The sequence below is a fragment of the Elgaria multicarinata genome, chromosome 4 (assembly GCF_023053635.1).
Source record: "Elgaria multicarinata webbii isolate HBS135686 ecotype San Diego chromosome 4, rElgMul1.1.pri, whole genome shotgun sequence".
Taxonomy (NCBI): domain Eukaryota; kingdom Metazoa; phylum Chordata; class Lepidosauria; order Squamata; family Anguidae; genus Elgaria; species Elgaria multicarinata.
In genome coordinates this window covers 31,859,312-32,003,490 of record NC_086174.1, presented here as the reverse complement: position 1 = coordinate 32,003,490, position 144,179 = coordinate 31,859,312, and the positions used below count along the sequence as shown (strand labels likewise).

At 43.8% G+C, this 144,179-nt stretch overlaps 1 protein-coding gene across 3 annotated transcripts; it reads right to left on the bottom strand.

Moving 5' to 3' along the window:
- Positions 1-26,765: 26,765 nt before the first annotated feature.
- RPS6KC1 (ribosomal protein S6 kinase C1) lies at positions 26,766-143,292 on the bottom strand. Of its 3 annotated transcripts, XM_063124041.1 has the most exons (16): positions 143,112-143,292; positions 135,913-135,948; positions 124,707-124,827; positions 117,039-117,154; positions 113,943-114,036; positions 112,291-112,347; positions 109,449-109,811; positions 89,037-89,158; positions 84,491-84,583; positions 72,343-72,390; positions 69,467-69,599; positions 57,080-58,621; positions 56,719-56,808; positions 35,650-35,732; positions 33,739-33,834; positions 26,766-27,927 (listed from the first exon to the last, which is right to left on the bottom strand). In XM_063124041.1, the coding sequence occupies exons 1-16, from the start codon at positions 143,214-143,216 to the stop codon at positions 27,817-27,819; spliced, it is 3,210 nt and encodes a 1,069-aa protein (XP_062980111.1). In that variant the 5' UTR covers positions 143,217-143,292; the 3' UTR covers positions 26,766-27,816. The 3 variants fall into 3 exon arrangements, 2 of the variants coding, with proteins under 2 accessions (XP_062980111.1, XP_062980112.1); XM_063124042.1 differs by lacking the exons at positions 124,707-124,827; positions 143,112-143,292 and having other exon boundaries at positions 135,913-135,944; XR_010025365.1 differs by lacking the exons at positions 26,766-27,927; positions 33,739-33,834; positions 35,650-35,732 and adding an exon at positions 54,602-55,196 and having other exon boundaries at positions 55,229-56,808.
- Between the last annotated feature and the right edge of the window lie 887 nt (positions 143,293-144,179).

Genomic DNA, 144,179 nt, shown 5'->3' with positions numbered 1-144,179 from the left:
AAGTTCTTCTTGTTGTTTATTGAGCAACACTGCTGCTTTTAATTCCACCCCTCCTTTGTTTATTGATTGATTTATTCCATTTTATATGCATTACTGGCTTATCCTTGGCTCACTTCCTTATGCCCCCAGAAATGCCAGCTGCATGCCTGCCTGCCTTCCCTCCCTCCTCCCCTGCCCACCTCGCAGGGATGGTGTGTGTGGGGTGCCCGATTTTCAAAAATTCGCCAAAAATCAGGGGATGATGGGATTGCTTTGAAACTTGGCATGCGTGTGTATATCCCCATGAGGTGTCATGGTGCCAAACATGAGGTTTCTAACTTGAACAGAAAAAAAGTTGTATAATTTTTTAGCTTTCAATGCAAGCCTATGGGGGGGGGGAAACGGAGCTCCGGATCCGGATCCGGAGCTCCGGGCGGAGCGGAGCGGAAGTGGGCGGAGCGGGGGCGGGGCAGAGCGGCCCGATCCGGAAAATGGCGGATCTGCAAGTGAAGCGGAGCGGGGGGTCTGTGCACACCCCTACCAGAAACTCTTGCTCCTTTAGAGTTCTGACAGGTTCTGAATGAAACCCGGTGTGGATTCACCACTCCACTGACATCGGTGCATAAAAACCTCAAAAAGAGAAGCTGAGTCAAAGGGGGGCTTCCGGATATGGGCCTTCCACACAATCAGGTCGTTGTTTGTTTTGCAAATCTCTCTCATGCAGTCTCCAAAACTGCTGTAATGGCTGCACTTCTGTGTATGGTGTGGCATTGAAATCACATGTTCTAAATATTTGATACTCAAGCTTTTGTACGTCGAAAAATATGATACCTCCCTCAAGGAGAGCATGTGTCGAAACTGCTGTGTGGGATGTAATTGCAGAAGCATCCTGGGCATCTATTGGATATTCTGTGTGATGTAATTAGTCATCAGTACCAATGCTCTGCTCCACACGCGCCCTGCATGAGTAGACATGGCAAAACAGGCAGACGTGAAATCAGAAAACAAAGTTGTGCAGAGTTCTTCTTCAGTAGAGGGAGCAGAATTATGCAGGCAAAGGCACAATAATTATAAACCTAACCATTGCAGAGGAGAAGGCAAGGATTAAACTTTTGTGAAGCATTTTGTCAAAGGCCACAGCTAGACCTAAGGTTTATCCTGGGATCATCCAGGGTTCGCCCCTGCCTGAGCACTGGATCCCCTGTGTGTCACCTAGATGAACAGGTTTGACCTCTGGATGATCCAGGGATAAACCTTAGGTCTAGCTATGGCCAAAGTGACCATTTCTGGCATTAAGGGATATTGCAGTATGTTTGGCATCTATTGATGCTCACATTACCAGAGCACAAACAAACCACGATGCAGAGTGAAAAATGGGGCAGGCTATACAATTACCACCATACCTCATATTACATTTTTTGGGTGTACACCTAAGATTTTATAAGTGTACTCCTGAACATATAAAATGTGAATATGAGCAGTGCTCACGTGAAAACATGTGTACCCTTAGGTACATGCACCAGGGAGCTGTGACTGGCTTCAGCTCCCTGATAAGAATATAGTTTTGCTTGCAAATAGAGCTCTTCCTTTGCAATACTTGCATGATCTCCATAGTATATATTAAAACAGAATGCCTTGAGGGTAAAGCTAAGGTCCATTTTCATCGCAGATTGAGTCTCATGGCTCTAAATGCTGCCTCCAGATTCTCATTACTGTTTGTTTGCAGTAGCCAAGTGGCAAGTGGCCCTAAACCAAGGTCCATGGTCAAACGGTTTCCCATGGCATTAAAATTACATTGTGCATAGAAAGTTTTTACAAGCAGATTCAGTCCTTGTCTTAAATGGTGTCAGTCTAGGATGATGACAAGGCGCAGACTGGTGGAAGACAAACTAGGTAGCATCAGGCAGGTCAAGGTGACAGCAGACTTAACGTATTCTGTTATTAATGCAGACTTCAGTCGTATGTAATAGCTGCTGACATATTTTGGTGAACAGGACCAGTTGTGAATCAAGGTATGGATATTGATTTATACATAGTTCCTTTTCTTAGCCAAGCACTTTGCAGAATTGCAGTGAATACACAGATTTATGTCCATCGCAATGGCAAAAGCAAACTCCCCCATCTAGGCCTGGGGTAAGATATAGTAATGATTCTAACATTGACGGTAACACAGCTCAGCCTTCTCGAAAGAGAGTGTAATGGGATACAAAAAGCAAAGGACCAGCGACTGTAGAAATCAAAAGTGTCAGCTGGGAAGCTGAGGACCGGAGAAAATACTTAATGCACAGAAACCTTCCTCGCTCCCAGTGGGGCACTCTAGTGGAGAATCGCCTGAAAAGGGAGGGATTGTGTGTTCTAGAATACTGACAATCACACCTTGGAACACAGATAAATGGCAGACTACTCTGGATCTCCATCCACCACACCGGCAGAACATCTGAACGGATGCATTTCAAGCCATCTTAAGAATGTAAGAAAACCATAGTGGATCATAGAAGCATAGAGTTGGAAGGGGCTATTTAGGCCATCGAGTCCAACCCCTTGCTCAGCACAGGAATCCAGTTTAAAGCATCCCTGACAGATGGCTGCCTGGTCTTTGCTTGAATATCCCCAGCGACAGACAGACAGAGAGAGAGAGAGAGAGAGAGAGAGAGAGAGAGAGACACCGGCAATTGGTGTTGGGAATATTGCAACCTTGTCTGCAAGTTACTGGAAGGGGGCAGTGTTACAGTTCGTTCACGGGAATTTAGGCCAAAGCTAGCCTTAGGATCTCTTTAGTCTACAGAGTGGTTTACTGTGATTTGTTTCTTTTACTTGTCCCCTTCCTTCCCCCTCCACCCTCTCTCTCTCTCTGACCTTCCTCCATTGCCGGGAGCAGTTGTGTTTGCTCTCTCACTCCTGCCAGTGTTATAGAACAATAATGGACTGAACAAATTGTTCTTTGAAACTCTACTCTGTACCTCGCATATTATATGCAAGACTATATTGTGAGTAAAGCTGTTTACCTTTTCTTCACCAAAGAAGGGTGTGGTCTCTTTTTTATCTTTGTTTGCATGTGGAACTGGTAAACACTCAGTTCTGCCTTTTGTTTTTCTCTGTTAACTGCCTATCTAACAAGATATAAACTTCTCCAATATAAACTTCTCCTGTTAACCTTCAAAGCTTTTCACGGTCTAGCTCCTTCCTATCTCTCCTCTCTCATCTCACACTATTGCCCCCCTCGTGCTCTTCGCTCCTCTGATGCCATGTTTCTCGCCTGCCCAAGGGCCTCTACTTCCCTTGCTCGGCTTTGTCCATTCTCTTCTGCTGCCCCTTACGCCTGGAACCCTCTTCCAGAACATTTTAGAACTACAAGTTCAATCGCAGCTTTTAAAGCTCAGCTAAAAACTTTTCTTTTTCCTAAAGCTTTTAAAACTTGATTTTGTTCTGACTTTATACTGTTAGTTTTACCCTACCCTGTGCCTGCTTACCCTACCCTGTGCCTGTTTGCATTCTCTTCCCCTCATTGTTTTACTATGATTTTATTAGATTGTAAGCCTATGTGGCAGGGTCTTGCTATTTACTGTTTTACTCTGTACAGCACCATGTACATTGATGGTGCTATATAAATAAATAATAATAATAATAATAAGAGGCATCAATACGAAATAATTCCCATCAGTTGGCACCATGGGGTCCATTTAGTCCAGCATTCTTCCCACACAGTGGCCAACCAGCTGCCTATGTGAAAACCCACAAGTCGGACATGAGTGCAATCACACCCTCCCACCAATCAGCTTCATGGCATGTCTCCAGGTTCTAGTAATACGAGAGAAGGAGAAAAAATTCTTCCTATCCATTTTCTCCCCACCATGCATATTTTTGTACGCTGCTGTCATGTCTCCCTTCATTCACCCTTTTTCTAAGCTAAACAGTCCCAGGTCGTCAAAGGCAGACTTATATAGAGTACATTGAAGGAAACTAGTCCAGATGTAACTAGTGTATGCATAATGCAGGCTAAGTCCTCTTTCTCTAGGGCACTCCTGGATAGGGATGTATGAGAATTTCATTTTCGCTTGGTAAACATGCAAGCATAACCAGAACACGATCGTGAGCATTTGTCCACCAAAAGTGTCTGCAAATTGTCAGACGTGTGTTCGTGTTTCATTTGCGCAACATTCCAGTTCAGTTTTGTGCAGCTTTACCATGTGGTCTGAATCAGCCCCACCTTAGTCTATGCAGGAAAGCTGTGAAAATTAGGCAATTGGCAGATGTTTGGGGAAATTTGCTCAAATTTCATGTTCAATCACTGCTCCTTTTGCACAATTTTCCCATTCATGCAGAGCAAGCAACGACTGCAAAAACAATCAAGTGACAAGTGGCAGAGACAATGTTCAAGAATCATAGCAATCTCCAACCTCGCTCGTTTGCCCATCCCTGTTCTAGAGCTGATCCGTACGTCTCGGGGTAACACGTAGATTGGAACGTAGCTATCCATTGGACTTGGCGCTTCCTCAAATACTGCGATGCAGTTCGCAACTCATCAAGCATATCAAAGTGCATCTTACGATGACAGAGGCATAGGCTGATCTAACGTCTAGAGGTACTTTTGGAAAGAATTACTATCGCATTCACTATGAAAGCGGTATATAAGAGGCAGGAGCCACACGGCTGCTTTGGAATGGTATTGAAGTGCACTGACAACAGTTCTCAGTGAACTATAAAGCAGTCGTGTAGATCCTGCAGTACCCTTCAATACCGCTATAAAGCAGTAGTGTAAATCCTGCAGTGCACTTCAATACCACTATAAAGCAGTAGTGTGGCTCCTGCCTTTTATATACCGCTTTCATACTGCTTTCATAGTGGAATATCCTGCTTGGTGTAGATGAGCCCAGGGAAAAGAGCAGGGAGCAGGAGCAGGAATCTCTGTATGCTTTATTTCCTCCCCTCCTCATTCATTGTCTCTCTCTCTCTCTCTCTCTCTCTCTCTCTCTCTCTCTCTCTCTCTCTCTCGGAAAAGTGCAGAGAAAAAAGCCTGTGCGTAGCGTGGTCCGGTGTCCTCTTTTACAGTCCTCTAATTGCAGGGCTTCCACAGTCCTGACCTCTATTTGAAGGCATCCTTTATTCTGAAGGGCTGTCCTACCCAATTCTAGTTTAAAGATCATGAACCATTTGAATTGTTGCCCATCAACAGGTAACACCTGGACGTAGACTGAGCAGGCAGGCTCACAGAAAGTCACCTGGTTACAGACTTCTCCACTGTGGTGGGATGGACTGAATTTCTATTTAAATTATAATAATTATTTCTATTATTCTATTAAACACTTATTAAATAGTTTCTCTGCCATGGAATCCTTCTTATCTTTGCTCTGTGTTTAGGAAAATCAACTTTCCTAAAGTTCAAGGTACATGTCTGACTAGGGATGTATGGATTTTGTATGGATTTTAGGCTCGGGGCACTTCAAGGCGGGGCCAACCCACTTCAGATTCAGTTCCGAATCGAGGGTCGGAACACCCTCTGGAAAGCCAAGCATGAGGCAGGCCAGGAGTCCATTGGACTCCCCCCTCCCTCCAGAAGAACCAGAACCTCTGCCCCCACTGCCTGGAGGAACTACCTTAGCAGTGCATCCTTGTTTACAGTTGCCATTTTACACGAAGATGAGAGCTCAGTAGTTTTCCTAAATCTATAGTCAAAAATGGCTCCTTGAAACTGTAGTTCAAGAAAACCATAGAGCCCCCCAATTTCATGTAAAATGGCACTCTAATTGTGGGCACACGGCTAAGGTAAGTTCCACAGGCGGTGGGAGCAATGGGTCCTGGTTCTAGGGGCAAGCGGGGAGGAAGAGAGGGAGGAGCAGGAGAAGGACCACTCTGGATTTGTGCTGAAATGGGTCGTATTGGCCCAGTTCAGCTCAGATTTGGGGTTTGGCCACAAGCACACAGCCCTAAGAAACACATATTTTCGGCTGGTGGTTATTATTATTATTATTATTATTATTATTATTATTATTATTAGACATATTTTTCTGACTAAATTTGCATAAAATTCCAGAAAGTAACAAAAAATAAAATAAAATACAAATCCACAAGCCTGAAGAATCCATCTGACTCAGAAGAAGCCCGTCCATTGTAGATTCTGCAGGTCAAGTTCAGAGAAACCTGAACTCATTTGATTCGGTTGTGGATTTCTCCAACATCATCTGACTACACGCAGCTTTAGTTTTCCTTAAAATTAAGAACTTGAGCATTACACCATTACTTCCCCCCCCCCACTCATAAAATTCCTGTTGGGCCTCCTTTGGCAACGGCTTATGCTTCACAACCCTCAAACCCTGAGACCCATTCATAGCAGTGTCTTGTTTTGTTAGCCAGCGACAGATTTCTGGCTTAGCAGCTCAAGGGTACAACAGATTCCTGCTTCTCAATCGGAAGGTTCCTTTTCCGCTACTTGACATGGCAGGTGTCACACACACACAGGCAGCGTGTGATCTATTAATGTCTCACTTAGCCCTGACGCAATGCTCCATGTTAATCTTCCAAATGCCATCTGATCCTAACCAAGTCAGGATGCGTTTTCTCCTTCCGTAGCCTTTCTTGAAGTGATAGCAATATGGGGAGTGATGGGTGGGGGAGCTGGGGAGAGAAGAGCAGTTTTCAATGTTTGTCATTATTATAGGTTATATATACAGAAAGAAAAGTTAATTAAGCTTTTAAAAAAATCCATCACACATCAATGGCTGCATTTTAATGAGTACAAAAAGTTGAGGTGTTTACTGCCAATTAAAGTGGGGTTTTTAAAAAATATTAAAAAAGCATTAATTAACACGGAAATTCAGAAGAAAGTTATGCCTTGTCAAAGAAAGGCCAGGGCCAGCAGTGCCCACTTCTGCAACCCATTCATATTCAGATAGTAATTACCATCAACCCTATATTTTCCATAATAATGAGGACAGCCTGTCATGTCTGTCAAACAACACACACACACACACACACACACACATACACACACAAGTGGTGGGTTCAAAAATACCTCAACCTGAAGCAAACTTTTTTTAAAAAAAGAAAAAGGAATCCTTTCAGAGAGTTCTTCTCTTCACCATGCAGGCTGACATTTAAGGAGCCGTCTAGAAAAAAGCACCTTAAACGCTGGGTCAGCAGCACTTTGGTCCCCCTATTTCAGCCTTTCCCAACCTGGTGCCCTCCAGATGTTTGCAACTGGGACTTCCAGGATGGCTGAGCTTTGGCCATGCTAGCTGGGGCTGATGGGAGTGGAAGTATCAAAACATCTGGAAGGCATCAGGTTGGGGAACGCTGGCCTCCTTGGTGTTGGGTACCAGTAGTGTGGTGGTAAAAGCTGAAGTGCAGGCACTCATCGTGACAGTCCTCATAGCCATGACCTCCAAGGAGAGTCCAAAAATCCCAGAGGAACAAATCAAAACACATATTAGTATACGGCAGCTCTAGTAGTAGTACAAGGAGCAAGGCCAGATCTACACCGTGGGCCTGTTCAGATTAGGGTGACCAAATGTCCAGTTTTCACCAGACATGTCCAGACATACGGGGGCCAAACCGTGTCGAGGGGAAACCCTTATTTCCCCGTTCTGTCCAGGAAAACCGCTGTTGTCGTTGTTTTAAACGGTTTAAGGCCCTCCAGGCTTCCGTCTGGGCCTCTCCTTGGTCATCGTCACAATTGTCACCAGCTGCCATTGCTCATCATCCTCTTTTTTGACATTGCTGCCACTTGCTTGCTTGATGGGCACAGAGACAGTGAGCAAGTTGGCAGAGGTGTCTACTGCTCCTCCTTCTCACCTCCACTGTTGATTGGTCCAATGCTAGAGATAGGTGAACAAGCCGGCTGCAGTGAGGAAGAGGAGCAACTCCAGAGGGCTCACATCAGTGGGTCCCTGCTGGGATTGGGCCTTCAGCAAGTGTCCAATCGTGTCTATCTTTGTCCCTGGCCTGCTTGAGGGTACAGCTATGTTCATGGGAGACGTCATGATGAGCTCTTGCACTTGAAAATGTACCACTACAAGACTGGGTGGGGAGAACATTTCTGCAGTGTTTCCAAAGCCTGTTCAACGGCAGTGGAATGAAAGAAATACTACAAACGAGAAGGATCTTGGAATTGTTATAGATCACAAGCTGAATATGAGCCAACAGTGTGATATGGCTGCAAGAAAGGCAAATGCTATTTTGGGCTGCATTAATAGAATTATTGCTTCCAAATCGTGTGAGGTACTGGTTCCTCTCTATTCAGCCCTGGTTAGGCCTCATCTAGAGTATTGTGTTCAGTTCTGGGCACCACAATTCAAGAAGGATGCAGACAAGCTGGAGCGTGTTCAGAGGAAAGCAAACAGGATGATCAGGAGTCTGGAAACAAAGCCCTATGTAGAGAGACTGAAACAACTGGGCATGTTTAGCCTGGAGAAGAAAAGATTGAGGGGAGACATGATAGCACTTCTCAAATACTTAAAAGGTTGTCACACAGAGGAGGGCCAGGATCTCTTCTCGATCATCCCAGAGTGCAGAACATGGACCAATGGGCTCAAGTTACAGAAAGTTAGATTCCGGCTGGACATCAAGAAAGATTTCCTGTTAGAGCAGTACGACAATGGAATCGGTTGCCTAGGGAGGTTGTGGGCTGGACAACCATCTGTCAAGTATGCTTTAGGGTGGATTTATTTATTTATTTATTTATTTATTTATTTATTTATTTATTTATTTATTTATTTATTTATTTATTGCATTTCTATACTGCCCAATAGCCAAAGCTGTCTGGGCGTTTTGAGCAGGGGGTTGGATTTGATGGCCTTATAGGCCCCTTCCAACTCTACTATTCTTTGATTTTATGATTCTATGTGCCTATTCACCAAATGCAATGATGCCTCTTTCATGCCGTTTCTGACTCTCTTAAAAACACGCTGCTTGTCTGCAGCACCAGCTCAGGTACGTTGGATGCTGCTGTATATTCCTTCAGACTATTTGTTTCTCTAGCATGGTATTGTCTGCTTGGACTGGCAAGGGCTGTCCCAGACCTCGGGAGGTGTTTTCCCCCCAGACAAATCCTCAAGTGGCTGAGAACAGGAACAAAAATGCATTGTCCCAGTGGAGGCTGGTGGCTCTGATGTAAGTGGGGTGATGAATCCACTCCAGGTTTCATTCAGAACCAGTCAGAACTCTGAAAGAGTTATCCAATGTCATTGGGGTGGTGGATCTGTTCCGGGTTTCAGTCAGAACCAGTCAGAACTCTAAAGGAGCTGCTTTGCCCCACTTACAGCCTCCACTGCATTGTGCTGAACTGATTATTTACAATAAGTTTCAAATCACTTGACTCTGCAGATGTCCAGGTGTCATGTCCTTTAAGTGAAAGATTTAGTTCCATACATTTCTGCACAGAGTGTTGTGGACAGCCCTTGTTTCCAACACAAAAACCCTGGCATATCTGTGCCGTATTTCTGAAATGTTGATGCGGCAACTGTAGCTGCATGGACCCAACACTATCTGCAGACTCTCATTTCCTGGAAAGTTTTAAAGTAAGTGTCCCAACAGCAATTTGAGCAGGGCCAGCAATTTCCTGCCTCATCTTGCCGGTGTCCCGCCCTCAGTGCCTGTGTGTTAGTGGAGCAAAGATAACGTTCCATTTTACGTGAAATGCATAACAAATGGTAACAATTGAGCCGCGTGCTGGATGCTCGGTGATCGCACTTTTCTCCTGATGAATCTAAGAGAGCAATCCTATGGATTGCTTGGTTTCCTGGCTCCGAGCTCAGGGCCGGGGCTCTGGCCTCAGACACAGAAAACCATGATCCCCCCCACCTCTCCCCTTAGCTGGTGTAGAGAGCACTGTTCTGGCTCCCTCACTGCACTTGGAAAACAGAGTGTAGAGACAAGGAAAGGGGGTCACTCCTGTGAGCGGGGAGGAGCTGCAGTCCGCGGATGGATGCAGGTAAGGGAGAAGAGGGAGGGGGGGTTACCTGGCCCTGCCACCGCCGCCACCTGTGTGGCGATGGTGGCAGAGCCAGGTAAGGGGGAGGGGGTCTTACCTGCATCCGTCGGGGCCCATCCCAGCTTCACTAGTGCCCACGGTTCAACCAGGAAGTGTAGGCTGCAATCGGGGCCTACAGTTCCTGGTTGAGCCGCGGGCTCTAGTGAAGCTGGGATGGGCCGCAACGGACACAGGTAAGGGGGAGGCGGGAGGGGGGCCTTACCTGGCGCCACTCTCTGCCACTGCGGAGCTCCGATTCGAAGCCAGAGCTCCGCAGCGGAGCAAAGTGGCCCCTTGGCGGATCGAGGTGGGGCAGAGCGGGCCCGATCCACAATTTGCAGATCGGGCGTGAAGAGGATCGGGGGGTCCGTGCACACCGCTAGCGCCAACACTGTTATCTTTCAGGCGCCAAGTCAAGACTTTTCTCTTCTCCCAGGCATTTAACAGCATTTAACAATGCTGTTTTCTAACGGACCCCAGAACTGTTATTTTTTAAATGGATACTGTTGTTTTTCTAGTGGTGTTTTTATGTTTCTGATGGTTTTTAAATTTTGTATACTTTTTAAAGTTTACTGTTTTAACTTTTGCGAACCACCCAGAGAGCTTCGGCTGTGGGGCGGTATATAAATGTAATAAATAAATAAATATTTTAAGTCTTTAAGCTGTTGGCTTTTGGGCTTTTTATCTGCTATTCTGTTCTGAGATATTGTTGCTTATATTTCCCCCCCCCCTTTTTTTTAAAAAAATGGTCTTAATCATTGTTAGCTGTGCTGTATGGAATGGGATTTTGAAAGGTGTGATAGAAATATTTTAAATATTTTAAATATATAAATAAGCACTATTATCAGTTGCTTTCTAGTGGAGACCATTTCTAACCAGGGCAAGAAGGATCTTGGGTGGACCCTAAACACTCTTCCCATCACCACAGCCAAACGAAAGCCACCGAGGTCTTCTTTTGGACAAAGTGATATCTCCTTTCTGCAGAATATTCAGGATGTGTGTAAATATACATAACACGAGCAGTGAGCCTCCAGGGCTTTTCCTTCAGGATTGGTCACATCCCTCTCTTGAGGATCAGCCTTCCCTCTCTCACAAAACTGGCCACTGAAAAGCACTGATGGATTGACCTCTGTGATATCGCTAGATCACTGTGTGGATAGTGTCATTATAAAGGTTCATCACTAGGTGGCCCCAGACTTTGTTTGCATCTATTCTGTTCTCAAGAAATATAATAAAGTTCTTGCCCAGTTTCCTGGCTCGCGTTTCTATCCTACAAAATACTGCTGAAACAAACTACCTGGAAGGCAGAAGTGGGCAACGTATGCCTCTTGGTCTAATTTCAAGAGCCCTCTGCAAATGAGCAGTTCAGACCTCTGATAAAAGCAAGAGGGGGGGGACATACAGAGAAAGTGGGGCTTCAGAGAGGGGGGAGAGAGAGAATGTGGTGGCAGTTACCCTGCTAATTTTGGCTCTTGGCTCTCCCTTCTACTGCCAATATGTGGACCCCAACACACTATCCATGAAGGAATGGTGCCCTCAAGAGAAGAAAGGCTCCCAGCCCCTGCCAAAGGGTAGGCAGGGATTTTTAGCTACCAGGATTCTTATGACCAGCTGACAACTCTGGTGAAAGGATTTCTGGGAGGAATGCTGGCAACCTAAAGGTCTTGCTAGTCACAAAACACACAGGGCTACATGTCTCAATGCTTTGACGCTACATTCATGGGTGAAGCTATGAGAAAGAGTTGCCTGACCAGTTAGTTACTTTACAACTATCATCTGTGTGAATTTATTTATTTATTTCATTTATATCATCTTGCAAGGAACCCAAGGCAGCTTACATGGTCCTCTTCCTCTCCATTTAATGTTCACAACAGCCCTGCGAAGTAGGTTAGGCTGAGAATCAGTGAGTGGTTCAAAGTCACCCATTGAGCTTCATGGCTGAGTGGGGACTAGAACCTGGATTTCCCAGCTCCCAGTCCAACAATCCAGCCACTACGCCACATTGGCTCCCCTGTTAACCCCTGTAATGATGGCTTTCCCTCAGCTGTTTTCACTCAGGCGTGAGGGGGCAGGCATAATACCTCACAGGTCCAACACGCTAACCACTGTAGCACCACACTTTGACCTTCTTAACGAGGTTGTGTGTGCCTCTGTTGTTAAGCCATCCAGTTGTTAGGTTGACACGCGCATCAGCTTTGACACTTGGCAGTCTCCATGCTGCCCGTTTGAGATAAGCTAACAGGAGTAACGGACGTCCCCTGTAGGAGTTCCACCCACTACGGCCTTAGGGGCACACGTGAGCCTTTTATGTGTTTTGGTTTAGCTTTTTTGGCACGGGGCACGGAATCTATGGATCGTCTCGTGGCCATAATTCCGGGGAAGGTTTTCTGACCTTCCCTGCCATTTCAGAGCAGCTTCAGTCACAATGCCGGCATGCTCTGTCCTCTCTCTCTCTCTCATATTCTCTCTCTCTCTCTCTCTCTCTCTCTCTCTCTCTCTCTCTCTCTGTCACATTGTTGGCACAGTCCTTGGAAATGTAGTATCTAAAATTAAAGATTTGTATCCGTTTTGGAAAATCTGAACTGACCTTTGTCACTCAGATGAGGAGAGGGTGGTTACGAGGAAAGACTTGGCTCTACCCAGGGCAATTAGGAAAAATACAGTTTGGAGCAGGCAGCAGCAGCTTCTTGCATGGAGGCCTTTTGTGAATATGAGTTAAGGATTTAAAACCTTGAAACAGTTTTTATTAATAACATCATTGTTTTTATTTTACCCTATTTGGATTCCACCCTTCTTCTAAGGAGCCCAGGGCAGCACACATGAAATAACCCCATTTCATCTTGATTACAATGGGGTGGTTGTGTGTACTCTTTTATGGAAGACAGTCCTCTGTTTGGAAGGCTGACCAGTGCAGGTCCGGTATAAAGATCAAGAACCATCAAAAGAAAGCACTGGGCCTTGAAGTCTCCTGTCAACATCACCTGGATATCAGACTGAACAGGCAGGCATACAGATCGCCTGATCACAATCTTCTACACTAGGGTAGCTTAGCGGTAGAGTAGCTACTTTGCCTGCAGAATATCCCAGGTATCTCAGGTAGGACTGGAAAAACTCTTATCAAGAATGCCTCTGCCAGCCAGTGTCAACAATACTGGGCTTAGGTGGACCAATGGTCTGACTGAGTATATGGCAGCTACTTATGTTGTTATGTTCCCGTGGTGAGTTGTACTGCATTTCTATTGACCATAATAATTATTTGTAGATTTGCATCTATGGGCGTTACTAGACGAGGCTCTAGCGCGCGTTACCTTCCGCAGTCACGTCGAGGCTTCCAGATGACGTTCACGAGGATCCGCCGTTATCCCGCGGTGAAGCCTCTTTCTCCCGACTTTAAAAAAGTGAGTTTTAGGGCGCCTTTTCCTGCTGTCCCGCGGTAATTCGGAGTACGTGTGGGAGGATGTGAGGTCACTGCGGTCGGCACTGGTCAGGAAAAGGCGTGCTAAGGGGGAGTGGTCAGCGGCTTCGGTCAAGCCGCCTCCGCCATTTGCGCGCAGTCCGCCAGCTGGGGCAGCGCGGCGGAGTGGCTTTTTTTTTTTATTTCCCCAGTGACAGTTTGCGCAGGACCGGAGGACCGGAAAAGTGGCTGGTGACTCCTTGCGGTGGGCAGCTACCGTGGCCGCATAATGGCGGTGCTGTACGCTGCCTGTTAGTGTGGGTACCAGGCTGGCAGAGGGCAGAGCTGTTTGTGGGCTGCTGCCATGGCTACGGCCAGATGTGGGTTGGCTCCTTGGGATGGGGCACAGGGCACAGAGGCGGTCATCGCCGCCGACACCTCAGAGGCATGATGGGAGATGTAGGCACAGAGTGGCCATGCAGACGATTGACCTCGGGTCATATGACACCCGCCACGACCCCCATCAGGAAGTGAGCGCATCAATGTTGACCCTCAACAGCACCAGCAGCACTTCAGCTGGCACTGGCACTGCCGCCGCTGCCGCCGCCAGGGCCGGCGGCGGCATCGCTGATGGCTGCGCAAGTTTGCGGTCTTTCGGACGTGCGCAAACCGTGCAGCGAGCGAAAAAAAAAGCCGCGGCAATCAGGCCTGTGTGGCTGCGCAACCGTTCTCGCGGCGGCAGCAGCACAACCGGCGCAAACTTCCGCCACAAATCGAAGGCAGGTGTGGAGCATGAGGCGTCACGGCTGAACGGGAAAAGCCGCTTTCACCGCTCCTCAACGACGGAACACCCGGTAGGTCTAGCAACGCCCTATCTATCAGCATATGGGAATTTTATGCAAATTGGCATCAACTTTTGTCCTCTTTTTTAGTGGTGTGTGTCCTCTTTTTTTGGCCATTCATAAGGGGCCACCACAATTCCATGCTGGGCAACCATAGACCAAATACATCTCTCACACAGGTCTTGTAAAACAAATTCATCTTCCCTTCCTTAGCATACTGCCAATCATTGCAAAAATGTCCCACAGAAGTCCTTGATGAGATGGGAGAAAAGGGTGGGTATATTGGTGACCGTATCACTGTCAATAGTCACATATAATATGAAAGTGACTAAAGTATTTAGAAGACTTTTAATATACTGAGCAAGATAGCTACTCTGTATAGTTCAAGTATATATAAAAACTATATGGTATTATATTAAAACATTAAAAGGGACAATTGTCTCTCTTTTTTGTCTCTTTTAATGTTTTAATGTAATACCATATAGTTTTTATATATACTTGAACTATACAGAGTAGCTGTCTTGCTCAGTATATTAAACGTTTTCTAAATACTTTAGTCACTTTCATATTATATGAGACTATTGACAGTGATACAGTCACCAATATACCCACCCCTTTCTCCCATCTCACTGTCTTTACTGCAAGGGGTCAGGATAAGGTTTTTTCTACTTATTTATCCACAGATGTCCTTGCCATCTCATTGTTGAGAGAAACTCTTTAGAAAGACAAGGCCTGAACAAAGCAAAATGGAAAGAAAGAAAGAAAGAAAGAAAGAAAGAAAGAAAGAAAGAAAGAAAGAAAGAAAGAAAGCCTCCCCACAATTTTTTTAAAAAAACAACACACTACAGGAATGGTATTTCTGGTTTGTGCCTTGAAAACAGGTGACATTTCTTGACACTTTTTCATAAGCACCTTGTTAAGTTCAAGGGAAAAGTTTATTTCATCCAACAAAGAGGTTGTCTTCATTACAACCATCTCATCCCTGTCTGAAGACACGAGTGAGCTGCATTTATAGCTGCATCCTTTTTTCCTTTTCCTTTTCTTTTTTGTATTATTATTTTTATTATTCTTAATATCCCACTTTTCAGTAGAAATGTCACCTTTCTAAAGCAAGCTGTTATCGTGTGTTTCGCAAGCCAAACACACGGCCTCTAAGGAGAGAATTTCATCTCTATATTTTGAGCTATTTGTGTTTCTCTTTCAAGGAGCTCCATGCCTTAAGGCACCTGAAAAGCAGTAACAGCACAAGAAAGTACGGCTGCACAAGACACATCAGGACGGGACATTCAGTGGAGCGAGAACAGGGGAAGCATCAGATGGTCGTTGCCTTACCTTGTAACTTGCATCTTTAATGCATGTCGTTCCCCCCCCCTCCTTCATCCCACCCAACCCTTTCTTTGTTCCCTCAGTTGGGACCACATTCTCAAAGAATCAATGCGCCTAACAGCAAAATAAGCCACATGACAGGCTCAAGAGCAGCCAGCACAACTGTCTGAGATGCCTGCCAATGAGCCAGATGCCGCCACATATTGGCATCTGGGGTCTGGAATAGCAACCACGCTCTCTCCAGTTTGGCTGGGGATTCTGATCCCAACTGCTAAAGGAGACAAAAGAGAGAGAGAGAGAGAGAGAGAGAGAGAGAGGGAAGAATGTGAAAAGCAGAAATCACCTAAAGATTATTTCAATGGGGAGGACTTTGAATTTATAAGATCTACCATCTCATCCTCATTCATCTATAATACCTATAAATGCTTATGGCAAAGCAGAAACGGAGTGCCAAACGGAGCTTTCTTCAGAGATCAGCAGCACTCCGTCCTCAGATCTCATCTTTACAAGATACATGCGCTCTCAGATGAGCTCATGAGCGTCCCCTGCTGGACTCCACGTGGCACCAAGAGAGATCCTGTCATGTGGCTCCCTTTTGCAATGGTTGGCTACCGTCCTAATCCATACCAGCTCCAGGTTTTAGACGGTCCTCGGGCAAGAGAACCTCAATGAGCCCCCTCCCTCAGTGAGTCCCTGTCTTCTCCCTCCACCATTGTCACCAGCTGCTCTTCCTCCTCATCTTCTTTCTCATCATTGACAAGCAGAGAGCCAGAGAGCAGGTAGTACTCTACAGCTCCTCCTTCCCACCACCACCATTGCTCTGGGCCAGAGCAAGAGGCAGGTGAGCAAGCAGGCCTCAATGGTGAAGAGCAGAAGAAGGGTCAGGGGGTGTCATCAGTGGGCCCCTGCTGGAATGTGGCCCCTTAGCAGGTGCCCAACTATGCCTACTCTTGACACCAGTCCTGATCCTCTTGACACCAGTCCTGATCCTAAACATAGTTTAGGTGGGGCTTACTTCCAGGGAGGAAGTAAGCCCCACTGAGCTCAGGAAGATAGACTCTCAGTAAACACATCTAGCATTGCAAGGCCTTATTGTGATTTTTTTTAGGGTCAGTGGAATAGTTTCCTTGGGATGCCCTTGATCCAAATGGTGAGTGGTGCATCCAAAGGCATTGTGAGGCACAAAGCTCTCTGGATTGCATGAGAGAGCAAACCCGGCAAAGACTGTGTAAAGCACTTTGCAAAATAATTTGAAAGTGCTATACAAATGATCGGCAGAAGCAGCAAAAGGTTCAGAGTGGCTGCTTCCTGCCCTTGCAGTATGAAACCTTTGCTGGACAAAACGGTGAATGCAACAGTCTCCTGCATATTAGTGCCTATAATTCAATTAATTTGCCTTTCCATCATATTTGGGGAAGAGAATTGCTCAGAAGTTCACGCAGTGCCAAGGCGAGACTGTCCAGAAATACGCCGCTTATTAACCCCCAGTCAAATTAGAAAGAGCTTTTGCATTGCCGGTTTTTTGAAAGAGCCTCTGACCATCCCGACATCTGTTGTTTTCTTGGCCGGCCCTCCCCTAATTCAGTTTTAGGCTTCCCTAGCCAGATCATTTGCCAGCTGGCCAGTGTGGTTTACTTCCCCCAGAAGGGCTTTTCCCAGATCAGCCAAACCTAGGATCTTGGGTTTACAGCTGCAAGAAGAATCAGGGTGACGGCCCCCTCCTCTCCATCTTTCTGCTGGTGCCCAACACAAGGCTAGATGCACCCTCCAGCAGGAGAGCTCTAATCCTCATTGAGCACTTGGCTGGCCAAGAAGATGGAGGTAGAGCTGCCTTTGGAGAATTATTGCCCGTGGTCCCCAACAGCTGGAGCACTGCCTTAAGCTGTCACCCATCCACAGAAGCTTGGGCGCATTATCTCTTCAATGCTCGCATTAGTCCTTGTTGGCCCAGCAGCAAGGACACATGGAATTATCCTGCACAGAATAGCACAGTAGACTCACCACTGCTGTTGCCACCATTATTATCTCTATCTATCTATCCATCCATCTATCTATCTATGAAATGTATATACCTTCCAACCGGGAGATGCCCTTGTGGCAGTTCATAATCATTTAAAAAACAGAACAGCACTTAAATAATAAGAAAAACAATATGTACAACAATGAAAATATCAAAGCATTAAATCAATTTTCAAAAATTAAAAATTATAATCAGAGCAACAGATTGAAGATTAGAGCCTGCTGGAAGAGGGTGATCTTAACCTGAAAGAGGAAGACCTTAACGTAGACAGTGAATATGTCAAGCGGATCTCCCTCTGAAGGGCATGACAGAGAAGGGTCTTTCCTGTTGCACCATTATGGCTGATGGCATGGAGGGAGCTTCCAAAGATGATCTTAGCAATAGGGCAGGAACAGATGGGCAAAGGCGTTTCTTCAAGTCTACCTTTATTATTCTCCTTGGTTCTTGGAGAATGATGTGGGTTCCTGTTCTGTCCTATGTTAAGAGCTTTCCATGGTTTGTGGATCCAAAACACTGTGCTGCAGAAAAGCATCCTTGGTTAACACTAGAGTTGTCCATCACTCGGAAATCTGTTTCTCTTTTGACAGAGTTCCACTGCATTCCCCAATTCAGTTTGGATTTGCAGGCTGAGCCGCAGTTTTTTCCAGATCCCCAAGACTTTTTGCATATTTTTTGTGGCAAGCTGTTACTTGTGCGAATAGAAATTTGCACCAGCTGCAGCTGAAATTTGCATAAATTGCACAAATTGTTGCTGAAATTGGGGTAATATGTGCAAATTGCTGCTGAAATTCTTGCACGTTTTGAAAATTATGCAGATTTGTACAAAATTTAGCCATAATTTGTGCAATTTAAAAAATACAGGAAATCTGCAAACTGGCTCAACTCTATGCAGATTGAGTTGGGCTCCACAGCAGAAAGTGGACTGAAGTCCAGGTGGCAAAACCAAGGAGAGCTCATTGAGCTTCACCCTGCAAACGGATTCCTCCAAAATCCCTTGTTAACATGCGATTCGAATGGCTAGCCCAATGGCATCAGTTGCAAATGTGTCCCTTTTTCCCATTCCAAAATCCATTGTTAGCGTAAAGGCCAACTCAAAGGCCATAAAAGATGTGCAAACTTTCAAGATCTCCAGATCACTTCATCAGTCAAGTTGTTCCAAAAAGCTGGTGGGGTGGGGTGTAGGAGGATGACTTGATGTTGGTTATGACATCGTCTGCGTACTCAGAGTCTTACAATGAAATGGGGAAGGAGGCTTTGCAGACATTCAGATTGGACACTATCAGGTGATGGGACTCACTCGGAACTGGCCTTAGGACTGCTAAGAACAAGAAAGAAGCAAACAATGGGTCATCCCCCATTTTTGAAAATATGAAATCCAGCTGTTACTCAGAACCTTTTTCAATGTTGATGCAGAAAGTCTCAGGTTCAATTTCTAGTAACTCCAAGTAGCGTGCCTGAAACCCCAGAGAGATGCTGCCCATCAGTGTTGACAATATTTGGCTAGATGAACCAAGGGTCTATATTATTATTATTATTATTATTATTATTATTATTATTATTATTATTATCTCTTTCTCGCTTGTGGCATTTTTTCTAGATGAACATGACGGGCTTTGCCAAGTCATGCTGTCTTTTACTAATTCAAGAATTTCCTGACAACAGAGCATGTTTTAATTATGACTGCTTTCTGGATGTTGGTGTGGATGTATTTTGGTAGGCCCAGTTTCTGAAGGTTTTCTGTATAGTTTCTTGATGTGATGCCAGTGACTGATGTCACCAATGGAAAAATTGTGATCTTTTCCTGTTACCATAGTTCTTTGACTTCCATGGCCAGTGGTGTATATTTTTCTCTTCTTTCCTCTTCCTTTTCAACAACATTTTTGTCATTTGGTATTGCTATGTTGATGAGGTATATGTGTGTGTTTTTGGCTTGACCCTTATGTCTGGTCGGTTACAAGGTATTGTTTTGTCAGTATGAATTGTTCTGTCCCAGTATATTTTATGATCTGCATTTTCCAATATTGTTTTAGGTGAGTATGTATAGTATGATGTAGGTTGTTTGATAAGATTGAATTTGATGGCCAGTTCTTGGAGACTTATTTTTGCAGCTGTATTGTGTCTGCCTGTATAGTCCATTCCTGCCAGAATTTTATATCCTCCTGTTACATGGTTTATTGTTTCTTGAAATTGGTGGCATTTCCTGCATAGGTCTGTTGTTACATTGTTATTTTTTATGATGTATTTTTGGTAGTTCTTGGTTGCTATAACTTGATCCTGTATAGCTATTAGGAATCCTTCTGTTTCTGGAAATAGCTCACCCTTCCTGAGCCATTTGTACTATTGTTCTTTGTTTGTGGGCTCTGTATTATGTTGTAGCGCTTCCCATGGAGGGCTTTTTAAAAAATTATTATTATTATTATTATTATTATTATTATTATTATTATTATTATTATTATTATTTACATTTCTATACCACCCCATAGCCAAAGCTCACTGGGCAGTTTACAAAAGATTATAAGGCAGCTTCCTATGTTCCAGAATTGGTTTAGGAACATATGTATTAAAGTAGGACATCTAAGAGCAGGTTTCCATGGGGCTCTGCAAAGCCTCAAATGGCCTGAAGTGAGTGTTGGCTGAACCCTAGGCCACCTCCACCACAATGACCTTTGCTCCAGTGTGGGCCTTTCTGCACCATGACAGGCCAGGAGACACTTATTTATTAGAGCTTCTCCCACAGTTTGAGTTTGTCACCAAACGCCAAATAAGGAAAAGGAGACACACACACCCTAGAAGAAGGCAACATGTGGCCCCTGCCACCCACCACCCACCACCACTGACTCTAAATGGGCTGCAGTGGCAGCCAAAAGATTTTTCTTTAAAGCAATGCCCAGAGGAAGCACAGATCTTATTGTGAAGCATCATTGGACTCCTGGAAGCCTCCCGAGAGCAGGATTTTATTTCCGAGCAAAGCATGCATTTGCTATACCGTTTTCCCCACGCTGCTGTGCTGACACAAATTTGTGCAGCAAATTGGTGACAGGTCAGCAGTGGGGGGCTGGGGGGCGCTGGTAGGGCCCAGAGAGGTAACGCTGCCCCCTGATCCTTAGGGGTGGCCAGTCGAGGCTAGTGGCTCCGGGTTTCAGTCACTAAAGGAGCTATCCAAGGTACAAAACTCCTTTAGAGTTCTGACTGGTTCTGACTGAAACCCAGAGTGGATTCGCCGCTCCATTGACATTGGAGCCACCAGCCTCCACTGGCGGTTGCCCTGCCTTGTCCTAGGAAATTCAAGATGGGGGGAGGGGGAGGGGGAATTCCAATAATGAGAAGTGGATGGTCTTCCCCCATCTTTTCATCCCCAGGGTGTAAAACAAGGCAGTGAGCTTATATACACCAGTAGTTGGGGAACATGGGCAGGAGGGTGCTGATGCACTCATGCCCTGCTTGTGGGTTCCTGCTTGATAGCTGTTTGGCTACTTTGTGAACAGGATGCTGCACTAGATGGACCCTTGGTCTGATCCAGCAGGGTGCTTCTGATGTTCTTATGATGTAGGGCAGCCTTCCCCTAACTGGTACCTTCCAGATGTTTTGGACTTCAATTCCCATTAGCCCCAGCCAGCATACATAATGGTCAGGCATGCTAGGAGTTGTACTCCAAAACTTCTGGAAGGCATCAGGCTGGGGAAGGCTCATGGTGCGGTTTTAAGTCATAGAACTCCAAGAAGTGTGTAATAAAATTTGATTTTTTATTTTGATTTTTATCTCTGCTCTTGTTTGCTTGCTTCAATCAGCAATGTATGTGCTTGGGAATTGTGAGAAAATGAGCATTAAACACTTCTCATTGAGATTACAGGCATTTCCTGATTAAATACTCCCTACCATCTCCTTAACAGCAGGATCCCACTGATATTGTGACTTCTTCATATATAGTCTAGATGGCAATGAGAGCAAATAAGCGCTCGCTTTATTACTTCAATCGCTGCCATAAATCTTACCAAAGAGGAAGTTGCTGTTTCTTCAGCTTCCCATTTGGCGTCCTTGAGAAAACAAATGGCACCACAGGCACAAGAGCTTGCAGCCGTTCTGTTTCCCATCCCTTTGTGTCTTGTTCAGTCCAGATCTCTTATTTAGCAAAGGGCCGGTGTTGGGCCAACCAAGCCTCCTGTGTTACAAAGTCTGCCTCCCAGAATCTCTTTGGAAGGACATTTTGAAACAGGGATGGGCAACTAGTGGAAGTCTGGGAGCCGTTTTCATGCCCCAAATGTGTAATAGTTGTAGGTACTCTGAAATAAGCAATCTGCACATGCTGAAGGCACCATCTTTATTATTGCATTATTGCCATTAATAATCATTAACTTGATATATTCTAAAAACGGGTTTCAAAGGCTAAGGTGTAGCTACAATGGCAAGTAACTACTTCAGCAGACTGTTGTGAATGATAGGTTTTTTTATAAATTAAAAGTTATGTATAGATTCAATTCTCAACCTTCTGTTTAAGTCAATGTAGACGTATTGTTGCCATCCCAGGTGGTTTGTGAAATAAAACCTGTGGTCACAATCTGCCAGGAGTATTTGCTGCAGAAGTCCATTGAAACTGAAGTCCTGCCCACCCCATGATTTAACAAGTACCAATGAGACCCTGCTGAAAACGTCATTACATTTGGTTCAGAACCTTTTCTGCTGTAGCCCCAGAATTTTGAAATGCCTTCTTGTGGGGAGCCTGTATGGCTGCCTCTCCATCATCCTTCCACACAAGCAGGTTAAAACTTTATTTTTCTAGTTGTGCGCCAAGAAGTTGCATTTGCTGACTCTCTGGAGAACCCACCAGCTCTCCAGAGCAGATATCAGGGGCGCACTGTGAACTGCAGGTACAAGGGGGTGGGCATAGCTCTATTCCACCAGTAGTGTCCATTCTACTGATTGATAGGCAGAGTTGATAAAACCCCTTGGGCTGCAATGCTGGACTCAACTTACCTGGGAGTAAGTCTTATTGAACCGAATGTGACTTACTTCTGAGTAAAAGTATATGGTCTCCCACTGTTGTTCTTTGTGGCTTTAATTATTTGTTATGTTTTGATTCTATCTTTGTCTTATATTATTTGATAATCATTTTGTATCATACACTACTTTGGAAACTGGTATTTTAAGGTGGTATATAAATCTTCTATGTAAAATAAGAATTATGGGAGGAGTGGGGAACATGTCCTGAAAAGACAACGAACGTCTACTGTAATGAGTCAAAAGACCAACAATAAAGATCTGCTAACAGTCATGTCTTACAATATTGCCCTAGGGACAGTCGCCTTCAAAATCAGATCCTCTTCCAAAGCCACAATGAGGGCACTGCTGGAAGGAAGCTCTGTATTTCTCTCAGCTTCAGAAATTTCCTCACCTCTCAGTCAGCACAGGAAGTTGTGGCGGCAGCTTACCTGAGGGAGTTCCTGTTATGTAGCCATGGAATGGTTTTGTCCAAATGGAGTTTTGGAGAATGATGTAATGTTGGACGGCCCTCCATGGTAGCAATTCTATTGGTGACCTGGTTGCAGCCTACAGTCCCGTGTTTTTATCACAAGGTGTGTGTGAGCGGGGGAAGGAGGTTAAACAGGAGCAGAATAATTTCAAAAGGAAAGCAAAAAAGAGCTTCCAGATTTCCTTTGGTTAAATGAAGTCTCTTCCTTTTCCATTTTATGTTAGTATCCAAGTCTGGTTTCTAACAGATGTAGCCTGTTCAGAGGCACTTGGGGGACAGCCCATAAAAAACGAAGGTTAACACACGAACAGCAGCAGTTGTTGAAAAGCCTGAAAACGACTTTACCAAAGGAATTTGCCCTTTGCTCTCCGGATAAAGCTGAGGGAAAGAAAGAGCAGGCAAGAGATACTAAACACATAATTGTGTACAAGCAGCTCAGTGAACGCTACAAACATTCGGTTGGATTGACTTATGTTTGGTGCTCGCCGTATTCCTTTGCATTTAGAAAACACAGAATACTGAAGTCTCCGGCCTGTGGAGCAGCTAAGTATTTCTGCTCCACTTTCACGTTTGTGAGGTGTCCGCTTTGTCAGTCTTGCTGGAGATGCTTGCCTGGCAAACAGAAGTGAACAGTATCTTTCCTTGGAGTGATTCTTCTTAAACTTCCAGGACTTGCCTTTAGTTTAAAAGCAGGCTTCTCTCCAACCTGTACAGTTGGAGAAAGAAGTTGGAGGCTGTGGTGGCAGCAAGTCTGACACCTATCTTGTAACCCTAAAGGCACAATTCTCTGCACATTTTGTGGGACATAAGACACATTGAGCTCAGTGGGCATTGCTTCAGGGTAAACATGCAGAAGACAAGTTTGAAAGACTGTCCAGAGGCTGCAGCCAATGCAGAGCCCCAGCCTTTTGCAGTCAGTGAGCACATTTGGAAATTCTAGAGTGTTGTGGATGTTCTCACAAAATGGCTGCCATGGTGGTGATTGGGAGGTGGGGGTGGGGGAAGTCTGCCCATTCATAAAATGGCTACTATGGTGGGCATTGTCAGTCTCAAAACACATTTCCCAGAAGGCAAAGGAGGAGGCAAAAGGAAACATAATTTGTCCAAGAACTTAAGGAGTAAGGCAGATGTGGAGGCTGAGGTCCAAAACAGAAAAGCACTATTTTGAGCCCAAATAAAGACAGTGCTGGAGGGCAGCCTCTTTGCAACATGCCTGTCTGCCTATATATTCTCTCTCTCTCTCTCTCTCTCTCTCTCTCTCTCTCTCTCTCTCTCTCTCTCTCTCGGAATAAAATAAAAATCAGGAGGCAGGGAGCCTGGTGGGTGCCAAGAGAAGTGTCCACAGCAACAACGGTTCCCACAGGCACCACACTGGAGACCCCAGAATTAGTGCATAAGGCATGGGTTGGCAACCTGGGCCAGATCTACATCAAGCAAGATATAACACTTTGAAAACAGTTTGAAAACCGTATATTCATGTCCTGGGACCGAACAGTTGTCAAAACTGTTATAAACCATTATAATTCCCTAGTGTAGATCCTGCCCTGGTGTCCTCCAGATGTTTTGGACCACGTCTCCCATAATATCTGATCATTGGCTAGTCTAGCAGGGCCTTATGAGAGTTGTAGTTTCAAATGTCTAAAGGATACAAGGTTGCCTACCCCTAGCATCAAATCTTGGTCTGGCTGCTGCAGAACACAGCAGAAACGTATTACACCAATTGAGGCCCGGCCTCCCCATGAAGCAAGGTGAAGCCAGTCCTATTCTATCACTTTGTCCAATGCCACAGAGTGGCCATCAGAAATCTTTGGATCAGCCACCCACAATTTGTTTCACTCTGAGGAGAGCCTCAGAGAGAAACAGAGAACAGTCGGTTGTTCTCAGCCACCCACCTTCTGGCTTGCGACGAGAATCCTATCAGTGACAGCTAGATGGCAAACAAGGTGGCTGTATGGGCTCTACCAAGAGCCATGATCACTTCTTCCAGCTGTGTGGGTCTCTAAAGAACAAGTGCAGCCTGGTGGGGAAGGGGGTGTGTGAGGTGGCAACACATGCTCGCTCACACCTCCAAGGGCAATGGAGCTTGCCCTGGGTCAGCACCAATCAGTGGCTCACACGTTTTTACATGCAGAAGGTCCCAGGTTTGATCCCCAGCATCTCCAGGCAGGCAGGAAAAACTCTGGCCTGATACCCTGGAGAGCTTCTGCTAGTCAATGTCGACAATAATGGACTAGATGGTCTGACTCAACCTAAGGCAGTTTCCTATGTCCCAGGTGTTGTCCTGGGATCTTTCAGAGTGCATCAAGGTGCTCTCAAGAAGCCTTAATTGCTGATACATTGTATATTATTCTGGTATGAACTATTTTTTATTTACCTACGCATTGAAGGCTTCTGCCTTGTTGGAGGCTTTGTTTCACTGTGTTAAAGCGCTGATCCAGCATCTTTATTTCTATGTGTTAAAGGCTGTGTATCAACAAAAGGAGTATATATTTTTGTATGCTTGATTATGACCATTATATAATAGTATCCTCAGACAGCATATGTAGGATTGATGCAAATATGATTCACCCACAGTAGAAATATATAAAAATGTCCATTTATTTTCCACTTTATATGCGAGTTTCTGTGGTTAAGTGCTATACACCCTAATGGTGAACTGAAGGATTTGTTTCTGAACAAAATACCAAGAAGCAAGGTACAGATTGACATGTTTCTGTTGACAGCTCCTAGTTCAGACACTCCTTTCCTTCAAAGCATCTCTCAGGTGCAACGTTCAAGAATATGGGCGTAGCAATTTTATATCTGAATACTGTGAAAAGTCACCTTAAAATGTTGTCTTCAAACTCTCACAGCAGATTACAAATATCATAAAAGAAGAACATAAAAAAGGAAATCTCTTTATTTTTTATGTAAATATCAACTTTGGGTGCCTGACCTCTCCCACAAAATTGGAGCCCCCACCCCCACCCCAGTATCATCTTTCTTCATTTCTCCTCCTGGCAAAGTTAGCAACATGTTACATACCGATGGCGCAACTACCATGTTTCTAATGGACTAGGAGGATAGTCATTGATGAGCATAATGCACCCCAAAAAACTTCTTGGCAAGTCCATTGGAAAAGTATGACAGTTTTCAGTTTTCAACAGCCACTCCCCCACCCCACCCCATTGTAGACACCATACCCATTTCAGCTGGGGGCTTGCCGTTGACAGGTGCAACAGAATTCAAATTGTGAAAGGTGTCCAAATGTGCCTCTTGATGGAGCAATCTAATATAGCCCCCCACCAATATCTGACCACATTTATTTGGAGGCTTTCCTCCACCTTAGGAGGGATTCGCCATGATTAAAGCACAGACACAAATTGACTGATTGTTTCTGAAAGAAGAAACAGAGCGGCAGTGAAATCGCAGAGCAGACATGACATTTTCAGAACTAAGGGTCTATCCATACATGCATATTATAAAATCATGCGGTACAGAGTTCTCGAGCGATACAATTTCACTTTGCAGGTAGGAAGCTGCATAGTTGAATATTTGCCATGTAAACAAAATGTAAGACAAAATAAAACCAACAAACACCATAACTGCCTGCCCCATAGAAAACTAGCAAGTCAGGAAGAAGTTTGGGCTAGGAGCAGTACCTCATAAATGCTAGCTTTCCGTGCCCAGGGAGTTTTTGACCCAGGAATGCACCCAAACATCCAAAGTCCCAGCCTGCAATCTAAGATGGTACAGGCTCAAAAACTCTGCACAGCTTGATTTATCTGCCAGTACAGAAATGTGACAGCTCAGTTAAAAAAAAGAAGATTATTTAAATCCATACATTTTTTCAGTAACCTTACCTTGGTCCATGTTAAATTACTAAAGCGATTCCTGTCTTGTAGTGACATAAAACGTAAAATTCACTTGAGGTTAAAGAGTTAGTGCTTTAAAACAAACATTGCCAACCAACAAGCACAAGATAACAATAGCTGGATTGCCCTCTTCCACCTTCTGGTAGACAATATGCAACCATTTTGGAGTTACATTACATGATACTATTGAGATAGCTTTCTGTTCTTTTTTCACCCCACATGGAGATTATACATGTTACATGTCAAGTTTTGCAGAAGCACCATAGTATTTAATTTAGCATACGTGTTAATAAGTTATTCTTCTTCTCTCCATTCCCCAAACCTCTTACACAACCCCAGCTGTGTCCTCGCTTAGGAAAGAAGTATATTGACACTATTAAAAAGGGAACTATTTTCAGCTGGCATGTACAATAGGCGCTGGCATGTACGATTAGGAGTTCCGCATGTTCATCAACACTAAAGAAAAAACGCCAAAAACTAAACACAAGGAGTGCATTCCTGCTTACACATGATTCCTCACTAAGGCCAGAACAAGATGTGATAGTAATTGCAGGGTTAAGCCCCTCAAATGTCAACCCTGCATTGAGTTCCCCCTTTTCATGCACTCTCCATCCCCGCCCCAAGTAGTTGCCAATAGTGTAAAATGGGGGTGGGGAAAAGACTGACATGATGATGCCACATGTTCCCAAACACTACAAAGAGGGGTTGCGGACATTTGATGGCTGGGATCATTGTCACAGACGATGGCAGCCTAAGAAGGAGTGCTGCAGTCAGTGCCTAGTAGTGCAGACCCCACAGTTTCATCTCGTCGTTGGTTCTGGTTGAAACAGTCCACTTTGGGGTGCTGTGGTTCCAATCCCAGCATTATTCATCCTGCCCTGAGAGATCCGAAAGTCTTGGCAACGGCAGCAAGCCAAGAAAGGGATCTGTCAGAAGTCCTAAGCGTGGCCAGAGGGCTTGCAGGAGCCTTTCACTTGGATAACTCTGCCCAATCAATGGGGGCAAAAAAGGGATGAGATTTGATGTCCTCAACTCCGGCGATTCCAGCGCCGAGACGCTCCAGAGAATTGAACTGCAAAAGCTAAAGACAAAAGATAGTAAGAAGTACAGTTTAGGGAATGAATCAACACAGCGAACATGCCAGGCTGGACTGGGTATAGCATGTCACCACAGAGGATTGTACACTCGGTAGCTATGTCCCAAGGATGAATACCTAAATTTCAGTAGCATGTATTGTACTTACATCCCCCCAACTCCCAGCTTCTACAAGGACTGCAGCTAAGCTCAGAGAGAACAGGGAAGGCCGAGGTGGTGGCAAATAACATCAGCATCAAAAAGTTCTTTGATGCTGCAAGCCCTGGCTCTACTACACCGCTGGATATATAGCTCTTCTGAAGAGGACCTATGGCTATATCAACAGCCATAGGAACATCCAGGAAGCTGACAGAGCTTCAGACTATTACGTGCCTTCATACCATTACATTTAGAAAGTAGTATTTCTCAATGATTACTGCAGGGGTTGAGAACCTCAGGCCCAGGGTCCCAATCTGGCCTTCTGGAGTTCTCCAGGTAGCCACACCTAGAGATGTGAAGGCCCAGAACACAGATACAAATAAATATTATAATAATAATAATAATAATAATAATAATAATAATAATAATAATTTTTTTTCCAAAAAATTGGTGGGGGGGGAGTATAAAAAATGGATTATGGAATGTTTTATTTTAGCATGATGAATAAATGTTTAAGGCAAGGGTATTCATATATTTACTTCTCCAAATGATTTCTAAAAACTATGCACAGTATCAGATTGTTACAATTTCTTTGCACTGAGGACAAGCAAGTCCTAGGTTGCAAACTGAGACTACAATTCTCAAATGCAAGAGCAAGATGCATTTCTGCCTCCAGGGGGCACTGCCATTGAAGCAGAGACAGAAACAGATAGTGATAGCTATAGCTCAGGAAATGTATCTGATTAAATTTCATGCATATTCCTTGAATCTTGGTCCCCTTTTATTCCTCAGTTCTTTTTATGGGAATGGGTGCTTTATGTCTGCTTGACATTGTGGAGGACTAGCGGAGAAATAAATAATTTTCTTTGTTACTAATGTTGGTTTCTTCTGTTGTTTTTAAATTGGTTTTAGCTTGCTCCTCATAAACTGGCAAAACCAAAGAGGTTCCTTGCAGTTCAGGTGTTCCTTACAATTCAGGAGCTTGTAGCTTCATTTGTTACAATTTTTTTTAAAAATAAAATAAAAATAAATTCAATTTGTAATAATTGTTTGAATACACTGTACTTTTAATATACCAAATGTGATGATTTTATGCCAAACCAATTTGTACATAATTACATTTTCTGTTCCTAAAGTAACAAAGTGACTTTCAATCTGTAAAAAGTGCTAATATTGCATATTTTAATTTTTTTTCTGGAAATTTCTGGTTTTTTCCAAAAAAATGGAAAAAAGGTTTTTTTCCCATGGCTTCAAAATTTCCAGGAATTGTACATCTCTAGCCACACCCACTTCATAAGAACATAAGATGAGCCACGCTGGATCAGCCCAAAGGTCCAGCATTCTAGTCCAGTATTATGTTCACACAGTGGCTAAACAGCTGCCTACAGGAAATCCACAAGTAGGACATACAGCCTCTGATTATGAAGGCAGCATATAGCCATTAAGACTAGTGACCGATGACAGCCTGATCATCCATAGAATCATAGAATAGTAGAGTTGGAAGGGACCTATAAGGCCATCTAGTCCAACCCCCTGCTCAATGCAGGAATCCACCCTAAAGCATATGAATGTATCTAATCACCTTTTAAAGTTATCCAAATTGGTGGCCATCTCTACCCCTTGTGGTAACAAATTCCATAGTTTAACTATGTACTGTGTGAAGAATGAGAAATAGAGAATTTGCATAGCTAAGAGTCACTGGTTCCATTTTGAGAATTTCATCTTTTGAATTGATTGTTAAGGGTTATAATTAGGGTTTCTATTTTTCCCCACTGGTGAAGACCTGTCAGGTCAAAACACTTTTGGGTTTGGATATTTTGCATCAGTCTTGTCTTTTTGTAAGCCAGTGTTTTCACTATGTTTGTATGTAAAATGTTGGGACTGTTAATTCATTGCTTTTTTATAATGTTATTTGATGTACTAGTTGTTTTTTAAATTTCCTTTTATACTTTGTATGTTATATTAGTTATTGTATTAAAATTTGTTTCATTGTGGTTAACCACAATGTACACTGCCTTGGGTTGCTTGGAGGAAAAAAGGAAGGATATGAATGCAATAGCTAAATCAATCAATCAATCCCTATTCCTGGCTGGCAAAACTAGACACCATTTCAAGAACACCTCTAAACTATATATTGCCACATGGCTGCCACTTCTCACCTTCTTGAGATGAACTCCAGTGCTGACTGCCTCTTCGCTCTGACATGATGTGCAACTTGCACCCATGTCATCTGAGGCCGCCTACCCCATTGGCAGGTAGTCAGATTGGCTCAGGGCTCCACTTTGGGGAAGGCTCTTCTATGTCATCTAATTGGGAGGGGCTTGAGTGACCCTCCCAATTAGATGACATAAAAGAGCCTTCCCCAAAGTGGAGCCCTGAGCCAATCTGACCACCACAGCAGTTGTAGCCCAAAACATCTGGAGGGCACCAGATTGGGGAAGGGTGCATAAAACATGGAACATTTGCCCCAATGCATTCGTCACCTGCTGAAGATGTCAAGGGGCTCCAGGGAATGTCAAACTGACCATGACTTGTGTACTCGTGATGTGTGATTGCTTAGTATACATTTAAATGGACAAGTAAGTGACTTAATTTTCCATTGACTTGTGCACACCCATGACTTTTCTCCTATTTCCTCTTTAGATTCTTCTTTAATAAATGAGATTAATTTGGAACTCTGGGCTGTACTAGATCTCTATACCACAGAAGGGAATAAAGTCCCCACCACCACTCCAACCTACATTTGCCCACTGTTACCTCCCAAATCGTTAAATGAATTGCTACTTCCTAGCCAGTCATTCCTCATCTAATAGTTGTGCAGTACATTCTTCTTTCCAGTGCGGAGCATTTGATCTTTGCCTTTCTTAAGCTTCACTTTGGTGGTGTCTGCCCAACCCTTCAGTTCATAGGGCCATTTCACACAAATTGTGGCCACAGACCCAGGTTTGGCAGCAAGTGAATGTCCACAGCCCATCCTGATTGCTTGATGATGAGTGTACCTGGTATGATTCCACTATTAGTCAACGTGTGCTTGTTGCATGCAGACTTTACATTTTTAGATGTACATTTCAGACAACTCAGGTTTATACCGAACTAAAAAATAAATAAATGTAATGTGTGAAGGGGCCCAAGAAACCTTTAAAACTAGGAACTCTCAAACAAAGTGTAAAGAAAACGAAGCAGCTGATTGCTCACATTATTAAAACTAAGCTGCTTGTTTATGTTGCATTGGGAAACCAACAATATATTCAGGGGGGCGGGAAGGGGGCTGTATATATGCAGAAAGTGCCGCCAACTCTTCATATCTGCAGTTTCTGAGGGAGACTGATTGCTTGAAAGGAAGTAACCAGCAAAGAGGCATGAAAATATTTACCAAGGATAAAGGAGCAGAAGTTTACATTTTGCCATCTTATGAGACTGTCGCATTCTAAATAAACAGATCAAAAGAATAATTTCATTTCTAGATTTCATCTAAAAGACTGACTACAGTATAATGCAATTCCCTACATCCAATTGTCATTTAGGAGTACTCTGTATTCTTTGGGGCATGTGTCTTCAAATGCATACACCCAATAAATCAAAGTGAGAAATTTCCCCATAAAATGTATTCATTTGCACATCTTAAGTTGACTCCGCCACTTAAAATCTCTCTAAACCTCACCTGGTAAAGATAACTCAGATAGCAAAACAAGCCCTTCCTTTGTGAATATACATGAGCTGGGAAGATAAGGAGTCACAGACACTGTCACTCTGCTGTCCTCTGGAAAAGGTAACGAGTGACAGCAGGTGGGAAAGTTAAGCGCAAAGAAATTTATGTTCTGAAGGCTTTCTTTGCAAGAAAGGAACTTTAATCTCGGAAAGGCAAATGCAGAATAAATTGCAGCCGATCTACATGGATAGAAAACACGCTGGCTATCAATGCTAGCTGAAGCGAGCACTGGGGAAGTCTTTGTAGCCTGAATGCTGGTTAAGCCAGCCTTAAAAACTTCATCTAAATCTCGAGTCCATTACTGAGAAATAAGAATGCCTCTAAATTACGGAGTACCTACTTGGCTAGATGGGGGGAAATCATTCACGAAGAAATAATAATAATAATAATAATAATAATAATAATAATAATAATGAGGTCACTGGTTTTGGAAGCGGTGTCACAGGACACATTTGGCAGGCATCTGCATGCTGTTCCTCTCTTAGCCCTTCTGAGATGGGCTGACCCAAGCAACCTCCGCGAGGGGGTGGAAGAGGAAAATCACAATGACAAATGACCAGCTTTGCCAAGAGCCCCTTTTTCCTTTTCCTGTCAAAACTTCCTCCAAAAATGAATGGTAGTTTCCTTGGATAGACACACAGCAGAAGGTTGATTTACTAGCCAAACGGAGCAGACCCCTTCCACCAAAGAGCCAGCCACGTGCAGCCCAGGGCTGGAACACTTCCTTTCGGACATGGGCGGCTTTGAACTTGGGGAGGAGGGAAACGGCAAATGGCCTGGCTAAAAGGTCTCAGAGGAGTGGAGCGTAGCTCTGTGTTGCTTTAATCGAGGTCTCAAAGATGCCAGTGGTAAAATTCCACTCATTTTCAACCTCTTCTATGAGATGAAGTAATGGATGAAGTTTTTCAATCCCTGAAGCACATGACTGAATATAAACTATTACTCTCACTCTGGTATAACGAATAGGCCTTTAGACTTGGGTCACCCATAGCAGGGGGCTCTGTGGAAGGCCAAGCTCAGCAAATCACTGGATTTCTACTGTAAATTTGGACCCCAAATATATTCCCGTGACCACAGCTGTAAAGACCTCTTATACTCCATCCTTTGTCATTTTTCAACTTATTTCCACCTTTAAAAAGTTTAAGAAGCAATCTCACATCCATTCACTTTTACCTGCTTACAAAAATGGACCATAAACACTTGGCCCTTTGCAACTGCATACATTTTTATGGCTAACTGGCTTTTGTAGATCACTTCAACTCTTTGCTACCATCCGAACTTGGAAAGAACAGATGTAGTTCTATGTCCTTCTCTTAATTTGCTGAACTAAAATGGAGAACTTTTATGGTGAGAAGATGTGGCTCCTAGGAACTCCACCTAGACAACCTTCAAACCTCGGGGTACATGTTCAGATTCAAAATCATGAAAAGCTCCCTGATATATTTCAAATACCTCTAAGGATTTCTGAAAGAAGATGGGAAATAGCTCCCTCCTTAAGTATAGGGGCAAAACTAGAGGTGATGTTATTCATGTTATTCATAATTGCATATATTTTTTAAAGTACACAGCAGCTGCGGAGGGGGTGTGGCATGGGAAGAATGCATTTTTTAAAAAAACCTTTGCCCCTGCCATGCTCCTGATCTGTATCAGGCTACCCCATGTCTGCTATTTGCATCAGGAGGAAAGCTCCCATTGGCTTCAGAACTGGCTTATATGAAAATATGGCTCCCGGAAAAATAGTGGTTGACCAGGGGTCTACACCAAGGGTGGACAACTTGTGGTCCTCCAGATGTTATGGTGTACAACTTCAATCAGCCCTAGCCAGAGTTGCAGGGCAAGCCAACTGCACAGCAACGACTTGTCCACCCCTGGACCATACTCTTGAACTAGGATCTCCGACAGACTACCATGTATGTACACATGCCATGTACACACTCCCCAGGAACATACCTGCTGAAGAAGTGACCTTGCTTCCTCTGAGATGTGATCTGGCATGTTCAGACAGGTGTGGGTATTTATTCCTGCTGGGTGGCACTCCATCAGGGTCTAGGGCAAACCAATAAGAAAGGTGATACAGTGTTAAGATGTATAATGATGTAAAAGGAAGCTAACATATGATACTGTACTCATTAGTCTAGAGCTGGGCTGTTGAACCTTTTTCAGCTTGGGGGTAAAACTCCATTCCAGAGAAGCTCTTCGGGGGACACATTCCAGTGGTGGGTGCTGCCGAAGGCAAAAGGGGCGGGGGCCCAAACCCCCAAATACCAGCATATCTAAGCTTCAAGTTCTTACTGCCTGTAACTAAGCCTTCGGGGAGGTGTTCCAACTTTTCAGAATGGTGGCTGCCAGAGGGGAGGGGGACTGCACAAATGCTAGGAAAGGAAGTGAGGCTAGGGGAAGGGGGACACCACGGAGGGTCGGATTGGGGCCTCAAGTGGGCTGGATATGGTTCCCAGGCCTATGGTTTCGTACTCCTGGGCAAGAGTTTTGAAGCTAATTTTTATTTATTCATTTATTTATTTATTACATTTATATACCGCCACAGCCGAAGCTCTCTGGGCGGTTTGCAAAATGATTAGCTAATGATTAGGATTAGAAAAGATCTGTGCATGTGCCTACAAAACAGCTGGCTTTGGGAGACTGGTCTGCTGACTGTGCCCCATCTATGCTTGGCATCTCATTGAACAGCCGGAGACAGACAAGGTCATGCCCCATTTGTAAGGTCGTCGAACATTACAAACTACACAGATTTATATGCTAAACCAGGTCATTATGTACTTAAAAAAGCAGTAAGTAACCAAAGCCCCTTCCCCTAACCAAACATGGATGTCATAGATACCGGCTTGCCCTGCGCTCCAAACAAGAAAACCTTTGGCTGGTCATACATGACAAGAGTCTCCGTCGCTTTTGAAAGACGTGCAAGAGAGGCAGGGAGAAGGGGCCAGGGAGGTGGGACTCTCCCGTCCAACCAAGAGCAGCTGCCTGCCCACCTCTCCAGGTAAGGTTCCCACCCCCACCCCCCACTCTCTGGGGAGGGGCGGAAGACTGGTGGGGAGCAGGGAGGGGCACATTTTGCATGTTGTGTGTCCCTGCATCTATCCAAAAAAGCACTCAAAATGGCTTTCAAAACTGAATTCCTGTGGTGTAGGGTGTTGTAGTGGCTAAAGTGTTGGTCTGGGAGCTGGGAGATGGTTCTAGTCTCCACTCGGCCATGGAAACCCACTGGGTGACTTTGGGCCAGTCACAGACTCTCAGCCCAGCCTACCTCACAGAACTGTATAACTTGTTTTTATCTGTTCTAGGCCTTCCTGAAGTTCTGCAAGCCACCCCCACCCCAACACAAGAGTTAATATAGAAACATAAGAGAACTCCGACATCAGATCAAGTGTCCATCAAGTTTCTGAGCGCCATTTTTGATAGAATTTCAGGATACAAATCAAATAAATAAATAAAAATAAGTTCAGAATACTGTTTCATCAACAGTCAGGCCCACACACCAGTTATCCCCCAGTTCCCTTCCATCCCCAGCATTCATTGTTAAATATGCTTTGCTCCTATTACATTTTCAAAGGCAATGTATATTCTTAATTCAATGCTTTGTCCCAGGAATGACATCTTGCACTTTTAATCTTTTCAGAAAGCGCTATCTTGAATCGAATCAACAGTGTCTGCATTAACCCGAGTATTGCTCTTTTTGCAACATCATCAGTTCTCTTAATGCCTTCACCTGCTGAAGAGTTCTGAACAATACAGAAGTTTGCATCCTGTACTTTAGTTACCCTAAAAGACGCGACTGTGGATTTTCTCTAGGTTTCCAATACCTGTCACATCTCTTTTAGCTAAATACGGTCAGCATCTTACCTTCCCGGTAAGGAGTTCAAAAAGAAGGGCACCCAGACTCCACCAGTCGCAGGCCTCCGTTTCTTCAAAGACAACGCCAACTTCTGAATAAAAAACATTCACAATTAAAATTTAAAGGTCAGGTGCATCTTCAACCACGCATTTACAGGGAAACCCTAATGCTGATGGAGCACATCTCAAGTCATTAAGGCCTTTGGCCACCCTACTGCAGAAGCCGCTTTTCCTCCCCAAGGATAGCCACGCAACATAACAGACAAAACAATTTGCGCTTCAGTATGGAATATCCACAGGGACTTTCTCCAGGCTTAATATTTCCTCTCCCCTCTCACAATATCATTCCCCCTGCTTGCCCCACATTAAATATTGGGGACAAATCTGAGCCATCCCATTGGATAAATTCTCTCCGTGGTAAAGCAATTTGAACAGAAATGCACCCCCCCGGTCATGTTTGGGGCAGGGTATATGCCCCTAGAGCAGGGGTAGGTAACACAGCCCGTAGGCAACATTTGGACCCTTCTGCACCCCAGTGCTGTCCCCACTGGCTCGAAAAAATCAAGGGGGAGGAAGAAAACAATGACCCTGTTCAGACAACATGCTAACCCATGGTGGTGAAGCATTTTGAGCTAAGCATTATGGCTCAGCGTGTCATGTGAACCAGGACTTAGCATGTCGTATGAACCATGGTGGCTACATAACCAGAGTTGAAACACAATCACTAACCATTTGCTGCAAAAGGGTTAGCGGCGTAACCATGGCTTAGCGTGTTGTCTGAACAGGCCCAATGGGAATTTGCCAGTGAAATTCAGCTTGAAAACAAGCTAAATTTGCCCTTCGTAAGGCTCTGCCGATCTTTTCCCCCTTTTTTGCCCTGCCACCGCCTTTGCCCTGGAGTATGTGACAATCTCTTAAATGAACAGTGTCAGTGAAAGGATGGGATTACGAAACTCACTGAGTAGCCTTGAGAAAGTAATTAGCTCCCAACAGTGAGGGATGAAGCGGTTTTAGTAATATACTGATGGTGTTTTTTTATGATGTTCATGTGTTGCTGCCCATCTTGAGATTTTAGGATGGCACAGGCTACCCATCAAAGAAAACAATAAGATTAAATCTCATGGTTTTTTAGTGGGGTGGATGGCAGATTCAGTTCATGGTGGAATCTGGGAATGATTAGAAGTAAAACTGAGGCATATTTTCTTAGAAAACTGACCAGAATCTCCAATGTTTACGTAGTCTAGGCAGTCAGTTGTAGGGCTTTACCAAAATTAAGGATTATGACTGCACAGGGCTAATACGGGGGATGCTCTGAGCATGTAATGGGGAAAAACGAGCTGAACAACAGCTAGTGTCTGTTGCAACTTCCTGCTGTTTTATTCCAAGAAACCACAGGTCTAACAAGGTAAATGTCACCCTTGAATGCTTTGGGACAAGAAATGACTAGGAATTCTGCTTTACTCAGAAGCTTCCTTATATACATTTAAAAAAACCCGCCACCTCCATCACGGACTGGTTCAATAAAACGCATGGTTTAAATATATCAGGGTGACCCTATGGAAAGGAGGACAGGGCTCCTGTATCTTTTACAGTTGCATAGAAAAAGGAATTTCAGCAGGCGTCATTTGTATGCATGCAGCACCTGGTGAAATCCCCTCTTCATCACAACAGTTAAAGCTCCAGGAGCTATACTAGAGTGATCAGATATAAAGGAGGGTAGGGCTCCTGCAGCTTTAACTGCATGTAAACATTTGCCATACACTCTCTCTTCTTTTGAATGGTTCGCATAATATCCCCTGCAACTTACTGATAGCAACAGGCTCAGTAAATCACATCAATAAGGCTACCTTTACTCTCAGTGATGCCCCACAGGAGGGGAAAAATTATCAAACTACAGATTGTGAAGTGCTTTCAAATGATACTCAGCCCAACCAGTTAATGTAATTCTATATGGCAAAAAAGGTTTCCCCCACCATAAAAACAAAAAAACAAAACCTTGAATACTGCAGTAAATGAAAACCCCAGGGCCACTTCATTCACATCAGGGGAGTTATTTACACAATAAACGGCAATGACCTATAAGCCCAAGTGGCTTTGCTTTTTCTCCTATCACTGTGATTCTTCCTAACAGGACTCCGCATTAGGTAGGGGATGCTGGCATATGCAGGGGTCATTCAGAGACGAACTTGGCGTTATCTGGATTTGGATCAATTAGGAACATAGGAAGATGCCGTTTCTATGAAGTCAGACCACTGGTCCATCCAGCTCATCATTGCTTGCACTGAGGGGGAGCAGGTCTCCAGCGTTCAGCAGGATTCTTTCCTAGCTCTATCTGAAGAAACCGGGGATTGAACCTGGGACCTTCTGCATGCAAAGCAGGTGCTCTACCACTGAGCTACAGACCTTCCTCAACCAATTTTAGCATCTTCCCTGTTACGAGCATCCTATTTATTGTTATTTAGTTGTTAAATTTGTATCCCACCTTTTCCTCCAAGGCGATCTTTATGATTTCTTTAGGAAAGAAATGGTGGTTCAACTGCTTAATGAGGATGGCAAATTGATAACAGATGACAAAGAAAAGGCTGAAGTGCTCAATTCCTACTTTGCCTCGGTCTTCTCCCAAAAGCGGGTCTATGACCCCCCTGGAAAAAGTGAAGCAGAAGTTGAGGGGGCAGGATTGCAGTTTGAGATTGATAAACAAATGGTCAAAGAACACCTAATTTCCTTGAATGAGTTCAAATCTCCAGGGCCCGATGAACTGCATCCAAGAGTAATGAAGGAGCTAGCGGAAGAACTCTCAGAACCTTTGTCTATTATCTTTGCAAAATCATGGAAGACGGGTGAGGTGCCGGATGACTGGAGGAGGGCTAACGTTGTCCCTATCTTCAAAAAGGGCAAAAAGGAGGAACCTGGGAACTACAGACCAGTCAGTCTGACATCCATCCCTGGGAAAATTCTGGAGCAGATTATAAAGAAGTCAATCTGTAAACACCTTGAAATCAATGCAGTGATTACTAGAAGCCAACATGGATTTGTCAGGAACAAATCCTGTCAGACTAATTTGATCTCATTTTTTGATAGGATAACCTCCCTTGTGGACTGTGGGAATGCTGTGGACGTCATATATCTTGACTTCAGCAAAGCTTTTGACAAAGTACCACATGACATTCTGATTAACAAACTAGCTAAAAGTGGGCTAGATGGAACAACTATTAGGTGGATCCACAGTTGGCTACAGAATCGGACTCAAAGAGTACTTATCAATGGAACCTTCTCAAACTGGGGAGAGGCAACGAGTGGGGTGCCGCAGGGCTCAGTCCTGGGCCCAGTGCTCTTCAACATTTTTATTAATGATTTGGACGAGGAGGTGCAGGGAACGCTGATCAAATTTGCAGATGACACAAAATTGGGTGGGATAGCTAATACCCTGGAAGACAGAAACAAACTTCAAAGTGATCTTGATAGGCTGGAGTGCTGGGCTGAAAACAACAGAATGAAATTTAATAGGGATAAATGCCAAGTTCTACATTTAGGGAATAGAAACCAAATGCACAGTTACAAGATGGGGGACACTTGGCTCAGCAATACTACAAACGAGAAAGATCTTGGAATTGTTGTAGATCACAAGCTGAATATGAGCCAACAGTGCGATATGGCTGCAAGAAAGGCAAATGCTATCTTGGGCTGCATTAATAGAAGTATAGCTTCCAAATCACGTGAGGTACTGGTTCCTCTCTATTCGGCCCTGGTTAGGCCTCATCTAGAGTATTGCGTCCAGTTCTGGGCTCCACAATTCAAGAAGGACGCAGACAAGCTGGAGCGTGTTCAGAAGAGGGCAACCAGGATGATCAGAGGTCTAGAAACAAAGCCCTATGAAGAGAGACTGAAAGAACTGGGCATGTTTAGCCTGGAGAAGAGAAGATTGAGGGGAGACATGATAGCAGTCTTCAAATACTTAAAAGGTTGTCACACAGAGGAGGGCCAGGATCTCTTCTCGATCCTCCCAGAGTGCAGGACACGGAATAACGGGCTCAAGTTAAAGGAAGCCAGATTCCGGCTGGACATCAGGAAAAACTTCCTGACTGTTAGAGCAGTGCGACAATGGAATCAGCTACCTAGGGAGGTTGTGGGCTCTCCCACACTAGAGGCATTCAAGAGGCAGCTGGACAACCATCTGTCAGGGATGCTTTAGGTGGATTCCTGCATTGAGCAGGGGGTTGGACTCGATGGCCTTGTAGGCCCCTTCCAACTCTGCTATTCTATGATTCTATGATCTTCCTCCTCCCAACAGCCCTGTGAGGTAGGTTAGGCTAAGAATCAGTGACTGGATCAAAGTCACCCCGTGGGCTTAAGAACATAAGAAGTGGCATGCTGGATCAGACCAAGGGTCCATCTAGTCCAGCACTCTGTTCACACAGTGGCCAACCAGCTGTCGACCAGGGACCAACAAAGCAGGACATGATGCAACAGCACCCTCTCATCCATGTTCCCCAGAAACTGGTGCACACAGGCTTACTGCCTCGAATACTGGAGATAGCACGCAACCATCAGGGCTAGTAGCCATTGATAGCCTTCATGGTTGAGTGGGGACCTGAACCCGGGTCTCCCAAATCCCAGTCTAACACTCTAACCACTGCACCACAATGGATTTCACACTGGCATTTATATCGTGTGTTATTTCAAGTACACTGATGTGGCATCCCCCATGCACAGCTAGTTGCTCATTTACCTTGTACAACAGTGCTTCATTGACCAATAGGTATATATACATGTGTGAACACAGGCACACAAACGTGTGTGTGTGCGCGCACACACACACACACACACACACACACACAGTCAGAGAGAATGTACCAACTCAGACCAATGCTCTATCAAAAATAAGACTGTCTCTCCTAGCTAATAATTTCTGAGGTTTATGCCTTTCCAATCCTGTTTTTAGAACAAGCCAGGGATTGAACTCTGAAATAACTGCACATGAAAAAAATGTGGCACTCCAACACCCATCAGTCCCAGCCAGTATGACAAACAGTCAGGGACAATGGGACCTATAATCCAACAACGTCTGGAAGGGCACTCATTCCTCACCCGTTCTAGATGACTGTCAATTCACTAGATCTTTTTCTCATGAGAACCAGATTGGATATAAACCAGAGTGGATATACTCTGCGCAACAGGCCTTTACAGATCCTGCTTCTACGCTCATCTCTTCTTTGCCTCCTGCCCTAATTTTGTTATTGTCCATTCCAGATCCCTTGCTTGCTATCCTTGACCCATGAACTGCCAACCTGGAGCTCTTCCTCGGCCATGATTTTGGACTGATTAGCACCTTACCCCATCCTGACATCACGGCATGCTGTGCCAGGAATTCTCCTGATCCCAATTCCTCTGTGGACTTTGTTTTCAACAATCTGCACATCTTCAAGCTCCTCTGGACAAACACTTCTACAACTTCTTTTTAAGTCACAACACTAACCACTGAAAGGTTTACAGCAACACTTGGTTTGTACATCTGGCAGTCCTTTTATTTTGAGTTTTTAAAAAAGAAGCAAGGCACTTCTGACAATGTCAGTGAAAGCCTGAAATATAGGAAGCATTACATTTAAAAGCATACCAGCATCTATGTTCTGCTTTGTAAAAGGAAAAAGGAAATATCCATGTGCTCTAAGACAAAGATTAACAGCAACAGAAGGGATCTTTCTTTTTCTTCCTGTTAGCTACCAGAAGATAGATTTGAAAACTTCCTCTAAAGCTTTCTGGCAATATAAAAAAGGACAAAGTGGTGTAGTACAGTGTTATCAAAGATGATAAACATTCACTCCCAGCCTGCCCTTTCTGCCACTTCCAGTTATGTAGAAGAGCGACACTCAGATCTTGCAGCCTAATGCAAGTGACAATTTTGAGAATTATAGCTTCATTGGTAAATGTAGACTGGACTTTGTTCCTGATGCTTTGGTAAAGCAAGTGATTTGTTGGATACGTCTGTCGATACTATTTTAAAAATAAAGTGCTTACATTCATTTGATCATCCAACATGAGCCCAGTGTGGGAATAGGTAGATTGAAGGTCAGCAATCCAAACCAACATTTGTGAGGCTCCAACGCTCACCTGAAGCTTCCCTACCTGTCAGTTCATTTCTGTACACCCAGAGCTACTCCCTTCACTGAAGCTCCACGTGCCCTTGGGTCTCTGGACTGAAGCTCAATATTTCCTCCTGCCGGCTTGCCCCCCCTCCCGCCTTTAACAGAACCCAATGTTTCTTGGAACAGCCTATGCAAATAAATTCCCATTTTTCTCCTGTTCCTTTTTCTCTGAAATGTCAAAATATGCTAGCTGAAATCACTTGTGTTAACAACACAGGGCACAATGATGGTTTGTTGCTCAGCAGCAACAAGCCCTAAAATACTTCAGAGGAACAGCGTTCTTCAAGAGCTTTCAAAAGCATCACCAGTCAAGGACAAAAGAGATCTAAGCTGCTCAGATGGGTTGATCCATAAACACATGGGTCATCAATGCTCAACCTTCCCCTGGAAAGCATGCCCTCTGCCCTGGGAGCCATATCCCATCATTCTTGATCTATAGAGACAGGCAGCGGGTATTTAGCAGCGAGATAAAAACATATTTCCATACAATCAGGTGCACTTTTCTCCAGCTAACTGGCAAGTGCAGAAAAGAAGTCTCAGCTAAAGCTGGAGATGCTGATGATACATAGGACAGGGGAAGGCAATCCAGTGAAAACCAGATGTTTTGGACTACAACTCCCATCAGCCCCAGCCAGCATGGCCAATGGTCCAGGATTGTGGGCACTGTAGTACAAAAGACCTGGAGGGCCCCAGGTTGCCTATCAGATATAAGAGATATGGGGAAGAATCATAGCTAAGCAGTAAAGCAGAAGTTTTGCATGCAGAGGGTCCCAGATTTAATCCCCGTTATCTCCAATTAAAGGGCCAGGTAGCAGACAATTGGAAAGGCCATTGCCCGGAATCTTAGAGAGATGCTGCCAAGCAGAGTGGACAGTACAGCACTAGATGGACCACTGCCATGACTGCCTACAGCAACTTTATGACCCTGTTCAGACAACACGCTAAGCCACGGTGGTTAAGCATTTTGAGCTAAACATTATAAATTAACGTGTCATGCAAACTCTGACTTAGCAGGCCTGTTCAGACAACACACTAAGCCATGGTTAAGCCACTAACTCTTTTGCAGTAAGTGGTTAGGGAGCGTGTTTAAACCATGGTTATGTAGCCACCATGGTTAGGAATGGTTCACACAACACGCTAAGTCATGGTTCACATGACACACTAAGCCAAAAATATTTAGCTCAAAATGCTTAACCACTGTGGCTTAGTGTGTCATCTGAATAGGGACAACATGTCATGTAAACCATTCCTAACCATGGTGGCTATATACACTGTTTAAATACACTATAAAACAGTTTAAATACACTCACTAACCATTTGCTGCAAAAGTGTTAGCGGCCTAACTATAGTGTGTTGCCTGAACAGGCCCTATATGTACGTATGATTTGTTAATAATGCTGAAAGTAGAATCCTATCCAGGAATGAATTAAATACAGTTGATCAGTGCAGATTCTAGATATTCTTCATCCACCTATCATTCCTCCCTGTCACAAAGACAAGGAATGGCTAGCCTCCCCCACCTTAAAATAGCAGTTAAACTACTCATTGCTCATCTGCTAACAATAGCAGCTTATGCCTTTTGCCTTGTTTCACTGGCAATGATTCTTCAAAATCCAAGATCATAAAAGTTGGCAAGGGGGAAAAAAAGTATGTCAATAACAGAAGGTGATCATTTGCATTTCAAAATTTATCTTTCTTGCTTTCCCCTCAATTAGACCAAAACATGTTGATTTAAAAGGTTTGTGTGTGTGTTTTTGTTTCTTTTTTCAAACTTATTTATAGAGCAAAATAATGGCCCCCCTGCTAGCTTGGCATTTGCTCAAAATGTTCTGTCCCTGAAAATCGAATCTGTTACTGGAAATTTTCCCTCCGCTCTCCCTCTGCTTCCCCCCCACCCCACTGCACACCACCCTCCTCCCCCTTTCAAAATACCAAGGCACATTAACCGAGAGATAAAAAGATCGGTTGCTGATATTACAAAGCACAGGGCAGGTGGTTAATGTTTTTTTAGCACAAATATGTGATAAGGATTCCCAGGGGACACTGGGAGCAAAGGGATGTTTAAACAGAAGTGAAACGTTCACATCAGGAGTTCAGGACAACTTTGCCCTTTTATCCAAACACCAGCAGCTTAGATACGCTTAAATTATTATTATTATTATTATTAAAAAGCAACAAAAATATTGTGGTTGAAAATATTTAAATATTTTCAAAAACATTTTAAAAATAAATGATTGGCAAGTTATTTGAACAACAAGGAGTTTTGTGGCAACTTAAAGACTAACAAGTTTACTATGGCATAAGCTTTCAGGGACTGCATCAGATGCATGAAGTGTTATCCTGAATTATAGGTACATATACGCAAGGTTGAGGGAGGGGAGGGAGGAAGGACAACCCAATGTCCTAATGAACATGTTGGTCTTTAAGGTGCTACGACTCTCTCCATTGTTTGTGTTGCAGCAGACTAAAACAGCTACCCAGGGATGATGTCCCACCGCCTTAAATGGGGAGGACACACGTAGCCCCCTACACCACTTCCTCCTCCTCCTCCTCCCTTAAACCCTCATTCTGAGGGGTCCTTCCTCAGAGTGAGGCACCATGGGTGAGGTGGCCATGGAGACCACCTGTGCCACCATGGGAAAGTGGCTAGCATGGCTCTCTGAAGTGCTCCCCTGCCCTACTGCCTCTCTCTGAGGAGTCCCCAGAGTGAGACGCTGGCCTGTGTGGTGGCACCAGGCAGTGGTGATGGGCCCCTCCCAGTCGGAGGGAAGCCAATCTGCTACCTCTCCCAATCTGAGGTGGGGAATTCACCCTGCCTCATAGGAGGGCAAGCTTGCAGCTGCACTTCTGGAAGCAGTTTGGAGCTAGTGATGTGCTAGAAATTCTCATATAGAATCATAGAATAGCAGAGTTGGAAGGGGCCTACAAGGCCATCGAGTCCAACCCCCTGCTCAATGCAGGAATCCACCCTAAAGCATCCCTGACAGATGGTTGTCCAGCTGCCTCTTGAATGCCTCTAGTGTGGGACAGCCCACAACCTCCCTAGGTAGCTGATTCCATTGGTGAGCTACCTTGCCATTTAGGAAGCTGCTATATACCATCAGCTTTACCTACACTGACTGGCAGCAGCTGTCCAGGTTTTCAGACAGAGTGTCTTTCACAGCCCTAACTGAAGATGCTGGGCACTGAAACCAAGATCTTTTGCATACAAAAGATGTGCTCTAAAATGCTACATCATCATCATCACCTTTTGTCAAGCACGTAGCTCACAGCTTTAGCTTCAGCTAGTTATACTTTCTTTAGCTAACAAAGGTAACTGAGACTACTGTCTCGCCTCTTCCTTTACTTTTCTTTCTCTGCTCTTTTAGCCCTCTCTTTTGTACATTTCATTACTTATGGCAGAACCAGGCGCTGCTGTTGAAAATGGCAGCCCCGTGTTGAGTTCCAGCCTCCATGCTTCCTGTTCCTCATCTTAGCTTCTGCTGCAAAGGACAAGGAAACACTCAACCTAATGGCACTGGGCACTGAATATGTTGCACTATTCAGAGGTGGAATTTTAATGCCATTTTTGGCAGGAGCATTTCTTATAACATGTAGTTCTCCTCTCAGTTGGTAAAGCTGAGAGCACAGTTTACTGCTTTTATTTTAGATTATTGTACAGATCTTTTGCAGAAATAACACTTATTCTTATTCTTATTTGGAAGGATTTGGGAATTAATCATTTCTATTCTACTCTTCTGGAATAAATAAACAAATAAACAAGCTGACTTTTGCATGGGCAACAAGCATTTTGTTTTCGCTTGCGCTACATCCAGAGATCTTCTGCAAATACCAATATAGTCACTGACTTCAGCTTAAACGTTACAAAGTAACCTGTCCTAAGAACGAAGGGAACAGCCCAATACATGGTAATACTAGAATACTCAGCAACTTGCATTGCCGAAAGAGCAGGTGAACAGAGTTAATTACAACAAAGCTCTTCTATATCTAGTGTGAACTCATGCAACATAGGGAAAACGCTCGCCCCCAATCTGACCACAGAAATCAGTTAATGGCTGCCACCTACTGGCCAGCTTTGTGAAATAACTCCTTCGGCAAAAGCTGTTTTAGGGCCAAAGTAGACTTTACAAGCCAATGCATGTGTATTTTTTGAGCCAGGCAGCTGCTTTGTTTATGGAAAAGCAACTGGGGGTGGGGTTAACCCTTTCCCTGCCTGCTGTTTACCAAATCCAAACTGGCCATAGCTGTTCCCCCCCCCCCCCCCGGAAGCATTCCTGGAAAAGCAGCCTCTTGGTGGCAGAAATGGCAGGTGTAGAAAGAATTAAACAATGTGCATTTGAAGTTCAGTCCTTCTCAGAAAGATTAAGGGCTTCGTACAGCTCTTTTTCTTATGGGAACTATTTGACTTTTCTCTACCCAAAGAAGAGTTCTCGAAAGGTGGCCGTTCACTGTGCTCTTTTAAAACAAGTTGGACTAAGAAACAGCAGTCTGCTTATCTACATCAGCCTTCCCCAGGCTGGTGCTCTCCAGATGTGTGGGAACGCAACTCCCATCATCCCCAGCCATGTAGATAAAGAGGCTTCCATTGGTTAGTCCAACTTGTTTTAAAAGAGCACAGTGAACGGCCACCTTGCGAGTAGACAAGCACTCCACATTTTTGTTGGTTGTTTGGCACCTGTGTTCCATTTTGACTCAGCTATTAAATCCAGCAAATAAAAACTGGCCATGAATGCGCCCAAATCATCTTCTTTGGTGATCAAAGGATAGGACGAGGCATGGTAAACGACACAGGTTCCGCTGCTGTAAAACAGCAAGCCCATGTTAATAGCTGGATGATGGGGGCTGTGGTCCAACACATCTGGAGGATATCAGGTTGGGCAAGACTGGTGTACATTGATCTACATCAGGGATGGGCATAAAGTTGATCTCCAGATGTTTTGGACCCACTCCCAGCATTCCTGACCACTGTCCATGCTGGCAGGGGCTTCTGCAAATTAAAGTCCAAAACATGTGGAGATCTGCCTTCTGCCCACCCCTGATCTACGTTGTCGCCCTTCTCTGGGATTAGAAGAACAACACAGTTTCTTGAGAGGGGCTTCTCTGCAATGGCCCCACACCTTTGGAACGAGTTGCCATCGTTAGTCCACCATGCTCCGACATTGCAGGCTTTTAAGAAGGCCTTAAAACGTATTATTTTACCATGACCTTCTCTTGATATGACTGCAATTGTTGCTGTTATTGCTGGTTTTATTGTTGTTTTATTGTTATTGTTGTTTTGTAGCTATTTTACCGTGTTTATGTTTTATCGCTTTTAATATTTTAACCTTTTCTATATATTTTATTGCTTCTGCCCTGAAAGGCGGCCAAGAAATGTTTTAAATAAATTAAATTAAAATTTCCCTGCCTTTTAAGGAAGTAAGAATTGTTTTGCTGTTTTCAGACCAAAGCCTGTCTCATCCAGCTAGATGCCTCTAAATGATCACAACCAAGCCATGGAGGTGCCAGCCTTTTCATTTGTTACCAGCATCTGGTATCCAGAGGTATACTGCATCGGTACAGGGAGGTTCTACCTTAACCATCATGTCCAACAGCCACAAATAAAGCTATTCTCCAGGAATGTCGTCTGGTCCTTTTTAAAGGACCAACACAACATCCTGGGACTTATTCTGTATTATGTGCTTCAGCACAGGGATGAGCGGAAAGTAGATCTCCAGATATTTTGGACTACATTCCTGACCAATGGCCATGCTGGCAGGGGCTACTGGGAGTTGCACAACTAGAAGCAGGAGCAGCTTCCATGAAGGGGTCAGGCCCATAAAATTGTGAGAAGCTTATGTCTGGACTGCCATACTGTGTATCTATCTTGCCAAGGACAAGGCCCTTCCTGACAAACCTATCCCTGCCTTCAACCCCAGAGGTTGTATTAAAGCCTTAGTGGTGGAGAGGGTAGATCTGGCTGCTTTTCCTGCATCCTGCAAAGTCATGTGCCTTTGCAAACATGCTGAAAGTGCCTGTTTCTAAAAGAGAAGTTCCTTACTTCAGCCTTCCCCAACTTGCTGCCCTCTAGATGTTTTGGACAACACTCCAATCACTCCTGAGAACTGACCTTGCTGGCTGATGGGAGTTGAAATCAAAAACATCTGGAAGATACCAGGGGCTCATCTACACCTGCAGCCCTTTGGGGAGTGGGGAGGGAAGATCACGGTGTTTTCCACTTCCGAGATCGTCCCTCAGGGGCCACATGCCAGCAAGTTCTCCTGGAAGTAAAGAGGGACATTCCGGGGCGCCATTTTTATTTTAGATGAGGAGACATTTGCACAATTGCACAGATGCAATCCTGCACAAAGGAACAAGTGCCATCCCAAAGATGTCTAAAATGCTCTCCCCCTCCCCCCTGAAGGCCAGAGACTCCCCCTGCACAGCTCCTTGCCTGTTTCCTGAGCCCCACTACTTGTGGGGAAGAGGTAGGATCCCGGGAGGGAGAACCACACCGCCCGCAGAGCTCAGGATGGTCCTGAGACAGCGGGGGGAAACAGGGAAAAAGCAGTCCCAGCTATCCTGTGAGAACTGAGTGTTCGTTCCCAGGGACAACCTCATGAACAGCAAGGGAGCCTAATGAGAAAAGGAGTGCAGGATGGGTGGGAGTATTTAAAAATGAAATTTTAAAGACACAGTTACAAACAATTCCAACAAGGAGAAAAGATAGAAGACAACAGAGGAAACCAATGTGGCTCCACAAAAAGCTTAGAGATGACCTGAAAACAAAAAGGGATACATATAGGAAGTGGAAGGAAGGCCAGGCTACAAAAGAAGAGTACAGACAAGTGGCGCAGAAGTGCCGAAATGGCGTCAGGAAGGCTAAAGCTCAGAATGAGCTGAGATTAGCGAGGGACGCTAAAAGCAATAAAAAGGCTTTCTTCAGATACGTGAGTAGTAAAAGGCAGAGGAAAGAAATGGTGGTTCAACAGCTTAACGAGGATGGCAAATTGATAACAGACGACAAAGAAAAGGCTGAAGTGCTCAATTCCTACTTTGCCTCGGTCTTCTCCCAAAAGCGGGTCTATGACCCCCCTGGAAAAAGTGAAGCAGAAGTTGAGGGGGCAGGATTGCACTTTGAGATTGATAAACAAATGGTCAAAGAACACCTAATTTCCTTGAATGAGTTTAAATCTCCAGGGCCCGATGAACTGCATCCTAGAGTAATGAAGGAGCTAGCAGAAGAACTCTCAGAACCTTTGTCTATTATCTTTGCAAAATCATGGAAGACGGGTGAGGTGCCGGACGACTGGAGGAGGGCTAACGTTGTCCCTATCTTCAAAAAGGGCAAAAAGGAGGAACCTGGGAACTACAGACCAGTCAGTCTGACATCCATCCCTGGGAAAATTCTGGAGCAGATTATAAAGAAGTCAATCTGTAAACACCTTGAAATCAATGCAGTGATTACTAGAAGCCAACATGGATTTGTCAGGAACAAATCCTGTCAGACTAATTTGATCTCATTTTTTGATAGGATAACCTCCCTTGTGGACTGTGGGAATGCTGTGGACGTCATATATCTTGACTTCAGCAAAGCTTTTGACAAAGTACCACATGACATTCTGATTAACAAACTAGCTAAAAGTGGGCTAGATGGAAAAACTATTAGGTGGATTCACAGTTGGCTACAGAATCAGACTCAAAGAGTACTTATCAATGGAACCTTCTCAAACTGGGGAGAGACAACGAGTGGGGTGCCGTAGGGCTCAGTCCTGGGCCCAGTGCTCTTCAACATTTTTATTAATGATTTGGACGAGGAGGTGCAGGGAACGCTGATCAAATTTGCAGATGACACCAAATTGGGTGGGATAGCTAATACCCTGGAAGACAGAAACAAACTTCAAAGTGGTCTTGATAGGCTGGAGTGCTGGGCTGAAAACAACAGAATGAAATTTAATAGGGATAAATGCCAAGTTCTACATTTAGGAAATAGAAACCAAATGCACAGTTACAAGATGGGGGACACTTGGCTCAGCAATACTACAAACGAGAAGGATCTTGGAATTGTTGTAGATCGCAAGCTGAATATGAGCCAACAGTGCAATATGGCTGCAAGAAAGGCAAATGCTATTTTGGGCTGCATTAATAGAAGTATAGCTTCCAAATCACGTGAGGTACTGGTTCCTCTCTATTCGGCCCTGGTTAGGCCTCATCTAGAGTATTGTGTCCAGTTCTGGCCTCCACAATTCAAGAAGGATGCAGACAAGCTGGAGCGTGTTCAGAAGAGGGCAACCAGGATGATCAGGGGTCTAGGAACAAAGCCCTATGAAGAGAGACTGAAAGAACTGGGCATGTTTAGCCTGGAGAAGAGAAGATTGAGGGGAGACATGATAGCACTCTTCAAATACTTAAAAGGTTGTCACACAGAGGAGGGCCAGGATCTCTTCTCGATCCTCCCAGAGTGCAGGACACGGAATAACGGGCTCAAGTTAAAGGAAGCCAGATTCCAGCTGGACATCAGGAAAAACTTCCTGACTGTTAGAGCAGTACGACGGTGGAATCAGTTACCTAGGGAGGTTATGGGCTCTCCCACACTAGAGGCCTTCAAGAGGCAGCTGGACAACCATCTGTCAGGGATGCTTTAGGGTGGATTCCTGCATTGAGCAGGGGGTTGGACTAGATAGCCTTGTAGGCCCCTTCCAACTCTGCTATTCTATGATTCTATGATCAACCCGGGATAAATGTCATGTGTAGATCAGGCCGAGGCTGGGGAAGTCTAGCTTACTTCTTCTATAGAATGTTTAGAAGCTCTCAAATTGGTGGAGGGGAGGAAAAGGCATGACACGGGGGCCAACTTCATCCCTCTTCCATTGACCTCGCTGTCCTCATGTCAAGCCTAAAAACAACCTCTTCTTTGTGAGGCTCAAAGCCTCGTTCTCCAACTTAGAATCACCCCGGTTTGAAACTGAGAGCCTTTCAAGTGGACAAGCACTCCACGTTTTTACTGGCGGTTTGCCACCTGCCTATCATTTTACTAATGAATGACTGCACTGCTATTAAATCCGTACAGTACAAAATCACCCAAATCATCTTTTTCGGTAATCTAAGGATGGGACAAGGCATGGCAAATGACAAGAGTTCGGCCACCAAAAATGGCAACCCCATATTGACTCCCTCCCCCACTCCATTGCTACACCTCACAGAGACATGTAACGCGACATCAACACTCAGTGTCTTTTCCCACTCATTTCATTGTCGGCTGCTAGGTGGAGAAGGAGAAATGCATGAGATGATGGACCATCACATCACGCATTTTCATTACTATGCTCCATGGGGTGAGAAGAGGGAACGTGATATAGGCTTGCCATTTGGGGCAGCTGCCCCATGCCTTTTATTACATCTAGTCAGGGCAGGTTCCACATGGCAGGCATTGTGAAAAATTAAAATGGCTGCTCTCAGGCCCAGCAGCGTGGTGCTGGTTGGAAAACTGATTATTACTCTTTAAAACCTACTCATCCCCACTCACCCACCCTAGGGCAGGGTAGATTTCACATGAGAATTTCAGCTCTAGCAACTGCCACATGGCCTAAGTCAAGTGTCACCCTCAGGGTGACCTCTTATTGGCTCAGACTATACGATGAAAAGCTATAGATTCCCAAAGCTGTGCTGGATAGAACAGTTATGAGAGAAGAATACTCTGCTTAAGAAATTCTGAGTCCACATCATTGTTTGGTATGTCCAAGAATATGGGGTTTTCCCCTGTAGATTATCTTCTGCAGCGTGGATTGAAGTACTGCCGAATCCCAAATTCAACACAAAATCCAAGTTTTAGAAATCCTGATGGCCTTTTGATGAACAGTGGTTTATAAACATCCAAATGAAAAAGGAAGACTTGAACACAATTTTCCTTCCCCCAGTCCCTTTGCATTTCCTATCCTTTCCTAAACCAGGGGTGGGACAGTTGTGGTTCTCCAGATGTTTTGGCACATCCTTCAGCCCTAGCCAGCGTAGCCAACAGTGAGGGATGCTGGGAGTTGGGAATTGTAGGTCAAAATATCTGGACGGCCCCAACCTACCCCAGCCCTGATCTAAACAGTAAGCCTGAGGATAGAGTTTTGTCATAGCTAATCTTATATTGTATATCATATAGTGTGGTGGCTAGTGTGTTGGACTGGGAGATGGGAGATTCAGGTTCTAGTCCCCACTCGGCCATGGAAACCCACTGGGTGACTTTGGGCCAGTAACAGATTCTCAGCCCAACCTACCTTACAAGGTTGTTGTTGTGAGAATTTTTATTTAAAAAGAGGATTATGTATGCTGCCTTGAGTTCCTTGAAGGAAAAAAAGCAGGATATAAATGCAATAATAAATAAATGATAAATATAGTGCCTTACTTTTTAAGTGCTTAAGGGATTATAAATATGACATTTACTCAAACAAGTTCTGCCCTTTTCTACTCTACTTCTCTCTCTCTCTCTCTCTCTCTCTCTCACACACACACACACACACACACACACACACTGTCACAATAGGCAACCCCAACTTGATGAGCCAGTAATCCGTGGAAAGTTTTTACGGTGCTGCGAGTCACATATAATGCTACTTGCAATATTTGGGAGCCAGTAGAGAAATGTCGAGATGGGAAACAGGGTGTATGTACTGTATGTGTGTGTGCGCGTCAGAGTGGAGCTGAAAGCAGCTGTACAATGTGACTAGGTAGCTTGAGATTTAACACACCTCACTCAAATTCAGTCACTCCTGGAAACGTCACTCAAAGCAACGCTGCCATATACAACTTTTAAGCGCTGAAAGCTTGCAAATGTAATCTGTGCTTTTAACAGTTGGAATAAAAGCTCCAGGATAGTGGGATTCCTTACAGCAATGCCTCCTTGACTTGTTTCATCCTAATGCAGAAAAGATCAAATGAAGGGTATTTAATTCTATATATCTGGTTAGCAGACCTGATATATACAGGCCAGCTCCTTTGTTGTTCATGAAAATATATTCTGAAGCTTAGTTCCAGGACCCCGGTAACCCTGGGCAAACAAGAACCCGCTATTTCAGTGCCATAAGACCCATCTGATATAATCTGGTCTAAGTGACTGCAGTGCACTTTACATGGTAGCTGGCTATGAAAAGTGTTTGGAAATTACAACTAGCTCAGAATACATTAACTAGGGAATTGACAGGTGCTCATCAGAAAGATCTCAAATTTTGAAACTGCACTGGATTCCGGCTCTATTCTGGGAACAGTTTAAGGTGCTGGTTTTGACCTATAAACCCCTAAAGGGCCCAGAGCCAAAGTAACTGAAGGATCATCTTTGGCTGTATGAACCTGCCTGTTTGTTAAGGTCATCTTCAGAAACTCTTCTCCAAGTGCCTCCTCCTTCAGATGTTAGGTGGGTCTTTTTCCATGGGGAGCCCTGTTTATGGAACACCCTCCCCGTGGGTATTCACAAGGCACTTCCTTTGCTGTAGTCCTGGTGTTACATTAAAAAAGGTCCTATTTACTAGGACCTTTGTTGGTGGTTGTAGGAGTGATGGGGTGGGGAGTAATTATGGCTTTACATTTTCTCTGCTCTAAAACAGTTGCCTTTTGGTCTTCGTTTGTGAATGATTTACCTTGGTATTTTATTTATTCAGGGCAGTATCCAACTATGGATGGTGAAGAAATCCGCTGTGGACTCAAACAAGGCTGGATTTTCAAGGATCCACTCACCTCCAGGTCTGCTGGATTTCCTGCAGGGCAGCTCTCCTCCATTCTAAATGGCACGATAAGCTAATGATAGCCACCGTTAGCCAATCACAAGAAAATTATGGCCGTAAATTGCATCGTTGATGGCATTTGCACTGTAAAGCATTTCCTTCTATGTAAATTGCAGCCATTTACATAGAAGGAAATGCTTTACAGCCACAAATGCCGTAAACTTTACAATTTACGGCTGTAATTTTCCTGCGATTGGCTAATGGTGGCCGCCATTAGTTTGTCGCGCCATTTGGAATGGAGGAGAGGCACCCCACGAACTCCAACAGATGTGGTGAAGCTCCAGAGAAATCTGTGGGGGCCCAAGTGGCCTGGATTTCCCCCCTGCAGACCCACCCCGGATCAGATGTTGTAGGGTTCTTACATCCCTATTCCAACGCTGCCCATGTGCTAACAGGAACCACCGCTAGTGCAACGGGTAGCTAGTACTTTGTAAGGCAACCAGAAAGAGCGGAAACACTTGTTTCCAGAAAAGGTAAGGTCATCGGAGCTCACAGAAGAGAGCAACACTGAGCTATCCCATTCCGGAAGCAAGGATTTCCACTTGTTTCTGGGTGTGCTTTTGGAAGCACTTGTTCTTGTTGTGCTAGTGGAAGGTCTCATGCATACAAAAGAGCTAGCCAAGGCACACGAGCAAGATTGGATACTGCCCTTGGTACTGATTATATACATACAATTTTAAATAAAGCCACCTTGTACATTTATGTAAATAGGAAAGGCAGATTTTTTAAAAGAAAAATAATGTGTTACCATTTATTTTTACGCTTTTCAGCCAAAGCTTGAATACAAGAAAATTAAAATAAATAATTAGAATAGCTTAATAACATTATAAACAAAATAGAAGGCAACATTCAAGGTAAAATGTTAAAAATGAATTAATTATGGAGTTGATCAAAACAGCAAATTACAGAACAGGGACAAATACTATAAATGGACAAATACGTCCACTCATATGTCTGTTCAGTCTGCAATTAATCTGCAATTTAAAAAAAAAATCTGGAGAAAATCGGTAATTAAATATGAGTTTTTGAATGTATTTCTCACAAAATACATATTTTGAAATATATTTTACAGAAATATGTTTTAGAGAAATGCAAAATCTGAAGAATATTTGATCCACACCTTAGTCTGGGGAAATGCAGTGTGAATAAAATCGAGTCTTGTTGGAATTCACTGATATTGAATTCCTCAGACATCCCTACAAAAAACACAGTAACGCTAAAAAGGCCAATGGAAAAGAAAGGTCTTAATCATCCCTCAGAAAGGGAAGGGAAGGAGTCAAATGCACCTCCCAAGGAAGGGAGTTCAAGACTCTGTCCGACATCCCCACCAACCAAACCTTAGACAACGTTGGGGTGGAGAGCAGAGCCTCCTAAAAGACAGGACACTCAACGGGAAGGCAATACAAGATGGAAGGAAGCCGTCCTGCAGGTACCCAGGCGATAACTAGCACCTTGAACTGAGCTTGGAAATGAACCAGAAGCCAGCGGAGAATGCATTAATAAGAAAAGCCACATTATTTAAGCAAGCTTGTGCCAGGAAAGGACAAGTTACGAATGGCCCTTGAAAAACTGCTCCTCTTTGGAAATAAGATTCTAGAAAGGAACAAACAGAAGCTTCCTTCTAACTTTCAGTTCTATTTCTGGGAAACAAGCTTTTAGGATCTACACGTCCCTGGTACCCTCCAATTCGCACCAGCCCCAGACAGAATAGGGAATGGCCAAAAATTCTAAGCGTTGTAATCCAAAACATCTGGAAGGCACCAAGTTGGGGAAGGCTGTACTACAGTGTCTACACCATTTAAAGATCCCAGTTATTTATTTAGTATTACATTTATATCCCACCTTTCTTCCATCTTGGGACTCAGGCCGGCTGCGTGTTGTTCTCAGGTAGCCTCCCTTCGAAGCACTTAGCTCCAGCAAGGTGGCTGCCTCATGTGCCTTCAAACCATGCCTTGGGAGAGCAGCAGGTAGCTTCCCAGAGAAATGTGGCTGACCTTGGCATTTCTTAGAGTGATTTTGGCTGCTGAGATGTGGAACAGAACATCTGAAACTCATCCAGCCCAAGAGAGATGCAAACTGCTCCATCACCTTATTGTTGATTGTTTTTATAGGTATGTAGCTAGCTTTTATATTGTGTTTTAAACTGTACTTTTACGATTTTCATCATTTGTAAATTAACCAGAGAGCTCTGGCTATTGGGCGGTATAGAGATGATGATGATGATGATGATGATGACAACGACAACAACAACAACAAGAAGGAATTCACACATCTCCCAACTAAAGAGTTGTATTTTGGATGAAACTTAGGCGTGTTCTTACCCGAGATGGTAAACTTGTGTTGGGTTGTACCATGTCAGATTGCAAATAGGACCTCACATGACTGAACACTGACTTTCTGGGCACAAAGAAAACTAGTACGTCAAAGATACCTAGTTTTCTATGATTTTTCTGTACAGAGGAGCATTCAGTGATGTGAGACACCCACCCACACCTGCCATCTGAAGTGATGGCAGACACAGACAACCAAGACACAGTTCGAACAAGGACTTTTCATAATGCAGGAAAAGGAAGCACAAGGCACTGGTATTTCCTGTTTCCTCCGCAATGCCACCCTATCAAAAAGTGGATCCACAACACATCCAAAACACAACTAAGCCATGAGTCCTAGTAAGCAGTGTATCAATAACATATTTTCACGAGTATTGAAGTTCTAAAGACGGTGCACTGGATCTACCTTAAGGTAGCTGAACGTAGGTCACAGATAGGCATAATCCTCTGGGAATTTCTCTTATATGCAATGTGGTGCAGCAGAGACACACGAAGAAAATTTGGACAAGCCTACAAAGTGTGATATATTTTCAGCTCTTTTCATTTCCATGGACTAAGCATAGGGGAATATTTCACCAATGCCGTGTGCTCTGAAAGCATACAACTTTCAGTAACCTTTTTTGCAAAAGTGTTAAATCTACCTTTCATAGTGAGATTCTCCTGCTAAGCAATGTTCACTTATTAGCATGTCAGATTCCAAAATAACATATTAAAAATAAAAACTAAAAAAAAAAAAAGTGCTGGCAGATATTGAACAGCTTGTATTCCCAAGGAACAGAGGGTGGGATGGGATGAAAGCTCCATGAGAAAATGAAAGCTGCTAATCTGTTTTCCAAGTGAAACATTTGAGGTGATTGCTCTAACCTGGGGCACAGTACATCCTCTCTATGGCATCGTTGTCACAGGAATCTTCAACCTCACTCCACCTGCTAAAATACGTTAGCTGAATGTGTCCTAAAAACAAAACGACAGGAGAAATCAAAACATTTTTCCCTTCCATTTTCTGCAGAAGTGAACTGTAATTACTCCTTTTGTAGCTAAAAACAGTATCATTAAGAATAATGGCATCATTAAGTACTAGAAGCTATTACTGGGGGTGAATTTGCTGCACTGATAATGAAGCTCTAGACAGGAAATGAAGATACTAATTACAAGATAAAACGCCTACTCAGTTAATTGGAAGCAACAGCGAATAAAAAGAAATGCATTTGCAGAAGTTCCTGACCTCGATCATTCAATAAGATGTTGTTTGGGTTCAAATCGCGGCACACAATTCCTTCTCGATGCAAGGCATCAAGGGCTACAACCATTTCAGCTGCCCATCTTTGAATGCAGCCCTCGGGGAGGTAAAACCTGGAGGTTAGTGCTAATCTCTCATCGAGGTCCTGAAAAATTTGGTGTATTTCATTCTCTCCTCTGCTCTGTGCCCCTGACTCCCCACTTTCGGCTTTGTGCAGAGGGGCAGGGGCTGTTCCCTCTTTACCAGAGTCTTCGGCATGATCCAAAAAGAGCAGCATGGCTTCACTGTCCACATCTAAGCTACATTCTTTAGCACTTGCTTGTGTGTTAGAAGTCAATGAGCTTTCTTCCATGCCCAACACATCGAATGATGAAGACGCTGCTGCTCCAAGCCCTTGAAAGAGAGTCCTGTCCCCGGAACCAGCTGAATCACTAACAACCGTATGCCGTGTCTTGACCGGTTCCCGGTTGTCCCTGCGCTGCCCTCCTGATTCTTCTCCCATCAAAGGGTCTGCCTTTTGCTCAAGCGCTCTGCATTGCTCTGTGCTGTTATTCAGTTGCAAGACGTCCGGGGTTTCCAAAAGCTTGCTCTCCAAAACATCTCCATTCTGCTCCGCCAGCTTTGCAGGCCCATCTGCCACCATTTCTTTTGTTTGCTCCGTTATGCCAGGCAAGTTGACCAAAAGGTCAGGCCTTCCTTCGTCAATGCTGCCGACGTCATCGAAGGCAACATCCTTAAAAGAGATCACTGGCACAGAGTCATTTGAACCCCTGCTGATTGTATCCTGACACACAGGGGCCATTTTGTTTTCGATGGCATCAAGGCTCTTATCCCAATCTGCCACAGGGAAAAACTGCTTCAGAGATTCTGATTTTAAGCTGTGGAGTTTATCTCCAAAGTCAACGCCCAGAAGCTCACTGGAACTATCTTTACTGTCGATTCTGAAGAATTCCATGGGGCTGTTCTTGGACTGACTTAGAGATTCCGATATCCTGGTAGGACTAGCTATTTCTGGATCAGGGTCACCAGCAAAAATCTTTACTTCCTGAGATGTGAATGTGGATCCCAAGTTCCCACTGGAAACCACACTGGGTGCCTGGGAGCCTCCTTGCTCTTTGGTAACGAGAACACCGTTGTCTGCTTTCACGATAGGCTCTTCATTTAATGAACCCTGGTCAACCTTTTCTTGGCCATATTCATTGCATAACGTTAGGTAACTGGTGGTGCACTCTTCCTCTGAACTGGACGCAGAATCAATCCACTTGGGAGAACTTTCTGGGCCATCTTCCTGGTTACTACTGCCATCCTGAGAGCTTGGAGTGAGACTGGTCTTCAATGGTAAAACCTTTAGCATGTTGCCACCATCGCTTCCCCTGGAATCAATGCTACTGCCAACGTCCGGAGGACTAGGAGTTGCCTGACGCAACTGTATTTTGGTAGAGCTGGATCGTCTGGATTTAGGGGCTTCAAAGCTGTCTTCAGGGCTCCTGTTCAAGAACTTACTGATATAAGACCAAAGTTTGCCTCCTGAAAAAGAGGAAGGAAAGGAACCAGAATTAATGCTACTTTAAAAAGAAGGGGGTGAACCTGCATGAGACGTGTTAACAGTGACGGAAGATACAATCCCACAGTCTGATTCTGATATCTTGAGTTACTTAATGACAAACTAGTATGTGCATCTGCAATGGACCTATGTTTCAACACTTCCCATCAATGGTCTTGCACAGAACGATAATGATGATGATGATGATGATGATGATGATGATGATGATGATGAAAACATATCTTATTATGAAAACATACCTTTTCACACAGGCTTTCCCTAGACTGTGATTTATCTGATTTTATATTGCATTCCTAAACTTTAACATTTTAAATTTATTTGTATACTTATTGTATTTTATGGTTTTAATTGTGCACTGCCCAGAGAGCCTTAGCTACTGGGCAACATAAAAATGTAATAAAAATAAAATAAAATACTGATGGTAAAAAACATAATATAAAATCATGCATACAAAATTTAAGAACAATTTAAAACAGCTTTAAAAAACCCAGTTACAATAAGATACTGGACTTTATAAAAACAACTGACATCCAAATGCTTGGAAGTAGAGGACAGTCTTAACCTAGTGCAGGAAAGATGACAATGTTGGCACCAGGCAGACCTCAGTGGGAAGAACATTCCAGCATCAGGGGGCCACCACTGAAAAGACCCTCTTCCCTGGTTGCCACCCTCTTGAGCCAGCGTTCAAAGGCCTCCGATGTTGAATGTAATGTCCAGGTGGGTTCATATCAGGAGAGGCATTCCATCAGGTACTGTGGTTGTGAAGTTAAAACCAGCACCTTGAATTGAGCTCGGAAACATACAGGTGACCAAGGCAAGGGGGGCAAAGTTGGTATTATATGTTCAGGCCTTCTGGTTCCTGCTATTAAACTGGCTGGTGCATTTTGCACAGTATAAAAACTAACTACATACAAAGCCATTTCCTAAAGCTTCTTTTAACCATATGTTTCGGCAATGTCCAATAGTTGCCTCTTTCTAGGAGAGGTTATTATACCGATAAACTTAGTATCAGAACACTCTTTAATATTTACTGATGAATATGTCCTTTTAAATTATCTACCTGCTTCCTACTGTTGTTTTTATATTTTTGATGGTTTTAAATTTTGTATACTTTTTAATGTTCACTGTTTTTAACTTTTGTAAACTGCCCAGAAAGCTTCAGCTATGGGGCGGTATATAAATTTAATAAATAAATAAATAGAAGTTAACACATGGTCAGCACAAATGGATGTTTTGTGCCCTTTGTCAGCTAAAAGACTGATATTACAGCATTGGAAGGATAAACGTTCACCTCCTGTAACACAATGGATTGAAAACCTTACAATGCTTTTAACTTTTGGAAGAGTGGCATAGAGACGCTACCTGCAAATGGATACTTATTTGGAAATTTAGTCTGGTTTTGTTGAAGTTTATGTATAATTTTTAGAAAGTGCTCTCCCTCTTGTTCAGTTCGGACGACACATTAGTCAAAAGTGGACTATTTAATCAATTGTTGATTCAATAGTCCCCAGTTGACAAATGTGTTGCCTGTCGGGTAAAAACCATGCCACGGTTGGTTATTTCCAAAAAAAATAACCAACAGAGATAGCCAATGGTTTGCAGAGTTGCTCGAGCCGATCCCCACATGGATTGCAGGGTGGTGGAGGGGCAAAGATCTGAGCTGCTGCTATGATGAGCAGGATGGATTCTTCTGCGTTGCATGCCATCCCCATTCACGAGAACAGAAGGGGAGCCATTTGCTGAGACAGGCGGATGCTTGCACGTCCGATTCCCCCTGCATGCCTCCTGCCTCAGCAAAGGATTGCCATTCTGTTCTCATGATTCAGAACATGACATGATGCAGAAGAATCCGTCCTGCTTGTCACAGCAGCAGCTCGGATCCTTGTGCACCCCACCATCACCACCATTTCCATAGTAACAGGGCAGTGGGCAGCATTGTCGTAGCCACCCCCCATCCCTCTTGCTATGGAGACAAGGGCGAAGAACGCATCAGTGCAAAGATAACTTCTCCGCTGAGAGGGCATCAGTTGTCTCGGCAGCTCCTCTTCGGTCCCCATCTAAGTTTCGAGGCAGAGAGCGGAGAGACCTGTGATCATCAGATTTCTATGCTCTCTGCCTCAAAACTAGAAGGAGACAGAAGAGGCACCGCTGAGACAACTGATGCCCTCTCAGCGGAGAAATTCACTCCGCATTGACGCATCCTTCCCTGTCGGGGCCATGACAACATGGAATGGGGTGGCATTGCTAGAGCCGCCCAGTTCCCTGTTGCAGTGGCCCTGACGGGGAAGGACGTGTCGACGCCGAACCATGTGATCCCCTGTGAGGGATGACGTCGCTCAATGCTGACAAGGCCTTCACCAGAGACTGGATCACGCACCCTGACATATGAGGAGACTGTCCCGAAGCCTCTTGCTTCTCCACACACTGCTGCCACAGAAGCAAAATGCTTCTGAATGGTCTCCTCGTGTGTCAGGGTGCATAATCCAGCCTCCAGCAAAAGATGCATCAACCCTGAGTGACATCCCCATCACCTGTCCCCCCAGGTCAGGTGCAGCAACAATCCCACCTCCTGTCAAGAGGCGAGAGGGATCTGCCAGGGCTTCTTTCTCCAGCAATGGCCACGGCACATCTTTCATAGTCACCGTTGCCTGAGAAAGAAGCCCTGGTGGAACCCTCTCTCCTCTTGACAGGAGGTGGCATTGATCTGCTACTGCAGCCATCGCTCAGCAACAGGCGCGCCGTGTCTCCGTGGGGTGCGTCTCTCCTCCCCCTTCCACTCCTCCCCACAGAATGGCGGCACCCTGGTAAGGGGTACCAGCACTGCCATTCGGTGGGGAGAGCCAAGAGGTGGGGTGGGGGAGAGGCAGCAATTCCACAGTGTGGAAATAGTCCACTCCGTGGAGCAGCACTTCCATGTTGCCAAAGGCACCCTGGAAATAGCCATCTGTGGAGTGGCCTATTTCCACTCTGTGGACTAAAGTGTCATCTGAACTCTCTCTCTCTCTCTCTCTCTATCTATCTATCTATAACATAGGCTTGTACTGAAATTGATTTATTCAAATGAATGTAGCTACATTTTTCTTGTTCTTTTTTGTTGTTGTTGTTGAAATTTCACAGTAAAAAAAATTAATTAAAAAAAAACATGAAGCTTCTAGAGGTCTTTACCCCTTATATCAGGTCAGACTGACTCTGTTCAGACAACACACTAAGCCACGGTGGTTAAGCATTTTGAGCTAAACATTATGGCTTAGTGTGTCGTGTGACTTAGCGTGTCATGTGAACCATTCCTAATCATGGTGCTTACGTAACCATGATGTAAACACACTCACTAACCATTTGCTGCAAAAGGGTTAGCGGCCTAACCATGGCTTAGCGTGTTGTCTGAACAGGCCCACTGTTTTCTGTCTAGCCTAGTATGGTGTACTTTGACTTGGTAGTGGCCCTCCAGCACCTCAGACAGAGGCCTTGCCCATCATCTGCTACCTGATCATTTTAATTGGAGATTCCAGGAATTGGATCTGGGACCTTCTGTATGTAAAGCAGGTTTTCTACCCCTGATCTAAGTCATCACTCCCAATGGAAACAAAGCTTAAGTAAGTGCAACTGCATGTGCTTGCATCCAGCTGTTGTTTACTCTACCTTCCCGCAATCTAAATTTAGGTTTTAAACTCTTGGGGTAAGGGACCTGTATTTTGTACTAGAAAGCGCCATTCCTATCGATTTATTATGGTTTTATTAGAATGTAAGCCTATGCGGCAGGATCTCGCTATTTATTGTTTTACTCTGTACAGCACCATGTACATTGATGGTGCTATATAAATAATAATAATAATAATAATAATAATAATAATAATAATAAAGCAACTGTGACTATTTGAAATACAAGCCTACGCTCCGATTTCTGTAACCTGCCATTACTCTATCAGCACACTTCCCAAGTTTGAGTGGGGGAGGAAATACACTACACACCGGCTTTTAGAAGTTGACAATGGCCCCGTTCAGAAGACACCTTAAACCACGGCTTTAACCACCGTAAAAAATGCTTTTGGGCTAAACCACCATGGTTAAAGCCATGGTTTAAGGTGTCTTCTGAACACAGCCCGGCTTTCTGACTTAACCACCGTGGTTAAAGCCATGGTTTAAGGTGTCTTCTGAATGGGGTCATTGGGGGAAACAACAGGGGAGGGGGAAATCTCATTTTCTGTTTTGGTGCACACCTTAGCGCAACTAATGAAAAGCATTTGAATTTACCCTCATCTGTATAAATATTCTGAGAATGACATCAAAGAGGAAAGATGTAAATAAATGCTTTTTAATAGTTGTGCATGTTATGGGGAAGAGAAGGATGAACAATTTAATTCTTTCTTTTTCTATTTCAAAATGCCCCGTCTAGGTCACTGAGGAGCAATATTTTCTTCTGGGTATATAATTGCATCTTTATGAATGGCATGCTAATAATCTTTCCCATCTTGCACTGCAATGGATAAGATCAACAAAATGCATTAGCCAAAGTTAATATGATATTGGCCATCCATTATTATATAAAATTATGGGGAGGAGGGAAATCAATCCATACAAAGGAGTTTCTGCGAGTTTGAAGTCTTGGCCAAGTGCTAAAGCCATGAGGGAATGCATAAGCATTGAGTTAAGATGAAGACAAAATGTTTTGTAAGATTCTAATAAATTCACCTAAATTTTAAGCAGCATTTATTCAAGAAATATGACTTTTCTGTATATTTAAGATTGAGCTGAGCACATTTCATGGATAGTCTATGGGTTGTGGAAGAAGGCAAGACCAGTTTTTCTGTGACTGGAGAGAGAGTCTGCTGAGGTACATAGCATCAGAAGAGGAATAAACATGGAAACAAAAATATTACTGCTTTAAAATATTGTAGTTTTAAATTTTGAAAAAGTTATAGCGTAACCATATTTAAAGGACCCTTTTCAAAAAAATCAAATTAAAAAGTGACATTTGGAATTTCTAATAAAAAGAAAGGAAGATCTCTGTTTAAAATCTGACGGTTCTTATAAGCATTTGCATTATATATCTCTTCAGTGTGATCCCATTTACTCTATACAATTAGGTCTGAACATTAAAAAGGATATGTTTTACACTACATTTTAGCTTGTAAAGAATTTAAATGGGATTGAATTGTGCATTTTATGGGGTTAGTCAGTTTGTTCTATTGGTTGTTTATTATGTACTCATTATTTTATAATAGTACATGGCGGGGATGATTTTGATCGAAACACATTGGGCTCAGAATGATTTTCATTTTTCAAGAATACAACTTCTGATTGTGCACCAGCTTCAGGCGTTTCTCTTTTCTTGTGGTTTCCAGTCTTCCCCCCCCCCTTTTAGCTTCACAACCCTCTTGTGAGGTATGCCACTTGGATTCCTGTCTGGAAATGAAGGCTGACACAGCCTGACACATCCACAACTCAAACATGCATTCGAACTCAGGATCTGAATCCAGCGATACCCCTGCCCCCGTGCCATGCAAGAGGCCTCTAGGCATGTAAGGTGAGGGGACATCCGACCGCCATGCTAGAGAGCATCCCATATGCCCCAAAGCTTCTGACACAAAGGGGGGCAGTGATGTCATACTGAGGGCATAATGTAAGGCCTAGTTGAGCCAAACCTACACCTCCAAGCCAGATTCAGATTGAGGCCAAATTCCACCAACCCCTCCACCCATTTAAGCGGGGTTTACATATTGACCAATTTAAGCAACAAGCTAAAAAGTGTATTGTCAAAGCTGGGGGGCAGATGGGAGGGGGAATGATGGTCTGCTTTCTGCTGCTGGAACAAAACGTATGGCTGGCAGTGCATCCAACCCTTCAGACTCTAGACCGGAAAGAAATGTAGCCACTAAGGCATTGTACTACTATAGCACTAGAGGCTGCTAACAGGAAACATCTTCATTTTGAAGTTTCTTGAGCGCTTTCCAAATTGATATGAACCGCAGTTTGTTTATGCTTAAAAAGATTTGACACTTTCCAACAGCCACTTAAACTTTGATATCTGTCAAAGGCCTCCCCGCACCCCAACCCCAACCTCCCTCAAGACTCTTTTTGCAGCATCTGTTTCCACAATTCCTGGCACTGACACCACTAAGTAGTAGTGAGGCCTCAGATTGGCTTTCCATCACATTATGACTTGCCAAGTGCTTTGTGACAAAGCTAACTGATACTTTATGAATGTTCTTGCCTCTAACAGGCCATTTAATATATCGGGAACAAGAAGCAAAAAAGAAAAAAAGGAGGGTTCTACTAGATTGATCTATGATGTTTGGATAGGAGTGAGAGAGAGTGGAAAAAATCTCACTGGCTGATCCATATTCTCAACTAAAAGGATGGTTGGAGTCCAATTTCCAGTATCCAATTTAAGCTTTCAAAATTGGATTGGATGGATACATTCTGCAATTAAGTACATAGGTACACAGGAAGCTGCCATGTACTGAGTCAGACCATTGGTCCAACTAGCCCAGTATTGTCGGAGCAGAGTGGCAGACACTCTCCATGGTTTCAGGCAGGTTTTCCAGTCCTACCTAGATCTCTGACCACATGCTCTATATAAGAACATAAGAAGTGCTGTGCTGGTTCAGCACTCTGTTCACAAGCGGCCAACCAGCTGTCGACCAGGGACCAACAAAGCAGGACATGGTGCAACAGCACCCTCCCACCCATGTGCCCCAGCAACTGGTGCACACAGGCTTTCTGCCTCGGATACTGGAGGTAGCACATAACCTTCAGGGCTAGTAGCCATTGATAGCCTTTGTAAGGAAGGGGTTAAGCGTACTCAGAATTACTGTTTTTAGCAATTCATTTTTGTTCATTGTCTGTTATAGAATTGCAGAAGTACCGCTGATCTCTCCACCTGGCCGTAGGCGGGAAGCCATCTCCTGGCTCCGTTGTTGAGGTGAGAGAAGTGACTTTGGGGCAATTTGCAACTGTAAAGAGAAACTGGCCCTTCCGGAGGGAGGGGGAGGAGTAGAAACGAGGGGGCCTTAAAAAGTCTACCAAATCTGAGGCCAGTGCCTGAGCTGATGGACACCTGGCTGCGGGGAAGTATATTCTGTAACAAATGTTTTAGTTTGCTGGTATGGGGTTCAGGGTTTATGTATCCATTTTAGTAGCTAATCTGATGTAAATGCTTGCCTCTTACCCTTCCTATTTCAATAAAGGATTGGGCTTAACCCTTTCAAATTGAGAGCTGTGTGCTTTATTCCAAGATCTGTGCAAAATCCAGTGGGCAGCCGGTTTGGCTGAGTGTGGAATTTATCCAACCCCCTTTTAAAGCCATCCAAAATGGTGGCCATCACTACATCTTGTGGTAGTGAATTCCATAATGTAACTTCCACTGAGCTGTAGACCCTAAACGGCAGAGGTGGGATGTACTATGGTGCAGAGCCCAAGTCCACATGCATCTGGGGCTTCAGCTCATACCTGAGCCCTGAAGTGGGGCAAGAGACTACTTGGGAAACATAACCCAATGAGGAATGTTTGCAATTTCTATTACAGGTGCCCTATCAGGCAGATGGGTAGCATGAACAAGAAGTGACTCAAGCTTCGTTAGCATTCTTAACACTCCCAACGCCACAAAGGGCAGATTCAAGTTTTCCCATCATTTGTTGTGCCTCGGTTCCAAGCAGGAATATATGCACATATATATGCAGCAATGTAATGTATAGTCTCCATTCCGTTCTAAACAAAAGGAGCAATTAAATGTAAGGGATATTTAAATCCATGTGTTATTGGGGTGGGGTGGGGAAATCAAAAGCTAATTATTCTTTGCCACCTGTTCCCTGAACAGACCGGTAATTTTGTAAAGGCAATGAAGGCACACACAATTCTGCAATTCTTTGAACTCCTATACAATGCCACTGGCTATTTTCTTAAAACATCCAGATCAGAACAACTGTGTAATTGCAGAAACTCAATAAAAGCTTTCTCATAGGGGGAGGGGACAGTGGGGGGCGGGATTTAGAAGTACCTTGAACAGACACTAGGTATGTTAATTACATAATGTAAACCAGCTTATTTGCCAAAGATTTGCCAACAAGACTTCATTTCTCTTTTCTTAAAAAAAACAACACACCTTTGAATTCAAATTTCAGCCCAACTCAGGAGTGGGCAACCTGTGGCCCTCCAGATGTTAAGAACGTAAGAACAGAGCCCCAGCTAGCAACGTTCAGGGATAATGGGAGTCCAACAACTGGAGGACCACAGTTTTCTCACCCATGGGCTAACACATTCCCTGTCATTGCAGTGGCTACTGAACAGGTGCATGGAGGTTTTATAGATTCTTGCATACAGGTCAACTGTTGTTCAAAATGAAGGGCGGCTTTTGAGTTAAAACAGAGTGGCCTCCCAGCCTGAATCTTCAAGTCACATTCCATGTTCAGAGGGAGGGTGACCCTGACCATCAAATGCTGGCTGTTGTCCTCATTGCCTGGTTGAGGGATTTCTAGAGGTATCTGGATGGCCAACATTGGAATCAGGACACTAGACTAGCTAGAGCCTTGGTCTGATCCAGCAGGGTTCTTCTTAAATGCTTACTCAATACCTAGTTTTTGTATCTGGCAAAAAGAGCACATTACTCCTAGTCCCACTGCTATCACACATATGTTTAGAGGGTATGCAAGCGAGGGACTCCGCAGTGGCTGCTCTCAAGCTCTGGAACTCCATGGCAAAGAAGACTTGGTTGACATCCTTAATGTCCTGGTTTGCACGTAATGACAAACCATGGTTTCATTAATCATGGTTTGTTGAATTCTGGGTAGTCATTACTATAGTTTAAGTATGGATTGTTAACCATGAACAACCCACTAAGAGAACTCATGGTTGACTGAAGTATAGGCTGTTTAAATCATGGGATGTTGTTATGTGCAAACCCAGAACTGTGGGTTGCTCATGGGTTGTTTTGCCAGGTTACAGAGATGGGAAGAGCAGCAAAAAAAAATCTCAGCCTCCTTAGATGTGAGTACTGCAGTGCCGCAAAAGCAGTTGGGATACAGGAAGGAAGTGGGCAAAGGAGGAAGGATACAAACGACCCAGGGACTGAGAAAGCAAACCATGCTTTGTTTGATCATCTGCCGGACAAACTCTGTGTACGTCAACAAACCATGGTTTAAATAAACTATGGGTTAGCACTGCATACAAACCATGCCTCTGTTATCCTTCCACTGTTGGGCAAAGCCATTTCTGTTCAGGCAGGCCTTTGGCATATAAATTGGTCTGCTGCTAAAGGGGTTTTTCCTGTTATTGTTGGATTTTCAATTGATTTGATTTTAATTAAGACTTGGTTTTTAATCTGCATTTTATTAATGTTAGCTGCCTTGAGCACCATTCAGAAAGGCAGAATATATATCTAATAAATTATTATTTCTTTGCTTATTCCTTTGTCTCAGTGAAGCAACTTGAATCCTCATTTTAAAAATGTGATTCAGGGCTGGTCTATGCACAGGTTACTTTTCTCTTCTCATAAAGGAACTCAGAACTGTTTGTGTGATGAAAAGTCAGCAAGAACTGGGTAATAAGAAGATACAGCTGCTATTTCTGCTCCTGAGGATGGAGGGGGGGGGAAGGTTTGCAGTCATCATGAAAACTGCTGCCAGCCATATCTGTGCTCTGCCCCATTCATGCCGGCTGTTCATCATGTGGAGGTGGGGCACAGCCAGGAACTTGGAAAGCCCCAAACTGCTTGCCTGTAGGAAAACACGTGTGATCCAGCCCTATAGATCTGATCCAACTTCCTCACTCTGAGCCAAAGCAGACATGGCATTATTCCTAAAACAGACATGACACTGCTATTCTTTTAAACACCTGCAGGGCCCCCTGATCCAGAATGGCACCATGGCATGAAGGTGGGGAACATTAACCCTCAGCTTCCCACTAGGGTCCTGGGTGACCTTCCCCCACAGGTCCCCCTCCCCCTCAGCTATTACTTGTCCTAGATATGGGGAGGGTTGAAGATGTCATTGCTACCAATAGGAGCTTCTTTCCCAATGCATATAGCAGCCAAGTCCCTGTCCTCTGATTTGGATCAACACCACAATAGGAGCAAAGAGTTAAAAACAAAAACAATCTCTCCACCCCCACCCCCACCCCCGGCCAAAAAAACCCAATTCCATCATTACCATCTGGATCTAGGCTGCTATTTATATTTAAAAGAACTTCTCCGTGATTACTAATAGCGCAAATGGAATCACGCAATGTTTTTACGCCATGAAAAAGTTTGCAGACAGAATAACTTGAGCATACCCATCAGACCCTGCATGAAATGTGTGCGTAAGGCAACAAAGCTCACGTTTCATGCAGGTGCCATGATGGGTGTGTGCTGAGTTTATTCTGTCTTTGTTGCCTTACTGAAGCAACCACCTTAAGGAAGAGAGCTCTGCCTGTGTGACGCCAAGGCTTTATGTAGAGTGCTCAAAATATGGAGGAAACCGCCTTCATAGGCTCAGCCTTTCAATGGGTGGAGCTAGAAAAACGTTGACGGAGCACAACCCCACGTAGCAAAGAGCACTTGAGCGAAAGCGATCCCAAAGAGGAGCGTGCATTTACGTGTTCGGCAACAATGTCCTCAACAGCTCCAAAAACTCTGGCCCAGAAGACAGTGCTTGCAGCACAACTTTCCCCAACCCGGGGCTGTCCAGACAGGGGAAGACTACAATCTGCCTCCATCTGGAGAGAGTGCCGGATTGGGGAAGGTTGCTCTAACGCTGAGATGTCACTGGCTGAAAACCTGACACGGTCCTCCCAGCCACCCCGTTCCTGCCATGTATCTGAGTCAGGAGACCGACCTTCTGCGTGGTGCAGCACAAGGAATACCGATTCCTCCGAGATGATGTACTTGTGCAGAGCCACCATGTTGGGCACGCAGCGGGGGATGATGGTCTTTCTCTTCCTGCTGTACTCGCTACTTTTCCTGAGACCCTGACAGAGAACAAAAAGGTCAGTTGTACCCTCAGTTGCCTTTGGAGCATGCTGTGCTCTGTGCTTATCAACCAAACTAATCTATCCGAGTTACTCCAGGCTTCAGAGAAACCACTCATCTGCTGCTCTATGCCCCTCGGTCCCCTGAGGCCCTGCTGATGGCATCTGGCGCATATCCAGAGAACAGAAGATGGCACAAAGCTGCCATTAAAATCAATTACATGGGTCAATGTTTTCATTAGAATCTCTCACAAACCAAGTCATCAGGATGACACTCGGTTATTTCACTGTGACCTTTTTTTTATGTTTAAAGAAATCTTTTTTTTCAGGGTGCTGTGCTCTAAGTTTTAAAGTACATTGCAGATTGTTAAATCCATCCACATCTGGAGGGGAAATCCGCCCCTCCCCACCAGCCCAATTTCTATGGGTTGGGATAAGAATATATTTCCATTGGACTGAGGGGAAGTTAAAGCAGTGACACAGTTTGTTTCCTGAAGGAGTTATGATTTCTAAAGACGGGGCACGAACACTCGCGCACCCTCTCAGACACAGTGCTATGAGGGAAGCACTACTGCTGGTAAATATGCAAATAAAATTCATGAAGGTCATCACCAGATCTTTCAAAAGACACAGGGCTGCTGCTGAAAACAACAGCCCTGCATGTCCTTCTCCACCTCCCCTCTGACAATGTCTAATAATAAAAAATGCCCAACATGACATTGCCATGCTTTAAGTGTTCCCAGTCACACTCCGTTTCATTTGGCGACCTCATGTTGTGTATTTTGCTTTACTAAACGGTATCAGGAGAGAAGGATGGAGGTGGGGTCAGGGACAGAAGGAGACACAGGGCTGCCATTTTTGGTGGCAGCCATATATCTTGTAGAACATTTTGTTCTGGCCTACTGCCGTATTACGCACAGTAGGAAAATACATCACACTCATCCCACCCCCAGGATGGTAAACTAACACTTAAGTCTGTTAAAGGGGAAATAGATGGTTGGTGGGTGAGGTTCAAAGGAGGCTGATATCATTGGGATGCACCATGGCATAAATAGAAACTGGCAATATGAGCCCTCCCCCTAATAAGGTACACTCTCCAACCAAAGGGCCAGATGGGCCTGAGCCCCCTTGCCTTTCGTGATGCCCTCCCTTAGCAACTCTTTTAGAAGGGCACAGGGGAGGCACGATTATGAAAAGTCAGGGATTTGTGATTACTGATTTCATAACGGCCCTCCACTGCCACCTTTGCCCATGTAATTCAAGCATTGGAGTATCAAGTCTTTTTTGGTCCAGCCTCATAAGGCCTATGCAAGTGGTACAAAATCGAATGTTGGAGGGGCGTGGGGATGTGCACGCCGCCCCTGACCCTTCCATCCCCGATCTTCTCCCCATCTTGACCAGAAAAGTCTGAAGAGAGATTATAAAGATGTTTTGCTGAACACGACTACAGATCGCTATGTGATCAGGAGCTGTGTGCAATCAGAGTTCCCGATTGAGCCAGAGACTGTAACTGTGTTCAGCCGAACATGACTACAGTCCCTCTTCAGACCTTTCTAACCAGCACTGAAAGGTCGGGGGAGGAGAGGTGGTATGCACGGCCCCTTCACACTTTCGATTTCATAAGGTTTCCATAGGGCTACGCTATGAGCTGGTTCGCATGTTAATGGATAGCAGGTTTTAGATTCCAAATGGCTCCATCCTATGCCATTCTAGTAATGTCTACATCCAGGAAATCACCCAGCATGGTTATCAGGGATGGTTCATGGGCAGTGTTTGAAGCGAGCCAGGAGCCGGCAACTAGGAGTCATGGGACAAAGCCAGTAGTCAAGACCAAAGAGCAAGTCCGAACTGAAAGACAGAGGAAGAGGCAGGCTCAGGAAGCAAGCCAAAAGAGCCAAAGATGTAGGACCACACTAGGAAGCCTTTTTTTGCTCAAGCAAGTCCCTAAACTTGTACAGGAAGTCCTCTTATTTTCCTTCCTGTCCAGGAGGATCCCATGGCCAGTCTGGAAGGATGGAGTCAGCATAGGGCTTGAAGTTACTTCACTAAGAATCTACTACTTGCAGTCAATGGCTCAACAGATGGGGCAGTTGTCCACAGATCCTAGCAGCATCTGACAATGGGCTAATTATGTGGTTAATTTACGTGTGAATGCCACGTGCCCCCAAAGAACCACACACAGTTGCTTTTCCCTGTGGGGGCAGGAATTAATAAGGAAGAATAACCATGGAATTGGCTTGGGTTGTGTTATTTCCTTTATATAACAATTACCAGACTGGCATGGGATTGAGCCATAAGAAAATAACAACAGTGCTCCTCCAGATACGTAAAAAAGGTTTCTGGGTCTTGCTCAACTTCTTTGCAAACACTGTAACATGAACGGCAACAAGCCTATTCACTACCAGTTCCAGGAGCCAGCAAAGAGTCCCTTCAATTTTCCTGAGCTATATCAATGAGAAAGATTTCAAATATGCCATGAAATACCGACAGTGATACCTGCTCTTCCTTTGATCTACTGATGGGAAGAATAGGAATAACTGCTGCCAACAAAAGAAACTATTGTCCAATTGTGCGGGATAACACTGAAGGTTAGCACTGCGACCACTTAAACTTCCCACGAACTCTACTGGTGGCACTTTGTATAGTCTGTAGACTGAATTCTGTGGACTGTGGGTGGGTGGGTGGACGGTGGAGGATAATATCCCATTGAACACTGAGTGATGTAGGGAAAATGATGACTTACCTTCAATATAAATGTCTGCTGCGTTCTAGTATCCATTACAAGTAAAACCTAAACGAAACAAATAATCGAAAAATAAGTATTCAAATAAGTATTCATGTGAATGTTTGCCTGATCAGCTATTATGGTACAATCGAAAAATAAGTATTCAAATAAGTATTCATGTGAATGTTTGCCTGATCAGCTATTATGACTTTCTCCCTACCGACCAGTCAGTGCAAATCCTTGGTAAAAGAGGATTTTACAACAACAATACAGGCAACAACCGATTGCCTTTTTATAAAGATACTTTGGCCACGACCATAGAAATCGGGGCCTAGTACAATGCTTAGTCAGTCAATCAAAAGGTGTCCCTATTTATAGAGAAGCATATTTTAAAAATAAAATAAAATAAAAAGCAGTTCAGACGAATCATTCCCTTTAGTTGAAGCATTCCCTGCTGTGTTCCCACACGAAAGAGCACGCCTCTTCTAAGGTGATGTCTGTCCTTGTTAGATCATGGACATGTGTAGCACCTAAAAACAATACTTTTTCCCCCCTTCAGAACTGTTTAATTCTTATGCAAATTTATATAGCTTTAATAGATTAATGCATTGGTAAACCTCACAGGATTATTCAGATAACGGTTTTTTATTTGTACACAGTGTGTGTGTGTGTGTGTGTGTGTGTGTGTGTGAGAGAGAGAGAGAGAGAGAGAGAGAGAGAGAGAGAGAGAGAGAGAGAGATTCATGGAGGATGAGGCTATCAATGACTACTAGTCACAATGGCTGTGTATTATCTCCAGCTCTGCATGGCAGGAGAACAATGCAATCTACACACACCTAAGCAATCACAACGGAAGTTTTATCTGTTGTGTGAACTGGAATTTTTTTGAACCTGATTCAGTAGCTCAAGACTACATTCTTTTCATGCTTTAGCCTCTGTTGCAGGATGGGAAGTGGGGGCTGCACATGCTGTCCTTGTCCTCTCTTCTGCCACGTTCTTGTCACTGGCCATGTCTCCTTCCACACATTGGGGGGGAAAGTCTAAAGCAGTGGAGGCTGCAGGGCTCCAATGTCAATGGGGCAGTGTATCTGCTCCAGGTGTAAGGCTGTAGCTAGACCTAAGGTTTATCCCTGGATCGTCCAGGGGTCAAACCTGTTCATCTAGGTGACACACAGAGGATCCAGTGCTCAAGCAGGGGCGAACCCTGGATGATCCCAGGATAAACCTTGGGTCTAGCTGTGACCTACGTCAGAACTTCAATGGAGCAATCCAAGGTGCACCTTGGATAACTCCTTTACAGTCCTGACTGGTTCTGACTGAAACCCAAAGCAAATTCACCACCCCAGTAACATCAGAACCACCAGAATCCACTGGTCTAAAACCAAAAGTCTGCTCTAGTCTTCCTGATGTTTTATAACCCTGTGGAATTAGGGTTCTGAATTGTTCAGGGAGTCTACACACATAAAGGAGGCTTCTGTTCAGACTTTCTGCTCTGATGCATGGAGGGCAGTGACAGGAATGGGGTGGGGCCCGCACTTTCTCTCATATGATTGGGCCACAGGGCTATAAAAACAGCTCAAACCGGTCCCAGAGTGGATCAGCATAAGCTTAACCCAGTTCTTGGTTTCTCACAGCTGGACAGTGATTAGTGGCTGAGTGTGAAAAGGCGGCCAAACCTAATCTCGGCTTGTTTTTACTGAATATTCACAATGTACTCAGGGAACCCCTAGAACATCGGAGTTGCTTATTTAGTGCCAGTGAACCAGTTACTCCTAGCATAAAAACGTGGAAGTAGCTGGAACTTTCAGAATCTCATTTGAACTTCATACAAAGATTTTCTCCAAAGTTATTTCACTTATGATGCAGAACTCATTCGAAGTATGATCCATACAAACGTATGGAGATTTAGAGATCTTTTAATAGTTATACTATTCATATACACATGCATTAGCTAAGGGCCAGAGGGGAAACATCTAAGCATGTTTTCAGAAGTGTTGGTTTTATGACGCTAGGTCAGTGAGTTTTTCCATCAAGATTTTACAAGACTGCAAATCAGGGCTATTTAAAAACAGAGTAGAAACTGATGGCATGAATCATAGCAGGAAAATTGAGTTGTGGTCTCCCTGTTTAGTCACAAGGCATGGGGGAGGTGGGGGGAGAGACACGCCAAATTAAAATAGATAAAAACAGTTAAAAAGTGATGCATCAGTTTTCCCAGGGACTTTATCTTCTCCACCAAGTTTGTTTGCAGCTAGCTAACATTCACATTGAGGCAGTAAATACAAGAACATATGTGATTTTTTTTTAAATGTGCCCTTTGACTGTCAATTTCTCCCAAACAGGTGTTGGTTAAATGATTATAAATTGGCCCCTGGATACACCTCTTCAACTGAGCCGTACAGGACTGGAGATAATATAATTAGAGTAAAAACATCAGGCTGGTGAATGCTTTCCATCTGCTTGGCAATAATGTTTAGTTAACAATAGTCTTTATAAAGAAGCACCTTCAACTTCCCTTCTTAAAGTTATTTATAGGCCCATTCTTAACACCCCAGCACTCTTGCTAACAAGAGCTTTAGCCACTTGGAAATTATTAGCCATACGGCTAATTCCAAAAAAGAAATGTCTGCACACAACATCTGCAGCTCTCTAAATTTACATGAAGCAACCTCATTTTAGAGTCATTTCTTAATGAATGGGCCTACGACTCTGGATTAATATTATCATTGCATACACAAAGATCATAAGGAGCCAAGCATTTTTAAAAAAAATAAAATAAAAATAAAATACCAACACTAGGCTAATCGGTACTGAAGCCGTCAGCATAAAGGACAGAATAATAGCTTCTTTAACCCTCAAGAGTGCCAGATCATTTGTAGGCTAGAACACACCAATTTAATAACACTGCTCATGGCTTTGCTCACCTTTCTAAAGACAAAAAACTAATTTGGACTAATTTGATATGATCGTCTTCCCAATCAAAAGCACCCAACGCAGACTTTCATTTCAGGATAAAACAACTGCTGTAACCAAGCCGTCATGAAATAATTACCTTTGATAGCATATCATTATTGGGACGAATACAATTAAAAGAATGCTCCCTTTAATTCCTTGTATGTGCTTATCTACATCTAGCTAGTGTCTGGCTAATGCTTATTCTACTGATTGTCTAAGCAAGAGTAGGTCGGAAGTTGACCAAAAGCCATGTACAACTATCAGGCCCATTTTCCGCAGCTTCCCTTCAGTCACTATGAATGACCTTGAGTGCAGCTCATTCATCCCATTCTTGTCAACTGGGGAGGTACCGTACTTTGCTGGGCTTTGTGAACTCAAGGCGGGAAACCATTTCCGGGTAATAGTCTGATGTCATAGCGTCACGACAAACAGGAGACCCTTGCATTAGGATGAGCAAGAATTTGGTATCAGTTTGGCATTTTTTATAAAAAGTTACCAAAATCTGCAGAGTTCTTCAAATTCAGCATGGAAAGAATTTGACATTTTAAAAAATCCAATGTGGGAGAAACTGACAAGTTTGTCCATCCAAGCCCAGGGCTTTGAGCACTTAGCTCTTAAACGCCTGCATTTGAAATCCTGAGTCTTCAAAAATATTAGTGCTGCATGGGGGTTGCCATCTCTTTTTTTGGACAGGCTTCTCATCTTTAAAAGCTATATTGGAAGGCAGGTACAACATTTTCCTCTTTACGGGAATAGCTGAACCTCCTATTGAACTTGCCCTGTCCAGATGGATAAGAATTTCATTTCGGTTTTCTTTTGATAAGAATTTAAAATAATTTTCAAGGATCAACATTTTCAGGAAGGAAAGAACTCAAGAACTAAAAAATATCAAATGCAGGAGAAACTAAAACCAACTGATTTGTTCAGATTTGACAGAGAAAGCAACTGGAAGAATCCCCATGCATGAGCTGAGGACATTGCCCACTCTTACCTTATTTTCTTCTCATTAGTATCAATGAATAATTATGTGTTTCTTTCTTGATGGCCTTGTCCAGTTCTCCCTTTCCAATACCCAGATTCCCTCCTCTCCCCCACTGCTTTTTAAAAAAATATATAAACTGATTTTGTCCAAGTTACTTATTCCCATTGCAGGAGTAAGGAGACTTTGCGCATGTGGGACAGCGGAGTCAACTATGTACTGCACTCCATGACCCATACTGTATTTAGCAGCCTTCCTCAACCTGGTATCCTCCAGATGTTTTGGACTACAACTTTCATCAGCTCCAGCTAGCATGGCCAATGGTTAGGGAAGGGCACTTCCCAATGTAGTCTATTTTTTACAGTACTAACCCATATGATGCAAGGCTACATCACACTCTCGTGGATTATGCAGATTTTTATGCGCAGTGCCCCTCTATGTACCCAGTTTTTATCCAGGACTTTCTCCAGTGAACTCAGGGCAAGATATATGGTCACCTCTTTATCATCACAACAACTCAGAGAGAGAGCTTAGGCTGAAAGATAGTGACTGGTTTAAAATGAGCTGAGTGGGAATTAAACCCAGGTCTACATCTAACATTCTAATCACAATTCACATTGGTTCTCTTATCATCTACAAGAATGAGCTTTCCTCTTGTTAATTCACTCATTCACTCCCAACCTTCCCAGGGCTACTAGCCCTGATTGCTATGTGCTACTGCCAGTATCCGAAGCAGTAAGACTATATGCACCAGTTACTAGGGAACATGGATGTGAGGGTGCTGTTGCACCATGTCCTGCTTTGTGGGTCCCTGGCGGACAGCTGGTTGGCCACTGTGTAAACAGAGTGCTGGACTAGATGGATCCTCAGTCTGATCCAGCATGGCACTTACGTACTTAACCTTTTTAAAAACAAAAACAAGCTACCCATCCAGCTTTTCTTGAATTGGGAACCTCCATCAATGTGATGATGAAGCTGCCATGGCAGTTTACAATGGTACAAACAGGACATTCAGCTTCCTGAATTCTACAACAGCACAAAACCTTCATGCTCTGGTCAGCTACTAGCCTTCCTTGAAATGAGTGAGGGTGTGGGGATGGGCCAGCACCTAAAAAACCCTATCCCATGAAGGAGCCTGCTAACAAATTCTGCCCCCTCAGAGTCCAGTGCCTTCTCAACTCAGATGTCTTTAAGCTGGCAAATAAGAGACCCGGCTGAACTTCTCAAATGGCTGCATTTGGCCCAAAAGCCTCCGATCACCCCTTTCATTTTAACTGGTTCTGCAGCAGGAAACGGCACCACCCCATCAACTTTCTTTCTTTTGCTTCCTTTTTTAAGCAAACGACTGCAAAACCATTAGAACTGCTTTAAAGAGAAATATGCAGATCGTGTTAAAAAAGTACAACTCAAAAAAACCCAAGTCAGGGCCTTCAAAGGAGTCTTTGTGCTTTGACAGTCATTTCAGTCTCCAAGTCAGCAGTATAAACGCTCCAAAGATGCATGTAAATTAGGACAAATTATTATAAATGGAACAGCAAGGGAACATTAGGATATCTAAGATAGTAAGGAGTAACATGGTGATTTTGGAGGAGGGCAGGGCTGTAATTTTTTTAAATAAATCCTATTTTTGAATCTCCAACATTCAAAAAATGGACACAAATGCAGTTACTCTAATGCTATTGCACAAAGTTAAATACCTGATAGAAATCAGACACGTGCAACTCATATGGATGTTTACTCAGAAGTCATTTTCACAGGGAATTCAATGAGGTTTACACCCAGGTAAGTGTTGCACAGGATAGTGGCCTTGGTTCCACATGGGTCATGGTGGACATCAAAATTACTTCTGACCCACCTCACCCAAAGAAAAAAATATTATTTTGAATGGGATCCTGCAGTTTAGTTTACCAAAAAGAAAATATGCATATATATAAAAGTGCATTTATTTAAAAAAATGTTAAAAAAAAACCTGGAGAAACAAAAGAAGGGGGTTGGTAAATAACCATTATTTAGCCTAAAGAAAGGAGTTGATTTTAGAAACCTTTAAACACAGAGAAATTAGCAACTGTTTCAGTATGCTAATTTTTTTAATTAAACGATACTTTTACAGCAAGAGCTCTTTCATATGCACTGCTGACTCTTCATCAAAAGCAAAGTTTCCAACTTAACACCAGCATAGCTGGTGGCAGCCTGAAGGGTTACCATCTGCTGCCACCCCAAGTCACGGTGGCCACCTTCAGAACATATGCATCAAAGCGCCAAGATGAGAGACGGAAGGAATGCCGCAGAAGTCGGCAGAAGGGGAGTCAGAAGCCCAGAGGCGGGCAACAGGCAAGCCACCAGAAACAGGGAATATGGCGAGCCATTAGTCACCTTCTTCAACTCCCTGCCAAGGTCACAAGAGACACAACCGGGGGAACTAAGAGCCAGGAATAAAATGCACTGGTCTCCAATGGCGGTTAAAATAAGCAGAGTTATCTGACCAGCTTGGACAACGGCTTCAGTGACCCACCTCCACCCCACCATGCATTCTCAGAACACAAGTTTTAATTCTGATTGACTCTCTCACAAAATGAGAAATGGTTTTCCGTGGTCTTAAAGAAACAATTTGTCATTTCTTCTAGCAGCGGCAGACATCTCCTGATTGAGGGAGGGAGGCTGCTGCTGAAGCAAACAAGGCACCGCTACTTTAAAAAAGACAGAAAGACAGAGAGAGAGAAAGAGAGAGAGAGAGAGATATTTCTACAAGTGCTTAGGAGGGTTGGTTGTCGGATAGCAGCAGCTCCTGCTCCTTTATTTATTTATTTATTTATTCATTTTTATATTATGCTGCTCCTCAGCCAAAAAGGCTAACGGATAATCAGTAAAAGAAGATGGTCCCTGTCCACAGGCGTACAATCTAAAAAAAGGCATGAAAATAAAAAAGGGGAATATGGGGTGGGAGAAGAAGGGGGGATAAAGTCCTTCAGCAGGGCCGGCACAATGGCTCTACTCTCCTTCTCATCTACATGGTATCAAAATATATGGTCTGTGGCAATATCAGAAAAAATAACTTCAAGGGAAATCAGAATCAACATCGTTCGATGTCATATGGAGGAGATTCGTTCAATATGCATCACATCCGAATGTACAGCAATGTACGCCTGCTTCAGCTCTGAATATATGGACATTGTAACAACAAATGAAGGAATACAGCACATTTAAGATTTGGGGGTTTCTTTCTTTTCTTTCTTTTCTTCTCTTTTTTGGTCTCCTTTCTTCCTTTATATATTTTTTTCTCTCTCTACTTGATTAAACTTCCTTCCCCTAGAAGTTGTATCAATCAACTTTCTTTTTTTTTTTCCTTTTTGTATATTATACATATTCACATAACTGTTGGTTTGATATTAATTGTTAGGGGATTGTTTGTATTCATTCCTTATTTTTGTATCACTTTAAATAAAAATAAAATAATTAATAATAATAATAAAATCTACCTCAGCTCAGCCCGCAGGAATGGATGGTAGTGGTGACAGCTGAGGGAGGCAGAGCCTTCATGGGGGAGGTCTTTCCAGAAGTGGGAGAGGTTATCTTTTCCCCACACTGAGAGTGTGGGGAAACTAGTGAAAGCCACGTGACATACTTGCAAATGGTTAAGTTCCACTCCACAGAGGTTTCTCCACTCCTTTTTCTCAGCTTAGGAAGCCTCCGTCCTGCAGCTGAAATTCATGCTGACCTACCCCAAATTCACATAGGCTTATACTAGGTCAGGCCATTTGTCCACATGGCCCAGTATCCTCAACTTGGAACTAGCCGTGGTTTTCTTGAGGCTCTAAGTCCCGTCTCCTGCTAACCTTTCAACTAGAGCAGCCAGGGGATTGGGCCTGAAACCTTCCCCGTGCAAAGCAGGTGCTCTGCCACTGAGCTACGTTCATGCTCGCCTCAGGCAACAGCAAGCATAGATATCATGAACAAGTAAGAATCTTGTGGCACCTTAAAGACTAGGAGATTTTCTGAACAATGAAGACAGAAGGGCAATGAATGCAGAAAATACAGAAAGTGACAATCACACTACCAGCAGTGGTCATTCACAGTGCCATCTTTGTGTTATCAGCAACAACTGCACTGTGAATAACCATTGTGGTCCACCAGCTATAACTTTTTCTTTACTTAAAGCAGCCTGCTAATTAGACTGGGAGTGCTGGGGAAGGGGTATTTAATCCCTTGGGGGGTGGGGGGAATGAAGCCCTCAGGGTGGGGGGAAGAATAAAGCCAGCATACAAGAAATTGCTCTCCCCATGGAACCCCAAGAGCTATCTCTGAGGAGAGCTAGGGATCTTTGTTAACTGTCAGCATCTTTACCCAATTATAGTTCCTAAGATTCTCTGGGCAAAGCCAGGGCAGATGTTAGTTTGTAGTTTAGACATGCCCAAAACAGCCTTTCCCAAAGCCAACACCTCCCACATGTACTCTCATAATTCCCAGCCAGCCTGTCTACATCAGGAATGGCCAACTTATCTTTGGGGACCTGTTCTTTCCCCATTCACTAGGCGGGGAGGCCAGAAGTGCATTTTTGCCACACAAACTGTCTTCCTTGGGGACACAACTGCCAGAACATTGCATCATAAATCCAAAAGCATATTTAATATGAAATAGAGACTAATTCTTTCTCTCTCTCTCTTACAGTTTGGAAAGTGCTTCCTCCGTTTAACCACCCATAGATTAATATATATAATAGGACCGCAAGGAGCAACATAAAATTTGTTCAGCTTGGGGCAACTACTTGGCCATTCCTAATTTAGACCACCTGTCTGATTGCGGCAAAAATCCCCATTCGCTGGCTGCACTTTCTTCCTCCCTCTCCCTCTCGCTCTCTCTCTCCTTGCCAGCAAATGAGAATAAAAAAGAGAAATGCCTGGCAAGCCCTTCTGTGTGTGCTGATCTTGGGTTCTTTTCCTTTATTTGCAAGGCTGGCCTACAAGGCAATGACTGTTGCCTTCAACTTGCCGGCTGCCAGCATCTCATCGTCAGACCAGCTGAAGTGCTCTAGCTCCGTCCTGCTACTTCATAAACATTTCTGGATTGCGTTCCAGCGATGGATGAATCCCATACATGGCCGCACCCCAAGGTTTACAGCTATCTGCGCCATCCTTCCTGGTGGAGGATTAGGGGGTTAAGTAGTTCCTGGACTGGCCCATCATCTTACAGATTTACACAGTATACACAGCTGAAAGCTATCATCAGCTGGTCAAATTGCTCTTGCAGCCAAGGCTATTTAATAAATATGCAAAGAAAGAAACACCAGACCAGATCAGACCCTTATAAGTAGATGTAAGCAGATGAAAGGAAAAGACATGGACTTACAAGCCTGACCTAGTGCCACTGAAGGAAATGGAACTAAATTGACTCAAATCTAAGCACTCTGAAGCTCATAATTCAGGCAGCAAGACATTACTGAAAGGTCTCCTATGCATCACAATCCCAGTAGAAAAAGAAATATTCCTACTTAAACTTGAAACTACGTATTCATTGCATGACAGCAATCAGCTGTTATTTTTTATTTATATTGTATTACTGTTTTAGACTATGTTTTTATTGGTATTATTGTGCTGATTATGTTTTATATTGTGTTTTTTTTGGGGGGTCTATTATATTAATGATGGATTTCTGTATTTGTGTGTGCATGTCACTTCTAAACTTTTTTTTGAGGTACGAAACGACCTATTATTGTTGTTGTTGTTGTTGTTGTTGTTGTTGTTGTTGTTGTTGTTATTATTATTATTATTATTATAAAACCTACATGCTACCTTTTTCAAAAGAACTCAAGGCATACCCCAGTCGAGAGCCTCAGACATGCCCCTATGCTAGCGAGGGAACTCTGTGTATGCACCCGCTGATAAACTGCGGGCTCGCCACTCTTTCCAGCTGCAGCACATTTTCAGCACTTGCAAAGTTCTGCTCTAACAGGGGATCATCATTCCAAACCTCCAAACAGATATTGGGGACCGTGGTTCCATCCCTTTCAGCCTACCGTAAACAGATCTCTCTCTTCAACAGCCAGCCCCATTTCCAGCAAATGAAAGCTAGTTTCACTTTCTGGGGGAATTTCAATGACTGGAACTTTGCACTTTTCAGTATTTGCAAAACAGAAGGGAGGGAGGGCTGTTAGCACCAGCTAAAGTGTACGCATGTGTGTGCACACACAAATCTGTGCATGCATCGGGATTTGTTTTGAAGGAATAGTATATAAATATTGTGCCAGTATTTTTTAATTCTCAAAAATAGCCTGAGTTTTTCATTGGCAGGCGGGGTGTGGGGGTGTGGAGAAGAACAAAGAGGAAACACATTTTCTAAGTTTACTTTTATTCTCCTCTTTTGCCCCCCGCCTCCAGTCACTTCTACACCAGCACTGCAAAACAGGTACATTTTCTCTCTCCACATTATGTTGTGTTCCCACCTATGGTTGAAAGACCACCACAGGCTTTCCTCAAGCTCACCGTCAGCTTGACTGCACTTGTGAGGAGTACATTTGCTTCCTGCCTCTGGAAACCTGCCAGTGTTTTATTTATGTATTTATTGGGAAAACCTATCCCCCTTCTTTCTGCTTCTAGGAAGAAACATTCAAGGTGGCTCACAGCATAAAATGAAAAGAAAAAAAAGCAGAAGCAGTAAGCATACTAAACAAGAGAGAAAAAAGGAACAATTAAAAACATTTAAAAAAGAGAGATGGGGCGGCAGTTAAGACTTCACAGTGGTATAAGGGAGCATAAAAACATCCACTCTTTGACAGGCCTAATGCCTGTCAAAATAAGCTCTTTGCAAGGCAGTGAAAAACCATCCAACAGAGGACAAGTTAGGCCTCTCTAGGTGGGGAGTTCCATAACCTTCGAGCGGTGGCCACTGAGAAAACTCTCCCTTTGTCCCAACCAGGCATACTCTTAGATGTGACTTAAGATACTAAAAGGTTCGTACTTGCAAGCTCGGACTGAGAGATAAGCATGGCGAAGGTTGTTAGTGGCAGATGAGTACCAAAAAGCTTGTCCCAAGGGTCAGGATACCCTGTTGAATAAGGTTGGGCTGCGGCATGGGCTGATGGAGAAAGGGAGAATCCCCCAAAATTGGGCAGAGGCCCCTTCGGCTAGAAAGTCAGCTTCTGCCAGTCTCCTTTGGAACATTTATCTCTGGATCCAACCCACTATCTCACTCGGGTCCTCCTTTGATCAACATGTTTCACAGGAGTGCATCTGGAATGATTCCCACAACAGCTCTCAAATGGAAAAATATTACAACAGAACTGGACATCAGTGGGGACTTAGGGACCATCCCACCAGTAAGAAACTATAGGCTGATCTCAAAAGAGCCACATGACCAAAGTAATGCCAACCTCACGTTTTGCCATGTGTATGCCACCCACATAAAGCGTTTCTGTGGAGAGAATTTTACATGTGAAAAACGGCCTCTGAGCCTTTCGCCAGGTGATCACCCCCATTCTGGCTGGCCATCAAAAGGAGCTCAATCCATTGAGCTGGAGCACAGTTGGAGCTCGTTGTACAGTTACTTTGCCCTGTTTTAGCCCTAAAAACTGGAGCACCTTAAGCTCATCAATCCAGTTTGTGTATCATAGCTACCCTAGGAGCCCTCCGGTAAAACAATACAAAATGTTTTGTCCAGCTTTAATGGACAAAAAATAAGATTGGGGGGGGGGGAGCACAAACAAAATAATTTGTAAGGTTTTAAGTTCTGGGTTCTCCCACAAGTTGCAGCGAAACCCAACCTAAGGCCCAGTGAAAATACAATATGCATACCGAAGACCCTGTTTCAGTATTTGCCCTGACTTTCAGTAAGGGAGGGGCGCATAATCACCATTTCTGTGGGACAAGTCTCCACAATTTTCCATCTCACGTTCTTTCAAAGTTGTCATTTGCATGAGTGGCCTGGCACCTTACTGGAACTTTCTTTTTGCTAGTACACAGTAAGCAGGGCACTGATTAAAAAAAAAACAGGGCCCTTCTCACAGAATGGCACCAAACATGTGCCTTATTCTTTAGCTCAAATATATTTTGCATGACCTTACATGAATTGCTTAGATAAAAGCCTTTTTTTCCCCTCCTACTTTTGTTATTTTAAAGTGCAGATGCATTTGAGTCATTTTCCCCCTTTGTTTCATATCCTTAAGATCCACGGCTTCAAAGACAGAATGTCAGCATGCAGTCGATTTATGACTGAACTCTTGAAGAGACACTGAAGAATTACCTTGTCAATCACCCCAAGGACTCTAAAGGCCTTCAGTTCCTCGGCAGGGCTCCTTCGGTTCCAAGAGGGCCTTGAACTTAGTGATCCTGGAGGCTAATGGAAGATATCAAAGATTACAACATCAATCAGGGTGGTACTTGAAGGAAGACTGCCTGCTGGAGCAAATGCCAGGCTGAAGGAAACTAAATTTATCATAAATCAGAGAGAGGGGAGATGAAAGAAGTTTGCTGTTTGTCCTTAATGCAAAAAAAAAAAAAAGGAGAAGAAGATGAAGAAGGGGGAAAGGAAAGAAAAAAAGAAGCTGAGAGTAAATAAATTGCAGGGACACAGAAAATGGAAATATAGTAAAAAAGAGTATTAATATTTTAAAAAATATTCACAATTTAGACAGTTTCCTTGGTCTTTGCACATGCAAGGAAAACTCAGGAACGCGGCTGAAAAACCCATCCAGACCTTTCCTCGGGTCTGGAAGGGAGAGAAATAAAAACAGAGTTACACACTATAGGGCAGCCTTCCTCAATTTGATGCCCTCTGGATGTGTTGGAGTACACCTCCCATCTACAACCAACATGGGCATCCTGGCTGGGGATGGTGGGAGCTACACACATCTGGAGGGCATCAGGTTGGGGGAGGCTGCAATATATCTTTATTTTTAAAAAGAAAAAGAAAAAGAGAGAGAGATCACAGGAAAGTGACTCTTCAAATAGCTACAATTGCTGATGCTTAGGTTTTACATGCAATCAGAACCCCTGTGTGAGCATAGATGTCTGGGGGGCAGACTTGGCAGCATGTCTGGTCCCAGGGGCAGCAGCCCAGATGTGCGCTTGGTATTCATGCAGATGTTCCTTTCACACAAGCCACATGTGGAGAAGGCCCATGAATGTGTGACAAGTGAAGCGGAGGGCAAAGAATATTGGGAAAGAGGAAGGGGAGAAAAAATATCCGTCCTTTAACTTCCATGTGAAGTTTTCTTTTGCACTGACTGGGCAGGTAAAATAATTTCACAAGTCCAGAGATTTAAAATCTGCTTCAGATTTGGAAAGATGTGAATTAGTTCAGAAGCGGTAAATAATCATAAAAATAATGTCAAAGCAGAAGAATCTTTTTCACTAAGCGAAGTATCTTTTTAACTGAGGGAATCAAATCCAATAGTTAAAAGCAGCCTGCAGTAGAGCTGATCCAACATTTCAAACATTGCCTTACATTAAGAATGTAGGATGATTTCCCACATTTTATGGGGGAAACTGGCATAAAAATTAAAGTTGGTGCTATTATTATTTAATATATTACTATTGCTGTTGTGCCCATCTTTTCGCACACATTCCAAAACACCATAATAATGGGTATTTTGTTTGGTTTTAATAATAATTTTCACACGTTATTTGATTTTATTGTTTAAATAAAAGTACCACCAACCAAAAAGAACATGCATAGCGATAATAAAGGAATAAAGAAAATAACTGATTATAATCTTTAATATATCATGCTTATTTTTTTAGCATGCTCTCAACCCGGGAAACAAAAGTGTGTCTAAGCATGCTGGCAAGAAATGACAGGGCATAGGGAGAAACAGAGCCACCCCAATCTTGGAGCACTCTGGCAAGAGCATAGATCTGCTCTCTTAATTGTTTTACTGACAAGTTTTCGTAAGCCACCTATTTTATGAGAAAGTGGGATATAAACTGAATGAATAAAATAAATAAGAATTAAGCAGATACCCATTGTTAATGTTAATCCTTCAAACCCATCAGTTTGGAAGTAAAATGGGAACATCCACCCAGAGGCAAAAATATCTACATGCTCAGAGGACTCTCCAGGTATGTAGAAGTATATTAGTTCCTAAATTAAAAGAAAGAGGGGGGGGACAGCTCAATGGGAACTAACAATACTCAGTGTCCTCCAAGAGGAGAAGGAGAGGGGGAACACAAAAAGAACAAGGAAAACATTGATGGGGGAATCGAACCGCTTCAGACCCTATAGCTCCCTAGGAAGGAAGATTTTTCTGTACATTGGGGTTTCAAGAGGGAGGAAAGAAAGAAGGACTGCTTTTCTCCTTTCCCACTCTCCAGTACCTTTTCTCTGTCCCACTACAAAGCAATAATGGCTGAGATTTTAGAGAAGGTTTCAGGGCAGTGAGAAACAAAACCAATGTTGTTTCCTCTTTTCCATTTCTTAAAACTTCCTTCCTTGTGAGGTTCTAAGAAATGGAAAGGGTCCTATTCCAGGACAGCAGGATCCACAAACAGGAGCACGCCAGTATGGGGTTGGGGATATGACGCAACACTTTGCTGCAGGGACCCTCCTATAATATTTTAAATCTATTCCCTCTCAACTGTGTCACAAGTTGGAGCCCATTTTAAGTTTGTGTCACAGAACTTAAGGAGCGCCAATGGGGAATCGTGTAAAGTCAACAATTCACGGGGGTGGATGGGTTTCTAAATAGGAGACTGAGGTTAACAGAATTGAAGGGAAGTTTCCCCCCCCCCAAGAACATCTGCTTTATTGCTGAACAGATACTTGTCCCTAGACCTCTTAGGGCTAACCAGAGAAGGCTGCTGGTTCTGATTTCAGTGGGGTTGTGATTCCATTGTGAGTTTTTGTCAGAAACAGCCAGAACTCTAAAGCATTTTGGGTTCAGCACCTGGGATAGCTCTTTTAGAGTTCTCGCTGGTTCTGACTGAAACCCAGAATGGCCTCATGGCCCCACTGAAATTGGAGCCACCAGCCTCCACAGGCTCTAATCTTTGATATGCTGGATTACACTGCTACCCTATTCCGAGTAGCTAGAGTGGCTGCGTCTCTCTCACAAGACAGATGACAAAACAGATGAATTACATGTGGTAATTATGCAAATTCCTCACACAGAAGTTACTACGATGTAGGAAATCTTAATCTTTCATTAAGGACCAACATCGTAAGAATGGAAAGAACTCAAAGGAAATATAAATTCAACCCTCTTTGGTAAGGCAGGTTTCCTCCACCACCACCACAACTATAAATTAATTTACAATTAATCAGCCTCACAAGAGGAAAACAAAATCTCATGAATCCTCCAAGGCTTATGTGAGGACTTCTATTGAAGAAGAGGTTTCTTTTTCCATTTTTTCCTCTCCATCTAAACAAAAAACAGGCTCAAAACGAAACAACGACGACAAAGGTAATTGCCATTCAGTTAGGCAGATTAATTTTTCCTCTTTCCCTATTCACAGCAACTAGCTGCCTTCAACTATTCTTAGGGTTGTTCAAAGTAAGATGAAAGACTCGTTTGCCCTTTTTTGTCCTTCTGTGATACAAATGTAGACAGACAGGAAGTTTGGAACTTTTAACGTTTGCTACATGAGAGCAGTCATCGACAATCACACACAGTTTTGTGAGACTGCAGCAAAAGACATCTAAGCTAAGAACAGAAAGGCCCTCGGGGATTTCTTTTTTAAAAAAAAATGTCATGGTTGAGGAAGGGCAGAGTCAAGATTTATTTAAGAGTGAATCAGGACTGAATTCCAAAGTCCAAGTGCAACAATTTCAGTTCTGCAAAGGTTTAACTATTGCTGCCTGTTGAAAGAAGCTCTATATAAAAGATGGCATTCAAAGCTCCATAATGTTCAATGAGGATCGCCAAGATGCCTTTTTACCACACTCTTATGGAATATCTTTTCTTCTACATTCCTCCCTGCCTTCCTCCCCTCTAAATATAGTTTCCAAACTTCACAAAACCCTATTTTTGAGATTGTTCTGGTCTTGTATGCAAGTGTTTTTGGCGGACAGCCAGCATAGGGAACCAGATTTAGATTGGGACCTTTGCGTGATTGGAACCTACACTCCCCAACAGAGTCTTGGTCTGGATTGGGCCTGCAGTTTGCATGGTCAAAAAAAATCCATTCATTTCAATGGATCTTTTATTAGCAATTATTAGCAGGGGGCACCCCCAACCATGCTAATGACCCAATCTAAATTGGGGGTGGCGCACTGGCAATTTGGGGGGGGGGGAGACATGACACTATCACCACCCTACATCCAAGGCCAGGATTACACAGAAAAGTTCACAAATGGTTTGGCCCTCAGAAATATGACTGGTTGAGATGTGGGGTGGGGCTTTTTCTGTTGGAGTATCCGCCCTTTATAAGTTCAGGCCCAAGAAAATTTACCTCACAACTTCCTTGCTTCTTCCCAATAAGAAAGGTTTTCTTCAGCTAAAAATAGTAATGATATTGCTGGAATACTGGTCTTAGCTGATGTGTCTATTTTAATTGTTCTGTTTTGCCTTTATGGTTGTTTAGTGATTTTTAACACAACATTCTTCTTTCCTAATCTTAAAATCAGCAAAGAAATAAAATTATTCCCAGTGAGCCAAAAAGGAAAAGAAATCTGCCTTCCCTTCCTGCAACTGGCACATTTTATCCCATATTTGCATATATTTGTTAATCTGACATATTCCATTAATCATAAGGAGATGCAGGCAGCTGTGAAGGGTGCACACACTTGTTGCACATGCAGGCACATCTACCCAACCCAAGAAAAAACTAGAAATAAAATAAACAGAACCTACTCCAGTGGTGGAACTATCTTCTGATGTGGGTCTACAATAGAGGCTGGAAATTTTTTCAGCTCTCATCAGGTATTCTGAAGTCTTCCTCTTCACTGCTTCACGGCGGGTTGGACTCGACTCCCCTGTGTGCCAAAGAGAATACTGTTACAACCCTGGCACCCTTCAACATTTGGCATTTGAGGGGAGGTTCAGCTCGAATCAGTGGTTTTTCAACTGCATTCTGGGACACACTGTGATTCAATGGAATATAAGGGGGAGCAATGGCAAAGTTTCCTGAAGCTTGCCCACGCATTACCTATCAATGTGCAGTTGCAGGCAATTACAAGATGTGTTTTAAGAGACACTCTTGGGTCACATGGGCCAATGCCAAGACCTGGCCAGTGTCCCCAAATGAAATGAGCTTCACCCTAGAACATGAGCTTCACCCTAGAACAGCCTTCCCCAACCTGGGAAGCTTTTGCTATACAAAAGCTTTTGCCAACTCCACCGCCAGCCACCTCTGCCTGCACCAACACTGGACTCTGAGACGGTCTTAAAAGGCTATGTGTGGCACGCCAGCCTCTCAGGGCTAAGCTACAGACATCTATCAGTTGTGTCTTCAGTCTAACTCTATCTCTAAGAAATATGCCAGCCAGCCAAAGCTGTAAATTTATCTATTTTTCTCTGACACACACTTCAAATGTTCTGCATTGCATGCCAGCAGTACAGACAGAAGTGCTGTCACAAGTGAACAAAGTGAAGTGGAAGGGGTAGCAAAGCAAAGCAATTTCATGCCAGGTTCCCACATCCACAGCAACAGCAAAGATGAGAGCCTCTCTCTCGACTGGCACCTCACTGTTGGTCGTGAAAGGTTTTCTCTAAGGATGACCCTTCATCGCCCATGATGTGGAACTTTGAGAAAAAGCCCTCTGGCCTGTTCTGTTTTGCTCAGTGGGCTGCTTTGACTGACCTCTCCTGTCCCACATTTTGATTTGTGGACGCCTCGGCTCTGCTGAGCTCCAGATACCCAACGGCCCACCAAATCTGCAACAGGAAAAGTGCCCTGCTCGCCCAGCACTTCTTAGCTAAAAATTGGAGATCCCCTTGATGCCAAGTGCTGAAACTGTTCATGGTGCAAGACCCCAAAGAGGAGGTTTGACAACCTGAGTTTGAAGGATTTGGCTCCAGTGGTATTTTAAAACAATAATTTTAAAACCTCAAAATTAAAAAAAATCCTAAAACTCAATGAATGAACGGATCTGATTCAAACTTGGCAGGGCTAAAACCCTCCTTAGGAGCTATCATGGTGTCATTTCATCTCTTTATCTTTAAAAAAATGTTTTTTGAAAAAAATAATTTAATTTAAAAACTCATTTTTTAAAAATATATATTAAAAAATCAACCAATGAATGGATCTACTTCAAATTTGGCATTGCTAAAGTCCTACCTATAAGCTATCATGGTGCCAAGTTTCATCTGTTTATCTTTAAAAATGGTGGGTTTAAAAAAATAATTTTAAAACCTCAATTTAAAAAAAAATCCTAAAAATCAATGGATGAACGGATCTGATTCAAATTTGGCTTCGCTAAAACCCTTCTTAAGAGCTATCATTATGCCAAGTTTCATCTTTATCTTTAATAATGACAGAGATATAAGCATTTTCATTAATTTCCATTAAAGTAGAGCTGCCCTTTGGCTGGGGAGAATGGGGAAAATCCGGATTTTTCTTCAAATTTCATAATTCCACCCCCCCTTCCCGGATTTGTTACCAAAATCCCACCCCTTCTCTGTACACAAATGTGGCAGATAATTTCGAGAGGCCATTTTCACACAAGTCTAGCATGTACATTACAGTGAACGTCCCAAATCTGGTGAATGCCAATATTTCCATGTGATTGGAATCCCAAATTAACTTCTACCGGTTCTGGATGGGATTGCACTCACCCTGAAGGAGCAGGTTCGTAGCTTGGGGGTTCTTTTAGACCCATCATTGTCACTTGAGGCTCAGGTGACCTCAGTGGCATGGAGTGCCTTCTACAAACTCCGGTTGGTGGCCCAGCTACGCCCCTATCTAGACAGGGATAACCTGGCTTCAGTTGTCCATGCTCTGGTAACCTCCAAGTTAGATTACTGCAATGCGCTCTACGTAGGGCTGCCTTTGAAGACGGTTCGGAAGCTGCAGCTCGTGCAAAATGCAGCGGCCAGATTGATTTCGGGAACCAGAAGGTTTGACCATATAACACCTGCTCTGGTCCGCTTGCACTGGCTGCCTGTATGTTTCCGAGCCCAATTCAAGGTGCTGGTTTTGACCTATAAAGACTTACATGGCTTGGGACCACAATACCTGACGGAACGCCTCTCCCGACGTGAATATACCCGGTCACTACATTCAACATCTAAGGTCCTCCTCCGGGTGCCTACTCCGAGAGAGGCTCGGAGTGTGGCAACGAGGGATAGGGCCTTTTCGGTGGTGGCCTCCAGACTGTGGAATGATCTCCCTGATGAGGCTCGCCTGGCACCAACGCTGCTATCTTTCCGGCGCCAGGTTAAGACTTTCCTCTGCCCAGGCATATGGCGGCACATCCTAATTACCCACATGTTTAGTTTTTAATCGGTTTTTAATGTTTTATGTGTGTATGTTCTGTGTTTCAGAGTTTTAAATTTTGTATATTTGTTTTTACCTCAATTTTAGAATTTCTGTAAACCGCCCAGAGAGCCCTGGCTATGGGAGCGGTATATAAGTTTAATAAATAAATAAATAAAAATAAAATTCATGAATGGTTTTTCCCACTATTCCCTAGGATTGTTCGCATTTGCAAGATTCACAAAGTTTTGGACTTTCATTTTAATGTCTATAATACACACATACACAGTTTAGTCAGTGCCTGATTTAATATTAACATTTTTAACATCTTGTTTTTGAGCTATTAAGTATAAAGCCAAAGGGGGAAATATCTTGTCTCTATTAATTGAAAGCGACTACAGATAACTACTGTTTATAACTATGTATTTTTGAGTTTTTAAGAGTTAATATACTAAACATGCCCCCCCAAAAATCTGATTTTTTTCACTACATAAAGAAAACGCAAAGAAATAACTAATTATTCTGAACTTTAAAAATTCATATTCCCAACGCATATTTTGAGATCTTCAATGGGATACATGCAGTTCTGCATTCCATCTAAATACACCTTAAGATTTGAGGGTTCTTCCAGGAACCACACATGTACACAGAATGCAAGTGCTAACTGCATTAAAGATTTTAATTATTCTTTATAGCAAGACCATGCAAGGTCATTCAATTTCAAACAACATATTCATTTTCTATTTAGATGTTTTCCCAGATACCAGCAGATATTTATGTTTCATTTGATGAAGATCAAAGTTTTTCACCTAAATCAGTCAGTTTAAAAAATAATAATCAGCAATGCCGTTTTAAACGTTTTAAAAAAGAAAAAGGAAAAAAACTATCCTCCTCTGAAGAAAGATATAAAAAGTGTGGTAATGCTGATGACAGGGACCTTCAAATAAAAAAACCCTTCGAGATTCCACAGCCCCCCCCCCTCTCTCCCTCTCTCCATTTGCTATACAGCAGCTGTGCCTCGCACAAATTCACATGAATGAAAATATTTAGGGCGAGAATCCACCCCCTTAGCTTGTTTTCCATATGACTTTCCTGTAATTATTTTGTAAACTGTTCGCACAACAATATATAAAAACATCTGCAAAAACAGGTAATTAATGTGTCAAGCTAAACTAATGCATTTTTATGGTGGCCATGCTTCGTCAACTGTAATTATAACTCTTTTTAAGCAAATGATGATGTGTTTGTTGCAATGTGAAAGTGGTTATTTTAGATGCTCTGTTCACCGTTACTGCAAACAGAATATTAAAAAAGAAAAAGGGGGGGGGAACTATACAGCTACTACGCAACACATGCCGGCTTCTGGCCATTTCTAGCCATTTGCTTCCTCCACAGCAAACCATCTCGTATGTGAAAGTATTAATGTTTTTTCTATTTGTATCTGTACCCAAGGTGGTCGGGTTAAAATGTGTACTCCTTGGCCACTGAAGAGTAAAAATAGTTAAGCCGAAAATTCTATGCCTCGTTTTCCCTGCATCTCGAAAGGCTGCCTCACAATGTTACGCAGCAACTGTGCCCAATGTCACCCTACTAGCTGCGCTTTCCACAATCTATAATGATAAAAGAGGATGTCCGTCTGCCTGTCAGCACCTTAGCGTCAAGACGGTGAAATCTAGACATCTGAACCTTGGCATGCATACTAAGGGGATCCAAGGCTGTGCACCTCACTGTTATATGATTTTCAAAACACGTTATTTAATACGAATTCAGTTAAATGAGTCCATATTTAACTGAAGCCTGCAGTAACACCTTCAGCCACTAGAGGCAGACTTCCCTAACCAGCGCATAGCTTTGCTATCCATAGAGTTGCAAGGCAGTGGAGATCAATAGTGCGAGGGGCTGTTATATGCCTGCCCCCTTCTGTAAGGCAGAGCCCCTCAGGGAAATGGAATGGGCAGAACCTTCCCTTAAAGGGCAACAGTGATACACCATGGCAGGGGCCATGCATAGGGGCGCCAGTGAGCAGGGCTTCACTCAGACAAGGATGGGCAAAATGTGCCCTGTCCTGATATCTTGAAGCCTTGGCTGTATCAAACAAAAAGCTATTCTAACCCATGAAAAGCTGGGGCTGTTTGAAAGTTATTACATAAAGTATGAAAGGCAAATGCATCCTCCTAAACTTGAAGCTATGCCAGCTCCAAGTGGGAACGAGTCCTGGGGCCCTCCTACCGATGGGCATTGGATGGACATACTTTGTGGCAACAGCAGCGGTCCATTTTAATTTCCCACAATACCCCAGAGATCGGGGGTGTCATAGACCCAGCTTCCCAGCACTGCATGGAGCACCAGGCCAGGAAAAGAAGGTGTATAAAGTGGGGTCCAGGGTCAGTCTCAGAACTGGGCCCTGCTAGAATACTGGGGCCCCGGTGCCAGAAAATGCCATGTGCTGATGCTGACCCTGACTTACAGTGGACATGCGCCAAGGAGGTGTGGCCAATCAGAGCTCCATGCCACATGTCAACTTACTGTTTAGGGAATGTGCATACACTTTGTGCTTACTGCAAGAAATGGGATTATTTATTTCATTTATATCAGTGGAGGCTGGTGGCTCTGACGTCAGTGGATGTCAGCTCAGTCAGAATGCTAAAGGAGCTATCCAAGGTGCTGGACCCATTTTAAGAATATGGTTCAGCACCTTGGATAGTTCCTTTGGCATTGTGACTGAGCTCCCAGAGCAGATTCACAGCTCCACTGACAGCAAAGCCACCAGCATCTACTGCTTGGGACTATGCCCTGGTGGAACAAAAGCAAACATCATTGCTACATAAATTGTGAAGCCGTCTAATTGCCAAATGTAAAAATCCCTCATAATCATTCTAATAATCTCAATGATCTGATCAAGACTACAGAGAATGAAAAGGGAAACTTATGCATAGACTGTCACACATGAGGTAATGAGCTATACCAGGGATGGGGAACCTGCAGCCCTGCAGATATTGTCAGATTACAACTCCTAACAACCCTGACCGCTGGCCATGCTAGCTGAGACTGATGAGAACGGGAGTCTGGGGGGTCACAGGTTCCCCATCTCTGATTTACACCCAGGTCTTATTCCTGCATGGGAGTGCTTTCAGTGGAAGAATCTCATTTCATTTCATTTCATTTATTACATTTCTACACTGCCCAATAGCCAAAGCTCTCTGGACAGTTTACAAAGATTAAAAACCTTAAAAATACAGTATTTTACATAATATAAAAACAGTTTAGCTACAAACGTATAAACAGAGAAGACACACACATTTAAACAGTATCTCATGACCCAATCCTAAAATGGCACATTGTTTTAACTGTTTTTACTGCTTTTAAATTATATAATGTTTTAACTTGGCTCATGGTTTAATTTGTTTTTAGCTGTGTGTATTTATTGGTTTATACTATATCCTTTTATCTGTACAACGCCCTGAGATCCTAGTGATATAGGGTGGGATACAAATGCTTTAAATAAATAAATAAATCATATGTTGCCAAATACCTGGGAGTCAGAGTTTGTTTATTTCGGTCATAGACCAGCACAACAGAAAACGTCATCACAATAATATTAAAAACCCCAATATACAATAAAATACATACATAAAATCCATAAAAACCCCAATATACAATAAAATACATACATAAAATCCATAAAACGTGGCAGTCTCAGCCTTAGTCTAAGGTGCAATAAAATTCTTCAACATTAATTTCCGTTGGCTGATGGCAGCCGCACAAATACCTGGGAGTAGAGGAAGGACTTAATCTGGCAATAACCATTGTGCCATGTTGGCACAAGGCGGGCCTAGCTGGGAGAGTTCATTCTATATTTATTTATTTATTTATTTATTATTGCACTTATATACCGCTCTCATAGCCAGGGCTCTCTGGGCGGTTTACAGACATTCTATAATTGGGGGAACACCACCGAAAAGGCTCCCTCCTTTGTTGCCACCTTCTGAGCCTCCCTCAGAGGAGGCATCCAGAGGAGAGCCTTAGACAGTGGGCCTTTTGAGGCGACACACTAAGCCATGGTTAGGCCACTAACTGTTTTGCAGCAAATAATGAGCATGTTTAAACCATGTTTATGCAGCTACCATGGTTAGGAATGGTTCACATGACATGCTAAGTCATAATGTTTAGCTCAAAAAGCTTAATCACTGTGGCTTAGCGTGTCGTCTGAACAGAGTCAATGAGTGTAGTGTACAGCTAGTTCCATGCCAGGAGAGGCGGCCCATTAACAGCAGTTAATCACATTTGGAGTAGTTCTATGTTATAAAGAAGTTAAATGAGCCCTCATTTAGATCCTACCTTGTAATATAATTTTCAGTTGTCAAACACAGCATGCCAATGATACATTCCTACTATGTTTATATATTTGATCCAGAACACTTCATTTATGGAATTACTCCAAAAATCAAAGCAATGTGTAAACGTTGCCTGGATGTGAAAAGTTCAGTTATTTTTGGTTTTGAAGAGACAAATGTATCTTGCTTTCCTTTAGCAAGTACTGAAAAAAAATCAATGCTTTGCATCTGCATCCTACCTGTAGAAGAGATACTAATGTTTAAAACTACGGCACTGCTAGACAAAACATAGATAAAGCACAATAACTGAAACCAAGATGAACATTTTTATTTGGTGGAGAGGGAGTTGTATGTGTCAACTACTTTCCTTAGTAGCCTTCAAAGCAAGAGAAATAATCAATGTTTTTTTTATCAATAAAGAACTCTGCTTGTTAATTTCACAATGAAAGCTTCAGGGCTCGAAAATGGCAAGCGTGGAATGAACCGCCCTCAGTGGGGAAGTCATTTATTCAGGAGAGGCCATTTGAGGAAAGTAGAGTTCCATCATCAATAAATGCCAATCACAGAATGAAGGTTAGGAGTGTCTAACCACAGCCTTTCCCAACCTGTTGCCCTCCTACAATTCCCATCATCCCCAGTCAACAGCCATGCTGGCTGGTGATGATGGCATTTGTATCTCCATCCTACACTTCTGGGGGGCACCAGGTTGTGGAAGGCCATTCTTTGTACAAAAAAGTTGCCAGATCAAAACAGAAAGAATTGCTCTGGTCACATTATATAAAATATCGCTCAGATAAGTCTTCCTGCTGGTGTTGGGCACTATTCTTCACCTTCTCTTCTTTCTCAAAGTAAAAATGTTTAAACTGAAATATAATCAATTTTGGCACAACATGCATACCACCTCCATATGACTTAGGATGTTTTCCAGTAGTAACAAATAAATAATTATGCCATCCATTAAGATCTTAAGAGGAGATCTCTTCGGCCATTCCGCAATGTTGCAATGTCACATCTCAAAAGCGAGGCCTTCTCAGTAGTGGTGCCCACCCTCTGAAACACCCTCCCCCATATGGCTCAAGAGTGAGAAAATGTGGCGGATTATAATTGATCACCACAATGCTGCTCCGTTTTGCTGACTTTTTTTAATTGTTTCTTTTTATCTTACCTTTGTACTTGAAAGTCGATTATTATTTTTTGTGCAATATTGTATTATATGTATTTTTAATTGCATTTTTAATGTTTTTGTGGGTAAAAAGTTCAGAGATTTTATGATATTACATGATATTCAAATAATAAATAAATAAAAGACGTAGTATGAAGGGCGCTGGATATAAGGTTCCCAAACTTAAATGTTTGCAGCAAATGGATTTTGAAAATAAGCCTTGAGACAACAGGTGGAATGTTGTCTGAAAGGAAGGGCCTCTTCTGTGGTGGCATTCCAGTTGTGAAATGACATCCCGAGAGAGGCTTGCCTGGTATGTTCATTGCATTCTTTTTGGCACCACCTGAAGACCTTCTTATTTTCCCAGGCTTTTTAGCCCTTCAGTTTAGCCCTAGTGCATTTTTAGATCATTACGCTGCTGCTGGATTTTATCTTGGTTCCTACTTTGGTTTTATTCTGTTTTAAACTTATGGTTTTGGGTTTTGTTTTCCTACATTCTTGTATTTTCTGGCTTTAAGCTTTGTCTTGTAAATTGCCCAGAGAGCTTCAGCTAATGGGCAGTACAGAAATGGAATGAATGAATGAATGAATAAAGTTATCAGCTGACATCATAGCAGAGCAGAACACAATGCAATTTTGAAAACCAGAAAACTCTCTGCCGTACTTTTAAAATCTTATTCCTAATATAACTACTTCTCCAATCAATCTAGAAACAATTTTAAAGCACATTTGAAAAGGGTTACACCCTTAAAGGCAGCCTGAAAATAATTTTAAATACATGATTAAAAGAAATAGATTGCAGATGACTTTCTAACACAATCACCATCCCCTTTAAGACAACGCGCTAAACCATTTATTTATTATTTTATCACACATTTATACTGCCCAACAGCCAAGGCTCTCTGGGCAATTCACAATTAAAAGCCATGGTGGTTAAGCATACTGAGTTAAACATTACGGCTTAGCTTGTCATGTGAACCATGACTTAACATGTCGTGTGAACCGTTCCTAACCATGGTGGCTACATAACCACGGTTTAAACATGCTCACTAACCATTTGCTGCAAAAGGCTTAGCAGCCTAACCATGGCTTAGCATGTTGTCTGAACAGGCCCATGGTTTGCTGTCTAGGTGGCAGTGGTGGAAGGACCATCTATTGCTGCAATGCCATCTGTATCTCAGCCACAAGAGCAGTCAAAGATGGCTGGTGGCACAATTTTGCTCGCCTACCAATGCCTGTCTAGTTGGAGGTATGCCTACTGTAACATCTCTTCTGTCCTTGAGGAAGGGAACCAACATGTCATTAAAAAGCATGGTTATTCTCTGCATACCTGATGAGATGTTGCACATGGTCACCACCTTATTTATTTTTTCTCGCGAAGGTTCACTTTCTTCCAAAACTGGGCAGCAGTTCTGGTATATTAAATATTTAAAGCATTTTTATGCCACTTTTCACCGAAAAAAGGCTCCCAGAGCAGCCTTCAGAAGATCCATTTAAAAAACCAAGACTGTCCCTGTGCATAGACGTGCAATTTAAAAGTCACGACACAAAAGGAAAAGGGGATGAGGATGGAAGATAAAACGAAGCAGCCTCGGGCACCAATTCTTCAAGTTACATTATCGTTCTAGTGGAACAGTTTAGGGAGACCTGGACCGAATAGACCTGACCTCTCAGCAGAGCCGACGGAATGCCTCTGCTTCCCACCTCTCCCTCTGTTGCAGCCTGATGGAATGGTTGCTGGTAGACAAAAGCTGAGGGAGAGGCAGAGCTTCTCTTGGCCACTCCTCAGAGAACAGGTCTCCTGTCTGAACTGTAACTTGAGACCCTCCCTTCTTAGGGGCTCATCCACAGGCTGACAAAGCCTCCCCCACCCCCACCCTCGCAGCAATTTCCATGTCCAACTACAGCTTGGATTTCTTGACCTTGGATGCTTGGGATACCAGGGTGGAAGCAACAGAGGTGGCAGGTGTCTGGGTTGCTTCTGCCATTGTGGAAAGGATTCAGCTCAGCAGCACACCAAAACAACCAGGAAAACTTGCTGAGTGCTAGACTGCCGACACAAATGGGATGGGCATGATCCAAGAATGCCACTGGAACAGCCCTCCCCAGCTTGGTGCCTTCCCAGTGTTTTGAACTTCCATCAGCCCCAGTAGGCATAGTCAACAGTCAGAAATGCTGGGAGTTGAAGTCATTCTTGCTCACACACACACAATCCACAGCGGTATTGGAATCACCCCACAGTCCCCACATCACCAGGTAGGAGTGTGAATAGGGTTATTGTACTGCAGGGAGAAGGAACTTCCTCTTTTCGTTTGGGTACCTGTCAAAATTCCAACCAGATTTTTTTTCCAGAATCGCCAAAGCCTTCTCTTTTTGGGCTGGCACTGAATGGGCCCAGTTAAACTGGTACGTAGGAATTTTGGTTTTATAATGGGTGCTGGATTGTGCTTCTTGAATTTTAAAAATCTGGGATTTTGATCAATGCAAAAAACCAAAACAAATGAAGGAGAAGCCTAGTTCCAGCAACAAACCAAAATGGTGCCAGAAGCACTCCATCTCCCAGCATAAGTGCCACAGAAACAGGGGGAGGCTGTTTTCATAGCCACGTGCTGAGGTTGTTCAGACACAACCTCAGCACAGTGGGAGAGATGAGTGAGAAGGATTCCACTCCCCGCTTTGCATTCTGTTCTGGAAGAGCTTTCAACTCCGCTCAGAGAGAAAGAGAGAGACATGGCCAAGAATTAGGATAGCACAAGAGGAACTTGTTAGACAACAAAGAGGAACCTAGCAGACGCCTGATCCTGGGAAACCAGCTACAGCAGCTTGAAGAGCTAACGCAGCTTAGATACAGGGGCTGCAGGAAAAATATTTCGATTACACTTTTCCTGGAAGATACTGAAGTGCCTGATCTTTGGGGTTGTTATTGTTGTTCTTTTACATTTTTGCAAACTGCTTTTCCATGATAAAAACCAAAATTAAAACAATAAGCTAAGGATTAAGAGCATGTTGCTTTTCTGGCTTTTAACTTATGGCCGCTTCACATGCAGGTCAATTTTAATCTACATGCAAGGTGTTTCCATAAAATGCAATCCACTGCAGGAAAACAATTTGCATACCAGACAATGTTGCCCAATAGACCCAAACAGCGGTCTGCAAGGACAGAGTATCTACCCTAGGACAAGAGTGGGCAGAAAGTAGTTCTCCAGATGTTTTGGACTTTAACTCCCAGCATTCCTGACCTCTGGCCGTGGTAGCAGAGCCTTCTGGGAGTTGAAGTCCCAAACACCTGAAGATCTACCTTCTGCCCACCTCTGCCCCAGAACATTTCCCAGCAAGCTCTGAAAGAAGCAGGGATTCCGCCCAAGCTATTTTAACTTAAAACATTTCTCTCCCACCTTTCCATTCCAACACTCAAGGCAGATTACGAACAAAAAAACACGTCAATGTGAAAAGATTTCCTTTTTAAAAAAAGGGGTGTGTGGGTGGGTTTAGAAAAGGAAAGCCCACGATTTTGCTAGAAAGGGTACTTCTAAGGTTCCTCTGTCTCTCGTCTCACATTCAACTTAATAATCAAAACAGGGAGGGTGACATATTTCCGCAGCACTCAGTTCATTCCAGGGCTTCCCATCAAGGGTCAATGAAGAAGGAGGCTGCTCACTAAATCAGAGGGCAATCAATGGGCCTCGAGGGGTATACCGACCTTAGACTGCTCTGATCAAAGACAGGAGAGGGGGCAGAAGGCCCAGATCATGTCCTTCTCTACAGCCAGAGTGTGGAAATGCAGGCGGAGATAGAATGGTTCCATGGCATCAGGTGGAACGAGGCACGCAATGAGCCGGAAAGCAAAGGGGATGAACTAGATTTCAGTGCAGAAAAACACCCTTGTCTATTATCTTCACTCAAAGCCCCATTGAAGTCTCAGCCAGCAGCCTAGAGCAGATGTGTTGGATTACAACTCCCATCATTCCCAATCAACATAGCCATCGGCCTCCCATCAGCCATGCTGGCTGGGAACACTGGGAGTTGCAGAGCAACGCGTCCAGAGGGCACCAGTTTGGGGGAAGGCTGTCCTAGAGCCATTAAGACATGCTGAGGCCCTAAGCCACATCAAACATCAGAGGCGCTGTACCACAAAAACTAACAGAAATAGCAAATTCCCTTATAATAGGAAGGGTAATGAAAGGGTACCACCCAGCATTAGGGGATGCTTGTTGTTAAACAGTGTTAGATAGGCTTCTCTGAAGATGGATATAAAAGCACTAATAAAGTAAGTTGATTTGAACCTCTTCTATATTGGCTCTAGTTTGCACGGATTGCCTTGAATACTAAATGCCATGTTGTCACACTTTCTCTGTCAAAATCAACCTTGCTGTAAGTCGCACCATACTTTCCATCATATTTAAGCCAAAGTGATTTCACCTTAGTTATCTTACATCTGAGTTATCTTCAACATATTTAGAGGTCCCTCATAATATGAGACCCTAAGTCATGGCTTACGTAGCTTGTTTCTAAAACCTAGAGCCATTCAAGTCTGAATGAAAGGGGCTAGTTTTCATCCCGAAGGATACATAGGGGTGGGGAACCAGTTTTATATGGGGTACTAAATTGCCCCCCACCGGGCCCTCCACAAGCCAGATGATATCAGTGGGTACGGCCACTACCCATTCTGCCTTTCTCTGTGCTGTGCTGAGAGGAGCACAGAGCTCCAGCCTCTCTCAGCACAGAGAAAAGGGACCTGGACGGTGCTGGGGAGAGTGGGTGCTCCTCCTAGCACCAGCCAAGTCCCCAATGGTCCATGTCACCCTGAGAGCAGTGACACATGGAATGACTAAGACAGTGCTGAAAAGAAACAGCCAGTGTGGTGTAGTGGCTCGAGTGTTGGACTGGTAGTCGGGAGATCCAGGTTCTAGTCCACCCTCGGCCATGGAATCTCACTGGGTGACTTTTGAGCCAGTCACAGCCTCTCATCCCAACCTACCTCACAGGGTGGTTGTTGTGAGGATAAATGGAGAGGAGGGGGATTATGGATGTGTCTGGCCAAGCCAATCAAGTTTGCTGAGCCCTTTTCTTTTTGTACCATTTTAACTGTGTGATTACACTATTGATTCTGTTAATATAAGTGTTCTTTATAATCTGCTTTTATTAGTGTATTAAACCTTGTTTATTGTTTACACCCTCAACTTTTTTGTTATCTAGTGGATTATGGATGCCACCTTGGGTTCCTTGGAGGAAAAAAGTGGGATATAAATGTAATAATGAATGAATAAAGAAGTAAATAAATGTTGCTCCTCCCTGCTCTAGCTGAGTCCCTCGCCATCCACCATTTTCTCCAGTCTGAGAACAGAGAGAACAGTGGGGTTTCCCCTGCATTCTGCTCCATCTCCCAATGGGGAGTATAGAGTCCTTCAAGAGGACCAGGATAGGGCAGCAAGACATCATTCCCAACCAATATGGCCATCAACCTACCACTGGCCATGCTGGATATGGGGAACTGAGGTACAAATCCTGAAATGGCCATGAGAATTCCCTGGGCATCCTGGGCTAAGTCACCAAACATCAGCCTACCTCATCTCACAGGGTTGAACCTCAGGGACATGTTCAGCAAATCAAACATCTCAATTGTGGCCCGCCATGGACAAACAGCAAGGGAACAGGGCCACAGTTAAGTGGCGGAGCTTTATGAGCAAAAGGTCCAGGTCCAATTCCTGGCATCTCCAGGGATAGCTGGGAGAGATTCATGCCTGAAACTTTGGAGAGCTACAGCCAGTCAGTGTGCATAATACTGCAATGCTGAGCTAGGTGGACCAATGGTCTCCTTTGATAGAAGGCATTTTGAAGTCATTCCCGTTCTCCATTTACTTGCCCCTGCTCTGCTTCACCAGTTGCCACTTGCAGTAAGGGGAGGCAGGGAAACAACCATGCAATGACACAGGTTTTTCAATTAAACATTAGCGGGGTGGTAGGAGTTGGCAGTGCCCACATGTCACCCTGTCACGCAGAAGCCTGGTCCTAAAACACCTCTCTGAATTCCTGAGGAGGGAGAACACAACCCCTAAGTCTTGCTAATAAATTTATGACCCTGTTCAGATGACACACTAAGCCACAGTGATTAAGCATTTTGAGCTAAACATTATGGCTTAACATGTCAGGTAACAATTCCTAACCATGGTGGCTACGTAACTATGGTTTAAACACGTTCACTAACCACTTGCTGCAAAAAGGTTAGCAGTTTAACCATGGTTAGCGTGTTATCTGAACAGGCCCTATGAGGTATTGCAAATAACATGCACCCGGTTGCATGGGCCAAGTCAAAATTCGCCTCTAGGCAACTAGAAGGAAAAACTTTAGAAATGTTGGCTCCCGCCACCAACACTCTGTCTCGTGACTAACATAATTATGTGTGGGTGAGCAGGGCTAGCTACCACAGACCATTCTGGGGGGCTGATAACCTCCCTGGATTTATTTGCCCCATTACGGTTTCTGTCACCCAGGCAAAAGAGTTCTCCAGTTAGGCCTGCTGTGTAATCCTTACAAGTACATTCCCAGCTCTCAAATGAACACACAGGAGAAGAATAGCATGGCAACACCTGTAAACATCTCTAAGAAAAAAAATGTCTATTAGTATAAAGAACACAGCCTTCCACCAATCTTTCCCAGACGCCAGCGTTTACAGCGCAAGACAATGTGTGGTAAAAAAATCTCTGCAGACGTTCTTACAAGCGAGTACGGATTATTTTCACTGTTTTATAATATTTAAAAGTATGCCCAGGCTCTGCCTGCAATGTGCCCTACTGTCTAATTTAAAAATCTGTATGAAGAATAATGAAACTGTTCTATATTTTTATATTGATTAAATGGATGCACAATGTGCTCTTTGAACTGGTAAAAATATTTGATTTGTGTATTGTCTCGTTCACATTTCATAATATGTATTGTTACACTCCTTTGAAGAAGGCCTAACAATAAGGAATTAGACCAAAACGCGTCGGGCTTTTCATCGATAAAATTGTTTTCTGCATCCTGTGACTATTCTGTCCCAGTGTTCTCCTGTTGGACACTCACCTGCCTTGCACCAAATGTCCAGATTCAAATGTCCATTTTCAAAGGATTCCCAGAGGACAATGCCTTGGCATCTTCTGGGAATTGTGCAGAAAATCCTTTTATTTTATTTTAGGCTTGGCCAGATTTTTTTTGGGGGGGGGACTCTTCAAGTGGACAAAGTTTGGAAGACTAGGAATGCTGTTGCAGCAGTAAAAGAGCGCTGCCAACCCCCCACCATCCAGATCTGTGCCCTGCTTGAACTTGCACCGGACACCTGCTTAGCAAGAAGGCACGTCGCAACCAGAGTGGGCATTATCTACCCGGTATCCTACAGAATGCAAGAAGCATCCTGGATAACACTGGTTCCCTCCTCTCCCTGCAGGACAACCTCGTTGATCTTCCACGTATGGAGGCTTTTGAGTACCAGATACTGGAGAGAAACAAGCAAGTGGAGGCTGTAATCTTCAGACCCTCCCTGTGAGCATCCCAGACGCATCCGTCAGGTCATGGATGGTAGCAAAATGCTGAACTAGATGGACCTTGGTCTCAGCCAGCTTAAACACTGACTTTAGTTAGTGCAAAACAGAGCTGCTACGTTACTAACTAGCACTGGCCGACTCGACCATGTGATGCCAGCGTACTGGCCATCTCTGAGCCCAATTCAAAGTGTTGGTGTTGACCTGTAAAGTCCTAAACGGATTGGGACCAGAGTATCTAAAGGCATGTCTCCTCCCGCATGTACCTGCTCAGACCCTTAGGTCAACTTCAGGTACCAACAAATTATAATAAATTATAATGCTCGCCACATGCACGGCTGGATGCTATGAGGGCTCCACACAGAATAAGGATGGTTCCATCTGGGTAGGGACTTGAGCTATGATGTTTTAAGGACAGAAGACATAATGTGAACATAAGAAGTCATGCTGGATCAAACAGAGGGTCCATCTAGTCCAGCACTCTGTTCACACAGTAGCCAACCAGCTGGCAACCAGGGACCCACAAGCAGGGCACGGTGCAAAAGTACTCTCCTGCCCATGCTCCCCAGTAACTGGTATACATAGGCATACTGCCTCTGATACTGGAAGGAGCACATAGCCATCAGGACTAATAGGCATTGATAGCCTTCACCTCCAGTGATAGCCACTCCTCCAATTTTAGATTTATTTGTTTTTTCCAAAACAAATGAAGGCCATCACCCAGCCTCCCCCAACCCAGTGCCCTGGCTAGGGATGGTGGGAGTTGTAGTCCCACCCATCTGGAGGGCACAGGGTTGGGGAAGGCTGCCATCACCTATCCTGTGCTTAAGGATTTGGACAAGTTTTAAATATTAAAAAAGAGAAGGCTTGGATTATTTCCAAGCCACAGCAGGGAAAAGAATTTCATCTGACTATTCCTGCTCCCTTTGCTTATTTCACTGGACGTAGCTCTTTTCCTTGGAGCGTCCCCAAGGAACAGAATCTGGGCCAAGAGGTTTCTCATGCCCTCGCCCTGGGCAGCCATCAAACAGCAGCTTCCCGGCCTCCAACCCGAGGTTGGCATGTGACCACTTTTGCCCCGAAGCGACAGGCGGATCAGTTTCCTTGGAAAGACTTGGAAGTGGGAACGCGACAAGGGACGGCAAACAAAAACAACACCGCACAACCAAGGACTTCAACGTTCTCAGATAAACAAGGGTGACGTCCTTGGCCGCAAGAGACGGCTCTGTGCCTCAGCAGATCTGGCAACCTTCAGCCGCTTGGCTTCGCGAGCGGTATTTCTTGGTAGAACTCAGCTCAGGATGAAAGGCTAAAGCCAAAGAGGCAGGCAGGGCTCCTGGAGTTGCAGTTTCTCTTGACTGATGTATTTAAAACTACAGGGGCAGAATTGGCCCACGCCCACTGACGGCATCGCCCCATCCCCACCCATTTCGCCTTTCTCCACACTGAGAGAGACACGGAGTTCCACGGGGGGGGGGGGCACGCTTCCAGGCACTGGCCAAGCCATTGGCTCTGGGCGGTGCACAAATGGAATCAGTCAACATTAGGGATGTCGCAAGAATCCATTTTGAGGGTGAAGTTTGGCTCGCTCCCACCCCCGGACGACAGGGTGGCTCAACTCAGTGCATGCCGAGTCGGGCACGCTTGTGGCTTCCTACCTTTTTTTATTTGTGCAAATCGGGATTTGTGCAAAATCAAAGCCATAAATAGTGCAATTTGTGCAAAATTGCAGGTGTGAATGATCCTTTACACCTGCAATTGTAAGCAAATTGCCCTATTTATGGCCACAGTTTTGCACAAATCCTGATTTCTGTAAATATTCCCAGCTATGACATTGTGCAAATTGTGGCTCGGGGACCCACACACACACACACACACACACACACAAAGATGCCAGCTCTCGTTGGTTGCCCGCAGGTCATCTAGTGGCTCATCCCACATGCAGGCTGGAGTCGGGACTCTGGTGAGCAGAGCGCTAAGATGACGTGGGGGAGTTCACCCATCCCTAGCCAGCATTGGTGGGGAGCAGCAGTTCTGCCCATGTCCCTGGCTTGTGGAGCCACTTGGCTGGAGTTCAGATGATCCCTATGGATTAACTGATCGAGGGAAAGCAAATTCCAGGCATGCTAAGATTACTGCTTTTAGCAACTGCAGATGCTGAAGAATAAATGCCCACTGAGATACTGGGCCTGTTCGGACGACGCTTCAGGTTAGCAAAACTGTGGTTCTCTGGGGTCAACACTAACCACAAGCCGTGCTGTCACACACAACACTTTAAGCCACAGTTAGAGACACTAACCCTGCTGCTGACGGCCTGGCTGTGGTTAGTGAGTGAGCAGGGTTTAGCAAACCGCATCGCACCTTAAACCCTGCTGCTTAACCAAAAGCCTTAACCAGCAGGGTTTAAGGTGTCTTCAGAACAGGCCCATTAAGAAAGAACCAGACACTGATCTACGATACTGTCAAACTAAAATTGCACGCCGGCAGTACGGCAATCAGTTAATATTGAAATAATAACAAATCAAATGCAAGCGCCACAGAAGTAGAGTTTAAGTCAGGCAGGAGTCCCAACGGTAGAACTGCCAGCGAAAGCATCCCCTAACATTACACATTCCCTTCAACGCTTTTCAAATGTGTAACGGCGTCCTGCCATTCTTGCAGAAGGACATGAAAAATGGACCTCTGACGCTGTGTGGTGCAGGGTGGTAAGCGGCAGTTACTGCAGCCGAAACTCTCCCCACGGCCTGAGTTTGATCCCAGCGGAAGCTGGTCAGGTCGACTCAGCCTTCCATCCTTCCGAGGTTGGTAAAATGAGTACCCGGCTAGCTGGGGGAAAGGGAACTGCGACTGGGGAAGGCAATGGCAAAACACCCTGCTAAAGTCTGCCAAGAAAACGTCAGCGAAAGAAGGCGTCCCTCTAGGAGTCAGCAATGACTCAAGTGCTTGCACGAGAGGTTCCTTTCCCTTTCCTGACGATATACATTTTGAAACTCATGGGATGTTTCTCCTTTAGCACTCGAACACGGAATCAGTTAGCAGTGAAGAGGTGACTGCACATATGGCATTAATGGAGTGAAGGGAAAGGAGGAAGTTCTGCAAGGTGAACCTGGAAGTAAAAGTGCTCCAAATTGACAGATATCATAAACCATTAAGAGCAACAACAACAAAATTTAAAAATCAAGGAACGTTTGTCTTGCATCTTGTTCTCTAGATCGGAACAGAAGTTTTCAGAGCCTCAAATTCTACTTGCATGGCGCCACCAAGTGGCAATAACCTGTATCTGCACTATTATATTGGGTGGTGAATGGAAATCCAATTTTAAAAGCGAAACAACGCACCGCCACACCAACGGTTGCATAATGCCAGATATTCCTGAGGTCAAGTCAAAACAGTAAAATAGCAGCTGGGAGTGGTGGGGAAGAAGTAGCCTTTTATACACCTTAGGAGATGGCGGCAGGGAAGGGGGGTGGCAGGAGAGAGAACGGGGAAAACAAGGATATAGAGGTGTTAAGGAAGACTGTTTTCTTCCAACGCAACGCCACTTGAGGAGATAAACTAGGGTGACCCTATGGAAAGGAGGGCAGGGCTCCTGGATCTTTTAACAGTTGCATAGAAAAGGGAATTTCACCCAGTGTCATCTTTTAATCACAACAGATAGAGCTGCAGGAGCCCTGCCCTCCTTTTGTATCGGGTCGGATGCAATTATTACTATTTTCTACTGATACAAGTTGGACTGTGACATTTCTCCAGTACCAGCATTACATTCAATATGCCCTGACTGTACAGTTCTAGAATACAGGGCACATAGTACCCATGGGTCACACTTGTATCTATGGGGCCACTCAGATGTCAATGATTTAATAATACACCCAACCAAAAGGAGAAGGGAAGTGTTTCAGTGGGGTGCAGCCTATACCTATTGAGAAGGCTGGGGCAGACATGAATTGTAAGCATGTTTCAAGAAATGTTCAGAGGAAGGTGATTCTCCTAGTTCTGTGGAGGGGAATCAGAGAATTTGTCTTTAAGCGCCCTCAAGTGGACTTAGAACATCAAAGCAGCACTCTTCACAGACACTATGTCAGGTTTAATCATGGTTTACCATGATAAGAGCGTGCCTAGCCTCCCCCTGGCTCACATACTTCAACCCTCCCTTCTCTAGCATAGCCACGAGGAACTCAGAAGCTTTCGCTTCCCATTTTTTGATTAACCACAGCTTATCATGTCTTCCAAACTAGATAAACTGTGCTTAATCTTAACTGGGGTTTGTTTGAAACAAACCAACTTCAAACCATGGTTTATGAAGCTGGCTTGTTTGAAACAAACCCTAGTTAAAATTAACCACATTTTAGGGCATGGATGAATTGCTAGACTTTAGGTAACTGGAATGGGAAGTGAAAACTTCATCTCGTATCATGATGTTCGAAATCAGCCATTGGGAAGAAAGCTCTCTCTTAGGCATATAGGACCAAGTTCCTTAGGGCAGGGGAACCTGTGGACCTCCAGATGCTGTTGGACTCCATCTCTCAGAATCCCTAACCACTGGCCATGTTAGCTGGGATTGATGGGAGTTGGGTGTCCAACAACATCTGGAGGGGCACAGATTCCACAGACCTGCATTAGGGTACATCCAGACCTACATCTTTTTAGCAGTGTGCCTGCTGCAGAATTGCGCATTGTGGTTGGGTCAGATGTCCCTAGATAAAAACTATCCTTATCCCTTGGATAAAAATGATTGAACACACCCCTACTACGTTTGCTGACAGGAGCTGGATAAAGGCTCAAGTTGGTTGAAAAGAAGTTTTGGATGAAACGATCAATAAATAAATGTGATCATACCTTGAACCCCTTCCAGGAGCAGGTCAACTCCTTTCCTATAAAAGCCAAATGCAGCCTCATAATCTTCTTCCTCCTCCTTCTTCAACGCCAGCTTGATCAGCTCCCCTGCTTTGTCCAGGTAGTCCCGCCGGCCCAGCTTGGCCTTCAAGCTCCCAGTAAACAGACCGCGGCTCTCCCTTTCACCATCAGGCTTGCTCCATTCGTGGTCCGAAATGGCAGAGGCCTGCGCCGGAAGTTCGGCGGTAAAGCTGAGGCCGAGGGATCGGCTGGGAGAATTCTGGTTAGATGCCATTCCATCATCTAACTCAGCCAGAGAGTCCACATCGACAGTCAAAGAGATCAGGTCACTGTCGCTGGAGAAACCTGAAGTGCAACAGAAGGATGGTGTTGGAAGGAATCTATCATTTATGTATGACATTTATATCCTGCCTTTTTTCTGCTCTTGCAAGGAACCCAAGGCAGAGTAAGCGACCCTCCTCTCCATTTTATCCTTGCAACAACCCTGTGAGGTAGGTTAGGCTGAGGGTCAGTGACTGGTCCAGAGTCACTCAGTAAGCTTTATGGCCAAGTGGGAACTAGAATCTGGATCTCTCCAGTCCCATTACAATACACTAACCACGACACCACACTGGTTCTAGTGGCTCATCTTGTCCAACATTCTCACCTACGTATTATCTCTTATACCCAAAGAACCACTAGTACAGCCTTCCTCAACCTGGGGCGCTCCAGATGTGTTGGACTACAACTCCCAGAATGCCCCAGCCAGCTGGCTGGGGCATTCTGGGAGATGCAGTCCAACACATCTGGAGCGCCCCAGGTTGAGGAAGGCTGCCCTAGTAGCTTCCTTTTCAGTCTTGGTGTAACATGGTGGTTAAGAGCAGGTAAAAGGAAATGCTTGGGAGAAATTTCAACTTAACAATGAATTCATCAGAATGGCTTAGGGACGCTATTATTTCTGAGCCTCAGCCCATCATCTGTAAGGTGGAGAGCCTAGTGACCTTTCCTTGCAGGTTTGTGGTAAAGATTAGGAAAATTCATATGACATTCTTTGAGCACTGAGTAAAAGATTTATAACACACACACACACACACACACACACACACACACACACAAATATCAAAGCCTCAGTGAAGGAGGAAATTACACAAACTCCCAGAGCATCTTATTCCACACGGCGGATAAGAACGCAAGAAGAACCAGGCAAGACCATACCAAAGGCCTATCTAGTCCAGCATTCTCTTCCCACAGCGGCCAACCAGATGACCGCATGGGAAGCCCACAACCAAGGCATGAACGCAAGAGCACCCCACCCATATTCCTCAGCAACTGCTATACAGAGGCATACTGCCTTTGTTGCCGAGGGTAGCATACAGCCATCATGACTGGCAGCCACTATAGCCTCCTCCTCCTCCTCCATCAATTTGTCTAAGTCCCCTTTTAAAGCTGTCCAAGGTGGTGGCCCTCGCCAAATCTAGTGGTAGAGAATGCCAGAGTTTAACTATATACTGTGTAAAGATACATTTTCTTTTGTTTGTCCTGATTCTCCCACCATTCAGCTTCATGGGATGACCCTGTTGGGTTCTAGTATTACGAGAGAGGGAGAAAACTATATCCCTCTCCACTTTCTCCACACCATGCATCATTTTATACACCTCTATCATGGTGTCACCCATTCACTCACCGTTTTCTAAAGCAAAAAAAAACAACCCCACCCACTAGATCTGCTCTCGCAATTAAGAAATAATCCTGGATTATTAATTTACATTATTAACGGGACTACACTAAAACCACTGTTCCTTGTCCTATCCTCAACAGGTAAGATCTGCATTGGCTGTCAAGATTGCTTTGACAATATTTGAAAGTGGTGAATCTATCTTCACCTGAAATCTTCTGTTCTGTAGACAACTTTACTACTTCAGCCATCCCACAAGGTATTTGCCTTCTAGGTCTTTTATCATGTTTGTAACTCCCCTTTTATCCTTTCCATCTTAACAACATCCTTCATGAACTGTGGTGCTTGGAAGCCAGCAGGCATTCCCAAAGCAGCCAGAGACAGCCCACATCAAAAGAAGGATCTCATGCCTTAGGTTTATTTTTATTTTTTTAAGTACCAGTTTATTCATTGGCTTAGTTTAGGCTTACCTCATCACCAATGAATGAATAAGTTTATTACGGTATAACAACCAGCACTCCAAACCTCATCACCAAGGTTTCTTAAAGTTCCCCTCCTAGAACTGGCCCCCAATGGTGGACAACTGTCCCAAGTGTTAAGATTTCAGGGGCAACTAAACACCAACTGGGTTCGCACATAACAGCAGCAAATATTGGGTTAATTAATTAACTCACCATTTGCTGGGGTTGTGTGCCACCTAAGAACTAATCATAGGTTATCTGTGGGTTGTTTAACCCATAATTAACCCATAGTGTCCACATGTCATAGAATAACCACTGATCTGGCTGATTGGAGGATGTATATTCAAAATGGCAGCGGCACATGCTGGGACAAATCATGGGTTAATTAACTAACTCATGATTTGCCACCATTTCGTGCACATGACGCCATCGTTTCCATTCATGCTTCGGTTGGTTAGAAAACCGGTTCCATTTATGTGCTGACATTCAAAAGAAACTGCTCTGTTTAGTGCAATTTAGGATGCCAGCTCATCTCAGAAGCAAACAAGAAATGCAGCAACTGCTGTGTTTGCAAATATTATTTATTTATTTATTTATTTATTTATTTCATTTCTATACCGCCCAATAGCCGGAGTTCTCTGGGCGGTTCACAAAAACCCAGTAGAAAGAAATATCCAAGCACTTCCCAATCCATTCCATTCACTCTTACCTCCATATTCTGATTGGCTAAGGGTCACATCATCAAAGACACCACCATCCTTCCGAGCTTCAAAAAAAAAAAAGGAAGGAAGGAAGGAAGGAAGGAAGGAAGGAAGAAAGGAAGGAAGGAAGGGAGGATGGGTAAAATATGTAGAAGGAAAGTTGGTGAGTTTTTAGAGACTGGAACAACAATTGAAATGACATCAATTACAGGTAAGCATGTGTTTTTAAGTAGGACTGGGATCATTTGCAGTCCGACAAGATGGGCACATCATTGGATCAACACATACTGGAAAGAGGTACCCACATTCCATTGAAGACATCCATGCTATCTTTATTCCAAAGGCTCAGAACAAGTAAAAAGCCTAAAGGCTCTATACCAATTTATTTTTATCGTAAGAAGAGATCGGTAAGAAGGCAATGCATTTGCAAGCAACCAGGCCAAATCATTAAGTTTGTTAAAAGAGCCACACACAGAAAAGCAAAAAACCCGAAGTCCTTCTCTGAGGTCTTTCCATTGGTTTGATCTACAGGCAACTTCTAGAGCCCGACTCTAGAGTCCATTCTGGCTCTTCACAAGCATATGGATTTCCTGAGCCAGCAAGTTTTTCCTGATTCACTACAAGGGGGCACACACAGAGCAGCCTCCTAGGTTAAGAATGGATCAGGAAGCTGTTATAAGCGGGGAGCTCCAGGTGTGCAATGGAAGACCAGGTATTACTGGATCAAAGCCCAAGAGCTCAGATGGATCATCCAACTCCAGGTGAAGACCTTTCCAGTCTTTCATTTTTAAACATGTGATCCTTGCACTGCTGTTGGTTTTACTTCTGTGGCTCTTTTAATTTGTTTTAGATTTATTTATTTATTTATTACATTTCTATATCGCCCAATAGCCGAAGCTCTCTGGGCAGTTCACAAATGATTTGTTATAATGATTTGTTATTATATGTGTGTATATCAGCCTTCCCCAACCTGATGTTTCCAGATGTTTCAGACTAGGGTAAATATAGGAAAAGGAGGACTTTTGCAGAGTGACCAGATACAAGAGGGCAGGGCTCCTGCAGCTTTAATTGATGCGATGAAGAGGGAATTTCACCAAGTGCTGCACTTTCGATACAACTGTTAAAGATACAGGAGCCCTCCTTTCCATAGGGTCACCCTATTTCAGATATACAACTCCCAGCATCCCTGACCATTGGCCATCCTGGCTGGAGCTGATGAGAGCTGAAGTCCAAAACATCTGGAGGGCACCAGGTAGGGAAAGGCTGGTGTACTTAATGCTTTTAACCTCTGTTTTGTGAGCTGCCCAGGGAGCAGTAAATAAGTGCGTAAATAAATGCATAAGATTTCAGCATTAAAAGTCTATGTTCGAGATGGGGGTTTCAATGGCAACAATTTGATTAAGTATAGTTGTAACAGGATTTATCCCACATGGGTGAAGAATAGCAGGATTTGGGATTCCTTGCATGTAATACCAATTCCAATCCTGGGAAAGCTTACACGCTTGCATAGACCAGAAAATTAGAGTTGAAATGCTAATGCTGCCATCTAGAGGAGATGAGGATTAAAAGATACATTTTAAATATCTTGAATATCCCATCGTTCTACTCAGTAACTTGGGCTAGAAAAAGATTACAGCTAGGTAACAGGGCAGAAGCAAACCTTCGGAACTGCAGGTAGAAATGCTGTCTGTCAGGGAATCCAACAGAGGTTCCACAGGGCCAATCAGTTCAGACCCATCATGCACCTCTCCATCCTTGAGAGAGAGAGAGAGAGAGAGAGAGAAATTAGCACATTTTTGGCAATTACTGACTGTGAATTAATGCAACTCTCAGTTTCATTGAGGAAACAGAAAAGACACGTGGCAAATCAAATGTGATACTCCTTTTATGCTAGCTACCCTGGTGAGGACCTATTTTGTCCAGCGGAAGATGGGAAGAGTCTAGTCAACAGCCCTCAACAGCAAACAGACACCATGCATTCAACGGGGCATATGCTGCATTCCTATATGGGCCATGTCTGTAGTCCACATTTTCCAGAACATTTACTTCAAAATAGTCTTACTTGCCTGTAGCCTTATTTCTAGGGTCTCCAACGAGGTGCCAGCACAGACATCCCTCTTGGACCCTGCCAAGGTCCCTATTCCTTTGATTTTTATTTTATTGTCTAAGATTTTTTTTAATTAAAAACAACAACTGGGAGGATGGCTTGTTGCAAAGCGAAGTGCTGCCATCCAGTGACATGTTCATCATGTTTGTAGCTCTCTTTTTCTCTTCCTTATTTGGTTTCAAAAGAGTGGTTTTGTGTTTTGGAGTGCAGACCCCCACCTCTGCCTTGCAATTCAGTTACTTTTCTTTTAGTCTCACCGGTTTGCCTTCTGGGAAATGAGTGCTCTGTGACTGGCCATGCCCACCATGGCAGCCATTTAGTGACCGTGCCCACGACACTCTCCCAAAATTCCATATGTGCCCACTGACTCAAAAAGCTTGAGGACCCCTGCCTTATTCCATACAATAGAGTAATTCTTAAACCTGGAAAGACCCTGGCCCCACACATATATACAGCCTTCTCCGCAAGTTAAGTTGTTATACACCAATTGCTTTATCTGCATAAACATACCAAGTGGTACACAACACAGCAGTATCATCTGCTCCAGCTAACAATGGGAGGGATAACTGATTTGTTCAAAATGGGCTTTCGCTAGTGCCCAATTCAATTTCAGGTGCAGTTGTTCCCTTTCTCTTTAGCAGAAATAGATAAAGGGTGTGCTGACTGTGCCAGGGTTCCCAGACTCATTAATGATGTGTGCATGTCATTCATGATTACACCGGAAGCCCTTGAGTCCCAACCACCCCATGGTTGGTTGCGCCTTACAGCAGCCTTTCCCACCCTGGTGCCCTCCAGTTGTTTTGGACTTCAACTCCCGTCAGCCCCAGCCAGTATGGCCAGTGGTCAGGAATGCTGGGAGTTTGACATATAAATGGTAATTAAGAAACTAGTTGGCATTTTTGGCAGGAAGAGGGCTAAAAATGTACTTTAACTTTGTCCTGAAATGTTTTTTATTTTAAGTGTAGTTGTTTCATGTATACCTTTGTTTGTATGTATTATATGTGACATCTTTGTTGGTGATGTCTGAAAACAAAAAAATAAAAAATAAAATAAAAAGGAATGCTGGGAGTTGTAGTCCAAAACATCTGGTGGGCACCAGGTTGAGGATACCTAGGGGTATGAAAGAAGCTCCAGTCTTTCAGGAGTTAAGGCCCAACTTAAATGCAGCTTTGCGCAACACAGTCTTGAGACATGTTCTTAGAACTGCATATGAAGAACACCACCTCACAGCTTTGTCTGAACGTGATCACCGTGTGCTGATTAATTTGGGCAGGTGTGGGTGTTACAGAGCAGCCTGTGAAGGCCTGGGATCAAAAAGGGATAAACAAGCATGCTCAAGGAAGGATATGCTAGCACAGCTCCAGGGGTTGAGAAGTCTTTGATATTCACCTCCTCGAAGGGATCACACCCAGAGCAAGGGGTACTTCTGAGTAAGTGGAATGGATGAGCCATAAGCTCAATTCAGATATCATACCAATCAATGCTAACTAGAGTTTAGTACCCAAACTACTATTTGAGCGTCAAAAAGACAGGCAAACCACGGTTCATAGCCACATGCCTGATTTTTTCGGAGGCCTCTGGAAATGAAGCAAAGGCCCTACCTATGATTTGTCATTGCAGGCATTACCCAGAGCCATAGTTAGCTCAACCCATGGTTGTAAATCTCTGGCAAACCACAGTTTCCAATTGTGGTTTGCCAGTCAATTATAAGCCATGGTTTGTCAATTCAACTGAACTTAAGCAAGTCTGGATCTGGACAGTGCCTGGATGACAAACTGCACACGCCACCCTGAACTCCATGGAAGCATAGCTGGATATCCACAAGCATGCAAGCTTCCTTAGCCATGGTTTGGTGTGATGTCTAAATTGACCGATAGCTGAAGCCCTTGAGATCCAGCTGGAAATGAACTCTAAGATGGGATCTCTGAGACCTGTGGTGGTTTGTCTGGTGGCCAAACTAGCAGACACCCCCACTCCATACATGCCAACAAGATGTCCATAGCAAGAAACACTGGTGTAGCACCAGAGAACACACAGCAAATAGTGTTTTGCCACATGTGAAGCTGCCCAAATGCTTTCAGCAGATTGATGCTACCACACATTCATGATCTGCGCGGCACTTCATCACCCTGGCTGAGTGTTCTCCTCTTCTAAATTCTTGCATTGACACATGTGCCAGGGCGAAGGGTCTGCAGCATTAACAGCAAGTGTTGGCCCATTTATATTACGCTACCTTCAGTTGTGTTGGACTACAAACCACATCATCCCCAATCACGTGGCCCATGGGCTGCACTAACCAGAGATACATTTCCTGAGTGAGTGGCAGCCTGTGAGGAATGGAAACACACAATTCCAGATGCAGCCTCAGTGTGCAAAGTGCACTACAGGCTCCTAATTCTGCCGCAGAACAACGCCTGGGAGGCTAATCATCAGCCGTCTCATTTTGCAGAAGAGGAAACTGAGGCTAAAGGAGAAGTGGCCTTGGGCAAATCCTAATAATTTAGTAGTTTAACAGGGACCTGGCATACATTTTTTCCCCTGAGGTTTGTGCCTAGCACTATTCATACTGACTCTCAAAGAGAGAATTAAGAAATGAGGGCTTCGCTCAATGCTGCCAAATGGGATCATTTAAGACTCAGAAGAATTAACCTTAAAGAAATCTTCAAGCTGTTTGCTGTTGTAGAGCGCTGGGATGTTGGCAGAAAACTGAAGCAAGTCTTCTGCGCACTGTCTCCTCTCTTCAATCACGCCTTCTTCAAATCGCCCTGAAACATGAAAAGATTGACAATCTGAGGCATAATTAAGCCTTTTTCCCCCCCTTGAAAAACCCTCCCACGAGAAGGAAGCCCTGCGTCTAGGAAGTCGTGCAGTCGCCGCAGGAGACAACTACAAGATTGCCACTTTTCACTCTCAACTGTCCCCAGATCCTTGTGTTCCGTAACTGACTCAAATAATACAAACTGGCAGCCACCATCTTTCTAAAGGACAGGCAAAACAATGTTCTTGATGAGACATGTGTCCGTCAATATCCAGAAGTTAAGCGATATTGGCCTCGCTGCATCGTGGGTGTCCACGCCATGCCCAGCTACAGGCCTAACCCCATACAGACCTTCTGAACACTGGCAACAGACAACACCGAAGGCAGAGGGGTGGATCCTGAGCTTCCATGAGCAGAATGCCGCTCATAGGATGCTCCCTCCAGCGGAAAAAGGGCGATGCAAATTCTGCCAATTCTCTCCACTACCACAGTCTCACCACTACCCCCAGTGCCTTAGGAAAATCTGTTCCTGAGGCTTGGGAGATGCTGGGGAACAGTGGTGATGGAGTGGCTGCAGGGCAAGGGTCACCTTCCCATGCTCCCACAGCAGGAGCCTCCACTGGATCGAAAGCCCTTCCATAAATAGAAGATATGCTTCCATTCGGAGAAGGGCCCTTGTAGGATCCAAGCCAATATCCCATGGTTGTCAGCAACGTGGTCAAGTTACTCTTTACTAGAGATGTACAGGAATTTCTATGCATTCTGCAAATGTATTTATTACATTTCTATACTGCCCCAAAGCCAAAACTTTCTGCCCCAACACCAAATGCAAATGGGGGCACATGTTCTCGACAAACGTTTGCAAATCCCTGAACTTATGTTAGCGGTCCATAAAAGCGACTTTAAAAAATGCACACCTTAAAACGTTCGCATTTCTAGGCTTTTGTGAATCAAGGGGGAGGAAGTGTGCATTTTAGGGAAATGTCCACTTTTCCCGTTTCAGCTAACCAAAAAATCAGGTTATAAACAAGAACAGGAGTAAGCTGAACAGAGGTCTCAAGTGAAGTTCAGAGAATTTCAGCAAAGTCCAGTATCCCTGGTTCTTCCATCCCTTCCATCCCATTGTTGGTTGTCGTTAAGAAAATGGCTCCTGGATGCACTATCATCCCCTCAGAAATTGAAACATCCTGCCAATGTACATGATCAGCAGAATCTTGTGGTGCAGCGGTAGCTGGAATGTACCATTTCCGACTGCAGGTGGGCGATGATGACATCTCTGTAGACACCCTAACCCAACCACAGGACCACGCTCCACACACAGAAAGAAATCATAGGAAGCACTAGTCTTCTGTGTGCAAGTGGTTGTTTCGGGGGAAGGGGAGCCTTCAGACGAGCAAGCCCCTTCACCCTGAAGTAATGAACATACACGAAAAAGTTGTATATGAACATACAAGGAAAAGTTACAAGGAACTAATGAACCAAACGTAACCAAAGTATTAAGACGCACTGGCCAGGGAGACTGCAATCTACCAATCTCGAAACAAATTCTGTTGGTGACCTCGCAAAATTCAATGTGCTCATGTTAATTTTAAAGCCCTGAATGGCCTGATGGGGAAAATATGGCCCTGTATTGAATTCCAACTCCCATCATTCCTGACCCCTTGCATTGCTGGGTGGGCTTGATGGGAATCCACAACATCTGGAGGGCCACAGGTTCCCCACCCCAATCTAAAGGAATGCCTTCTCCCATATGTGATCCCCCATGGATATTCAGGGGAGACTCTGCAGAGGGAACTACCACCATCTTCGGTTCAGCGGTTGGCGACCCCAGCTCCAGGACAGAGCGCACGCTTGGCTCACCAAAGGTCCTGAAATCAATCCCTGGCAACCGTGACTAAAAATGGATCAGACGCCAGTAAAGAACAACTCTGCTCTCAAGCCTCAATGTGTGTCACAGTAAGCACATCTTACTGGTGTAGACTATATGCCGGTATAGAATACAGTAGACCAAGAGTAAGCAACCTGGGACCCACCAGATATTTTAGCCTACAACTCCCATCAGCCCCAGCCAGCATAGCCAATGGTCAGAAATTATGGGAGTTGGAGTCTGACAACATCTGGAAGGCACCAGATTGCCTATTCTTGCAGTAATCAATGCCAGCTTGTTTTTTAAATTGCAATGTTTATTATTATTATTATTATTATTATTTATTTATATAGCACCATCAATGTACATGGTGCTGTACAGAGTGAAACAGTAAATAGCAAGACCCTACCACATAGGCTTACATTCTAATAAAATCATAATAAAACAATAAGGAGGGGAAGAGAATGCAAACAGGCACAGGGTAGGGTAAACAGACACTGGGTAGGGTAAAACTAACAGTATAAAGTCAGAACAAAATCAAGTTTTAAAAGCTTTAGGAAAAAGAAAAGTTTTGTGGTGTAAAATCAGAAATACTTTACTAAATAAATAAAATACTAAGTGGGATGGACTAGTGTTCTGATAGTTTAAATCAGCCTCCTACAACCTGGTACCCTCCGGACATGCTGGCTGGGGATAATGGGAGTCTTAGTCCAACACATCTGGAGGACATTAAGTTGGGAAAGGCTGGTGTAAGACAACTATCTATGTAAATATGGCCATTCCAGGACTTTCACTATAAAGGCACCTTCCTTCTGGTACTCAATCCAAAGGGAATGTCATTGGGCCAGCTCATGTGTATCGCTTAGAAAAGAAGCAAAGAATTGAGGTTTATAAGAGGGCTTTCATCTCTGGATGAGACAGCTGAGTTGTTCTGTGCCGCAAAAACTAGGATCTATGGCTGCTACTTTGTGCTTGAGTTTTTCTTAAGGGTTGCTTTTAGAAAGCGCCTTAAGGTCTAGAGAAGATATTTCATTTTAAGCTGCTGGGAGAGGTTTTCACTAGGAAGGGGGATAGACATTTAAAATATGGATTAAGGCTGCAATACTATACACAATTCAGCCTGTTCAGAAGACACCTTAAACCCTGCAGATTAAGGCTTTTGGCTAAGCAGCAGGGTTTAAGGTGTCTAATGTGATGAGTTTTGTTAAACCCTGCTCACTCACTAACCACAGTCAGACCATCTGCAACAGGGTTAGCGGCTCTAACCATGGCTAAAAGTGCTGTGTGTGACACACGGCCTGTGGTTAGTGCTGACCCCAGAGAACCACAGTTTCTCTAGCCACAGAGCCTGAACAGGCCCCTTATCCTGGAGTAGGTCCCACTGTACTCAGTGAAATGTACCACTGGGTAGACATGGATAGAACTGTGCAACAAGGAACTTTGCTGGAGCCAGAGCTGTGATGAGGAGCCAGATCAAAAAGAAATCTGAACTGGCTCCATTGTCATGAACTTTCAATTCCCATGCGCTGTGCCAATATTCTCTTTCCAGTGGGGAAAATGGAAAAGTCCAAGCTGAAGTCAGGAAAGCAGCATGAACTTTTCCCATCAAAGGGTCTCACCCTATAGCACCAAGGTCTCTATTGTAAAAGCACTGAAAGAAAAACACGGCTGTTTCTCCTATATGAAACACTCTTGGAACAGGAGGCTTCTCAGCTTTCCAGCCATTTTGTGACAAGGGAGACAAGCATATAGCATCAGCTCTTCCAGGCTACTGTGTTATATTTATATATACCAATTTATTTGGTTGCCGTGTGCTTGCAGGGGAAGGTTACTCTGGCTTCCTTAATCCGCCAGAGCCTAGTGGATCCTGGTGGATTTAAATGCTCGTTAACAACTCGCATCTCATTTTGGCATTCTGCTTGTCTTGTGGGTCTAGTCTTTAGATCAGCCTTTCCCCAGCTTGGTGCCTTCCAGATGTGTTCAACTACAACCACCATCATTCCCCAGCCAGCATGGTCATTTGCAAAATATTGCAGCATGGAGTGCTGCTTTCAGGGTTCTAACCAGCCAGCCAGCCATGCCCTTTGACAAGGTACTCCATTCCATTCCCCTCTCCTCAGTTTTCCATTTTATTCCAACAGAGGCTCAGCATTTTGTGGCCACTGAGCATTGTTCAGTCCTCATTGAACTGTTTTTGATTCCCCCATCCTTTAGCGCATGGGTGGGCAACGAACGATCCATTTGACTACACGTGCATGCATGCCCCCACCCCCAGTTCCATGAAAGTTGTGGTGGTGGCAGCAAAAAAAAAGACTGTTTGCTGCCCTCTAAAAGGCTAAAACAGACAGATTTAGCTTGAAAACGAGCTCAGTTTGTCAATTTTAACCCACCCATCCATAGCAGTTTGCCATCAAAATTCAGCAGCAAACTACTAGTTATTTGGTCACTGCCACTAAATTTAACAGAAGTGACCCCGTCCCCCCGCCCCCGCAAATGGTAGCAGCAGGAGTGCAGCCTCCCCACCCACCACAGGAGGTTACAGGGATTCAAAAGTTGGCTTGGGAACTCCTGAATTTGCCCACCATTCCTGGGGGGTGGGGGTGGGGGAGGGTTTGACATTTTTTCTGACTGTTTTTATACTTCTACAAACTTTGGGGTTTCCCTAAGCCTGCTGATATCTTGCCTCATCTGCATAATGAGGGTTATGTGTTTTGGCATAACGAAAGACACTCCTCAGTTGATGGGTTTGCTATTAGTACATAGGATCATGAACAAGGCCATGGAACTCTAGTTTAGGGGTGATTAACAATGCCTTCCATGCTGCAACGTACCCTTTTGACACAGGGTAATTTGGTTCCCTGCTCTGTGAATTCACTAAAATGCCGAGATACATTCTTAAATAATCCACTATACATCCTAATCCAGAAGTTAAAAGCTGGAGCTCAGAGATATTTTAAGAATTACAGGAAATTCTAATGGTAGCAAATAAAGAGTAATTTTCTCCTAATAGAAGACTTGAAATGGCCATTCCATGTAAATATTCTAAGAGAATAAGGCCGCAATTGTTATTGTATAGACACTAATTTGGTAGTAAGCCACATTTAACTCAATGGGACCTACTTCTGAATAAACATGCGTAGGATTGCACTGTCAGAAACTTACATCATGCAGAAAGGTTATAGAATATAGCAGCATTACACGATTCATTTTTCAGTGTTCTGTCCTAAAAACTAATCTCTAGAAAGCAGGAGAAATGGGCCTGTTTTGTTTTTAAAATGAGAAAACAGATGAGCAATAACTGTCAGCCACAACTCCGCAATGTTACTGTTTAAAACGCATAAAAAACCTCCAGTCTCACTACCTTCTCTCCAAATCTTCATCCTCCCTTTTATTGTGCTATTACTTTTGCTACGTATTTTTCCTGATGGAGGTTGTAAAAGAAAAAACAGTAACGGCATTGAATCTTTTACAGACTGTTTGAGCAGAGAAGTTAAATAATGCCACCATGCATTCTGTCCCCATACCTGCCCTGGGATTGTATTCTTGTTTATGCAGCTTAATAAAATTGTCTAGTGGGTGAGTGGGTGGCAAATGATGGTTTGATATATATTTTCCCTTGAAGACTGCTTTTTCGATCATGGCTTCCCTTATGAAATTACTCTGAATTGCAGCATTATGATGGTGCTGAAAATTCTACTAGGCAAGTGGAACTGTAACAAAATGAAGCATGGAGTGTTCCTGTTCAGGATTCCAGACAGCCATATCCACTTCCAGGATACTCCATTCCGTTGACCCCACCCTGTTTTCTGTCAGACAAAATGGTCACCTAACATTCCATGCCCACTCAGCATGCTCAATCCTCATTGGGTGAGCCCCCCTACATTAGCCTGGCAGGGTGGGGACAACTGTCATTTTGCTGCTGCTTTCCTAGAACTGCCTCCATCCATGGCCATCAGAGGACAAGATGAGACAGCAAGGCCTTCTCCATTAGCCTGGCTGGGGGGAAAATGCCATTTGACTCGTCCCCTCCCATAAGGGTCTGATGCAGTGGGCATTTCACCAGAACATTATGGAATTTCATTATGCAATAATATGAAAGAACTGGTACCTGAATTTGCTAATTTTCCTCTGCCCTACCCAGTCCTTCTTCCTTTTGTAGCATGTATTTTGGATTGTAAGCCACTGTTCTAAACCATAAACCATCTCGTGTGTTTTGGCAAAAAAAACAGAATATAAGTAAAAAAAAATGTTCCATATTTTTCTACCCCTGCCAGCAGCAGCCAATAATGTGAAGCAAGTTGCATGACGAAAGACACAACGAAGTCAGATTGCAGCATGTATGTTACTACATATTACAGATAGGAATAGGAAGATCTCAACATGGGAATGTCCTTCGTAACATCCACTTCTGCTCTCTCCAACCAACTGCACTTAATTGGATCGAATAGTATGGGGCTAACTTGTTAATTTTAATACCACTATTTTCTATGCTCAGCAGATGGTTCTCGCAGTGGCTTATGTCATATAAAAAACAAACAAACGTGAAACAGTTGAACACCATATCTCATTTATAAAACAACTAAGAGCAGAAAAGTTTAAAACAGTATAACCACCACAATCTAACAAGCTCATCCAGCAATCGGAAAGCTTTTCGTAAGAAGAAATGTCTCTGAGGCCCTCCAAAACCAGATGCACCGATTCAGGGTGGAAATTCCAAAGAGAGAGTGCCACCAGCACGGACAGTAGGCTGAGGACCTGGCCACTCTCATCCACACATCAATGAACAAGGGGACCTTGAACATGGCCCTCAATGGATCATAATAATATGAATTATTATTTGTTACATTTCTATACTGTCCCATGGCCAAAGCTCTCTGGGGACACCGGTGAACATAACAGAAGAAGATGCTCCTTCAGATAAACTGGGCCCTGGTCATTTAAGTGGGTCAGGCCTCTTTATCTTATAACCTATCTAGAGCACAGTGTTTTTGATTCCCCCATCCTCCCTTCTCACAGCCTCCCTTCTCCCATTTCATGTGCAAATTGCCCTCTCCCAATTATTTTTAGAGCTAAGCATAGCTAGCGTTACATCTGTAGTGGTAACCATGGTAAATTTCAACAACAGAGCATGGCTAACATTATATTTTCAGTAACCATGGTCTTTTTCAACCCACAATGTAACCATAGCTGCAAACTGTGATTGGGAGCTAATCGTGGTTAGCCAAAATACTCATGCAGAGGTTAACACTAACACAAGGATAGCTCTAAAAATGAAACGGAAAATAGAAACTACACAGATGAGGGTAGCAACAAGCAAGTCTGAGCCATTCCTAATAGCTTAACCATGGATAGGAGATGGAAAAGATAAGATAGAATTTTATCTAGACTGAACCTACAAAAGTGTTAGTACAGATCTGCAAACTTTGCAGGCTATCATGTTCGTAAGGAATTACAGTAATCACTAAATATTAGTACATATTATAGACAAGGGGGAAAATAACTTGTTTTCCCACCACCCCCCATATCAGTTATTCCATTTTAAGACCAAACACACAGAAACTTCGGTTACTAAGACACTTTTGTCAGAAGCAAACTTCTGTCAGCACAATACAGAACTTCGAATATTCACAGTCCTGTTCATCAATCAGCTATTCCCACATGATTTCAGCAATTAAAAAAAACATATGCTTACCAAATACTATTGCTTTAGCAAAAGGAGGAAACAATTCAGTATGCCTGAATAAGTGTTTATGAATCTGCCAGAGTTCTTTGTGCAATTTCTTAAAGTCACTGTATCTCTTCCAAACGACTATCTGAAGCGAAAACAGAAAACAAATACACCCATGAGGCAGTTATTCCTGCTAATTGAGCATTTACTAAGTATGGCAGAAACCAACGCAGTAGCTAATTAAAGGTACCCTATGAGACATTTTTAAAAGTGACTAATATCTAAAGCTATTAATAAAATTTAGCCTTTGTGATTGACAGTTTCCCCACCACCACCACCCTTTCTCCCTAAAGGATAAATTAACCAATGAATTCAGTTATGGTCAAATACAGTCCACAAACTATTTAAACCACAATTTTTGCTTATAAACCAATGGGGTAAACACTGCTGAGATTCAAGCACACCAATGAGCTTCAAGGCCCTTTGTAGGTCACAATTGATCACGTTGGAGCTAGAAAGGAGGACTTCTGTAATAGGTATAAACAAGACGGCCTTCCCCAATCTGGGGCCTCCCAGATGTGTTAGACTTCAATCATCCTCTGCCAGCATGGCCAACACATCTGGAAACTACCAGGATGGAAAAGGCTGAAACAAGGGATGTAAAAACACAGGTGTGCAGAAGGTGGATAAGGATCTACTGGGCAGATCTCTGCATGAATTACAGTAGATCTCCAAGGGTAGAATCCAACTGAAGTCCTGCTTAGAGTAGATCCACTGAAACGAATGGGACTTAAGTTAGTTATAGAGTAGACCCATTGAAACGAATGGGACTTAAGTTAGTTATAGAGTTAGTTACAACTTAAGTCCCATTCATTTCAATGGGGCTTCTCGAAGTAAGACTTTAGTTGGATTCAACCTCAAGGGTTCTCCTCTAGTTTAAACAGGAGCAATTAAAATTGCAAGAAAAGAAATCTCTACCACAGCTGGCCTTGTGCTAATTGCTTCTCTCTCAACCTCAGAATATTCCTGATCTATAAAATAGCAGTACTAAGTAGTTGCTTTGGACCAAGTCTTTGTTCAGGTCTGCTGGTCAGTTTTAGAGGGTTGCATTAGAATCCCTGAGCTCCGGTAGCTCCTGCATAGATTTGTATATATCCCAATGTAAGATTTATGGGGTGCATGTGGTAGATAATTGACTAGGCACTCTGTACCCCCGATCTGTGACTGGCTCCAGTTGGTAGATCGGCATTCTAGTGAAAAATAAAATAGACTCTGCAACCCTGAATGTCTGCCCAGCCCTGCCATCAAATACTAGGGGAGAAAGCGGCCTCAGTAATGCCGAAAACATTGCCCAAGTCCCCACTCTATAAATTCCCATTTGGTTTGTAACGTGCACCCCACTTTTTCGAGAAGTTCCAGGAGTACTGCTTACTTGGAATTCTCACCATCACATGCTGGCTGAGGATGATGGGAACTGTAGTCCAAACCATCTGGAGAGCCCCAGGGTGGGGAAGACAGCCACACAGCGCTTGCAGCACCAATCCAGTATAAGAATGGAATGATACAAGAACAGCTAGCATGGGAAAGGCTTTCTGTCTAACACATGTCTCTAACAGCAAGCAAAAGAGAGGGGAGCGAAGAACAGGGTCAACCAACAAGAAGAACGCTGAAAATGTGCCACTAAAATAATTATATGCTAGGGAGTAAAGGGTGATTTTGGTTCAAGTGACAAACATGATATCCCTCAGAAGTCAGAATCTGGAGTAACTGGAGCATTTATGTTAGAAAGAAAACAAAATTTAGTTCCCCACTTCTTATGGCCAAGAAAAAATATTGGGGGAAATGTGGGCAACATTGACTGCAAGCCCTGGATTGCTCCACAAAACTCTGGGAAGGCTTCTATATATGATGATGCAGCAAGGCAACACACTGACCTGGTTCACACATATAAAACAACTATGGATTGTTCAGGTGTGTGCAGGAGCAAACGAGCTGGCTCCTGGCTGCTCGCTTCCACTTTGTTAAACAACACAGGGATGCCCCATGATGTGTGAACCTGGAACTCTGGGTTCTTGAGGGAGAAACAAACCAGAGTTTTAACCCAAGAACAAGTCATGGGTTCAAATTCTAGGTTGTTTCTCCCTCAACAGCCCAGAGTGCCAGGTTCATACATCACAGAGAACAACCCAAGAACAGGGCATCTCTGGGTTGTTTAGCATAGCAGAAACAGCTGAGTGAGTGGGAAGCCAGCATGTTCACTCACCCCCAAACAAACCATGGTTAGCGAACTGTGGGTTGTTCATTGCATGCAAACAGGATCATTCTGTCTCTGTTTCTCTCTCTCTCTCTCTTTCTCTCTCTCTCACATACACATAAAAAGAGTGATGTTGAACATAGGTGCATACATCTCTATGTGCATACTTTCAATACAAGCAATCCTTCCATATCTTTTAAAATCGAAAGGATTGGACATATTTGCTTATAGAGGTATTCATGTACACCATCGCATTTAGTTCTTACATACATATTGGCATGCACAAGGTCACTTCTGGACTATGTGTTCAAGATTTCTGTCGCGGCACTTGTTGAGCCCATGCTGGGGCAGGATCCAGACCAGGACTTTTTGCCACATTTCAGTTCTCTCATTCACTGCCCTGCGAAGAATGATCTTCAAGCATTGGCTATTCATACACGCTTCCTCCTCCTAGAACTGCAGGCTTTAGTCGGGTCTTTTCTGTAAAATAGTTCCACATTTGTGCCACTGGCTGGAGCCAGTGTCATCCTTTTGCCGGTGGGACGGGCACTGCTGTCAGAACGGGACTTCCCTGTTCTCTCCCTCCCCCATGCAGCCCCTGCCCCCAAGCACCCTCTAAATCTGCTCCAGAGGGTTAGAGCAGATTTGGAGGCTGTGCAGGGGGCTGCAGAGGGGAAAAGAGGATGGAGAAGTCCTGCCCTGCTGAAGGAACAACAACAATGGATCTAACCCTAAATTTTGTCAAAGCACACAAAGTAACTGGGTTCCAGTAGGATGAGGAAGTGGCTGGCTTTGCTTTCAAAGGAATTCATAGATTGATTGATTGATTGATTGATTGATTACATTTTTATACCGCCCAACAGCCGAAGCTCTCTGGGTGGTTCACAGAAATTAAAACCATGAAGAGCATAGTGAAACAACCAACTATCTAAAAACACAAATACAAAATCCAATATAAAAAGCACAACCCAGGTAAAACCACACAGCAGAAATTGATATAGGTTAAAATACGGAATTAAAACAGCAAAGTTTAAATTCAAGTTAAATTAGGTGTTAAAATACTGAGAAAATAAAAAGGTCTTCAGCTGGCGACGGAAGGAGTACAGTGTAGGCACCGTCACTATGTGGTGGGGACTGGAGCTTCTTCTAGAGCAACCATCAGGTTGGGACAGCTCTTCAGAAACTGGAGAGGGTGGGTAAGCAAAAGTTCCTGTGGTCACTGAATGAGGGATTCAAAGCCCTGCACATTTCACTGCCTATCCTCAGCAATACTCCCCGCATTTAATCCTCTTCATTCTTCTAGTCCCCACCCACATCCCCAAATCCAAATTCTAGCCAAACCTGGTTCTTAGAAGCAAAACAATTGTGGAAACTGAGGAAGTTCAAACGGGTTAGTTCCAAATTTCTCAGTTTCTACAATGCGTTTTTGTTGCCCTAAATCAGCCTTCCCCAAACTTGTGCCCTCCAGATGTTTTGCACTTCAACTCCCATCAGTTCCAGGCAGCATAACCAATGGGCCAGGCATGCTGGGAGTTGTAGTCTAAAACTTCTGGAGAGCACCAGCTTGGGGAAGGCTGCCTTAAATAGAGATGTGAAGACCCTCCTTGAAGGAAGGGAAATCATGTCCCCCCCATAAGGAATTAGAAGGGAAAATGCTGGGGGTTTCCCTTCATTTTTGCGGGTCTTCACATTTCTACCCCTAAATGCACACTTTAAGTTATTTTGATACATATTTTACATTTTTAAAAAATCTATTACAAGTAGCTCCATTTATAAGCATCATTGACCGATAGCCATCAAAATAATTCCAACTCAACCGCACGATGTATTCTCCAGCCATTTCCCCCCACTTCCAAGTTTTAATCATCAGACATTCCACATGGACAAATAGCAGATTCTTTTCTGGCAACTGGATGCATTTTCTACTCTTCCGCCTACGTTTTTCATATGCAAACTCTGGTTTTTCAAGTACAGTCAATCTGTTTGATGCCTAATATATAATTTAAATGACAGTTTGTAAGCAAAAGACACTAATCATATATGAGTAATAAAATGATGGGGTCTGTCATTGTTGCTTTAAGAGCACAGGACAGCCTTCCCAAATCTCCAAATCCCTATTATTCTCAGCCAGCAGCAGCATTAACCAAAGGGTGACCATACAAAAAGGACAGGGCTCCTGTTTAGAAAAGGGAATTTCAGCAGGTGTCATTTGTATGCATGCAGCACCTGATGAAATTCCCTCTTCATCACAACAGTTAAAGCTGCATGAGCTATACTAGAGTGACCAGATACAAAAGAGGGCAGGGGTGTCCTGCAGCTTTAACTTTTATGATGAAGAAGGAATTTCACTAGATACTGCATGCATGCAAATGACACCTGCTGAAATTCCCTTTTCTATACAACTGTTAAAGAATCAGGAGCCCTGTTCTCCTTTTCATATGGTCACCCTAATTAACCATGCTGGCTGGGGCTGATGGAAGTTGTGGTCTGAAACATCTAGAGGGCGCTGGATTGGGGAAATCTGACATAGAATAGCTTGTTTCTGTTCCCCATAGATTAAGAGGGAATCCCAATGGAATGGAGTCTTTCTGCTTAAAACTGATCAGGCCTGCCAGAAGCCCAAGGCCCTCTAACAGCCATATATGGCACCCACCAATAAACCACCTGGTTTTGCTACTTGAATAGGGTTGCAAAACAGGTAAAATTGGTGACAATTTTTTTTCAGTTCATTTGCTAAAAACTTCCCAAAATTCACAAATGCCTTCATAAACGGGACACACAGAACTTGAGTTGTTTTTTAAAAAAGAAATCAAATGTGGGAGAAAGCAAAAAAGACAGATCCGTCATCGATCTAGGCAAAGGACTTTGAGGGCTTGGTCTAGATTTGAATCCCTGTGTATTCAGCCATGTTTGTGATGGTGAGTTAAGGCTGGGTAACATAATCAAGTAGCCCACCTTGACTTATTTAAGCCACCGTGGGCTGTGGGCAAGGGCAGGCGGACACTTTGAATATTCAAGGAGCGACCATGGCTTTATCGTGACATCCAAACTCAGAGAAGGTAGTTTGTGGGTGGTTTGTTAACACACCAACAACCCACACTGACTTTGGTTCTGACATCACAACAAGCTGCGGTCATGACTTAAATATTCAAAAGTTGCCCTGCACAAGCCAGCACATACCACTACTCACCATGGCTGAAATAAGCCATGGTGGCTGCAGTGACCATGCAAACCCGGTCAATGGGTTGCCACCTCTTGTTTCTGACACACTCCTCATCTTTAGCACTTTCCAGGGCAGTACAACACAATCCTCCCCATGCTGGAAATAGCTATACACCTATTGGTTTTGATTGGTGTAGACAGGTGAAAATTTCATTTGGTTCATTTCTGATCAGAACTTAACCAACATTGGCAAATTTCTTCATAATCAAAATGGAAAGAACTTGTGATTAAAACAAAACAAAAAAACAAATGTGGAAGAAAGCGAAATTGGCGGATGTATCCAACCCTAAAAGCCAGGAAAGTATCAAGCACCTGGAAAGTAACAATACAGGATGGTTAGGCCTTGAATGGCTTGGTCAGTCACAAGTTGTGCAGCCCAAGAGTCAAGAGTACAAAAAGGGTGAGAAAATGAAGAATGAAATCTAGTCTGAGAGGGGGAAGTGGAGCCATTCTATCAGCCATGGTGAAATACTTAATTTTTTTCCTCTTCCTTCCCCATTCCTTTTTCCTTGTGTGTTGTGTCTTTTTCTATTGTAAGTTATGGGCAAGGGCTGATTTGCTTTACTGACAGCATGTAAGCCTAGCTGGAAGCCTTTTTGGCTGAGGAGTTGGATAAAAAATACTTTAAAGAAATATTTCACCATCTGTGACACCCAGCGATGAATTCTCCAACGGTGTGGGAACAGGAGGAGAAAGGATGGAGATGAGGGGGGAAGAAGAGAAAGCATACAAGCACAAAATGCTAATGCGAAAGGTAAATCTAGACTTTCAGCCCATTTGCAAGATCAAAATGCCATATCTGTGCAGGAAGGCGGTGATCTTAAGCATACTTAACTTGGAAGCAAGACCTACCAGGTCTGGCTTTTAAGTAAGAGTGTTTAGAAGATGGAAGTACAAAAGAAAAAAAATCACATTTCAAAGAGAAGAAGAAACTAGTGGCAAGAGAGACACACAGAAGATTGTGAAATAAATGGGCTACTGAGCACCATTCCAGGTTATCTGTACTCTACAGAGTGTGATAGCAATGGTATTCAATCACCAGGCTGCAAACTACTGCAGATCATAGTCCAAAACATCTGGAGGGCACTAAGTTGGATAAGCCTAGCCGATGGAATGCCTTCCTTCGGTGTTTTCCTGGCTTTTGCACTGACTTCTTCCCCATTGTAAAAGGTTGAAATGCTTCTCCTAAGGCTAAGTTACTGACAGTACAAGCTTTAAGTCAATATGGTGTTATTTTTGGGGGGGGGGGGCATTAGCCCCTATGCCCTGGTTTGCCTTTGGCCCCTCCAACCGCTGGGATGCAGCCCTGAGAGCTTCTCCAGAATAGAATTTGGCGCTCAGGCTGAAAAAAATTCAACACCCCCTCAGTAAAGCCTCACAACCATTCATCCTTTAGCCTCAAACCAACCACGTTTCAAAAGGGGTTTTCTCTTATACAGAGGCAGGTTTAGACATCAGCCTGACATAGGCTCAATACAGACAACACGTTTCTCTACGGTGGTTTTAGAACTCCACGGTGGAGTTTTTACATCACTGTTGAGAAATGTGTTGTCTGGACAGAAAACTCCATCCTATGGTGGAGGGTTTTTTTGGAAAACACTCCATGCTGAATATCCACGCTGTGCAAAGGAGAGTTCCTGCACAACCGTTGTGTTGCACGTTGTGTGGAGGGCTCCATGGAGTTTTTCGTTGTGTTGCATTGACTTTTCCCACTGGCTACAGAGTTCCCTGGCAAGAGCAGCAAAACGGGTGAGTGTCATTCTAAGAGAGCTGCAATTGTTTGGTGGTGGTGTTTTTTGCAGCAATGGTTGATGGGATACCATCAGGAGGACTGGGGGAGGAGAGAGGGCGGAGGAACTGTCAATGAAATATCATGACTGTCTGAACTAAGCCCTACTGAACTTTTCACACTGGCGACATTTGCTGCTGCAAGCAAAAGCTTCCTGATCACCAGCATTAATTATACTACCTGCTTTTAAACTTCCTTCACTACCTTTAGGAATGAAATGTTGTCCCACGTAGGTTCACATTTGAAAATGAACTGCCCCGATTTGCACTTGGATTTGAACACAGTTCTCCTTCCAATTCTGCACTTCACCGGATTTTGCAACAAATTTTAAAATGGGCCAAAATGCATAGAAAAGGGCATGTTTTATATTTATGTGCATGTACAAAGGTGTATTTGCAATAAAATGCATTTAAACCGCCCAGAGAGCTTTGGCTGTGGGGCAGTATATAAATGTAATAAATAAAATATTTTAAATGTGGGTAAATTTTTGAGTGGGTTTTAAAAACAATGCAAATGAATGTGGACACAGAGCGGACGTTATGAATGAAAACGCTCAACACCATCACAGATCAAAAATAGTCTGAACTGTCCATTCCTAATCCCAGGTGGTTTACAGAGTATGATCCGAGAGAAAGCACACTGAATTTAGGACTTACTTCTGAGTAGCCATGAATGGGATTGCATGCATGGCATTTAAGAGATTGTGAGCAAAGAGAAGTTTTAGAAGCCACTAAGGTAGGGTGACCATATTTTGGAAACCAAAAAGGAGGACAACATGGTCGCCCCCAAGGGGGCGTGTCCAGTACCAAGGGGGCGTGCCCACCCGAACATAGCCTTGGTCACATGTCTGATTTTACAGCACACATTTAAGACAAATCTGTTCTACACAATATCTTAATGTTAAAATCACTGAAATAAAGAACAAGTGAGAGATTCAATGTATCTGAAATTAACTTCACTCACTCCTACTTTTGTAGGTTTTGCTGTACTTTGAAGCTTTTGCTGTACTCTGTGTGTTACATTCTCCCCTTCCTTCAAATGTCTTTTCTGACTGTATCTTCACTCATTGCAAGCTGCTGTTGTTGTTAACAGGGTTTGCTACTGGCCCCAGATCTGTTTCAAATTTGGTATGGCTAAAGCTCTACCTAAAAGCTATCATGGTGCCAACTTTCAGCTCTTTATCTTTAAAAATGACAGTTTTAAAAATAATAATTTTAAAACCTCATTTTTAAAAAAAATCCTAAAAAAATCAATGGATGAACTAATCTGTTTCAAATTTGGTGTGGCTAAAGCTCTACCTAAATCCTATCATGGTACAAAGTTTCATCTCTTTATCTTTAAAAATGACGATTTTAAAAATAATAATTTTAAAACCTCAATTTTTAAAAAAATTCTAAAAAATCAATGGATGAACGGATCTGTTTCAAATTTGGTGTGGCTAAAGCTCTACTTAAATCCTATCATGGTACAAAGTTTCATCTCTTTAACTTTAAAAATGACGATTTTAAAAAAAATAATTTTAAAACCTCAATTTTTAAAAAAATCCTAAAAAATCAATGGATGAACGGATCTGTTTTAAATTTGGTGTGGCTAAAGCTCTGTCTAAATCCTTTCATGGTGCAAAGTTTCATCTCTTTATCTTTAAAAATGATGATTTTAAAAATAATAATTTTAAAACCTCAATTTTTAAAACATTCCTAAAAAATCAATGAATGAACGGAGCGGTTTCAAGTTTGGTATGACTAAAGCCCTTCCTAAGAGCTACCATTGTGCCAAGTGTCATGTCTTTATCTTAAAAAATGACAGAGTTATAAGCATTTTTGTTAATTTCCATTAGAGCTGCTCTTTGGGGGGGAAATCCGGATTTCCCCTCCCTCTCCCGGATTTGCTATCAAAAACCTGGACAAATCTGGGCAAATCCGGTCATATGGTTACCCTACACTAAGGCGTACAGGGAATATAGTCTTATGCTTTGTTAAGTCTGCCTGATGGAAGTGCCAAGATTTTGCTGTGATAGCACATAGAAACAAAAAACTGCTAAGAGACTTTAAAAGAAAAAGGAAGAGATTTCGACTTCAAATGCTTATGCATTTATTTATTTATTTTACATTGAGCCTAGCTTTAAAAACTCAGAGGACACTTCATGCTATGAATTTAATGGAACGTGTAGGTGGGCCCTCAGCTTTTTTTTCTATTCTTTTCAGTCAACTTGAAATGCTTCTGTTCGAACTGTAATCATATCCATTTCATCCGGCCTAAGCTTGCTTACTCTTTCTTTTGCATTGATTCCAAACAGCTCTCAGCCCTCCTCTGTCCCTTGTTCACCCGCTCACTCCCTCTTCTGCCTTCCCATCATGCTGCTTCTTTAATGCCATATCCAGAAGCTACACAGAATCAGTTATTTTTTTGTTTACAAAAAAATTCCCTCACACACACACACATTTCATGCACAAACGTCTCATGTGTGTGAGGAATACGTCTAGACACAATCAGAGAACCTGTTCTGCTGTTCCGCGTGGCTCACTGGGGACATCAGTCGCATGAGGCCCTGAGCATCCACCCACGCAGAACTGCAGAAGCAGTATTTTTTACTCCATTCATGTCTCTAGGGATCCTAGCCTATGCCAGAAACAGCCCCAGCCCTCCTCTGTCTTCCCCACCTTCCCTGGTACCTGACAAGCCAACAGCCTCATCAAAGCTCACTCCTTATGTGAAGCTTTCCTGAGCTGCCATAGACTCAAGTATTCCACATTGTGGGCAAACAATTTTCCCTTCCTAACCTCATCCTTGAGGAAGCGACCACAGTTTGGTGGTAGAGCACATGCTTTGCACAAAGAGGGTTCCAGGTTCAGTTCCTGTTCAGGCCAGCCATAAAATGACCAGGAAGGCAGTAATGGGAAAGATCTCTGCCTGAGGCCGTGAAGAACTTTGGCCAATCAGAGCAGACAATACTGGGCAAGATGGACCAATTGTCTCACCTGGTATAAGGTAGTTTCCCAAGTTCCTATCCTTGAGTCTCCCTTATCCACTCTTATTTTGCATCCTTTTTTCTCTATCCTGCGCATAGTGCAGAATCACCTTCAAAGTCTGTCTAGCGCAGGGGGGGAGAATCCCCAGCTTACTGGGATCCACAATCTGGGCCATGGGGTTCCTCCAGGAGGCAGGGCTTGGCCACCAGTGGAGGCTGGTGGCTTCAATATCAGTGGGGCAATGAATCCACTCTGGGTTTCATTCAGAAGCAGTCAAAACTCTAAAGGAGCTATCCAAAGTACTAGACCTATTTTGGGGTTTTGATTCAGCACCTTGGATAGCTCCTTTAAAATTCTGACTGGTTCTGGCTGAAACCCAGAGTGGATTCACAGCCCCACTGACATCACAGCCACCAGCCTCCACTGTAGATGACATCCCAAAGGGTGGGAATGAGGCATCCACCAATTTATTAAGAGCAACGCTAGGCAAATATTATGCAACAGTGATACATTTTTACAAACTTTCTGCACACCAAGTTACCAACTTATAAAAAACCTCAATGTCCCTTTCTAGTTTGTCCATTTCCCTAAAATCCTCTGTTGCGGTTATCACATATCAGATATGGGAATAAAAAAATATGTACACAGCAGAAACCCTAGCCTTGGCTTGTAAGCAAATGGCCAACTGAGACAGCAGGGAACAAGATCAGCCAGCAATTACCAATTTATTCCGTAAGAAAGGAGGCCCAAATCTATCAAGCACCTTAGAAATGTGGCACATTAGAATTGTGATTCAAGTCACAATTTTCAACTATCCCCTTTTATTATTACAGGCTTCTACCTAGTCTGTTTTGTAATATAAAAAGACGAAACAGACGCATGCATAGGTTTGTGCCATACCTATGTTGAGAATGACCACAACAACAGACAACGACACTTTTTAAAAAGAAGAAATGAACAAGATCAAAAGTGCCTTCATAAATGAAAATACATTACCTCCTGGACATCCTCTGGAGTTTTTCGTGAAACAATCTGAAAAACAAAAGCAGAGGCCTGGTCAGTGCTAGACTGTCAAGAAATACTTTTGTAAGCCGCCGTGAGAGCCTATTTGGGCTGAATGGTGGCATAAAAATCCTTAAATAAAAATAAAAAATAAAAAAAATTCATTTCTTTTAATAAAGGGAAGAGTACAATGATTAAAGTAGACTGGAGGTGGAGGACGGAGTGATCTGCTGCCCTCCAGATGTTTTGCCCTACAATTCCCATCATCCATTGACTATCCTGATGGGAGTTGTAGACCAAAATAACTGGAGGGCCACACATTGTCCACCCTGGTGTAAATAAAACCCTACACTGGCTTTATGGGTATGTTTGGCAAGGGGGATCAAATTTACGCTCACCCACTCCATCCCTGATGTCCACACACTAGAGCACCATATTTGCAAAGAGGATTATACAGCTAGAACCCAACCCATGTGGGCCCCAAACTGTACAAATGGAATACCACTAAGCACACCTGGAAGCCATACAGACTGAGCTTGATGTACATAGATTGCTATGAGAAAATGATGGCCATGGTAGTGATGGGCCACCAACCTGGATGGCTTTAAAATGGGATTCGACAACTTCGTGGAGGATAAGGATATCAAAGGCTACTAGCCATGATGGCTATACATATATTTCCTAAATGAAGGGAGGCGGTGGTTGGAAATACTGCGACAAAAGCTGGGGTCACACACCCTCCAACCGCATATATTTCCTTCAGTATCAGAGGCAGTATTGCCCCTGTATACCAACCACTGAGGAGCACAAGCAGAAGGATGCTATCGCACTCATGTTCCTGTGGGTTTCCCATGGGCAGCTGGTTGGCCACTGTGTTTACGGAACGCGGGACTAGGTAGGCCTTTCATCTCATTCAGCATGGCTCACGGACATTGGAGACAGACAGAGGGGGCACCCCATCCCATTTCTCTGCAAAACATGTGAGCAACTGAAACCCATTTACAATTACTCTTTCAGTCCGCATTCGTATTGTTAGCAAAAAAAAATTGTTGAAGTGCTAAAGAAATGAAAGGAAAGTCATTCAGTAATGTGCTTGAATTGCTAGTACGGGGAAAACAAAGCATCTCCCACTTCTTTCCTTCTTCAGCTGTGGTTTACAAACTTCCTGCCTTCAGCAAATGTTTCCCACATTGACTAGTTTACCAAGAACACACCCACATGAAAGCCCTGTGTTCTATAAAAAGTTCTGGGGCGTGTTCTAGCCAATTCACAAGGCATCCTAGCCTAGCCTATTTGGCTACATCATTGCCCTGTAAGAGCTGAATTTACACCCTAGAAGACACCCAACAGTCTCATGTGGCTGAGATCATAGCTGGCTTGCTGCCACTCAAGAAAGCTTGTCCACCATTATTGATGTTCATCAAAGAACCTCTGAGAAGTTTCCAAGGACACACAGAGTTCCCCAAATTAGGGCTGCTGGAAGCTGTAGGTTAAAATATCTGTAGGGCCACAATTTATTTATTTATTTATTTATTGCATTTCTATACCGCCCAATAGCCGAAGCTCTCTGTACACCCCTGTCATAGAGAGCCAATAGCACACCACTCCACTATAAAACTCCAAGAACTTCTACACTCTCTCAAACTAAGTCATTCACCCCTGAAAGAAGCTCTCATTCTTCACTTCTAAGATGCTTCCTATTTCTCTAGCACTGGGCTGAACCTTGCCACCATTTTGACCTGGCACTATGTTTCCTACCCCTTAAACATGCTACTTGGGACCACTTCAAATGTTATAAAATCTGTACATATAAGCCTATTCCCTGAAGAAAGAGAAAGGTGCAAATCATGTTTGTAGATGACCACCACAATAGGACATGCTTATCTACAGGAAAGCAGACAGCAGGGGTTAAAAGGGAAAAGATGACAGAAAATTATGAAATATAAATTCATAAACTGATACTAATAGCTGCCCAAAGGGATGTGATCACCATGCATGGCACTGATATCAGCCAGTTATTTAAGGGCAGTGCAGCCACATCCAATTCTTCTGCATGGAGTTTTTGAATATGTTTGAGTTGCAGTGTGTGAATGTCTCCAAGCAGGGCTATTTTAGGCACTAACTTGTACCTCTCTTATTCACTGTGCTCATGTCAGCACATAGCCTGGCAGAGTGGGGAAAGGGAAGCTGTCTCTTAAACTAGCACTAGGCAGAAGAACGACCTGTGGTAGATCTGCCACTCTGAGGGGTGCTCTAGGAAGGAGCATCTGATTATCAGAGATTGACTTGGAAATGTGTCAGACTATGATCAGGGAAACCCGAGTTCAAAGCCCCACTCAGCCATAAAAGCTCACCACATAATCTTGGGCCGGTCATTATTTCTCTGCCTAGCCTACCTCGCAACACCGTTGCAAGGATGAAATGGATTGGAGAGGACTACGTACACTGCCTTAAGCACACCTTAGAGAAAGGGCAGATAAAAACGTAATACATTACAAAGCAATGGGGCATTTTGCATACAAATACGAACATGAGTATAAATCCTATAGCATTTTTTAAATCTACATATCAGAGCCGTTTTGCAAATGCTAAACTTCAACACTCGAATTGTTCTCCTGCAAAGTCAGGGGCAGGGGAGAAATGGAGGTATGGAGACGTTTGGGGATTTTTAAGGAGGGATGCAAAGGAGATTTTCACAGGTGATGCAAAAATAGCTGCTTAAATTTCAAAATGTCTCCTTTATTGAAAAAGTTGCATTATAAACGTTCAGGTGAGATGCTGAGAAACATCTGCTGTATTGCCACTATCTCAAACAGCATCCTGCGGCACAGAGGCAAGCAGACTGTGGATTGTTTAACTCTCAAAGTGCAGCCTGAGGGTGCATCATGCTGTTACACTACAAAAGCTGAACCGGTCTCAGACTGTCTTTCCCATGAATGGAAGATGCAGGCAGCTTGCCACAAGAAGGGTGGGATGCAGGTTTAATAGATAAATGGACAAGGCCACATATCTATGCTGAAATCGACTGATTCTTTTCACTTGGCATGCAGGGCCTGCATCCTCAGGCAGCTGCTGGGGTCCTAGTGTCCTGGCAGGGCCCACTGTTGGTACGGCCCCGGGGTTCCCACATGAGCAACTTGAGCTTCAAGCTGCCACCCATTTTGGATTACACACAGTGCTCCCAATGTAACATTATTCCAAGGCATTCTGGGAAATTTAAAGGGTAGCCATAAGGCCACCATTTTAATTTCTCCAGGGCCTCCATTTCTTTTTAAAAGGAATGGAGGCCCTGGAGAAAGGCTACGTCGGGAATGTTATGTGCAATTAAAATGGCTGGTTGCCACCATCAGCTTCATTGTCAGCAGTATTCACTCGGGGGTGAACAGTGTTGGAATTTGTCCACCAAAGGGCATTTTCAGGGGGCCCTCAAACCTGGAGATGGCCCAGTTGCACACACAGTTTTCTGTTTGTAACAGAGGCAACACATCTTGCAGTGCATGAGCAAACAGCTTGCATTAAAAGCGGGAGGGAGGACACATCCTATAACATCTGGAAAAAGCAGATGGCAGACACTTCCCCCTCACAACATGCCGCCTCAATATACAAATAACATGGGGGACTTTCTTGGTTCCAAATAATATTACTGTGGTTTTAGTTTTTAAAATTAACTTTTGCTTTCCTCATTCAACTAAACTGAACCTGTATATTGTATGCCATACAATCTTACAAACACAGAATGGAAGACCTATCTGTGTTTTGAGGGGAGAAGAGGAGCGGAGAGAGGAGAATCCACTCTGCTGGCAATGGACAGACACTGTTGGATTTCACCCAGTGTTTTTGCAACTGTAGTTGGGCAACAAAGCCAGAAGGCTTATCTCGTCCCTGGTGGGCCCTTAGTATGTGCCCTGTGGGGTTTATTTGACTTGGTGGGTTACAAGTTGTGACGCCAGCCTGCTTGAATTGGGCTTCCATTACTTTTAGAAAATTAAACAGATCTGGGACTCAACCCAGGCAGAAATTTACTAGTTGCCCCAGGCGAGTTGCAAATGACATAGCAGGACTAGCTGCAGAAAGATCTGGTGAAGGAACATTGCAAGATAGTTAAATGAATTAGACAAGGCTCTTTTCTATGCAGAGGGAAGATATGCCCCACCCCCGCCCCAGTCACAGAACAAACTTAAGATGTGTGGAAATGTTCTGCTTCTGTGCCTGCTTATCTTTTACTTTCCAAAGAGAAATCTCAAGTTTTTACGACTCAGGAAGAGGGGAGGGGTCGTGCCTCACCCCGTCACCATGGAGAGAAAGTAACATCTTATCCAGGCTGTACTGGGTTTATTTGACTGCAGCATCTCCCTAAAATTGTGACTGGAAGTCCATGTTCTTTCCAAGAATAGCTGGGGAACGTAGGCAGAAGATTGAATGTTGCTATTCAACAGCAGGATCCTACACTGGAGGAAGAGGATTTTATACCACATGAAGATGGGTCTTTATTCATGAAGACGGGTACATTCCCGACCCACTTTGGCTTCTACTGGCTTTAAAAAACACATACACAAATACACCATCTAAAACCATCTCCAGCCTTGTTAATATAAAAACAGTCCCATTTTCTCTACTCCTGTTTTCTGCCTACCAAGGAATCTATGAATTTCACCTACAGATGGAGTCAGATTCAGGCATCAGCTAGATCTATCTCTTCAAAGATGGAAGGCCTGATGTCAAGCATTGTTTGTTTCTTCATTGCAGCAATCCTAGGGGCAGTCCTCGGTGCAACTTGAAAGCAACAGAGCACCTAATACAGCAGAATTTCAACATCTCTAACCCCCTCTCACATCTCAGCTTAAAACTGGATCCATGGCTCCAACATAAGAACACAAGAAGAATCATGGTGGATCAGACCAAGGGTCCATCTAGCCCAGCACTCTGTTCCCACAGTGGCTAACCACTGCAACAGCACCCTCCAACCTATGTTCCCCAGCAACTGGCGCAAACAGGTTTACTGCCTCTGATACTGGAGGTAGCACATAGACATCTGGACTGGGAGCCATTGATAGCCTTCCCCTCTGGGAAATTGTCTAATCCCCTTTTAAAGCCATCCAAATTGGTGGCCATCACTACATCTTGTGGTACTGAATTCCATAGTTGAACTATGTGCTGTGTGTGTTTTCCTCACCCCTCACCCCTCCTTGGTTTTGCTTACAATCTAGAAGCTCTTTCAACCTTGGAACCAAATTATATTTCAGAGATGCTTTCCGGGGCTTCATTCCAGTGGCGGGCAGGACCAAAGCCAAAAGGAGCAGGAGCAAAGACACCAGCATACTGTAGCTTAAATCTATTACTGCCAATAACTGAGTCTTAGGAGAGGCATTTCAACCTTTCAGAATGGGGGTAACAACTGGGAAACCGTCAAACAGTTTCTAGCAGGGGGAAGGGGGCATGGCCACCTAGAGATCCCCGGAGAGCCAGATTTGAGGTTCTGCACTCTTGACCTAGCCTGATGAAGAGTTCTGGAAGATTCGAAAGCTTGCACCCTATTTTGTGAGTTTTGGATTATCCTAATAAAGGTATTGCCCTAATATGGATTGTGGAACTGTACAACTGGATCTGAAATTATTTTTCTTCCACCAGTGAGATGATGGGTTGGGTGGGGGTGGGGTGAGAATCCAAGACTCACTAGATGGAGATTTCTTCCAAGTCTGAACAAGCCTTCGTCTTCTATTGGAACGGCGTGGGAAGAGGTGAGCTTGGGCAATTCAAACAGGTTCTTCTCTGTGATGTTTCCATGTATTTCAAACAATATACACAAAAAATGTAAAAAGCAACATCTTGCTTTTTAATCCATCAGGTGTATGAATTGCAAATAAATACTCTGCCATTTACTTTAAAAAGCAAGCGGGGGGGGGGGGGTAGAGAAGGTCAGGACACTGGAAATCTTACTGATTTCTCAGCCATCATCGGGGTTAGTTTTGAGTTTGTACAACAAGCATACCCTTTATTTAATAGAATGATTTAAAGGACACGCAGTTATTCTCAGACTGCGCTCAAGGACAGATGGGCTGTGCTATTCAATCACAACCTCCGTGTGCCCTCTGAGCTGGAAGCCCTGATCCAGCCATAACCTCCTGTTGCTCTTTGCTGACCAGATCCAATGGCAAATTGGGCACTGCTCTCGTGCGCTTCGCTCTCTGGACTTGCAAGGATAGCTGTCCCTTCTGATCTAGCCTTATGTATTACAGATTTGGACTGCTCCCTCTCACCGCCCCCACCTGAGAACATTCTTACTAAGGAAAGATTTGCAACTCACAGCTCAGATCCTATATGTGATTACTCTGAAGTCAGACTCATTGTTTCCAATGATGCTGACCCCAGGTACGTATTCAGAGGACTGCAGTGCAAGTTATCTCTATAAGGATTCTTCGGAAGATAGCCATAAAATGCTGCCCTCCCCTCTGGGAAATCTGGGACCCGGGTGGAGTACTTCTTCCCTTCCTCTTCTCAGGGACAGATTAGAGACAGTGGCAATTCTGCATCCCCTCCTACCCAAGGAGGTAGTGCAACAATGAGGGCAGAGTGGTAATAATACTGGCTCCATCCAATACAGACAGACACATTTGTGGAAAGGGAACCGGCATGGGGAGGAGACCAGCAGACAGCAGATCTTAAGACCAGTAGGAGGACTTAGCTCTGTGGTAAAGCACATGTTCTGCATGCAAACAGCCCGAGGTTCAATCCAGGCCATCCCCAGCTTCAAAAGATTGCTGGGCTGGGGAAGGACTCTGGAAAGCCACCTTTGGGTAGATGCAACGATGGTTTGACTCTGCATACATACAGGCAGCTTCGTGGGCACACAAAACAATTGCTGCAGAGGGAACAGATCAGTGCCTTCCTCTGGGGGCTAAGAGAGGGTAAGCTGTGTAGGAAATCATCCTCTCCCCCTTGCCTTATTGATCTGCCCCATAGCTAGGGCATAGATCAGCCTTCCCCAACCTGGTGCCCTCCAGATGTGTTGGATTGAGCAGCGGCCCATCACATCTGGCGGGCACCCAGGCTGGGGGAGGCTGATCTAAACTAGAGATTCTATAGAGAGGGGAGAAGGATCCTGGCCCCCTGATTTGGGCTGAAGATTGATCAGAACACGAGACTCCCATTTCTCTCCGTCTCCGATCTTCCCTCCCTCCCCAAACAGCACTCACCCTCGCGGTAACCTTATAGAGGGTGTATCCCCGGGGATGGCGTTTGGGCTCGGTGACCGTGTAGAATCGGGCCATCTCCCCGCCTCGTTCCCGCGGGGAGATCATCTTGGCGGCGGCTGTTGGCCCAGTGGCCGGTCGCAGCTGCCGATCGAGGCCGCGGCTTCCCCGGCACCGCCTCCTTCTCCTCCTCCCAGAGCCGCCAGATCCACTCCCGGGTCAGGCCCGAGCCAGGGGCGGAAGCAACAACAGCAGCAGCAGCTCCCTTCCGTTGGGATCTGCCGCGGCAACTCGGCGCTAGCCGAGGGCGAGGGCGGCGGATGGAGCTCACCTCAACTACGCAGACGATCAAGCTCTTCCCGCCCGACCCCTCCTCCAGCAGGGAATGAGAGCTGGAGGGTCCCGCCACGCCGGCCGAAGCTGACGGCCACCGGAAGAGCCGGCTGGATTTTCCACAGATGCGCAGGAAAGAGCTAAATGGGTAGTATCCACTGGTAGTCCTACATAGACTAGACCCATTGAAATGTAGGGGCCTTAAATTAGCCATTTAGGTTTAGCTCTCGGATAAATGATGTCCTGTCCTGAAAGGGTCTATTTTGTGGACATGAATGGTATCCAATGTTAGCCCTACTTAGAATAGACCCACTGAAATGAATGGGGCTTACCTTAGCCATGACTAACAAGCCCCATTAATCTCAATAGGTCTACTCTAAATAGGACTAACATCGGATGCAACCACATGACGTAACTTAAGTCTTATTCATTTTAATGGGACTAGTCACTAGATATTGTGCCCTATAACATTGGATACTACCATATGGATTACGTCTTGTCCTGTAATCTTGGATGAGTTTCAGTTGGTACAGCTCGAGGATGTGGACAAGGTGCTTGGACAGGTCCGCGCAACCACCTCTGTACTGGATCCTTGCCCCTCTTGGCTAATAAAAGCTAGTAGGGATGGAACAGCCGGCTGGGCCAAGGAGGTGATTAATGCCTCTCTACGAGAGGGAGTGGTCCCAGACCGTCTGAAAGAGGCGGTAGTGAGACCACTCCTGAAGAAAACTTCCTTGG

Excerpts from the sequence above, each read along its gene's own strand:
- RPS6KC1 (XM_063124041.1), bottom strand. The coding sequence starts at position 143,216 with ATGATCTCCCCGCGGGAACGAGGCGGGGAGATGGCCCGATTCTACACG. Across the intron at positions 114,037-117,038 it reads AGCTTGAAGATTTCTTTAAG|GATGGAGAGGTGCATGATGG; the intron begins GTTAATTCTTCT and ends CTCTCTCTCAAG. Across the intron at positions 84,584-89,036 it reads AAGATAGTTCCACCACTGGA|CCTCCAGGATCACTAAGTTC; the intron begins GTAGGTTCTGTT and ends ATCTTCCATTAG.